This window comes from Lynx rufus, unplaced genomic scaffold, assembly GCF_022079265.1.
Source record: "Lynx rufus isolate CCGP_SWC_20201006 ecotype Redwood Valley unplaced genomic scaffold, mLynRuf1.p SCAF_8, whole genome shotgun sequence".
NCBI classification, from domain to species: Eukaryota; Metazoa; Chordata; class Mammalia; order Carnivora; family Felidae; genus Lynx; species Lynx rufus.
The window spans coordinates 67,109,728-67,238,547 of NW_025814896.1; the positions used below are offsets into that span (position 1 = coordinate 67,109,728).

At 40.0% G+C, this 128,820-nt stretch overlaps 2 protein-coding genes and 1 pseudogene across 2 annotated transcripts; 2 read left to right on the forward strand and 1 right to left on the reverse strand.

The window, feature by feature from the left end:
• The first annotated feature begins 1,391 nt into the window (after positions 1-1,391).
• On the forward strand, positions 1,392-15,920 carry EPCAM (epithelial cell adhesion molecule). The gene is made up of 9 exons (XM_047069400.1): positions 1,392-1,681; positions 3,873-3,980; positions 4,287-4,527; positions 5,392-5,457; positions 6,665-6,728; positions 8,152-8,253; positions 10,159-10,359; positions 12,650-12,694; positions 14,052-15,920. Exons 1-9 carry the CDS (start codon positions 1,606-1,608, stop codon positions 14,091-14,093), a joined length of 945 nt encoding a protein of 314 aa, XP_046925356.1. The 5' UTR covers positions 1,392-1,605; the 3' UTR covers positions 14,094-15,920.
• An 11,396-nt stretch (positions 15,921-27,316) lies between these two features.
• MSH2 (mutS homolog 2) lies at positions 27,317-109,210 on the forward strand. The gene is made up of 16 exons (XM_047069365.1): positions 27,317-27,565; positions 38,922-39,076; positions 42,899-43,177; positions 44,146-44,292; positions 46,518-46,667; positions 48,233-48,366; positions 60,992-61,191; positions 75,702-75,811; positions 93,729-93,852; positions 95,327-95,477; positions 98,309-98,406; positions 101,070-101,315; positions 102,505-102,709; positions 103,895-104,142; positions 106,068-106,243; positions 108,765-109,210. The coding sequence occupies exons 1-16, from the start codon at positions 27,355-27,357 to the stop codon at positions 108,933-108,935; spliced, it is 2,805 nt and encodes a 934-aa protein (XP_046925321.1). The 5' UTR covers positions 27,317-27,354; the 3' UTR covers positions 108,936-109,210.
• LOC124503197 (ragulator complex protein LAMTOR5-like) lies at positions 54,963-55,280 on the reverse strand (annotated as a pseudogene).
• Positions 109,211-128,820: the final 19,610 nt, after the last annotated feature.

The window sequence follows — 128,820 nt, forward strand, 5'->3', positions numbered from 1 at the left end:
AACATTTTGCAAATAAAGCCACAAAAATTAGTGAGATTATTCTTGGGAATAGTATGCATAGTTTGGGGGTTGGCAGTGTGCAACTTCCTGAAAATACCCAAAATGCAAAAGCAACAAAAATCAGGTTGATAAATTGTTCTTGATTTGATGCTATTCATTTCACTTAAATTGCTGAACAGATCATAAAGTTCCAAAACCAGGTCTAGCAACTCAGATTTACAGGTTTAAAAGACTGATAAGATTTCCTTATGAAGTCAATAATCAAATAGTTTTTTTAATGTCCTAGTAAAATTCAAATTATACAGGTAGCCATTGTAACACAGTGACTATTTACATTAATCAACTGACAATAATAGGATGGTACAACTTAAATTATTGCTCAATAAAAGCATAAATTTTTACTTGATATATACTCAAAAAATCAAATTTAGTTGAATCTTAAAATTGCTTTTTCACCTTTCCTCTTTTGCACTTACTCTGATGATATCTAAAACAGAAAGAAAAAAAAAGCCAGAAAAAAAAAAGCCTCCCCCCCGCCAAAAAAAAGCCTTTTAAAAACAGGCTGTCATATTACAGCTAGTCCAGATAACATTAAAAACACTCGAGTCATTACAATTATTTTAAGACTGTAATAATAGCGTGTTGTAATTTGAATTCATTTGCAATGAAATTATTGTCCTTCGTTTCTCTTTCTCTGTATTTTGAAAGGACTATCGACATTGTTCTCCAATATTAATCAAAGCTGGAATCATCTCAGTTCTCAGCATTTGGCTCTTTGGAAACATATTTTCTTACATCTTCAGGTGCTAAAAATGCTTATAAAAATGGGGAAAGAATGAGAATAATTATAAAGAACACACGGATTTGTCATCTCCTGACAGCCAGGGAGAGTTTTCTTTTCTAGCTTAAAAGAGTAAACGGCCAGGTAAAGTTCAAAGGTCGACTTTTTTATTGTTGTTCCGACGGTTCTCGTTTCCCTTTACATTCCATTTTAGCTTCCGCCTTCCCAGACCCCTCACTCTTTCCTTCAGACCTCATTTCTTCAAGGTTTCAGAGTCGTGCTCCTTCTGGTAAAGGGAAGCCTCAGTTTTTTCAAATTTTCTCCGTAGCTACCAAGGCTCCCTGCCGGCTGTCAAGGTCAAAGCCCACGGCCCCTCCAGCCCCACCAGCAGCCACTGCAGGAAGCACCTGCTGGCGGCGTGGGGCGGGGCGCCGCCCACGTACACCTGGGGACGGGGTGGCGCCCCCCCACCCCCACCCCCGACGGCCTCGCCAGGCGTGGGGGAGGGGAGCTTACTCTTTCTCTCTCCCCCGCCCCCAGGCGGTGACTCATCGCCGGAGACCTGCGGCTGAGGTGTGCAGCCCGGGGCAGGGCCCGGGAGGCGGGGCCGCCAGGTCCCGCAGGTCTGCTCCGCCCCGCCGCGCGCTCAGAGTGAGCAGTTCCTCGGGGAGCTCGCACCGTCGGTGCGGTGCGGGTATAGCTCTCCGCCGTCCTCCCGACGCTGACCCGCGCAACCCACGCCCGTCCGCCGGCTCTCAGCGCCCCGCTTCCTCCGCACGCCCTCCCGCGAGACCCCAGCCCGCCTGGCGCCTCTGTCGCACAGTATGGCGCTCCCCCAGGTTCTCGCGTTCGGGCTCCTGCTCGCGGCGACCACCGCGGCGGTGGCCGCAGCTCAGAAAGGTAAGGAGCAGAGTTGTGGGCTGCGGCCGGGTGGGGACGTCCCACGGCATCCGAGACGGAGATGGTGGGGAAGGGGCGGCCGGCCGCGCTTTCCCGTCTGGAGCGGATGGCGCGGGGCTGCAGCAACCCAGGCCCTCTGCGCTCTGCAGGCGGTGGGAAGGCTCCCGCTCGCACGGCGAGGAGGAAACCTCCTCACTATGCTGCTTTGCACCGCTCTCTAGGGAAATGGCCCGGAGCAGGGGCGGGGAGTCAGTGAACGAAGTGGCCTCGTTCGGTAACTCCTTGGCTTCGGAGTGGGCCAGGAGGGCTTGGGGAGGCGCGGCGGCCGCGCCACGTCTGGGCGCGCCCACCTACTCCCGCGGAGGCGCGCGCTTGGAGTCCTAGTGTGGGGGAACCAGCCGCAGCCGGGAGGGGAGTCGGTGGCAAAGATGGCCCGGCCCCTCCTCCCCCGGGCACCTGAGGCTGGCCCCGGATGTGGGTCTCGGGCGGGGGCAGGTGGCTGCGGGGAGGCCGTTGGGCCCGCTGCGCATCTGCGCGTGTAGCAAGTCGTCCTGGGCCTCGACTACCTGGGGTGTGAGAGTGGGTGTTTCCACTTCTTTAAGGATCGTGTAGGTAATGCCAAGTTTATTGTAGGAACCCAGAAATACCGGTAATTGTAAAGAGTAAAAAGAAAAACTCACAATCTGACCGCTTCAAGAGAATCTCCTAATAACTGACTATACTTTTTAGACATTGCTTTAAACGTTGCTGTAAACCGAAACACAGTTTTATATCTTGGTGTGTGTGTGTGTGTGTGTTTACTCCCACATAACATCCAGATTTTCCTTTTCTTTTAATCTTGGAAACCACAATTTAAGTGGTGAAGGAACAGTCTCTGGTGTGGAAGGTCACGCCATTATCCGAACATTGGACATATGGTTTGATTACATTTTTCTTAGTTTGTTATAAACATCTTGGCTGCCATCTCTTGATGGTAAGATGGTGGCCAGAAGTAAAGTGGCAGTTGGCGGAAGCTTTCTGGAAAGGTCTTTAGACCTTCACCAACAGGGCCTGGGCTTAATTCATTACACTTTCAAACTATGCAGTTTAATTAACCCATGTTTTTCTAGCTCCAGTCTAAGGCTAAGTACTTAATCTTAAATTGTTTTAAAGTGATGATAGTTGCTATAGAGTATGTTCAGAAAGTCTGTACATGATTGGTCTGTTCTAAATTTCCACATCCCTTGGGCATGAAAATGGGCTTTGGAGCAGGTATAGTAGAGTGCTGCATAAGACTTTAACTCTTGGAGCACAGCCACTATCTCCTTTTGTGATCCCAATATGGAGTTTAGTGCTGGACCGATTATATAGGTGGTTCATATCAATTATAATTTAAACAGGGAATAATTAAAGCCAACTTGAGATGAAGGATCAATATAAAAATTCTTTGGTTTGTCACAGTAATTTTTGTTAATGATTGTATTCTCTTAGCTAGACAAATAAACGGAATTAGAGGGGCTTGCCAATTTGAAATTAAAATGAGGTTTTGAGATAGTGAAAGATAATGACTATTAAACTGGCACTAATACCCAGGATAAGCTGCTTAATATCACCTTCAAAATTGGGAACTTAGAATTCAGTTTAGTTAGGAAGCCCACAAACAAAAGTGACCCCTAAATTCACCGAAAGTATAATTTTTCTAAGATATAAAGTTGTCCAAGGGCTGAATATATTCCCACTAAGTTTAAATCTTCAAAGTTCAGATTTTAAGAAAATGGGCTGGGAGGAGGGAGGAAATGTGAGTTACTTACAGATCCTAGAATTGCAATTGTTGATTTTCGGGAAATGAGTCAGTAGCTGACAAGCAAGGGTTTATCTAACAGAACAGGAGGAGGGAAGGATCTGAGACTGAGAGTATCATCATGGAGATAAGGCTGAATATGATGTTTGGAGGGCTGTATTCTTGGTTTAAAAAAATCAAAATGGGAATGCACGCAAATTAGACTATGTGTCTGTATAATATATACAAACTATTCACCATGATATCAGCCACTCAAATTACAGCTGAAAAATAAAACATTCAGGACCATTTTTTAAGGCTTTGTGGCCCTATAACTTAAGCATTATTATTAGAACATAATTTAGCTGGGACACTAGAGTTCATAGTTGGATCCACATTTTAAAGTGGGATTTTGTTTTTTAATTTATCTAGGATGTGTCTGTGAAAACTACAAACTGACCACAAACTGCTCTTTGAACACACATGGTCAGTGCGAGTGTACTTCAATTGGTGCACAAAATTCTGTCATTTGCTCAAAACGTGAGTAGAATATCCTCATTGCCTTTAAACTGTATTTTGGTTTAGCCTTCCTTAATTGATGTGTCTTGAGTTGGGAAGTGTTGTGTTTGGTTTTTTTTTTTTTTTTTTTGGTTCAAATTTGAATCATGTTATTTTGTCAAAATTATCTCCTGTAGCTGAACCATCTGAAAACTTAGAAAGTGAATATGGAACCATGTAAGTCTGCAATAATCTTTGGCTCTGGGAGTTTGGAGTTAAATTAAAATGTTTTTCCTTATGCATAAAACTGCAGTTACTTTTCAGTATGACATGAAGCTTTCTTTTCAGTGGCAACCAAATGTCTGGTGATGAAAGCAGAAATGACTGGCACAAAGTCTGGGAGAAGAGCGAGACCTGAGGGGGCTTTCCAAAATAATGATGGGCTCTATGATCCCGACTGTGATGAGAAGGGGCTCTTTAAAGCCAAGCAGTGCAATGGCACCACCACATGCTGGTGTGTAAACACTGCTGGGGTCAGAAGAACTGATAAGGACACGGAAATATCCTGCTCCGAACGCGTGAGGACCTAGTGAGTTGAGCTGTCAAATGTTCCTTGTTTTCATGCTTTTCAGATTCGTTTAATGACATTTATCTTTGAGTATGTAATGTGATTTGGTGGTTTAGAATTCAAAAGGTAGAAAAGGGTATACAGTGAAAAGCTTCCATTTTTTTTTCTCAAACCCCCCCGCCCCCCGCAGCTACCCAGTTTACTTCCACAGAACCGATGTCACCAGCTTATTATATAACTTTCCAGAGATGCTTTTATGAATTCACTAGCAATATATTTTTGTTATTTTAAGAATTGTTTCTTATAGTAGCCTACTAAACAAGGATTTTCCTCTTACATTTTTCTTAACACTGTTCAGATTTTAAAGTTGGATTAGTGTTAAATGTATATGAAAAATTTAAGCTGTTTATGTATTTGCCTATTTATTGCGTTTTAAAACGAGGTGTGGTTGTCTCGGGCTCATGCAATAAAAAGGAGTGGAAGCATACTCAAGCTAGCTTAAGGAAAAACATTTTTATTTAAAAAGTGACTAGAGCTGGAAAGTTATCAAGACCAAGGTAGGCACTCTCTCCTTTGGTGTTCTGAAGCCTCATGGTCACTTTTCTCTTTTTCACTCGGTGCCTTTTTGTCTGTTCCCTTGAACATGACCCAGCATGAGCAGCTAAGCCTTGGCTTTATGTGACCTTGAGTATAGTGGCCCAGCGCCAGAGGTTGACCTGTTGGAAGGGTGTTCTCTCCTGGATGAGTGCTTTATGAGCAACGTGTGAAGGCCAAGGAAGAAATTAAGGGCATACCTATTGCATAAACCCTTTTCTGTTAATTATACTGTAATTTCACTTGGGAATTTTCCTATTAATCAATAAATACTGTCTTTTTACTTTACAGCTGGATCATCATTGAACTAAAACACAAAACAAGAGAAACACCTTATGATATTAAAAGTTTACAGACGTACGTACTATTAAGTGCATTCTATTTGCACAGTTAATACTCAGATCTTTGTTCTACACCATTAGAAAAAGGAAAACAAGTCTTAATGCTTTTTCATATTTATGAAAAATAAGATAATATAAGTAATATTTTAACCTTATTTTGGAAATAGAGTTGCAAGAATAATGCAGATTCCTATAGGAGTCTTCACTCAGATTCACCAGTCACCAATGAACATTTTGCCCCACTTTCTTTTTAAATGTGTATGTGTGTGTGTGCTTTTTATATCTATCTAAACACGTATAGATGTTTTTTTTCTGGAACCATTTGAGAGCAAGTTGTAGATATCATGCCCCTTTACCCCTAAATACTTTAATATATCTTTTCCTAGGAACAAAAGGCACTCTTTTAGTTTCTTTCTCTTTCTTGTAATCTCTACCTGCAATGAGGGAATCAAACTCACAACCTCAAGAGAGTCGCATGCTCTGTTGACTGAGCCAGTCAGGTGCCCCGAAAGGCATTTTTTTCTATAACCACTCTACAGTTACCAAATTCAGGAAATTTAATGTTACACCAAATTGTGCCACTTTTCCCAGTGTTGATCTTTATGGCAGTTGTTTCCCCCTTTGACCCAGAATGCAATCTGAGATCATGCATTGCATTTAGTTGTGATTCTTCAGTCCTTTTTGATATGGAACACTGTCTTGGCCTTCGTTGGTCCTTCATTACATTGATATTTGTGAAGAGTATAGGCAAATTAGTTCATAGAATGTCCCTCAGATTAGGATTTGTCTGTGCAAGCTAAACATTTTTGACAGAAAAACTGCATAAGTGATCTTATGTCCTTTTCAGTACTTCACATTAGGAAGCACCTGATGTCTTGTCCCTTTATTAGCAATGTTAACTGTAGTTAAGGGGATATATATATATTAGGTTTGTAAGGTAGAGTTACTGTTTACTTCTTTGTAATTAATAAATATATGGGCAGATACTTGGGTACTGTGTAAATATCCCATTTCTTATCAAACTAGAACTCAATTATTTTAGCATCAATGGATGATTCTAGCCTGAATCAATTATTAGTAGTTGCAAAATGGCATAAAATTTTTAAAACAAGTTTGGTTAATGACAGTTCTAGAGCTTGAGCTACCTGCTTAGTTAAAAAGTAATGCTTCTTAATGTTGTGTAGTACACTTTTTTTAAAACACAGGTTTTTAATTATTTACAGTGCACTTAAGGAGGTAATCACAACTCGTTATCAACTAGATCCAAAATATATCACAAACATTCTGGTAAGATTTTTGTTTTTTTTTAAATGAGCTTTTGCAGAAAGTTGGTGGGATAGTATGGTTTGGGTATGAATTTTGATAGTGGTTAAACTGCACTTGAATACCAGTTTAATCCCTGGACGCTTAATTCAAATTTCCTGTTCTTTTCCTTTCATAGCCTTTGAAAACCTCAAGTTTACCCTTAAGGAAAATGTAGTATCTCTAATTTCCGTCATGCATGCCAGTCATTTTAGCCTGGGAAACCTCTCTCAATGATTGCTTTTGGTACATTAGGATGCCACCTAGCTCCCATCTTCTTTGGTTTAAGGAGCTAATTCTTAACCAGGTTACCCCTTCCTTGATTCTTTGAACTCTGGTTGAAAAATACTTGAATAGTGTAATGGAACTTTTTCAAGGCAGAAAAGTGATGTCATTTTTAAGGACAGGAAGGAATATAGTTTTTTGCTCCTTAAAAGCAGAATGTGGTAAATGCATACTGCATTTTGGATTGTATTTCTTTAGTATTTTATTTTAAAAGTAGTTCTAACCAAATAAGGTGCTTTATTTTTTTATTTTGTTTTTATTTAAAGTCTACTTATTTATCCTGGGGGGGAGAGAGAGAGAGAGAGAGGTCAAGTAGCGGAAGGACAGAGAGAGAGGGAGAGGCAGAGAATCCCAAGCAGGCTCCATACTGTCGGCACAGAGCCCAGTGCAGGGCTTGAACCCATAACCTGTGAGACCATGACTGAGTGGAAATCAAGAGTCAGAAACCTTTTTTTTTTTTAATTTTTTTTTAAATGTTTATTTTTGAGAGAGATGAGACAGAATGCAAGTGGGTTGGGGCAGAGAGAGAGGGAGACACAGAATCCAAAGCAGGCTTCAGGCTCTGAGCTGTCAGCACCAGAGCCCGACGCGGGGCACGAACTCACGAGCTGTGAGATCATGACCTGAGCTGAAGTCAGATGCTCAGCCGACTGAGCCACCCAGGCACCCCCAAGAGTCAGAAACTTAACTGACTGAGCCATCCGGGTGCCCCTTTGCTTCTTTTTTTAAAGTAAGCTCTGTGCCCAATGTGAGGCTTGAACTCATGACCCTAAGATCAAGAGTCACATGCTCTATTGACTGAGCCAGCCAGGTACCACCCAACTAAGATACTTTAAGATCTTGTTTGAAATCTTTTGGGCAGAAGAAAATTCTCTTTTAGAAAGAAAATATGCATCATAATTATTTTTAGTTGTGTAGCTATCTTACTTCCCTTGGATAGATTTTAAAACTTCCAAAGAGTTTTACATTATTAGTTATAAATTCAGTTACCCGCTAATGGAAAGGAACACTGACACATTTAGATTATAGAAAATACCTAAATATTCTGATTATTGAACAGTAATATTTTTACATGATTTTGGTTGTGTTGGTATTAATTTGTATTTTTCATATTTTCCCCCAGTATGAGAATGATCTTATCACTATTGATCTGGTGCAAAATTCATCTCAGAAAACTCAGAATGATGTGGACATAGCTGATGTGGCTTATTATTTTGAAAAAGATGTGAGTATAATCTTCCTCATTTAATTCCTGTGTTTAGAAGTGCAATGCTAGGGGCACCTGGGTGGCTTAGTCGGCTGAGCATCCGACTTTGGCTCAGGTCATGATCTCGCAGTTCGCGAGTTCGAGCCCCACATCAGGCTCTGTGCTGACAGCTCAGAGCCTGGAGCCTGCTTCAGATTCTGTGTCTCCCTCTCTCTATGTTCCTCCCCTGCTCACACCCTGTCTCTCTGTCAAGAATAAATAAAGAGGGGCGCCTGGGTGGCTCAGTCGGTTGAGCGTCCGACTTCGGCTCAGGTCACGATCTCACAGTCTGTGAGTTCGAGCCCCGTGTCGGGCTCTGTGCTGACAGCTCAGAGCCTGGAGCCTGCTTCAGATTCTGTTTCCCTCTCTCTCTGCCCCTCCCCACCTCATGCTCTGTCTCTCTCTGTCTCAGAAATAAACATTAAAAAAAAAAAAAAATTAAAAAAAAAGAATAAAGAAAAAAATTTAAAAAACTGCTTTATAAATGCAATGTTGTATGTCATGCTTCAATGGATTCAGGATCTTTCATCATCTTTTTTTTTCTTTTTTAAGTTTATTTATTTATTTTGGAGAGCACGCAAGCTGGGGAGGGGCAGAGAGAGAATCTTAAAGCAGGCTCCACTCTCAGCACAGAGACCGACACAGGGCTCAATCTTACAAACTGGAGCTCAGGGCCTGAGCTAAAATCAAGTCAGACACTTAACTGACTGAGCCACCCACCCAGGCGCCCCTTCTTTCGTTATCTTTTTCTTCACTTACATGTCAACCACATCTCTGTTCTCCACATGATTTCTCGTGCTGCAATTAATAACATCCTCATCCCTGCCTTGCACCTTCTGCAAACACCTTTCTGACCTGTTTGTTGTGTATGAGAGAATATCTTCTCTCATAATTCTTACCTGTTGTATCCTTGGTAGTTACTTAGTTTATGTGGATAGCCTCTTCTCCATTATAATGTCCATGAACAAGAGGTGATATAAGAAGTGCTATGTAACTAGTGTGATTAAAATAGTTTTTTTCGACTTTAATGTGTTATCAAAAAAAATAAATTAACATAGTGAGCTATGTTTTTTTATTAAAAATTTTTTTAATTTTTTTTTTTAACGTTTATTTATTTTTGAGACAGAGAGAGACACAGCATGAATGGGGGAGGGGCAGAGAGAGAGGGAGACACAGAATTGGAAGCTGGCTCCAGGCTCTGAGCCATCAGCCCAGAGCCCGACGCGGGGCTCGAACTCGCGGACCGCGAGATCGTGACCTGAGCTGAAGTCGGACGCTCAACCGACTGAGCCACCCAGGCGCCCCTAAAAAATATTTTTTAATGTTTATTTATTTTTGAGAGAGAGACAGAGCGTGAGCATGGGAGGAGCAGAGAGAGAGGGAGACACAGAATCCGAAGCAGGCTCCAGACTCTGAGCTCTCGGCACAGAGTCCGACTAGGGGCTCGAACTCACAAACTGTGAGATCATGACCTGAGCCGAAGACAGACTCTTAACCTACTGAGCCACCCAGGCACCCCTACACCAAGCCATCTTCTGATGAAACCTGGGATTTGCTTCAAAGTAATCTGGCCCAGGGGGAGGGGGAAGGGAGGAAGGAGAGAAGGAAGAATGGATTAAGTAAGGTTGGCCATTTGTTTATATTGTTGACTCCAGGTGATAGGTACATGGGATTTCGTTATGTTGTTCTTTCTACTTTCATGTGTGTTTGAAAATTTGCCACAATAAAAAGTTTTTCTGAAGTTTCAGCGTACGCGATTGTTCCCGCTAAAACCAAAAAGACCCTTGACAGCAGTTCTTTCCATGTATAATTGGCATCTAATTCTATGTGGCCATGGTAGGTTTTCTTAAATATTTTAAATTGCTTTTCTCCTTCTAAATATAGGTTAAAGACGAATCCTTGTTCCATTCCAATAAAATGGATCTGAGAGTAAACGGGGAGCAATTGGATCTGGATCCCGGGCGAACTGCAATTTACTATGTTGATGAAAAACCACCTGAATTTTCAATGCAGGGTCTGCAAGCTGGTATTATTGCTGTCATTGTAGTTGTGACACTTGCAATTATTGCTGGAATCGTTGTGCTGGTGAGTGTAGAACAAGTCCACTTTCTTTTTTTCTTTTTTTATTTATTTTATTTTAGAGAGAGAGTGTGCAGGAGTAGGGAAGAGAGAGAGGGGGCAGAAAGAGAGAATCCTGAGCAGGCTTTGCACTGTCAGTGAAGAGCCCAGTGCAGGCCTTGATCCCATGACCCTGGATGATGACCTGAGCCAAAATCAAGAGTCAGAGGCTCAACCAACTGAGCCACCCAGCCATTTGAAGGCATATTTTTTCAAGAAAAGGTGACAACGTGAGAGAACTATCTCCATATTTTAGAACATATTAATGAAGCAAAATCTTCAGTTTTTATAATGCTCTATAGTGAATGAATCTCTTGCATCTGGCCCTTTTTTATAAAGCGGTCACTTTATGAAGTAAGAAAGGATACTAATCTGAGAAAAGCTCATAGCTGAGCACCGCACAGGTCAGTTACGTTGCCATCAAGCAGCAAATGTCCTTTAGTTCTCTTGCTGCAAACAGTCCAACAGCCCTGCCAGCATCAGTGCAAAATACCTGAACTCCCAAACCGTTCGATGAAATGAAACAACAGAACACCAATTATTAAAGTTAGCATGGAAAGGGTTAAAAGTGGTAAATATGAGGAACGATTCTAAACAAAAGATTAGCAAATTTAATTTAGCAGTGCCTCAGCAGAAGAAGGTACCACCTGGACAGGATTTATTCTAGAAATACAAGGATGCTCAGCATTAAGAAATCTTAACAACATAGCATAATTCAGAAATAGATTTGAGGGTATGTGAAAACTTAAATTTTCAGTTAAGTGGAATCATCATACTTGGCTATCCATCTGGACGAAAACAAAAGTTGAATTTCTATTTCACCCTCCCAGGGCAGGCTATATTGCCCAACTCTGGGAATGGTACATTATGGAGCAGGGTGCCCATGTTCAAACAAATTCCCGATGGATTATAGTAACAAATGTTGAAAAATAGAACAAGCCTCAAAATTAATTTAGGAAATGTTTGTACAACCTTGTGGTAAAGGAAACCAAGCAAGGCAAGAAATCTAGAGTCCATGAATGAAAAGTTACATATTTGACTAAGTTGAAATTAAACATTTTTTATGGCAAAGATATGATAAAGTGAAAAATAGCAATGATATGCTGGGGGGAAATATCCATGATGCATAAAACAAAAAAGATAGTTATGCATAATATATGAATTCTTAGAGGAGAAAATTAAATCAAGAATAGCAAACGGCACGGATAGATGATTCACAGAAGAAATCCAGATGGGAAATAAACACATGAGAGAATCCTAGAAATCAAATTGTCCTATAGAAATGAAAGCACAGGTACGTAGGAAGGACAGTATAGGTTATGTATTGCACTGTTGCTCGTAAGGGTGAATCTGGAAACAATTTGAGTGCACCCCTGTAGGAAAATGGATGAGGAGATTGTGGAATATCTATGTTACGGAATAAAGCTGTTAAAAAGAATGAGTGCAATTTATAGCTTTTGCTCATCGGAAGGTTCCTATGATGTTGATATAGGCTGTGCAAAGAGGGAAATGATACTGTATGATCCCATTTTTTTAGACTGCCCCCTTTCCCAAAACTCGTATGTATGGTTTTGTGTATGTTTGTATTAGGATGGAGCAAAATGTGGAAGAATACATAACAGGCCGTTAGATTTTATTATTAAAGATTGTTTGTTGTTTTCTCAGTGCGTTTTTTTGTTTTTGTTTTTGTTTTTGTTTTTTGGTTTGTTTAACTGGTTGTTGTAGGCTTTTTGTTGTTACTGTTCCAGAAGATTTTGGTGGGGGCTGGGCTCAAAGTTTTTTTTTTTTTTAATTGAAGTATAATAAACAGTGTTATATTAGTTTCTGGTATATAAAATGATGATGCAACAATTCTGTATATTAGGGGCACCTGAGTGGCTCAGTCAGTTAAGTGTCTGACTTCGGCTTGGATCATGATCTCACAGTTTGTGAGTTCAAGCCATGCATAGGGCTCTGCACTGACAGCATAGAGCCTACTTGGGATTCTCTGTCTCCCTCTTTCTCTTTGCCCCTTCTCTGCTCGTGCGCACATAGTATATTGTCCTTCTCTCAAAAATAAATAAACATTTTTTAAAAACCTCTTTAATTCTGTATATTACTTAGGTCTCGTCATGGTAAGTATAGGCTTTTTTTTTTTTAGTTTAGTAGGGAAATTTTAATTTAAGAAATAATATCTGTAGATTTTAAAATTAAATTTGTTCAGATAGGAATAATGTTCATTAAAAACATTTTATGTGTCAATTTTTCTTCCATTCAGGTTATCTCCAGAAAGAACAGAATGGCAAAGTATGAGAAGGCTGAGGTAAATGGATTACTTAATAAAAAGGCCCCTTTTTAAATCTCTTACTCCTGATAATCACTATACCTACCTAGACACTGATAGGACTCCATTATACTGGAGCCCCTTCATAGTATAATCCTTAAGGTCTTAGGGACAGTCTTTCAATGTTTCCTTAAATTCTCCTTCATGAGTTCCATGGCAGACCAGCTAATATTGAATTCTGCCTCAACGCATAGTGGGATAGGAAACCTGCAATTTTTGTTTGACAAAGTGTCAACTTTTAATGGAATCTTTCAGAGGCGTACTCTGTGGATTCACATTACAGAAACTTAATGTGGCTGATGACCTGAGTTATTGTTTTTATTCCAGTGAAATAATTATTAAAAAAGAGCTTAATACATGTCCTAATGAGTCTCATCCATGCTAACTAGTCACCTACATTAGTGTGAAGACAAAGTGTGAGATTGTTAGCGTGTCAGTTGCTTGGAGTTGGATGTGAACCACACTTGTTCCTGAACTCTGTCAATAACATTTTCAGTATACCCACTGATTTTTATATATTTATGCATTTATTTGTAATTCTGTATGTGCATTTTACTAATCTTCTACCAAGAAACACAGAAATATAAAAGAGTATTGAAAAAAAATTGAATAGAACTAGAAAGTTGTAGCTTTTTTTTTTCCTAAACCATAGTTGATCATCTGGCTTACCTGGTTTGGTGACCACAGGTCTGGGGGACAGACTCTCCCTGAACTGAAGCATAACAAAGTTGGAATGACAATGTAGTGTTGTGGTCAAGAGCAATATAGATGTGGGTTTGATTACTTGTTAGCTGGGCAAGTTATTTAACTTCTTTAAGCCTCCATGTTTCCTTATCTGTAAAATGAGGATATACGTACAGACCCATTGTAGGATTAAACACGGTAGTCTGTATACAGTGTTGGTCCACTGCTTGGCACACAGCAGAATGTTTGCCAGTGGTCGTAATTTCCATTCATCTTGTCTCAGTTCTGCTTGTAACTAATTGTGTGATCTGTGACAAGTCAATTCTGAGCTTCAGTTTCCTCATCTGTAAAAAGAAAATATATTGTTTCTTACTGGATGTAAAAATGGCATCCATTTAATAAAGACCTTATCCATTCTTAAAGATCTAACTCACCTGCTACTTCCCTATCACTTTGGGAATAGTAGTTTAGGTCGTGCATTCAGTGCATGCTTCCTTGTAGTACATTTTTTCTTTTTCCAAATGGGGCTCATAAACGTGGAGAGAATCATCTTGCTTTCCTCTTTTTTTTTTTTTTTTGTAACTATTTTAAGGATGAACAAAAGACTGGAAAATTATTTAAATTTGTTTCCTCTTTTTTTCCTCTATTTCAGATAAAGGAGATGGGTGAGATGCATAGGGAACTCAATGCATAATGACTATAATTTGAAGAGTAACTACAAGAAGGGAAGTTAGCAAACATTACAAATGTACAAACATGGGACAAAGAGATCTTTGAGGACTATTGTTTTGTTAGTTAACATCTGTTTGTAATAGTGAAATCTGTACTCAATATATAAGAAGCTTCAAATTGACTTTACCAATCTTAAAATTTGACCACAAGTGTCTTATATATGCAGATCTGATACAAAACTCAGAACTTGGACTGCAGAGTTAAAATTGTTTCTGCCTAACATTGAAGTGTGTACCTTAAATATGCTTCCACAGTAGAGATTTAATGACTACTGTCTCATCCATTTGTGATTGAACGCTGCCTTTCTGTTTACTTTGAGTCTGTACATACAAACTTTTTTTTTTTACAAACTGAAATAAAACATTTTAAAACTAAATTTCCTAACTTTGTTTGAATCATACAGAATCAAATTTCATAGTATACAAATAAGATAACAGGTTAAGAAATGCTCAGAATGCTAACTGCAAATTGGAGTTTTATAGGAGTATTTATAATTATGTGTATTCAGTATAAAGTGTATAATCTCTATGTAACTTCTACACAGAAAAATCAAACAGTTTTATTCTGAATGAATCTAAGTTTCTGTTTTAAACAAATTGGCATTTTGACAAACACACCTTAGGGCAGAATTGGTGGATAATGTCGTGAACCATGAATGCTATGGTTGGTTGAGTTAAAGCACCAGACATTCAACATCTTACGTGACAAATAATTACAGTAAGACACATTTTGTGTGAGTTAAGGGTATCCTGAAATTTTGCTTTTGATAGGAAATTTTTAAAAACACTATGGAGAGAACAGCATTAAAGAAAATGTAAAAGCTAGATTGAACATTTACCAACGATTTTTATCCCTTCTGTAGTAGGCAGACTTCTAGGATGGCCCCCAAGATTACTTATCCCTGATGTACATGCCCAAATAATCTTCTCCCCTAGAGTGTGGGCGGGGCCTGTGAATATGATGCGCAGTCACTCCCAAGATTAAGTTACATTTTATGGCAAAGGTGAGGGGATTTTAGATGTAGATGTGATTGAGATCCTGAAAGCTTGACTGTATTGAAAGAGAGATTACAAAAGAGTGCCTGAAGGTAAGAGACAAGAAGTAGAAACTATAGATGAGCTCTCCCATTAGCCAGGCTGAGAGGAGGGCCTCAGTCCCACAACCACAAGAACTGAATTCTGCCAACAATCACTGAGCTTGGAAGAGGACCCCAGCTCCAGATGAGATCACAGCCCTGGCCAACATTACCACAGTCTTGAGACTGAGAAAAGGACCCACTTATGTGATGCCTAAACTCCTGACCCGTGGAAACTGATAATGTGTTTATTGTCTTAAAATGCTAAATTTGTGGTAATGCATTATGCAGCAATAGAAATTGATACAGCGAGTAGCAAGAAGGGAATAGATAATAAGGAGCAGCCATTACCCCCAGGCCTGAGACAGAGCACCCAAAGAAGAGAATCTCTACTTCGCCTAAGCCCCACTCCCCGGGCTGAGATCTGGACCCTGTGGGAGAGGGCAGTGCAGCTCACTGAAGAGCAGGGAAGTTGCTATGATGCTACCCTGGAGGGACTTACTGAAAATCTGCCCCATGGAACTTGCTGGAAATAATGCCCTCTAGGACAGGAGTCCTCAAACTACAGCCTGCAGCCTGGCCTACCACCTGTTTTTATATAGCCTGGGAAATAAGAATGGCTTCTGCATTTTTAAAGGATTGAATATTTCCTAGTATGTGAAAGTTACATTATAAAAATGTCAGTGTCTGTAAATAAAGTTCTATTGGAGCACAGCTACGTTCATTTATTGTGTGTGGCTGTTTTGTACTACGGCAGAAGAGTAGCGTTGGACCCACTGGCTGGCAAAGCCTAAAATATTCATTCTGGCCCTTAACAAAGTTTGCTGAACCCCTGCTTTAGGGTGCTGGGGAAAAACTGTTCATAGGAATATGTCCTATTAGACACCAAAGCACTCCGTAAAGCTGTCTCCCCCCCCCCCCCCCCCCCCGCGAAAGAGCACAAGCAGTAGAGAGGGAGAGAATTTTAAGCAGGCTCCATGCCCAGCTCGGAGACAGGGCTCAATCTCACAATCATGAGATCATGACCTGAGCCAAAATCAAGAGTCCAACGCTTAACCGACTGAGCCACCCATGTGCCCTTAAAGCTGCTTTTTGTCATTTGGGTGTGGGAGCAGGTGCTCAGGGAAGCTGAGGAGCTGGAGAAGCCCTGGGCTCTGCAAACTGGGGAAACAGCAGGTGTTGCAAGGGGAACGCACTCTCCCTTTTTCTTGCACTGTGTGTCCTGCACCCTGTACTGACAAAGCTTCAGGTGCATTTTTACCCAGGAGGCAAAAGGGTGAATTTGCATGGAAGAGGCAGTAATTAAGGCACATTCTTCAATCCCATGCCTTCAAGTGTCTGTCCTCTTTTGAAGCTACACTTCTAAAGACAACACTGACTACTAATTGCCAATGGCCTTTTTTCCCCAGTGTTTAATCATGTGATTCCTCCACAGCTTATCACTATGACTGTCCCATTTCTTACCTCAGTATGTTGCTTACAGATTTTCTTCTTTGGCATAACTGGCATTAGTCTCCCCTGGTTGTTTTCATCTTCTACTGATTCTGAAGTACTGATCCAGGATTTAGCCTTAGTATTTTCTACTCCTGTGGATGTGATCTATTTAAAAACTGTGCCTTTTCTTCTGTTAATCTGCCTTCTGTCGATTTAATTCACACACTCCCAAGAACTGAACCTAACAGGGTAGAGGAAAGTTTCTCCTCAACAAATATAACAGTTAATAATAGATACAACATAATTTCACAACTCTTTTCTGTCATCCTGAAACATGGCCCCCAAGCCCTCTAAACATTCCCACTGACTTCCTTAAAAAGCTACCATTCCTTCTCTCTTTCATATCAAACTTCTAATTTTTTAAAATGTTTTAAAATTTTAATTTCAGTATAGTCAATGTACAACTTTATATTAGTTTCAGGTGTAAAATAATCCTATTACTCAGTGCTCACCACAATAAGTGTACTCTTTATTTTTAGGTTATCTCCATACCCAACATGGGGCTCAAACTCAGGACCCCGACATCAAAAGTTACCTGCTCCTCCAACTGAGCCAGCCAGGCACCCCACAAGTGTACTCTTAATCCCCGTCACCTATTTCATTCATCCCCCCACTCCCTCCCCTCTGGTAACCATCTGTTTGTGATCTAAAGTTAAGAGTCTGTTTTTTTGGTTTGTTTCTTTTTTTTCTGCTTTGATCATTTGTTTTGTTTCTGAAATTTCACACTTAAGTGAAATCATAGGGTATTTGTCTTTCTCTGATTGACTTATTTCACCTAGCATACTCTGGATCCATCCGTGTTGTTGCAAATGGCAAGATTTTATTCTTTTGTATTGCTAATATTCCATTGTGTGTGTGTGTGTGTGTGTGTGTGTGTGTGTATGCATACATATACATACCCACCACTTCTTTATCCATTCATCAGTTGATGGACACTTGGGCTGTTTCCATAATTTGGCTATTGTTGGTAATGTGATAAACATAAGGGTGTATACATCCTTTTGAATAGTGTTTTTGTATTTTGGGGGTAGTAGTGTGATTACTGGATTGTAGGGTAGTTCTATTTCTCCTATCCAAGTACTAACCAGGCCCAACCCTGCTTACCTTCTGAGATCAGACGAGATTGGGCATGTTCAGGGTGTATGGCCATAGACCGGGTACTTCTATTTCTAATTTTTTGAAAAACCATAACTGTCTTCCACAGTATTTGCACCAGTTTGCAGTCCCACCAACAGTGCTTATGGGTTCCTTTCTTCTTCACATCCTTGCTAACACTTGTTTCTTGTGTTTTTGATTTGAGCCATTCTGACAGGTGTGAGGTGATATCTCACTGTTTTGATTTGCATTTCCCTGATGATGAGTGATGTTGAACATCTTTTCCTCTGTCTGTTGGCCATCTGAATGTCTTCTTTGGAGAAATGTCTGTTCATGTCTTCTGCCCAATTTTAAATTGGATTCTTTGGGTTTTTTGGTGTTGAGTTATTTAAGTTGTTTACATATTTTGGATACTAACCTTTTATTGGATATCATTTGCATCTTCTCCTATTCAGTAGATTGTCTTTTAGTTTTGTTGGTAGTTTCCTTTGCTGTGCAGAAGCTTTTTAGTTTGATGTAGTCCTGATAGTTTATTTTTGCTTTTGTTTTCCTTGGCTGAGGAGACATATCTAGAAAAATGCTGTTACAGCCCATGTCAGAGAAATTACTGTCTATGCTCTCTTCTAGGATTTTTGTGGTTTCAGGTGTCACATTTAGGTCCTTAATCCATCTTGAGTTTATTTTGTGTATGGTGTAAGGTATTGGTCCAGTTTCATTCTTTTGCATCTCCAGTTTTCCCAACACCATTTATTGAAGAGACTTTTTCCCATTGCATATTCTTGCCTCTTTATCGAAGAGTGACCATACAATCATGGGTTCATTTCTGGACTTTCTATTCTGTTCCAATGATCAATGTGTATTTTGTGCAAATACCATACCGTTTTGATTACTATAGCTTTGTAGTATAACTTGAAATCTGGAATTGTGATACCTCCAGCTTTGTTTTTCTTTTTCAAGATTGCTTTGGCTATTCAGGGTCTTTTGTGGTTCTACACAAATTTCATGATTGTTTGTTCTAGTTCTGAAAAAAATGCTGTTGATATTTTGATAGGGATTGCATTAAATTTGTTAATTGCTTTGGGTAATAGTAGATTACTTGTATTTGTCTTCTTTCCAGATTTTTTCTTGTGGTTGATTTCTAGTTTCATTTTGTGGTTGATTTCTAGTGTTGTGGTTAGAAAAGATGCATGGTATGGCTTCAATCTTGAATTTGTTCAGGTTTGTTTTGTGGCCTAAAATGTGATCCATTCTAGAGAATGTTCCATGTGCACTTGAAAAGAATGTGTATTCTGCTGTTTTAGGATGGGGTGTTCTGAATATGTCTTGAAATCCATCTGTCCAATGTGTCATTCAAAGCCACTGTTTCCTTGTTGATTTTCTGTTTGGATGAGCTGTCTATTGATGTAAGTGGGGTGTTAAAGCCCCCACTATTATTGTATTACTATCAATTACTTTATGTTCATTATTAACTGCTTTCTGTATTTGGGTGCTTTCAAGTTGGGTGCATAAATGTGTATAATTTTTGTATCTTTTTGTTGGATTGTTCTGTTTATGATTATATAGTATTATTCTTTGTCTCTTGTTACAGTCTTTGTTTTACAGTCTATTTTGTCTGATATAAATATTGCTACCCTGGTTTTCTTTTCACTTCTGGTTGCATAACAAATGCTTCTCCATCCCTTCACTTTCAATGTACATGTGCCTTACGTCTGAAATGAGTTTTATAGGCAGCATATAGATAGGTCTTATTATTATTATTTTTAAATCTATTCTGTTGCCTTATGTCTTTTGATTGGAGCATTTAGTCCATTTACATTCAAAGTAATCATTGATTAAGTTTGGATTTATTGCCATTTTGTTTCTTGTTTTATGGTTGTTTTTGTAGTTCTTCTCTGTTCCTTTCTTCAGTTGCTCTCTTCTCATGATTAATTGGCTTTCTTTAGTGATATACTTGGATTCCTTTCTCTTTATTTTTTGCAGATCTATAACTGGGTTTTTGGTTTTTTACATTTTTTTAACACTTATTCATCTTTGAGAAACAGAGAGAGAGAGAGAGAGAGAGAGAGCATGAGTGGGGGAGAGGCAGAGAGAGAGGGAAACACATAATCTGAAGCAGGTTCCAGGCTCTGAGCTGTCAGCACAGAGCCGGACACAGGACTCAAACCTACAGACTGTGAGATTATGACCTGAGCTGAAGTCGGATGCCTAACCAACTGAGCCACCAAGGTACCCCTATAACTGGGTTTTTGATTGATTAGGTTTATATGTAACATCTTCTGCGTAGAGCAGTCTATATTAAGTTGATGGTAGCTTAAGTTTGAACCCATTCTTTACTCCTCTTCTCCCCACCTTTTGGGTATATGGTGTCATATTTTATATCCTTTTATGTTGTGAGATGGATATACTTATTTTTACTGCTTTTGTGCTCCCTACTTTTCTTACTTTTACTTATGGTCTTTCCACTCAAAGAGTCCCCTTTAATATTTCTTGTAGAGCTAGTTTAGTGGTCCTGAATTTCTTTAATTTTTCTTCCTCTGGAAAACTCTTTATCTCTCCTTCTATGTGAATGATAGCGCTGCTGAATACAGTATTCTTGCCTGCAGATTTTTTTTTTTTTTTTGAGAGAGAGAGATAGAGAAAGACAGCATGAGTCAGGGAGGGGCAGAGAGAGAGAGAGAGAGAGAGAGAGAGAGAGAGAATCCCAAGCAAGCCCAAGAATCCTCTGTCAGCACAGAGCCCGATGTGGGGCTGGAACTCACAAACCATGACATAATGACCCAAGACAAAATCAAGAGTAGGACACTTAATCGGCTGAGCCAGACAGGCACCCCTTGGCTGCAGAATTTTTTTTCTTTCAACACTTTGAATATATCATGCCACTCCTGGCCTGCAAAGTTTCTGCTGAAAACTCAGCTGACAGCGTTATGGGTCATGTATGTAACTGTTTTCTTTTCTCTTGCTGCTTTTTAACGATTATTTATTTTTGAGAGAGAGAGAGAGAATGAGTGGGGGGGGGCAGAGAGCGACTGGGACAGAGGATTCGAAGTGGGCTCTTTGTTGACAGCAGAGAGCCTAATGTGGGGCTCAAACCCACAAACTGTGAGATCATGACCTGAGCCAAAGTCAGACCAACCAAGGTGCCCCTGCTCTTGCTGCTTTTAAAATTCTCTGTTTATCATTAATTTTTGCTACTTTAATTACTATGTGTCTTAGTTTGGACCTCTTTGCGTTGATTTTGTTAGGGGTTCTCTGTGCCTCCTGGTTCTGGATTTCTGTTTCCTTCCCCAGTTTTGAGAAGTTTTCAGCTATTATTTCTTCAAGTAAGTTTTCTGCCCCATTTTCTTCCTTTTCTTCTGGGATCTCTATAATGCAAATGTTATTACACTTGATGGTGTCACTGAGTTCCTTAAGTGTATTCTCATATTGCTTAATTTTTTTTTTCTCTCACCTACTTAACTTGATTACTTTTCATTACTCTGTCCTCCAGGTCTCATTCTTCTGCTTCTTCTAGTTTATTATTTATTCTATTAGTGTATTTTTTACTTCATTTATTGTGTTCTTCATCTCTGATTTGTTCTTTTTATCTGTTAAGGATGTCATTGAAGTCCCTCTTAAATCCAGTGAGTATCTTTATGATCATTACTTTAAATTTTCTATCAGGCATTATTACTTGTTTTCATTTCACTTAGGTCTCTTGCTGTTACTTGGTACTGTTTTTTCATTTGGGATATATGCCTCTGTGTCCTCATTTTGTCTAACTCTTTGTGTCTGTTTTTTATCAAACTTTTTAAAAGATTTTATTTTTAAGTAATCTCTACACCAAATGTGGGGCTTGAACTCACAACTCCACAATCAAGAGTCACATGCCCTACTGACTGAGCCAGCCAGGTACCCCATCAAACTTCTTAAAAACAACAAGCACATCTTGCTTTCAGAATGAACTCTTCAATCCATAGAGCTTCTGTTCTCCACAGTAACTAACCAAAGAGCTTTCTCCAAAACCAATGACTTCTTTGGGTCCTTTGTCCACTTTTAAATTGGTTTATTTATCATCTTATTATTGAAATGTAAGATTTCTTTATATATTCTGGATACAAGTCCCTTTGGATATATGATCTGCAAATGTTTTCTCAGAAGAACATTCAGAAAACATGAAAAGGTGCTTAATATCGGTAGTCATTAGGGGAATGAAAATCTAAATCACAACCACAATAAGATACCATTTTTTTTTGAAGCAACAAAACGTTCTAAAGTTAGATTGTGGTGATGGTTATACAACTCCTGATAATATAACCATATGCTTTATTATTATTTTTTAAATAGGTTCCACACACAATGTGAGGCTTGAACTCATGATCCTGATATCAAGAGTCACATGCTCCAGGGGCACCTGGGTGGCTCAGTTGGTTGAGTGGTCAACTTCGGCTCAGGTCATGATCTCCAATTCATGGGTTTGAGCCCTGCAATAGCGAATTACATGGCTATACCATATTTTATATATACATTCATCAGTTGCTCCGAAGCAGTCACTACTTTTATTACCAAATAATATCGAGTTGCATGGCTATGCCATATTTATTCATTCATCAGACTGCTCTGAAGATGTCTCCCTCTCTCTGTGTCTCCCTCTCTCTCTCAATTGTTAAATTAACAATAATAATTTACTTTTAAGGTTAAAGCACCTTAACGTACACAATACTTTTCTATACTTGGTTGTTTTAAAATAGTAATTATTATTTCTTTAATGAGCCTCTTTGTTAGTACATATGCTTTTTTACCCAACACTTATTCTGACTGTAAAAAGAAAATAGTCATTATTGTGAATTTGGAAAATATATGAGAAAATTAAAAAAACATGTTGGGGTCATGATTTTTTGCACCCTATCAGTCATGTCATGTCTTCCAGTTATATTTGTGTGAAAGTTCTCTTGCCAGTTATTTTTAGAAATGCATAGTTTCCTATGTAGGACTGGAAAACATGAAATTTCTGTAAGATGCTACTATTTGACATAACTTTAGAAATTTATCATAAATATTGTTGGGGAGAAGGAAATTACTTCCTTTATTCTCAGAAGTTCTTCTGGTCGGATTAATAATTGACACAGATTAACAGAAGAAAAAAACAAAATTACATGGGCACAGAGGTTCAATAAAAAAACTGAGACCAAAGGAAATGACAAATGTATGCAGTGTTTATACATTTTAGACAAAGAAACATAAATCTGTGAGGAATTGACAGGACAAAGAAAACATGTTTGGGAGTTTCAATTAGTAAAGGAATTCTAACCAGAATTTGGGCTGGGGTAGTAAATTAGTAAAAACGACAAGATTTGTTTATATAGGCTTCTTCAGCCCTGAATTCCCACCTCTGGTGATACGGATGCTACTCTCAGTCTCCAGGTGATGTGGGGGGCACCTTTCACATGGGAGACTTATTTCCTGCATTCAGGGAGATAAAGGGTCAAGAGGCCCTTCTTGCATTGCTGCTTTTTCAGTAACTTCAATTTAAAGCAATCAACATTCCACTGTGGCATATCTTGGGGCAGACTGCACTGAGCTCCAACAACATTGAATCCATGCACATGACTTAAAAAAAAAAAAAGATGCTCTTGGGGCGCCTGGGTGGTTCAGTTGGTTAAGCGTCCAACTTTAACTTTGGCTCAGGTCATGATTTCAGGGTTCGTGAGTTTGAGCCCCACGTCGGGCTCCGTGCTGACAGCTCAGAGCCTGGAGCCTGCTTGAGATTCTGTGTCTCCTCTCCCTGCCCCTCCCATTTGCAGCCTCTCAAAAGTAAATAATAAACATTAAAAACAAGATTAAAAAAATAAATAAAAAGATGCTTTTAAGACAAACTCTTAGACAAATTCATTACAAGTGCATGTCAAAGTTTTATTTCAAGCTTGTGTTTAAACAGGTTAATTTAAAGAACCCACTTCTTGGGGCACCTGGCTGGCTCAGTGGGAAGAACATGCAACTCTTGATCTCGGGGTTGTGAGTCTGAGCTCGATCCTCTTCTCAAAGACATTTTGTAGGGGAATGTCTGGGTGGCTCAGTCGGTTAAACATTTAACTTTGGCTTAGGTCATGGTCTCTCAGTCAGTGGGTTCAAGCCCCACATCTGGCTCTCTTCTGTCAGCACAGGACCTGCTTCGGATCCTCTGTCCCCCTCTATCTCTGCCCCTCCCCTGGTGTATGCTCTCTCTCTCTCTCAAAAATAAATAAAGTTAAAAAAAAAAAAAGACATTTTGTAGGAAAAAAGCATGTTAGGATCATTGTTATTAGCCTGGATACAAAGCAAAGGATCATTAGGTTATCTTCTATGTTTTGTTAAAAGTCACTGTCCTCTGCCGAGGCTGATAGTCCTCTGGAGGAATTTTCTGGACTTTATGCCCATTATAGTCTCTCAGAAATGGTTTTAATGGGTGCCTGGGTGGCTCAGTCAGTTGAATGTTCAACTTCAGCTCAGGTCATGAGTTTACAGTTCATGAGTTAAAGCCCCACATAGGACTCTGTGCTGACAGTGCAGACTCTGCTTGGGATTCTCTCTGTCTCCCTCTCTCTCTCTCTACTCTACCTGAACTTTCTTTCTCTCAAAATAAATAAATACACTTAAAAAAGAAACAAAGAAATGGTAATAATGTCTCAAAAAGAATGGCTAAAGACATCAGACTACAAAATTCAGGTTTCAAACACATTATCTTTTTCAGAACTGCTGGTAGAACTCCCCCTGCCCAGGAGCAACCACCACGGTTATGGTGTTTAGAAGGCTCACGCTTTGGAGATCCATCTTGATTAGCATGGTGCTTCACCCCTAAACTGTACAAATATTCTGAAATGGGGCTTTAGCTCACAATCTAGAGTGGATTTTTTCCATTTTTATTTTTTTCAATTTTATTTTTTAAAATTTATATCCAAATTAGTTAGCATGTAGTGCAACAATGATTTCAGGAGTGGATTCCTTAGTGCCCCTTACCCATTTAGTCCATCCCCCCTCCCACACCCCCTTCCAGTAACCCTCTGTTCTCCATATTTATGAGTCTCTTCTGTTTTATCCCCCTCCCTGTTTTTATATTATTTTTGTTTCCCTTCCCTTATGTTCATCTGTTTTGTCTCTTAAAGTCCTCATATGAGTGAAGTCATATGACATTTGTCTTTCTCTGACTAATTTCACTTAGCATAATACCCTCCAGTTCCATCCACGTAGTTGCAAATGGCAAGATTTCATTCTTTTTGATTGCCGAGTAATACCCCTTGTATCTATATACCACATCTTCTTTATCCATTCACCCATCGATGGACATTTGGGCTCTTTCCATACTTTGGCTACTGTTGACAGTGCATACCCAATAGGTGCCAGGCCTTATGGCACACAGACGGTTAAGCATACAGAATTTGTAACAAGACAGAACTGTATTACTTACTACCAGCTCTGTAATCTTGGGCCAGATACTTCACATCTCCAAGTTTCCATTGCTTCATTGTAAAATAAGAATAACAATAGTACCTAATACCTAGCATTTCAAAGATTAAAAGAGTTAACACATATAAAAATAAGGAAAACACCTGTCAGTGAATGGTGATGAACATTAGTCATTATCATTAACTATAAAAACTCATTGGTGTCCTTTCCAGGTGTTTAGTAAAAGAAGTGAACAGGTATTATAAAACAATGCAGAAAATATTGTTATAATATGAATAAGGTGGTAGGTACTCCAGAAGATTACGCAACTGACGACACCTGCAGAAACTGGGCAGGTTGGACTGAGGAGACATTTGGAATCGAAGACAAAATGATGACTGGAAGTTTGCTACACGGACAGGAAAGGGCCATTCTGGAGCAGAGAGACAAGTTTGTGTTGAAGCCACAACCCTTGAAAGGTAAAGGACATTTAATTATTAAGTAAGCTCTGTGCCCAATGTGGGGCTTGAACTCAGGACCCTGAGGTCAAGAGTCTTGGCCTCTACGGACTGTGCCAGCCAGGCGCCCTGGAAGAGGAATTTACTGGCCCAGATAACAGACCTGGGGTGAGAGGCGAGAGCACTGCAGGCTGAGGGAGATGTTAAGTCTGTGGGAAAATTAGTCAGCAGAGGATCCAAACTTTTTGTTTTCCAAGATATTTGAATTTTAACTGTAGGCCACTGGTTTCAAAACTGATTGTCGGGAATACCCAAGGATGTTTTTTTTTTTTTTTTTTTTTTTTAATGTTTATTTATTTTTGAGACAGAGAGAGAGCATGAACGGGGGAGGGTCAGAGAGAGGGAGACACAGAATCCGAAACAGGCTCCAGGCTCTGAGCTGTCAGCACAGAGCCCGACGCGGGGCTCGAACTCACAGACCGCGAGATCATGACCCGAGCCGAGGTCGGCCACTTAACCGACTGAGCCACCCAGGCACCCCGCTAAGGATGTTTTTAAAAGGATCCCAAAACCCCACCTTCATAAATTCCAAGCTTTTGTATGTGGGTGTGGCCCAGCTATATCTTTGAAAAGCCCCTGGAGTAATTCTGCAGTTGAATCAGGGTTGGAGCTGCTTCCTTGGGTAAAGAGTGAGCCAAACAGGAGAGCAGGATACCTACCTTTCCTAAGGCAGGTAACTGTGCAGGATGCGTTCTGACCTCCTTCAGATCTTTGCTCAACATTAAAAAAAATTTCACCCTATCTTTATTTTCCACCTATACAGTTATCTTCTAATAATTTTCTTACTATACATTTACTTAATATATCATCTGAATTCATTCATGAGAATACAAACTGAACAAAGGCAGTGGTTTTTCTCTTTCCATTTCTAGTGATCCTCAGATTCTAGAAGAGGCTGGCACATAGAAGGCCACATAAATATGTTTTTAAATGAATGAATCAGTCAAGGAGAAACGAGAAAGAATATGGCTAATATAGAACCATAAGGAGGTTGCGGAAGAAACCTGTAATCTTGATGTTGGCAGTTTGCTTAAAAAGGAAAAGGGAGACAGGGAAAGGGGGTGATTTTATTTTTTAATTTCAGTATAACTCCAGTGTTACGTTAGTTACAAGTGTACAATATAATGATTCGACGATTCTAAGCATTACTCCCTGCTCAGAGAGGGGTGCAGTTAAAAAAATATATATTAGGACGGGAAGAAAGGCTAGTTTTTCCTTGTTTTCAAGTTTCTTTCTGATCTCACTCATACTTCCGGGTTAATAATAAACTCAAGAGAGCCAAAACGTCCCACCCGGCCGCCTTCCCTAGTTATCTATCCACCTGGATTCCTTTCGGATGCAGCAGAAAAAGTCTCGAGGACCTAAAATCTTTTAACGATGGCTGTCTGCCAGGGTCGGCGCGCGACCTAGGCTCAAGCATGCGCAGTAGACAGTTACCAGCGTGCGCGGGAAGCTGGGCCGCGTCCGTTTGTGATTGGCTGCCGCGGCGGACTCCCACCCACCGAAATGCAGCGCTCGGTGCTGATTGGGTGACTCCGCAGAGGCCGGACGTCGCACGGGAGGGAGGGAAGGGAGGCGGGAAACAGCTTAGCGGGTGCGGGGTCGCGCAGTTTTTTTCTGGCAGGCGGTGGAGCGGTTCTGAAATGGCGGTGCTGCCGAAGGAGACGCTGCAGCTGGAGAGCGCGGCCGAGATCGGCTTCGTGCGCTTCTTCCAGACCATGCCGGAGAAGCCGACCACCACGGTGCGCCTCTTCGACCGGGGCGACTTCTACACGGCGCACCACGAGGACGCGCTGCTGGCCGCCCGAGAAGTGTTCAAGACCCAGGGGGTGGTCAAGTACATAGGGCCGCCAGGTGAGGGCGGGGACGGCGCGGGCTTGGGGGACCCCGCGGAGGGGGCTCCTCTCAGGCAATGGGCGGCGTGCGACTCTTGGGCGAGGAGGCACGGGGGCGGAGACGTCGGTGCCTCCCCGGGATGGCGCTTTCTGCGGCCGCTGCCTGGCCAAGTGGGGCGCCACCCGCCCCTGCCCTGCCTCCGTCCTGAGTCTGTCCCTCTGCAGCGGCCCTAGACCTGAACTAACAACGGACACAGGGAGAACGGACACGGAGAGAGCGTCCCGCCTGCCAGGCGTTGGGCGAGGCGTTTTAATACATTGTTCTTTCTTGATCCCCTGCAGTCGCGTGGGTGTCTGCCCGCCTCCCCGCCTTGGCCCTGTGGATCTTCTCGCAACTCCCGACCAGGAGTGAGATTTAAAATAGAAGGTGGTCTGGGAAACCGTTTTATGTCACCAGTGTGATTTTGCCCACACGCAGTGCAGGGATCTGGAATGGGTTACTGTTGATGGGCAGTAACTGTTGCCAAGTGGTCAGAACCTCGCTTCGAGCCAGATTGCCTGGATTCAAGTCGCGATCCTCCACTTAATAGCTGTGTGACCTTGGGCTAGTTACGTATGTCGGTGCCTCAGTTCGTCACTCCATGTCCTCTGTAATCCCAGCCCCATCTCTCCAGCATCATCTCTCCCTCTAAGGCTACATACAAACTTCTCACCCTATGTGAGCTATATGTTCTAGATGTTGTGTGTTGATCTTTGCTGCCTGGCTCCATTCTGATGATGGAAAAGAGCATTCTGGCAGGAGTGAGGAGTCGTAGCTTCTAGTGCTACTTTTGTCACATGCAGATGGGATGTTATTGATAAAAAGGATGTTTTATTCCTTAGACAAAAATTTGTTGAGTGCTGCTGTATCACGCAGGGTTATGGGCACTGGGAAAGACGGTATCCCTGCCTTCATAGAGATCTTTCTGGTGGAGAGCAAGGCAGAAATAATTCACTGAGAAAAATTGTGGAGGTGTGCTCCGTAGCAAGTTGAAGAGACAAAGAGGCAGGAATGCCAAAGATTGGAGACCTCAGAAGCGCTGCATGAGAAGCTGAATTTCACTTGAGTCTTGAAGGACCGGGTGTTTGCAGCGGAGAGGATCTGAAAAGAGGCAGATTGCTGTTGCTAGAGCAGAAAACCCTGAGGAGGGTGGCTCAGGTGGATGGGATCAGATGATGAAAGGCTCTTTATGTTGTACTGAGTTGTTGGAATTTTATGCTGTAGGTCCCTGAGAAGTTGGATGACTTAAGTAAAAGGTGAAGTGATATGTTGGATCATTTGGCTGTAGGGTGGGGGTTGTTAGAAGGGGCAAGAGTAGAGGTGTTGGGATCAATGAAGACCAGCCAGAGATCATGGATGGCTTCATAGTTAACGATGGTCTAAGTTGCTTTCCAGTTTTAAAGTTTTTCCAGGCTAGTGCACTTAACTCTCTTATTTTTGTATTATGCAGTGTAGAATAGTTTAAGCATTTAAAATGATGTAAAAAGTTCTAAACATACTTGTATGTTTGTGTACATTGAATCACTGATTTTTCTATGCACCTGTTAATGATTTTAATAGTTTTTCTATTTTAGATTATGAAAGGAATAATGGATATTAAGCATTATACCCATTTATTGGGAAGGAAGTTTAGTATAAATATCCAGGAATCTTTTATACTGGAGTGTAGGCTTTTAAAAAACAAAAATTTTCCTTTTATTGCTCTTGAAGGTTGAAATGTGTTTACTGGGCACATTTCTAAGAATAGAGTAACCTAGACTGTCACCTCCTCTTAGTCATGCTGAAAATGGCATTAAGGGTGAATTTAACTTGGGGCCCCTGGGTGGCTCCGTTTGGTTAAGTGTCTGACTCTTGGTTTCTGCTCAGGTCATGATCCCATGCCATGGGTTTTTGGGATTGAGCCCCGCATCTGGTTCTGCACTGACAGCATGGAGCCTGCTTGGGATTCTCTCCCTCCTTCTCTCTGACCTCTCCTGATTGTGTGCGTGTGCATGGACGCTCTCTAAATAAATAAACTTTAAAAACAGGTGAATTTAACTTTTCAGAGATTAGCAAGTAAATGGGTTATTCCTAAGGATCTAGTTCTTATGTTAGACATTTATGCCAAATACACATTTTAGGTAAATGATTGTCCTAATATATGTTTGTGTAGGATAATAGTTACAAAAAGATCAATCATTTGTTACTAGAAATCGGCTGAAATAACTGGAAGAGGGAGGGACTCAAAAGCAAAAATGTACTGTAGATCTTCAAAGCTGATGTCTTGCAGTTTTCACTATGCAGGATGCAGTGTAACTGAAGATCTTTTTAAATAATGTTTTATTTATTAATAAAAAATTTTTTTTGAAGTTTATTTATTTTGAGACCCAGAGAGCCAGTGGGGGAGAGGCAGAGAGAATCCCAAGCACACTCCATACTGTCAGCCCAGAGCCCAAAATGGGGCTCAGACTCATGAACTGTGAGATCATGACCTGAGCCTAAACCAAGAGTCAGATGATTAACTGACTGAGCCACCCAGATGCCCCTTGATTTTTTTTTTTTAAGTTTATTTATTTATTTTGAGAGAGAGAGAGAGCATGCACGTAAGCAAGGGAGGGGCAGAGAGAGGAGAGAGAATACCAAGCAGGCTCTGCACTGCCAGCACAGAGCCTGATGTGGGGCTCGAACTCATGAACTGTGAGATCATGACCTGAGCCAAAATCAAGAGTCAGATGCTTAATTGACTGAGCCACGTAGGCCTCCCAATAATGTGTCATCGTTGGTGTAAGGCTGCCAATACTTGTTTCTTGGGAGGAATTTTCCTTCAATTTAATACTATGCATAATGTTAAAGGGTTAAAAAAACCTTTTTCTTTGTTTCTCTGTTCCACCTGGAAACCTGATCAAGTTAAGGTTAGTTATGTTTCTAGGCATCATTGCTTATTGCAGAACTGTAAGGCATGATGAGGACCACGTGTACTTGCACTCTACAAATCTTGGACCCTGTGACCTTTTCCCATATTATTGAGCAGTTGAACTTGTTTCTGACTAGAGAAAATAGAAATCCTTAGACGAGAAGTCCCTCAATTTCCTGCCCTTAAACCTATACTTTAGGTAAAACAGATTTGTTGAGATATTATTAATATACAATATGATTTACACACTTAAAGTAAACGGTTCAGATTGTTTTTATTTTTACAAATCCGTGGTTTTTGTAATAAACCATTACACATGGCACATTTTATTTATTTATATTTACTTTCTAAAGTAATGTATGTACCCAACATGGGACTCGAACTCAAGACCCTGAAATCAAGAGTCGTCTGCTCTACTGACTGAGCCAGCCAGGTGCTTCCATAGTAAATTTTAAAACATTTTTTGGGGGCGCCTGGGTGGCTCGGTCGGTTAAGCGTCCGATTTCTGCTAAGGTCATGATCTCACGGTCCATGAGTTCGAGCCCCGCGTCGGGCTCTGTTCTGACAGCTCAGAGCCTGGAGCCTGTTTCAGATTCTGTGTCTCCCTCTCTCTCTGCCCCTCCCCTGTTCATGCTCTGTCTCTCTCTGTCTCAAAAATAAAAACGTTAAAAAAAATAAATAAATAAAAATAAATTTAAAAAAATAAAACATTTTTTGTCAGCCCCCAAAATAAACCTGTACCTATTAGCAGTCACTCCCCACCCCTTCCACCCTCTCCTGTTCTCCCAAACCTAGGCAACCACTAACCTGCATTCTCTCTAGATTCGCTTATTCTGCACATTTCATAAAAATGGAACCATAAAATATGTAGTCTTTCATGACTGGCTTCTTTCCCTTAGAAATATTTTCAAGATTCATCACTGCTATTAGTACTTCATTTCTTTTTATTGCCAAATAATAATCCATTGTATGGATATACTGTATCTTGTTTTTATCCATTTCCTAGTTCACAGACATTTGGGTTATTTCCTGAACCTATACTTTTTAAAAAATTTTATTCATTTTTGAGAGAGTGAGCGCACATGAGTGGGTTAGGTGCAGAGAGAGGGAGACAGAATCCTACTGACAGTGCAGAGCCCAATGTCGGGCTCGGACCCACAAACCACAAGATCATGACCTGAACCTAAATCAAGAGTTGGATGCTTAAGCTACTGAGCCACCCAGGCATCCCTTGAACCTATACTTTTTAATGTCATCTGTACCTTCTTTCCTTCCCTGTTGTGTCAGTGAGGAGGTGGCCTTTTGCTATGGTCTGGATCCCATCCCCACTTCTCAGATGTGGCTTTCTGTTGATCCTTTCTTCTGTCTGGTTCATTCTGTTAGCATTTAGACTTAGTTGCATCTTCTTAGCTACTTTTAATTTTCAACATCTAGTGATAACATTATTGTAATAAAGCCTTGTGAGATGGGTTAGTACCTAGCTCCCAATTTGTAGATTAGGAATCTGAATCATTGAAAAAGAAAATTACTTAGCCTTTTGCCTCTTTTGTTGTCAGATCTCAGCTTAGAAAGCGTCTCCTTTTGGAAGTCTTTTTTGATTCCCACGTTAAGATGGTCTGGTTAGCTGTGCCTCTTAGGTGTTCCCTGACCTGAGGCTTTCTTCCTACCCTAGACACGACATGTATTCTACCATATTGCCCATCTATCCCAGTAGACTGAAAGCTCCTAGAGGGCAGGAACTGTGTTTTAACCAGTGTCTTCCTCTGAACCCCAGCACCTGGCACAGTGCCCACGTGTAGCAGACACATGGTAATTGTCAGCTGAATGAGGTTGGGGGCTCCAAATTATTCCTGAAGAGAAGAATCTTGTATGAACATGAGGCTGTTCCTTCTGTATCCCAGGTGGAGGCTGGGTAGCTTTCTGTCCCTTATTTCATGCAAGGAGGTCAGTTTTACCTCCCATCTGATTAGTTGTGTTTATTTTATTTTTTTACAATGTTTATTTGTTTATTTTGAGAGAGAGAAAGCAAAAGCGTGAGCAGGGGAGGAGCAGAGAGAGAGAGGGAGACACAGAATCCGAAGCAGGCATCAGGCTCTGAGCTGTCAGCACAGAGCCTGACGCGGGATTCAAACTCACGAACTAGGAGATCATGACCTGAGCTGAAGTCAGATGTTTAACCGAGTGAGCCACCCATGCACCCCAAGTAGCTGTATTTTAGATGCCTGTCAGTAAATAAGACTTAAAATGCACTGCCACCCAGTATGTCACAAAAACTCCTTTGAGAGAAATAGTATCTTTGGAGGATAACCTTGGCAGTTGGGCAGCCCTTCTGTACCTTAGCAATGGAGGTAGGGGAGGCCATGGGGGGAGGGGAATTACCTCATTTGTCTCTTCACCCCACCCACTCTTAAGAAATTACCACTGTTGTGAACCTGTGTTCTGTTGAATTTGTTGAAAGACTTGACCGGATTCCTTCTACCCAGAGCCAAGTAGATAACATTGATGTGCAAAGTAGTTGAATGTAATAGGGAGTGGTGGGGCTTGTGGATCTGAGAGTGCTTGTTCATCTGGTGATAGCATTCAATTTCAGATGCTTTAAAAACCCTGTACTGGCCAGACAGTTCTGCTGACACATCGTACTGGGTTGATGATTTAAGAGCTGTTTCAGAATTTTGCCAGACTGATGATTTTTTTTCCCTCTCTTAGAATTGTTTTTGCTGAGTTACACTTTACATTTTGCCTTCTAAAATGTAAAGGAAGATTTGAAAAGCAGTATTTTTTGAATTCATTGTATTTATTGGAAGTTGCTGATAATCTTCACAGTGGTGTTTATAAGTGTCTTTGGGAGAAATTCCTCTGTGATTTTTGTGTCAGTGCTTTCCTTGAGCAAAATTTTTTTCCTTGGGGCGCCTGGGTGGCGCAGTCGGTTGGGCGTCCGACTTCAGCCAGGTCACGATCTCGCGGTCCGTGAGTTCGAGCCCCGCGTCAGGCTCTGGGCTGATGGCTCAGAGCCTGGAGCCTGTTTCCGATTCTGTGTCTCCCTCTCTCTCTGCCCCTCCCCCGTTCATGCTCTGTCTCTCTCTGTCCCAAAAATAAATAAACGTTGAAAAAAAAAAATTAAAAAAAAATTTTTTTTCCTTATTTTAATGATGTTTCATCATGAATAATATTACTCATGTGGAATTCAACTGGATGGGTTGGTAGGGTGACCAATCATTCTAGTTTTCTTGGGATTGAGAGGGCTCCTGGAACATGGGACTTTTAGTATTAAAAATGAGAGGGGGGGCACCTGGGTGGCTCAGTCAGTTGAGGGGGGTCTGGCTCTTGATTTTGGCTAGGCTCATTGTCTTCTGGTTGGTGGGATTGAGCCCCATGGTTGGGCTCTGTTGACAGCATGGAGCCTGCTTGGGACTCTCTCTCTCTCTCTCTCTCTCTCTCTCTCTCTCTCTCTCTGCCCTCCCCCCACTCATTCTCTCTCTCTCAAAATAAACAAACTTAAAAAAAAAAAGAGAGGGGCGCCTGGGTGGCTCAGTCAGTTAAGTGTCCTTCAGCTTGTGTCATGATCTCACGGGTACGTGAGTTCGAGCCCCACCTCGGGCTCTGTGCTGACAGCCTGGAGCCTGCTTCTGATTCTGTGTCTCCCTCTCTCTCTGCCCCTCCACCACCTGCATTCTGTCTCTCTCTGTCTCTCAAAAACGAATAAATGTTAAAAAGAAAATTAAAAAAACAAAACACCAGAGAGTTTTGGGCAAAGTGGAATGAGTGCTAGGCAAAACCAGGAAATAATTTAAATGGGACCTACCATTCCACTCAGGTTCTCATCGTGAGTGAGTGTTAGTTGGGAGATGTGAGTCTGTTGCAGGCTGGAGGACTTCGTTTTGGAGGATGCCTCTGAGAAGTGTGAGTACAGGCGTTGTTGAATGGGAGTATAGAGTAAACATAATTTTCATGCAACTTGCTTTCTAAATGCAAGCTAGAGAAACAGCAATCTATTCAAGTCTAAGAAAAATGTGACTGAGTTGAAGACTGGTGGCCTAAATAGTGTTTTGCTGTATGTTTGAACTGATTGCCTGTATTTTAAACATTGGGACATTTCATGAAAAAAAATCATATTTTGAGCTGCTTTTGAAAAGTCTGCCCAGTTGAAAACTCTGGGTGTGAATATCCCCGCAGCAAAGCAGTGGGTTTGGAGCTGAGTGGCTGCTCTCTGATGTGTTCCAGATTTCTCCTTTACTCTCATGTGCTTTCCTTGTTTTGTCACTGTTCCCACCACTCTATATGATCTCTTTTGAAGCCACTTGTCATGTCAGCTCTGTTGTTCTCTGCCTTTGGCTTCCTTTGCTCATTTGATACCTGGCCTGGTCCCTGTAAATACTTGTTTGTCAGTCCTGGATGAGATCACGAGGAATGTTCTAGGGAAGAACCTTAGGCAAGATTTGAGCCCTTTTTGAGGGTGGCAGACAGTGGGGATTCTTATACTAATAACTTATAACTAATACTAGTACTTACAACTAATGAAGAAATGTTGGGAATATTAGCTGTGTTTAGGTGTACAAAACAGTTGAATTATGTCATTTAATCTTCATGCTTATTTGTATTTGATATTTATACTTGACATGATCTATTATTTAAAAGAAATTTTAAAAAATGTTTATTTATTTTTGATAGAGACAGAGTGTGAGCTGGGGAGGGACAGAGAGAGAGAGAGGGAGACACAGAAACCTGAAGCAGGCTTCAGGCTCTGAGCTGTCAGCACAGAGCCTAACATGGGGCTTGAACCCAGGAACTGTGAGATCATGACCTGAGCAGAAGTCGGATGCTTAACTGACTGAGCCACCCATGCATCCCTATTATTTTTTAAAAATACTTCTTTTTAAGAGAGAGAGGGAGGGAGAGACAGCACAAGTTGGGGGGGGGGCAGAGGGGGGGGTACAGAAGATCTGAAGTGGGCTCTGCTAAGAACTGAGTGCTAGATGCAGGGGTCGAACTCATGAACCGTGAGATCATGACCTGAACCTAAATTAAGAGTTGGATGCTCAACTGACTGAGCCACCCAGGCATCCCTATTCTGAATTACTTTTTAGTTTTTATTTGAGAGAGAGAGCAGGGGAGGGAGCAAAGGGAGAGGGAGAGAATTTTAAGCAGGCTCCATTTTAAGCAGTGTGGAGCTTAATGCAGGGTTTGATCCCAGGCCTCTGGGATATTGACCTGAGCTGGAATCAAGAATCGGATGCTCAACTGACTAAGCCACCCAGGGGGCCCCTTAAATACTTTTAAGTGGTATTATCACTGGTATTACCTGTTATTATAAGAAAATTGAATTTTTATTCAATTTGATGGTGTGAGTGATTTTATTAATTTTGTAAGAAATTGACAATTGCAAATCAAAACTAAGGTGGGACACTTTTCTAGTAAGAGTTCTTAACCTTGGCACTATTGGTATTTTGGACTGAGTTATTATTGTTGTGAGGGGCTATCCTGTGCATGTTAAAATTTTTTAAAAAATATTTTTATTTTTGAGAGAGAGACCGAGTGTGAACAGGGGAGGGGCAGAGAGAGAGAGAGGGAGACACAGAACCTGAAGCAGGCTCCAGGCTCTTATCTGTTGGTGCAGATCATGGGAGATCATGACCTGAGCTGAGGTTGGATGCCTAACCAACTGAGCCACCCAGGTGCCCCTGTATCCTGTGCAAGTTTAACAGCACCCCTGCCTTACCCATGCGATTCCATTAGTACTCTGCTGTCCTCCCTCCCTCAGTTGACAACCCAAATGTCCCCAAGCTTTGGCAAATGTCTGCTAGAGAAGCAAAATTATTCCTAGCTCAGAACCAGTAATCTGAGATGAAGACCAGAAAGTTTGAAAACTCTGTGTTTCTTGGATAGGGGAAATAAAGGCACTCATACTTTATGGATGATAGTGTTAATTTACACAGCCAACCAGAGGGAATAGTCTGGCAATATTTATCAAAATCACTGTATTCTTTGATAAAATCCAGTTTTGGGGCTTTACCTTACAGATGTACTCATATTGGAGAGTGAAGCATGTACAAGATTATTCATACAGCATTGTAATAGAGACTGGAAACAACCTATATGTTCATCAGTAAGAGACTAAATTATAGTACATCCTCAGAGTCAATGGAATGTTTGTAGCTATAAACGGAAAGAAGCGGATTATGTAGTGATGGAACAGTCTCCAAAATATATTAGGTTAAAAAAAAAGGCCAAGATACAGAGCACTGTTTGTAGTTTGCAACCATTGATGTAAGAGAGGAACAAAGTAATGTTTGTGTGTGCATGGCCTGTGTTTGGAAATATATTAAAAAAAATTTAATGTTTATTTTTGAGAGAGACAGTGTGAATGGGGAGGCACAGAGAGAGGGAGACACAGAATCTGAAGCAGGCTCTAGGCTCTGAGCTGTCAGCACAGAGCCTGACACGGGGCTCAAACCCACAAACCATGAGATCATGACCTGAGCTGAAACTGGACTCTTTTTTTTTTTTTTTTTTTTAATTTTGAGACTCTCTTCATATTTTTTTTTTTTTTACGTTTTTTTATTTTTGAGAGAGGGAGAGAGACAGAGCATGAGTGGGGGAGGGACAGAGAAAGAGGGAGACACAGAATCGGAAGCAGGCTCCAGGCTCTGAGCGCTCAGCTCAGAGCCCGATGCGGGGCTTGAACTCACAGACTGTGAGATCATGACCTGAGCCGAAGTCGGATGCTTAACCGACGGAGCCACCCAGGCGCCCCTGAAACTGGACTCTTAACCCACTGAGTCACCCAGGCACACTGGAAATATATTTTATAAACTGATGGTACTTGGCTGAACTCTATGTGTAGGGGATCAGTGTGAAAGGGAAGTCTCCTTTTTGCTGTACTTTTTTTTCCTTTTTTAAAAATTTAAACCAAGTTAGTTAAAATAGTGTAATAATGATTTCAGGAATAGAATTTAGTAATTCATCACTTAGTCTAACACTCAGTGCTCATCCCAGGTGCCCTCCTTAATGCCCATTTAGCCCATCCCCTCACCCAACACCCCTCAAGCAACCCTCAGTTCTCTGTATTTAAGAGTCTGTTATGGTTTGTCTCCCTCTCTGTTTTTTATATTATTTTTGCCTCCCTTTTCTTATGTTCATCCGTTTTGTATCTTAAATTCCACACATTAGTGAAATCATATGATTTTTGTCTTTCTCTGACTGGCTTATTTCACTTAGCAAAACTCTACTTCCATCCACATTGTTGCCAATGTCAAGATTTCCTACTTCTTTTTTTTTTTTTAATTTTTTTTTCAACGTTTATTTATTTTTGGGACAGAGAGAGACAGAGCAGGAACGGGGGAGGGGCAGAGAGAGAGGGAGACACAGAATCGGAAACAGGCTCCAGGCTCTGAGCCATCAGCCCAGAGCCTGACACGGGGCTCGAACTCACGGACCGCGAGATCGTGACCTGGCTGAAGTCGGACGCTTAACCGACTGCGCCACCCAGGCGCCCCAAGATTTCCTACTTTTTGATTGCCGAGTAATACTCCATTGTGTACGTATACCACGTTATCTTTGTCCATTCATCAGTTGATGGACATTTGGGCCCTTTTCCATACTTAGGCTGTTGTCGATAGTGCTGCTATAAACATTGGGGGTGTGTGTGCCCCTTTGAATTAGCATTCCTGTATCCTTTGGGTAAATACCTAGTAGTGCAGTTGTTGGGTCAAAGAGTAGTTCTATTCTTAATTTTTTGAGGAACCACCATACTGTTTTCCAGAATGACTGCACCAGTTTGCATTCCCACCTTGCTGTACTTTTTCGAACCTTTGAGTTTTGATCTGTGTTACCTAGAACATTATGCAATGAATAATGACTAATTTGTTTTTATGGACCTTTTCGGAAAAGTTTAATTTCATACAAATACGATATAGTTATAAGACTCTTTGTTTTTAATGTTTATTTATTTTGAGAGAAAGAGAGCTAGTGGGGGAGGGACACAGAGGGAGAATCCCAAGCACGCTCTGTACTATCGGCACACAGAGCACAACGCGGGGCTCAAACCCACAAACCATGAGACCACGATCTGAGCCCAAACCAAGAATTGGCTGCTCAACCAGCTGAGCCACCCAGGTGCCCCATGTAATTATAGAACTCTATTCAGACCTCTGAGAAACTAATTATAAGAAAGGATAAGTAAGTTTATCTATATATGTATTTACTTATTCTTTTATCTTTCTTAATTTTTTATTTTGATGTGTAGGTTCCATGAAAGCAGAAGAGCCATATCTGTTCATTTTATACCCTTCAACTACCAAAGTCCTTCAGATATGTAATAAGGGCTTGATAAACAGTTTATTGAAGAAATGAATTACTGAGAGAAGAATGTGGCTTGGGGGAACCATTGTGTTACTACTTTAAATCCTTAAATCTGTAACATGTATTTTTAATATTTTTCTTTAGGAACAAAGACTCTGGAGAGTGTTGTGCTTAGTAAAATGAATTTTGAGTCTTTTGTAAAAGATCTTCTTCTAGTTCGTCAATATAGAGTTGAAGTTTATAAGAATAGAGCTGGAAATAAGGCCTCGAAAGAGAATGATTGGTATTTGGCATTTAAGGTAATTATCTTCCTTTTTAATTTGGTTATTTTTAAGAGTAGAAAAAATAAAGATGTGAGGGAATTCTGTGTGCTTTAATATTTTAACCAGGTTGTGGTAATAAAATATTTGAGAAACTAATATTCTTTAGCATATGGTTTTTAAAATCACAGTTTAATAGCAACTTTGAAATTCACTAAATCGTTATTATGAGTATGAATACTCTGAGCTTTGTCAGTATTCCTGAAACCTAAATAATAAAATAGATTTTACATAAAGTTGAGTGCCAGCATTAGACAGATTTGATTTTACTGTTTTTAAAGTAATAACGTCCAGATTTACTGTATCCCATATATCTCCTACACATCTGTAACATGTTTGTATCTTTGTATGTGCCTTTCTCTTCCGTTAAGTTTATAATTTTTGTAAGTCAGGGACTTTGTTTAATGATGATCATTTCTTGGTGTCCCTGGAAAGGCTTATTTCTTTTTTTTTTTTTTTTTTCCTGGAAAGGACTATTGACATGCATGCTTCTGTGCCTTCATGGAGACAGCACTATTTTATTTTATATAATGACTGTCTTCATTGCCATTCTGTAAGGTCCTGTTTTTGGTTGTTCAACTGCAGGTTCTGTAACCTGCAGAGTAGGTTCTCAATAAATACTGCAACAAATGAATGGTTAAAATGTTGGGGAGTTACAATTTATTCTTGAAAGGGAATAAATGTGTGGTAAGGGAGACAGTGCTTTGGGCTTATAGTCAGCATATTTCATTTCTTTTCTCCTCTGCCCTTCTGGGTGTCCTTGGTGTATTTCCCAACCATCTCCTGTATCTGTTTCTCCATAAACAGTAAAATTAGAAGGTTTTTAATGATGTTTTCCAACTTCAAAGTCCTGTGAGTTTTTTCTTGTGAGGTTTAATAGAATATCTAAACATCTGATCTTGGTACTACCTCAAATATAACATTCAGTCTATGTTCCATACTGTGTCCTCCTTCCCCCATCTGCCTTTGTAAGTATGTCTGTATTTACTGAAGATTATATCTGGGAGAATTTAGCATTCTACATTATGGAGTTTTCTGGGAATTTTCATTGGTGTTTTACTGAGAAAAGTAGGGCTTTTACTAAGAGTTTTAGTCTGTGTCTTGAAAGATTTTAGTAGAAAATTGAGGTACTACAAAGTGATGTTTTTTCATTTTTCACAGAACTCAATTAGTAATAACACCAAAATGTAGAATACTAAATTTAAGAGGTTACCATGATTATCATCCCATCATACCTCACTCCTCTGTGTCCTGTCAGAATCCTTCAAGATGAATTCACTTTAACTCCTACCTTTTAAGTCGGGGAGATTTTTTCAAATATATGTCTATCAGGTTAAAAAGGTGGTATCTTAATCCTGACATTTTAAGAAGTTCAGATCTAAAGCTGCAAAAACTGATTTATCATGACATTTTTTAGCTTTAAAAAAATTTTTTTTAAATGTTTTTATTTATTTTTGAGACAGAGAGTGACAGAGCATGAGCAGGGGAGGGGCAGAGAGAGGGAGACACAGAATCTGAAGCAGGCTCCAGGCTCTGAGCTGTCAGCACAGAGCTCGACGCAGGGCTCGAACCTCCGGATTGTGAGATCATGACCTGAGCTGAGGTCGGACACCTAACCGACTGAACCACTCAGTTGCCCCAGACATTTTTTAGCTTTTTGATTCTATTGTAAATATTAGTGATATTTAAAGTAGTTGGTCTCTTATGATTGATTTCTTTCCCATGTTCTCAATGGTATGTACAGAGTGGGAAAGGATCTTGGATACAATCTATTTCACAGATTAACAGTCTTATGTTGAAGGACCCTTAAGAACCCAATTTTATTAGCTACTATTCCCTTTTGAAAGTTTAAAGGTGTGCTTTGTAACCTGTATGTGCAAATCTGAAAAATGTATGTAAAAACATATTTTTTTTTTGCAAATGTTTTGCAAATTTTTTTTTTGCAAATGTTTACATTTGCAATTGAATCAGTGCTTTTAAAATTTGAATGCAAGATAACACTGTTTTTCCATTTCATTTTTAAAAAAATGAAACATTTTATTTTAAAGTAATCTCTACACCCAACATGGGGCTCAAACCACCACTGAGCTAGCCAGGCACCCAGCCCTCCATTTCATTTTTTTTAATTGATTTTTTTTTATTTAAAAATTTTTTTTTTTTTTTTAACGTTTATTTATTTTTGGGACAGAGAGAGACAGAGCATGAACGGGGGAGGGGCAGAGAGAGAGGGAGACACAGAATCGGAAACAGGCTCCAGGCTCTGAGCCATCAGCCCAGAGCCCGACGCGGGGCTCGAACTCCCGGACGCGAGATCGTGACCTGGCTGAAGTCGGACGCCCAACCGACTGCGCCACCCAGGCGCCCCGATTTTTTTTTTATTTTAGAGAGTGAGGGAGAGAGAGTACTAGCAGGGGAGGGGGCAGAGATAGAGAAAGAATCCCAAGCAGTCTCCACACTCAGCATGGCTCCCGATATGGGGCTTGATCTTGACCTTGTGATCATGACCTAAGCCAAAATCAAGAGTCAAATGTTCAACCGACTGAGCCACCCAGGCATCCCCTTCCTTTTCATTTTTGATCCAGATTTTAATCAACAATCCATAGTTACAGGATATTTAGAGTCATTTTATGGAAAAATCAATGATTATCATGATTATGATGCTAAAGTCCTTCAAGAACTGTTGGGGAATCTGAGTGGCTCAGTTGGTTAAGTGTCCGGCTTCAGCTCAGGTCCTGATCTCATGGTTCGTGACTTTGAGCCCCACATCAGTCTCTGTGCTGACAGCTCAGAGCGTGGAGCCTGCTTCAGATCCTGTGTCTCCCTTTCTCTCTGCCCCTCTTCTGCTCGTGCTCTCTGTCTCTCAAAAATGAATAAATGTTAAAAAGAAAAAAAAAGAACTATTGAACTATTGACGGCTATTGGTTGCTTAAGTTTGGTTGTCACCGTGGTCATTGGACTCTTGGTGACTCTCCTGTTTAATACCATGGGTGGTCAGTTGTCTCAGAAAATGCCTCATGTTAACGGCTTCCTATCAGCTTCTGATCAGGTTGAAATATGTAGTGTCACCCACTGACTTGACACAAAAGTGAAGAAACTTGACCCTTTAGTTGACTTGTGCAGTCTTACAGAGAGATTTCTAATCTTTTTGAAATATTGAAAATAGGCCAAGGATCCTTTATTTTGAAATGACTGATGTAGAACAGTCTCTACATTTTACAGATAAATATATTGATAGAGAATTAACTTTCCAAGGTCAGTATTTGTAGCTAATAATACTGCTCTCCTATGTGGTATAGCTAGTCAGAGAAAATACAATGTGCAACCAATAGGTAGGCATTTTGGCAGGATGTAGAAATTTAAGCTTACAATTGACAGGATTATCAATTTGGATATCTTAATTATTGTGTGTGTATAAATCCAGCTGCCAAATTTCAAGTAGGCTTCATACCTGGTGCAGAGCCCAATGTGGGGCTTGAACTCAAAACCCTGAGCTTAAGACCTGAGCAGAGATTAAGAGTTGGATGCCTAACTGACTGAATGACTTAGGCGCCCCTCCAGCTGTCAGATTTCAAACTGAAAATCTTTTTTGCCCAAGTGTCCTGAAAATAATTGGAAAACTAGGGAGGATACTTTATAGAAAATAAGGTAATAGTAATTGGAATATATTGTTATAAGCAATTTTTTTTCCAACAGTAATTGGAATATATTGTTAGGAACAATTTTTTTGGGTAACTCTTGTTTGCTATGAAATTTTTTAAGTGCATTCAACAATTCTTCAAATTTTTGTTTATTTTTGTTAAGGCTTCTCCAGGTAATCTTTCTCAGTTTGAAGACATTCTCTTTGGTAACAACGATATGTCAGCTTCCATTGGTGTTGTGGGTGTTAAAATATCTACAGTTGATGGCCAAAGACAGGTCGGTGTTGGGTATGTTGACTCCATACAGAGGAAGCTAGGACTTTGTGAGTTCCCTGATAACGATCAGTTCTCCAATCTGGAGGCTCTCCTAATTCAGATTGGACCAAAGGAATGTGTTTTACCAGGAGGAGAGACTGCTGGAGACATGGGAAAGCTGAGGCAGGTAAGGGAATCAAGTCTAGTGATGGAGAACCTAAGCCTAGGAAAGGTTCTAATTAACATGCTATTTTATTTAAGAAAAAAAATAATTTAAAAGTCAAATATTTTTGTATTTAATTACAGTAATGTTTTATATTGAGGATTGTCTTGATGTTTATCTTTCACAGAAACTTCGTATATTTAAGAGGATTGTAGAACAAGTTGTTTCTTGTTTTACTTCAGATCCTTCCTTCCTTCCTCCCTTCCTCCCTCCCTCCCTCCCTCCCTCCTTTCCTCCCTCCCTGAAAGAGTAACAGAATGCCATCTTGAAGGGATCACAGCTGATGAAAGGAATGCTTTCACAGTTGTGAGGGGAGGTGATTGAGGTCCACTTAAAAAAAACCAATTTATTACTGTATTTAGCATGGATTTATCAAATAAATAAGATGCAGATCTTCAGTTTAAGATAGTTTAAGTGGGACCTTTAGCCTCTTATTTCATTGAGTCTTTTTAGAAAATTCTGATTATACTGTTTGATTATACTGTTTGTGTAAGTATATGATTTATTTAGGTATTTAAGGGATATTGTATCCTTGAAGGATTCTTTTCTTTTTGTGGGCTTCAGATACCATAAGAACTGCTTGGGAAATAGGAAATATATAATGGGCATTGTTAGCATAGATAGTATCTAAACAACTTTCCACAAGTATTATTCTGTTAAGAGGTTTTTACTATTGGGACTATTTTTGGGGTGGGGGTGCTATTTTTAAAAACCTTTATATGAACATACTTTTAAATTACATGACAACTTAGTTTATAGATTTTAAAAATATGTGTTAGTATGTATGTCTTCCCAGTGTCTTGCACATTGTATAGAAACTTAATGTGGGTCAATAATTTAAGTTGTTCTTACTGTACTTGTCAGTGATAGATTTTTTCTCATTTCTTTTTTTATTTTCCTCAAAGTAATTTAAATTATTTTTTGTAAAATAGGTTATTCAGAGAGGAGGAATTCTGATCACAGAAAGAAAAAGAGGTGACTTTTTTACAAAAGATATTTATCAGGACCTCAACCGGTTGTTGAAAGGCAAAAAGGGAGAGCAGATGAATAGTGCTGTCTTGCCAGAAATGGAGAATCAGGTATGTGGATTATAATGTGAATTTACTCTTAAATTGTAATCATGGCTTTTGGAAAGCTACTTCTTTCATATCTCTCCAAAGTGTAAACTGTGAATCACTGATATAAATTAAGCTTATTTTTACTGTGATTAAACTTTTGAAAAACTTGAGGAAATGACTAGAAAAACTGAAACATAACCTTAAATAGAATTGCATTATATTTACATAACATATATCCTTGGAGCAAGAAAGAGTTTTATTGATTTCACAGGAAAGAGCCTGATTAATGTCACTTAAGTGGATGAGATAGCATAGTGGTTGTAGGGGGGAAAAAGACCTTTCAGAGCTTTATAATGTACAAGTTGTAGAGTCTTTAATAAATTACTTCATCTTTCTTTTTTTTAAAATTTTTTAAATGTTTATTCATTTTTGAGAGACAGAGACAGAACATAAGCAGGAGTGGGGCAGAGAGAGAGGGAGACACAGAATCAGAAGCAGGCTCCAGGCTCTGAGCTGTCAGCACAGAGCCTGACACATGGCTCAAACCCATGAACCATGAGATCATGACCTGAGCTGAAGCCTAATCAACTGAGCCACCCAGGGTCCTCAATTACTTTATCTTTCTGAGAGGCAGTTTCGTTATTTGTTAAATACATAATAGGTCTTAAAGGATTGTTGGGGAGATCAGGAATAAGAGTGAAAGTATATATATATATATAGCACATAATGCATAATAAATACTACATTTAAACAGTTTGGCTAAAAAATCGGCAGATTATGTATGTGTAGTGGTAGAAATGAATATGGAAACAATGTAACTTTTATGGGATTTTCAGTGGTTGATGTGTTTCTTTGTTCAAATTTTCGAGGTGGGTGTGGCTTGAGATGTATTTTTATGGTAAAATATTGGAAGCTCTTGACAGGATATTTGTGGGTCATTGATAAGTAACATGGAAAATTCTGTTGTATACTTAAAAAGACAGGACAAGCTGTTAAACTTAGAATTCCCAAAGTAGATTTCAAACTAGAATGAACTGGGACTGTTATGACTGTCATGATTTTGTGGTTATTGCTTATCATGTAATAGTTTAATTCCTATAAACTCCGTAATTCTTTTACTTTTTGTGTGTGTAACATAATCAAAAACCAGTATGTATGAGCAGTAATACTGGTATTAGAAACTTGCCTCTTGAAAATGTGAAGAAACTTTTAGGGCTACAAAAAGTTTTTATTTGTGCTTCCTGATGACACTACAGGAAGTGCAGTGCTGGAGTTTGTCAAGGACAGGTAGATGACTGTTTTCAGTTAGGGAAAGCAGGTACATTTCACAAGTCTAGTATCAAATATATTTTAATATGTAGGATTTGTCGTTGGGCTGTTGGTTTGATGTCCTGAACTACTTATGTTACAATAATAACAGATTATTTAAATTTTTTATTATTTAAATATACATGAAGGAAAGTGCATATATCCTAAGTGTATAACTGAATTTTCATGAATTGCAGATCCCCAGATAACCAGCACCCGTGAAGCAGAATAGAGTATCAGGACCTCAGACCTTTTTTAGGCTTCCTTTCAGTCATTACCCCGAGGGTAACCATCGTTCTTACTTCTGCTAGCATAGACTAGTTTGGCCTGTTTTTGTAGTTCACATTAGTGGAATCATATGGTTTATATTCTTTTGTGCCTGGTTTCTTTTGTTCAGTATTGTTTGTAAGTTTTACCCATATTGTCATGTGTCACGGTTGATTGTGCTTGTATCTTTGGTTGTGTAGTATTCCATAGGGGTGAACATGCCAAACTTCATTCATTTTACTCTTGATAGTCATTTGAGTCATTTCTACTTTTGGCTATTATAAATAATACTATTCTAACAGTAAATTTTCACTTTCTAAAACTAATTTTTTAACCTTAAGAGATTTATTTAAACTTTGATTTTCTTCGTTTGGATTGAGAAGGAACACAAAGGGAAATGATAGTGTTCAGAATTTATTTTCATTTTGCCATTTGTTTTTTAAATACCTCTAGGATTTGTTTATATATGTTTTTATATATACTCTAGAGAGTGAGGGAGACAGAATCCAAAGCAGGCTCCAGGCTCTAAGCTGTCAGCACAGAGCCCGGTGCAGGGCTCAAATCCACAAACTGTGGGATCATAACCTGAGCCGAAGTTGGGACACTCAACCAGCTGCACCCCTAGAATCTTTAATTAAAATTTTTTTTTTTTTTTTAATTCTTAATCTTAGGTTGCAGCTTCATCATTGTCTGCAGTAATCAAGTTTTTAGAACTCTTATCAGATGATTCAAACTTTGGACAGTTTGAACTGACTACTTTTGACTTCAGTCAGTACATGAGGTTGGATATTGCAGCAGTCAGAGCCCTTAACCTTTTCCAGGTAAAAAATAACATGTCTTAAAAAACTTAATGCTTAAAAAATGTTTCCTTTATTCTATGCTGAGGAATATTATTAAGGAGCTTAAATATTTTGAAATATTATACGTAGACATGCAGCTTTAAATTACTATATTTTTCTAGGTGCAAGCTATATAAATAGTATTTGTCCTGGCTTTATGAATAATTTTATTATATTAATAGCAGTTCTTAAAAAATTAATTTTAGGAAGTTTTATGTCTAAAACTACAGTAATTACAAAGTAATTTTGGTTTGGGGGAAAATACACAGCAGAAAATCTAGATTAATAGGTTGAAAGTTTGATTTTAGGAAGAGGAGTTTTTTTTTTTAATTAAAAAAATTTTTTTTTTATTTTTTACGTTTATTTATTTTTGAGACAGAGACAGAGCATGAACGGGGGAGGGTCAGAGAGAGAGGGAGACACAGAATCTGAAACAGGCTCCAGGCTCTGAGCTGTCAGCACAGAGCCCGACGGAGGGCTCGAACTCACGGACTGTGAGATCATGACCTGAGCTGAAGTCGGTCGCCCAACCGACTGAGTCACCCAGGCGCCCCGAGGAGCTTTTTGTTTTAAGAAAAAATTATTTTATACACATTTTACTTAAATAAATTAAAAAATATATTTTTTTAAGTTTATTTTGAAAGAGAGAGGCAAGAGAGCATGAGTTGGATAGGGGTGGGGGTTGGGGGGTGAGAATCCCAAGCAGGCTCCACCTGTGCAGAGCCTGATGTGGGGTTCTAACTGTGAGATCATGACTTGAGCCTAAACCAAGAGTTGCACGCTTAACTGACTGAGCCCCCCCAGGTGCTCCCCAGAAACCTTTTTATTAAGTTTATTTATTTTGAGAGAGAGAGAGAACGTACACAAATGGGGAGGAGGGGAGAGGGAATCCCACCATGAGCTCGTGACCTGAGCTGAAACCCAGAGTCAGATGTCCAACTGACTGAGCCACCCAGGCGCTCCTGCACATCTTACTTTAATAGCCACCAAGACAACTGTTTCATTTCCTCTAATGGACTCTGTCTACCAATTATGTTGGCCTTCAACATATGGCCATAGCAATACATATGAGTATGTATCATGCATTTATACACACATGCACACATTCTAAAGCACCATGAGACACAGGCTACACTTTCACACAACTGGGGGCCTCTCATGTGCAATTGATCAGTGGTTTGCTTTACTCAAGACTTTATGGGCTTGGTCTGGCCGTTAATCCCAGTTCTCCAGAGAGGAGTTAGGATGACATAATGAGTCACCACACTTTGGACATCATAAAAGAATGGAAATAGGCTAAATGTGAGATGGCATCTTGAAGCCTCCACTTTGACCATGTGGATTCAAAATACTCAGGTGCTGTAGTATAGACTGACCCGCAGCCTGACAGTAAGCCGGCTGAGGAAGAGGAACTTCTGTGCAAATTTCTCATTTAATATCTGAAGAATATAAGTGTTCTTGTTCCCAAAATTATTTAATTATTTTTCGTAGCACAGTAAAGTTTTCACTAATGAGCATGCTATTCTTTTTTGTTTTTTGTTTACTAGGGTTCTGTTGAAGATACCACTGGCTCTCAGTCTCTGGCTGCATTGCTAAATAAATGCAAAACCCCTCAAGGACAAAGACTGGTTAACCAGTGGATTAAGCAGCCTCTCATGGATAAGAACAGAATAGAAGAGAGGTATATTACTAATGTACACTTCTGTAAGCTTTGGGTAACTTCTAATTACTCCACAGGATTATGCCGTTTACTCTAATATGCAAATTTGCTCCTGTATTTTTGCATGTGACTGCACAGAGAGCTAGCTACATAGTGATAAGAGTAGTAATGATTTAGATTGATTTGATAACTTATTTTACTATTTTTTTTCACTATAAAAAAGTAAAGTTTTATCAGAGAGATGGATGGATAGTGTTTCAGAACATAAACTTAGGAGCGTGAGTACCTTGATGCAAGTTACGTCTCTAGCGCTTATTAGCTGTGTTATCTTGGGACAGTTACTCAACCTCTGTGTTGCAGTTTCTTCCCTTTTAAAATGACAGTAATGACACACCTATTTTGTAGGGTTGTTATGAAGATTGGATAATTTAGTATATATAAAGTGCTTTGATGAGGGTGTAGCACATAGGAAGCACTTCCTCTTAATTATTTTGGAAAGGGTTTTAAGGCAACCTAAACATTTATTTCAGAAAGTCACTTTAATTGAAAAAATGAAAGGTTCTATAATTCTGCTACTTGAATATGATTAACATTTGGGTATATTTTATTTTTATCTTTTGTTTTATATATGGGTTATAAGACTTTAAAAGAAGTATACATAAGAGTATAAATGCTAAGTGTTGCAGCTTGGTGGATTTTCACAAAGTGAACACATCAGTGTAACAACAGTCAAATCAAGAAACAACATAAGTAGCATCCTAGTGACTCTCCTGGAATCTCCTGCTAGTTACTACCCCTCCTCACTTCAAAGTAATCACTGTCCTTCTAACATCATAGATTAATTCGTTTTGCCTGTTTTTTGAACTTTATATAAATGGAGACATTTTAAATGACTTTTTTTTTTAAATGTTTATTTTTTGAGAGAGACAGAGCACAAGGGGGGTGGGGGCAGAGAGAGAGGGAAACACTGAATCTGAAGCAGGCTCCAGGCTTGGAGCTATCAGCCTAGAGTCCGACGTGAGGCTCGAACTCACAAACTGCGAGATCATGATCTGAGCTGAAGTCAAATACTTAACCAACTGAGCCACCCAGGCACCCCTAAATGGAGTCATTTTAGATGATGCACTCTTGTATTAATCTTTTTTTTTAAAACATAGTTGTAAATCTTAATATAGTTATATGCCCCAATTTTTCCCACTTATATGTCAATTTTCATAAGCATTTTTTACTGTTGCTGTTTTATCTTCTCATTCAACATTTTTTTTTTTTTTTAAGTTTATTTATTTACTTTGAGAGAGGAGAGAGTGTGAGCAGGGAGGGGCAGAGAGAGGAGGAGAGAGAATCCGAAGCAGGCTCATACTGTCAGTGCATAGCACAGTACTGGGCTATATCTTGTGAACTGTGAGATCAACCTGAGTCAAAACCAAGAGTCGGTTGCTTAACTGACTGAGCCACCCAGACACCCCTCATTCAATCAACATTTTTAGTTTTTACTAAGTACACAATATTTTATTGACAAGATGTACTTTATTTTACCTTTATCCATAATTAAGTTCTTTTTTTTAATGCATTTATTTTTATTTTTTTAGAGAGAGTCAGCAGGGGAAATTGGCAGAGGGAGGGAGAGAGAGAATCTCAAGCAGGCTCCACACTCAGCACAGAGCCTGATGGCAGGGCTGATCCCATGACCCTGGGATCATGACCTGAGATGAAATCAAGAGCTGGATGCTCAACTGACTGGGCCACTCAGATGTCCCAATAATTAGGTTATTTCTAATGGCCTTGTTTTGTACCTAATGTTTTCCATTTGGCAAATTAAGTGACACTGCCAGAATGGGTAAAAGATTCAATTTTTTTATGGCTACGATGTCAAATCATTCAAGAATTTGTTGAATACCTACTGAATGCTGATAATATACAAAAGCATAATGATCTTTTGACTATTTGGGACATTGCCAGACATACATAAAATAGTTGATCGGTATCATAAGACACCCTGTAAATAATTACCAAACTGAGTGTTAATCCTGTGGATTCAAAGAGCATTATAATAAAAATAACTCAGGAGGTTAGTGGTTTGTGGATGTGCTGGTATTTTATTGAAAATGCCAAAGTTGAGGGGTATCTGGCTGGTTCAGTTGGTAGAACATGTGACTCTTGATCTCAGGGTTGTGAGTTCAGGCCCCACACTGGGCATGGAGACTGCTTAAAAAACAGACAAACAAAAAACAAGGAAATGCAGAAGTTGAGATGCTATGCTGACTTTCTGAAGTCAGGTTTACTGGGAAGAAGAGTGGGATTTAGTAACTTAAAATAAGAAATAGGAAGGATTAGATAATTGCAAGTAATTAAAGCGGTTTACAGTTTTTAATTTTAATTATTTGTGAATAAGTAATAACATGTATACGTTTCAAGATTCAAACAGAACAGAAGGTTACACAGTGCTAATTCTTCTCCTCTTGTCCCCCAGTTCCCTGGGATCTCTTTCTCAGGGCCTCTATGTTTGACAGCTCAAGGGACACATTTCTTACTGTACTGTATGTGAGTTGCCATCGTTGCCCTGGGAGCAATCAGTCTTAATCAGCTTTTGAGTATCATTTAATGGAGAGTCTTTCTATAAACAAGCAAAATTTTATGCTATTGTCTCTCATCTTTTAGTGTTTTGTTTTGTTTTTTTTTAGAAAAATTAGGTAATTTAACTCTCAAGCGCTAGGTCATTGGTTATATTTTTAACCTTGGTCTCCTGTGAACAGAGCAAGTGACACTTGTCCCCTTCGGGCTTAACAACTAGAGCACGTATGTATTAAGACTCTTCTGGGGGCGCCTGGGTGGCGCAGTCGGTTAAGCGTCCGACTTCAGCCAGGTCACGATCTCGCGGTCCGGGAGTTCGAGCCCCGCGTCAGGCTCTGGGCTGATGGCTCAGAGCCTGGAGCCTGTTTCCGATTCTGTGTCTCCCTCTCTCTCTGCCCCTCCCCCGTTCATGCTCTGTCTCTCTCTGTCCCAAAAATAAATAAACGTAGAAAAAAAAAAAAATTTATAAAAAAAAAAAAAAAAAGCCTCTTCTGAAACCTGAGATGTCATTTTTATATTATTTACCACAGTAACAAATTACTTTAGAAGATATGAAAATTAGATTTTTTTAGAGGATAAAGGTTTCTTCACAGCACATAGCAATAATTTCCAAAATCTGGTAGTCTATAAGGCTTATTAATTAGAAATAGGGTTTGCAAGGATGCCTTTATGAGCCAGAATATGATCTATTTTTCTGCACCTGTAAGGTGAGAAGAAATATTTTCTCCTTTTCATCTTGGTGAGAAATTTTTTGTTTGCCAGCAAGTATAAAAGCCCTTGGTTTTCAAGACCAAATGCTGAAATTCACAGATTAGGAGGAGAAAGTTATACTCCTTATACAGGTTCTTATTTGGACAGTCCCCTTGTTTTATCTCCCTTTCTCAGTTCTATCTGCTGCGATACCTCTGGCTTCCTAGTTTACACCTTCAGGGTTCTCAGGGCGAATTCATTACCCCCTTCTCTGAGCATGTAGGATTGATCTCTTCAGGGTAACAGTAAAATCAAGTTTTCTGTTTCTTACTGTCAACATTGTTATGGGATGATTCACAAAAGAGTAAGTAGTGGAAGTCTGTAAGTGAAGAGTTTATTTAATTTTCTTTTTTAAATACATTTTATTTTATTTTTTAATAAACTCTACCCCCAGCATGGGGCTTGAACTCATGACCCTGAGATCAAGAGTTGCATGATCTACTGATTGAGCCAACCAGGCGCCCCAAGAGTTCATTTTAGGGGCACCTGGGTGGCTCAGTTGGTTGAGCGTCTGACTGTGGCTCGGATTATGATCTCGGGGTTGTTGGGTTTGAGCTCTGCATTGGGCTCTGCAGAGCCTGGAGCCTGCTTTGGATTCTGTGTCTCCTTCTCTCCCTGCCCCTCCCCTGCTCATGTTCTGTCTCTCAAAAATAAATAAACGTTAAAAATTTTTTTTAATTTTGTTGCTGTTGGGTGAATTCTGTTAAGGAAGGAAAAGTTTTCATTTTTCTTTTTTCATTAGAGGAGAGGTAGGGACAGATGTGATAAGATCTGAGTTTGGTGCATACATCTTATCAAGGACAGTAGCGCAGTTGATAGGTTCAGGAATAATGATGAAAATGGGATTACTTTTAGGTTATTACCAAGCTCTTAGGAGAAGGAGGATGATAAGACTGGTATCTACTTTGTGTCTGGCACTTTGCTAAGCATCTGCTATTCATCAGCTCTGATGTGGTGGGATTGGTTTTAAAGCCAGGCTGGCCTGACTCCAGAGCCCTTGCACTTAATTGCTATACTGTATTTATTGCTTCTATCAATGGTATTTAATTTGATCCAAATTGGATTTTAACACCAGAAAGGAAGCATATTATTTTGGTTTTTATTTAAATTAAATCCATGGAATTGCTTTATATGTTGTCATGCTCATGTTTCCATTCACTAAAACCTACTTGCACAGAGACTACAAATGCTGCTTATTTTTAGCTAATGGCTTAAATACTTTTTATCTCCAGTGACAATGATAAGTTATTACCTTTTAGGAGTATCTAGGTGTTTCTTCTTTTTTGTACTTTATCTAACAAATTAGGAATTATAATAACTGCCATCTTTTGCCTTGTTGCTTCTGAGAGAGCAAGAAGGGTCATCCTACTGGAGTCATCTAAAAAAAATTGGCCAGGGATGCCTAGCTGGCTCAGTTGGTAGAGTGTTCAACTCTTGATCTCAGAGTAGTGAGTACTAGCCCCACATTGTGGACAGAATTTACTTAAAAAAAAACATAGAAGTGTATATATAGAAAAAATTCAGCCAGGATTCTCCTTGCCACATTTGCATAAACCTGCCTGATACAGTCCAGAAATACGGCCTCAATATGTGCCAGTAGTGTTTCCATCAGTATGTAAAGGATACTGGCTTCATTAAGTTGGGTTAAGTGAACTTCCTTGAGTGCGTCATCCAAGGTACCCATCTTACTGCAGATGTTCAGGATACCTACCCTAGTGCTAGCTAGCTCTTTGTATATAAATTAAAAATACTTGAATTAAAAAAAGAACTATTCATATTACTATTTTTTCCACTTGTTTTTTTTTTTTTTTTTTTTTAAGTTTATTTTGACAGAGAGAGGGCATGCATGTGTACAGGGGAAAGGCAGAGAGGAGAGAGAATCCTAAGCAGGCTCTGCACTGATAGTGCAGAGCCTGACCCGGGGCTTGATCTCAAGAACTGTGAGATCATGACCTGAGCCAAGATCAAAAGTTCGGATGCTTAACTGAGCCACCCAGGTGTCCCATCACTTGTTTTCTGATATGTCCCAGAGTCCTCACGTTTGCTCATATACTAGGACTGTTGTTCTTAATCTTCTAGGTTTTTGGTTTTTGTCTTTCCATAGATTCATATGAAGTCTTGGTAGTTTTCAAGTTAGAATTCTCTAAAGAACATTGAATACATGATAGTGAGCATATGAAATAGTTCACTCCTAAGAAATTGTTGATGGGGGAACCTGGGTGGCTCAGTCCGTTAAGTGTCTGACTCTTGGTTTCGGTTCACATCATGATCTCAAGGTTGGTGAATTCCAGGCCTGCATTGGGCTCCATACTGATGGTGCAGAGCCTGCTTGGGGTTCTCTCTCTCCCCCTCTTTACTCCTCCCCTGCTTGTGCTTTCTCTCTCTCTCAAATAAACTTAAAAAAAATTAAATTGCTGATGAAAAATTTTGTTTATATTAAATACGGTATTCTTACTGCCTTCTAATTTAAAATTGAATTACTTCTTTTTATATAAAATTTAGTATGATTAATGTAACAGTCTTATTAGAAACCTAAGTCTCTGAATAAAAGTATTGGTCCTGTAAATTTAGATAAGCCGAGGGGATGCTTAGGTGATAGTATATCATGCTTTTTGAGGCAGTGTACTCCTAAGGTCCCTAGACTTCTTTCCAGGTTATATTTTTGTGCCAGGGCAAACTAGTTAATAGTCCATATTTTGTGGAAACAGTGGTTTGGAGGTCATACAGTGAGTGTAGTTTCGTTATAACGGTGAAGCACTGCTCTAACCTCTAAGGAAGAGCTTACATTCCATTGCTTTCCCACCATTTTCTCTGCTTCTAAATCAGGTTTAGTGGCAAGGCTTTATTCTGCTCTGAGCTGATCTGCTCAGCCCTTTGAAGTTCATTTGCCTCCAATTCAGCCTGCACCACAAAGGCACTGCCTTTCCAGTGCTTTCAAAGGCACCATAGAATTTCTTGTGCTCCATTGGCCCTTTGTCATGCTGGCCTCTCTCCTTAGCTGTCTTTCTCAATTAAGAGTTGTTGGCTTTCATTGCTACTCAATTCTTACTTTTTTTCTTCCTCTGACCAGATTTATTAAACATATCAAAATTCTGTGTACAAAGTGACTTGGACCTCCTGCTTCAAAACATGATCCTTTCTTACTAATATCTTGATAAGTCAGTCCATTGAGTGTCAAAAAGCAGCTTAAAATTCTAAAATTAATAGAAAAGTGCCTAATGCACACCAAATAAATGGTCTAACTACTGGAACTTGAATAGTTCTACAAGATAATTAACGTAGGTAGAATCGAGCCTCTATGACAGTCTGCTGGAAAACTGACGTGAGATGTCAAGAGGCCATTTTGTGACTGCCACTGTGATCCTGTCCTGTTTTTGGATCATAATGTTCCCATTATCTGATTCTAGACGCACCACAGGAGTATCAGTGGGGTCTGAGGTTAGCTCGCTACTTGTTGGGCTAAAATAGATAGCACCCCAGCATGCTCATCTGATAGGGTCCCATGGCAGCCCAGATTAAGTCCTTGTGAACCTGTGCACAGGACTCCCAACAGTGGATGGATTCTTCACTGTTTCCTTGAAGTGCTGCTCCAAGGTCACTTCTATCCCATCCATGGTCCACCTGGCCCAGGGTCCTGTAGCATTTTGCGTTGTCCTCTGGCCCAGGCCTGGAGCATGTCTCCTCTTATTTTACTACATGACAAGTTACAGTGACCAACCCCCAATTTTTTACTTTCCTTGAAAGCCTTCAGCTGCCTTCTGCCTCTGAACAGATGATCTCCTCCTTAATCCTTGTAATCTCAAAATATATCTGTATTTTCAGTCTTTACTCCATGGCTCTTAAAAGAAGAGATAGTGCTTTTTCCTTTCCAAAGCCAACCTTTTCATTTTACCTCTGGACATAGTTTTTTCCTATTTCTTCTCTGCTTCAGTTTTCCAGTGCATCCTGTACTTTTCTTCCTTCAAGTCTCTGCTGTGGCCTCCCATCCCAAGTCGTCTCCCCCAAGTCTTAGCTCTGTAAATCCCAACTTTTCAAAATACAGGCAAATGAAATACCCCAAAGTGAAGTTTCCTAGCTCCCATAGGAATCCTTACTTACTTATCTGCATCACATTGCATTGCATTTTGTATCTCAGTTGTTGTTACTCAGCACTAACTGTAAGATGGAGCATGTCCTTCTCCACTAGATTGAATATTCCTTAAAAGCATTTCCTCTCTTTATGTCTTGCCATACTCTTTCTTTTTTAATCTTCTCAGGCCTACCAGAATATGCATCAGATGAGTGGCTCTCGCTGCATTTAACCATACCAAATTTGTTCTCAGCCATATAAATATGCTGTCGTGAAATTCTAGTCAACTATTTTTACAACGAAAGATCAGAAATGCTAGTTTTATTTTATTTTATTTTTTTTAAATTTTTTTTTTTCAACGTTTATTTATCTTTGGGACAGAGAGAGACAGAGCATGAACGGGGGAGGGGCAGAGAGAGAGGGAGACACAGAATCGGAAACAGGCTCCAGGCTCTGAGCCATCAGCCCAGAGCCCGACGCGGGGCTCGAACTCACGGACCGCGAGATCGTGACCTGGCTGAAGTCGGACACTTAACCGACTGTGCCACCCAGGCGCCCCAGAAATGCTAGTTTTAAAGAAAGGACAGAATGTCGATTTTAACATACGAAAACATTTCATGATTAATTTCATGATTTATTCTGTCCAAATTTTACCCTAAAAAATTGTCTTTATTCCAGTCAGTTTGCAAATTAATGTGTCAAATTGTGTACAGCTGAGTAATTTTATTGAGGATTGACAGGTATACTATGTTATGCCAACAGTAACTTTGGAGCTTCTAAAATTGTGATTCTCTAAGAGTGGCATTGTCATAGAAACAGTTAGCAGAGCAGTCCTTTTTAAAAACTTTATTAGCCAGAACATAAACTGACACTGTAATTATTTCTGAAATGGTGTACTGAACAGACTTGTGAAACTAGTAATTTATTGGGCTTTTAATGATACCTGGGCCAGAAACCGAGGGGGTGGTGTATATTGCCTTGTACTATATGTTTCAGAAGTGGTTTCATTCCTGTACTGTTCAACTTCTTAATATTCTTACTGAAATTTAATGTTCTTAAACTGTTATTTATTTTTTAAGGACACAAAGGTTGCTTTAAATATTTCTTTGGAGGAGGGGATACCACACTTATACTCAATGAAGAGAAACATTTTTACAGTCTAGAGGGTGGTCTGTCTTTCTTTCCCTTTCTTTCTTTCTTTCTTTCTTTCTTTCTTTCCTTTCTTTCCTTTCTTTCCTTTCTTTCCTTCTTTCTCTTTCTTTCTTCTTTCTTTCTTTCTTTCTTTCTTTCTTTCTTTCTTTCTTTCTTTCTTTCTTTTCTTCTGTCATACCATGAATTCATAGGGAATGGGTTCCAGCAGTTTAGGCTCTTTTCCATTAGTTCTTACAAACTTTTCTGTGTGCAGCAGGTTGGTGCTTCATTTGGACCCATGTATCTTTCTCTTGGCTTCCTTTTTTCCTCTGATCATTTTATTTCACAGGCTTCAGGAAGCTGAATGCTTAATATGCTCAATATGTACACTAGTTGTCTTGGCAAGAATCTTGCCCCTGTTTGTTTACAACATTGTTAACAGCATGCTGGATGACACTGGAGACTCTTCCAGTTTTGCCATGGTAACATTTGTGGGGCGTTCCTTTTTGAACAGTGCCATTCCCTTGATGTCTGCAGTGTCATTATCATCTCTTGTACATGTGCATGTATGTGGCTAAAGGACCATCTCTGTTTTCTAAAAGGCCTACAGAACATAGCAGGTGCCCCTCTTGCCCTTTGTGTTGGTCATTTTGGCAGATTACTGGAAGATGGTGGTATGGGCCAAAAGGTGGTGTTGATGACGTTAAGACCCATTCCCTGGTGAGTTTGAGAGGAAACAGTGATAAAATAGTTGGAATAAGGAAGAAGCATGGGAAAACTCTTTTTTTTTTTTATGTTGATTTTTGAGAGAGAGAGTGAGCAGGAGAGGGGCAGAGAGAGAGGGGGAGACACAGAATCTGAAGCAGGCTCCAGGCTCTAAATTGCCAGCACAGAGTCCTGATGCAGGGCTCGAACTCATGAACCGTGAGATCATGACCTGAGCCGAAGTCTGTCGCTTAACCGACTGAACCACCTAGGTGCCCCAGCATGGGAAGATTCTTAATCAGAAATATCTTCTCTGTGGATTCTTAACATTTACCTGAGAGTAGCCTAAGGATACGAGAGTCTTGGGAAAACAAAAGAAAAAGAAAGATGAAGGGTGGGTCAGCCAAGCATCAGGTTTCTTTTATCCTTTCCTCACCCTCTTAACACTGCTTTCCCTGCTTTATCATGAGAACTCAGAGATTTCTTGTGATTGTTAAAACTGAGGCTTTATCAAACTGTTGGTGCATAAGAAGCTCGTAGAAATTTCACAGCTGAGTCCCACCGCCAGGAATATTGTACTATCCACCTCTAAGTAACTTCCATGCTGGTGATCTTAGACCAGCCTTGGAGATGCTCAGTTAGAGCCAGAGGCTTAGGTAGGAAGGCCCATGTTTGTTTCATTGGATTATGGGACTTGACTGTGTTCAAATTCTGGTTTGTCTTTTAAATTTAGAGTACAACCATAGAAATCTTTTCTGGAGTAGTAAGTACTTACAGCCCCAGTGACTAGTACACAGTATAATACCGGCTTGGTAGCAGATTTTTCCCCCCACTAATTTGACATTTGCCAATTTGCCATAGCACGTATATCTGCTGCCAGCTGCCTAGATATTATCTTGGCATTCTATAGAGTTTCAGTTATTTTTCTGTTAATTTTCATCTTTTAAAAAGTGAACTTTTATTCAAGTTTAAACCAGTGGTTCTCAACCTGGGGCACTTTCCCCACAAGGGAACATGTGGCAGTGCCTGGAGACATTTTGGGTTGTCACTGGAGAGTGTAGTGTGTAGAACTCAGAGATGCTATTAAAGAGCTCAGAACCCTCTCACAACAAGGAATTGTCTAGCTTAAATGTCAGTATTGTTGAGGTTCAGAAATCTTGCTTTAAATATATGTGGTCATCATGTGATTACTGTGGGGGCAGCATAATTTTCCCCTCATATAATATGCTGGATGAGCATTTTGGTGATAGAGGAATTATAAATGCTGATGGAGAGTTAAGTAAATACTTAAGAAATTTAGAAAGCTAATTTGTTTCCTTTTTCTGTCCTTATGTAATTTGAGGGTTAATTTACTGCTCATATAGTTTACAAATATAAGGAAAATGGTTGCTCATTGATAGCCTTCTGCACCTAGGACCATCTGTTATGCCCATGGCTATTTTCCTTACCTTTTTTTGTAGGCTCCACATCGAATGTGGGGCTTGAATTCACCACCCTGATATCAAGAGTTGCATGTTCTACCGACTGAGCCAGGCAGGTGCCCCTTCTCTACCTTTGATTACTCAAATTTACCTTTTGGCTATACTGAAATATGTGTTGTTGCAATAACCTCTACAGCATAGTTTTTCAAACTGCACGTTGTGACCCAGTGGTGGGTTATGAAATTAGTGCATTGGGTGAAAACTACTATTTTTGACAAATTAAGTATAAGAGAAAAATGAGTCCATTACATATAGTAGGAGTAAGTATTATTTGTGAAACCTGTTTTATGTATTTATTTTTAATAGTTTATTTATTTTTGAGAGAGACAGAGACAGTGTGAGCGGGAGGGGGCAGAGAGAGAGAATCCCAATCAGGCTCCCTGCCATCAGTACAGAGCCTGATGTGGAGCTCTAACTTATGAAACTGTGAGATCATGACCTGAGCCAAGAGCCAAGCAAGAGTTGGACACTTAACCAACTGAGCCACCCAGGCATGCCTGTTTATTTATTTGTTTATTTTAATGTTTATTTATTTTTGAGAAAGAGAGGGAAGAGACAGCGCACGAGCAGAGGAGCAGAGACAGGGAGACAAAGAATCTGAAGCAGGGTCCATGCTCTGAGCTGTCAGCACGGAGCCCAGTGTGGGTCTCCAACTCTCAAACCATGAGATCATGACCTAAGCCAAAGTCAGACACTTAACTGACAGCCACCCAGGCATCCCAGACCTATTTTAATTATATATTGTAGGTAAGGAAAATTTCTTTTTTCCTACTACCCTCTAGGTTCTCTGGCAGAGACCCTATAAATTAGACTGACAAAAGACAGATTAACAAGAGAAAAACACACTGAAATTTATGCTTATACGCAGGAGCACTCAGATGAGTGACTCGGGGTTGATTAGAACTTGGGCATATATAGCATCTTAGCAAAAAGGAACAATAAATTTTCAAAGAGACTAGACAGAGGAGAAGAATTTTGAGTTCCTAAGGCGAAGTGATGGGAAACTAATGATAGATAAAGGCTAGTAAGTAAAATTTGGTGTGTGGATTCCTAGGTACCGTTTCCAGGCTGATAAGGATCTAAAGTTGTGGTTAACTTTTGTCCTTTCTGGTAAAGAGAGAAGAGAGGACATCTGTAAATTATGTCCTGCTTTTAGGCAAATGGGGAGAAGGCAGAGAGCTTTTCTTTCTGCTTCTTAATTGTCGTCAGCTCAAAATAGTCCTTAAGGACACTAAAGTAGCATGTTTTGAGGTGGCGTGTTATGCCTCCTACGATATCTATGCATGCATATGCTGGATCATGATGTAAAAACATTTCTTGCTGTGAGTTACAGGGAAGAAAATGGAAAGCCACGGATTACAATAAATTGCAAAAGTAATATGAGCTGCATGTTTTATAGTTCTTAGAACACACCAAGATTTTATTTATTGACTTGGGGAAGCAATAAACTTATTTGCTTTTTAATTAGAAATTTGGGGCTTTGTACTGTCAAAAGGTAATTTTAGAATGCATTCTGAAAATTTATAAGACCTTCTGATAGAATAAGTATTGGATTTGGCAACATTCTTGAATTGTAATTCTGTTTTATTGAAGATTATTGTTTACATGTTCACTGATGTGTCAGTAACAACGATATCCCAATAATGAAATTCTTCTGCTTAAAAAATGGCAATTCGATGAAAGGCAAATGAAATGGGTATGTGTTATATCTTATGATACTACTACTTAACTAAACATTAATTTGGTTATTAACTAATCAGAAACTGCTTACATTTTCTATTATGGAGCTTTCCATCCTAGGAAGTTTATGTTGCAGAATAGATTCAAGCTTCCTGTGTGGAATTTTTGAGTTAATTTAGTTGATTCTTATGTACGTAGTAGACAGATTTTAATTTTAAGCCAAAATATTTAACATTAATTCTAATGTAATTTATTTCAGACTAAATTTAGTGGAAGCTTTTGTAGAAGATGCAGAATTGAGGCAGAGTTTACAAGAGGATTTACTTCGTCGATTTCCAGATCTTAACCGACTTGCCAAGAAATTTCAAAGACAGGCAGCAAACTTACAAGATTGTTACCGACTCTATCAGGGTATAAATCAACTCCCTAATGTTATTCGGGCTCTGGAAAAATATGAAGGTAACAATGATTTTGTTATTATTTTCCTTCACTCTCAATATACTTAGCAAATGTACTGTCCTTACAAAGTTGGGTCTGGTAACTCACTTCAAGTTTTTCTAATAACAGGTTTGTATTGACCTGTAGCTATGTTGTAGAATTTTTGCTTTTTACAAGTGAATGTCAGAGTAAGTGGGTTTATTGGACTAGCAGGGCTCAGTTGCCATAGTAGAAGACTCAAGGGCCCAAAATGACATTGCTTTCAAATCTACAGTTTATTGAAGGAAAGGGGTGCAGTCTAGCAGCAGCACTAATGTAAGGATAATGTATTACAGCCAAAGTTTCACAGCAGGGGTCCAGGGAGGTCAGTTGTAGGCTCCTATTGTCCTTCCTTTTCAAAGGTCCTTGGTGAGGTGCACTTTTCTCTCACATTAGGAACCACCAATGTGTGCAGAACACCTTGGAGCTAGGGAGCTTAAAATGGAGTCTTGCTAGACTTTTTTTTTTTTTTTTTTTCAACGTTTATTTATTTTTGGGACAGAGAGAGACAGAGCATGAACGGGGGAGGGGCAGAGAGAGGGAGACACAGAATCGGAAACAGGCTCCAGGCTTTGAGCCATCAGCCCAGAGCCTGATGCGGGGCTCGAACTCACGGACTGCGAGATCGTGACCTGGCTGAAGTCGGACGCTTAACCGACTGCGCCACCCAGGTGCCCCTAGACTTTTTTTTTAAGTTTATTTATTCTGAGAGAGAGAGAGAGAGAGAGAGAGAGAGAGAGAGAGTACAAGTGGGGGAGGGGCGGAGAGAGAGGGAGAGAGAGAGAGAGTACAAATGGGGGAGGGGCGGAGAGAGAGGGAGAATCTCAAGCAGACTCCGCACTGTCAGTGCAGAGCCATATGTGGGGCTCAAACTCATGAAACTGAGATCATGACCTGAGCTGAAACCAAGAGCCAGGTTGCCTCTTGCTGGACTTTTCATATATTTTCCTGATCTTGTGGGCATTTTCCTGTTCTATAACTAGCCTGTATAGCAGAACCTTCCAGTGCAAGGAGGCCTCATTGAGACTCTTACAAATCATCAATCAAAAACAGTGCTGACAAGCTGAACAAACAATCTTGAATTTCCTCAGATCTATGATTACAGAACAACAGGATATGTTTGATGCCTTGACCAGGGAACATTGCCATAAAGGAACTTTAAGAAAACCGTTCAGGCTAATTCCAGGCTTGCTGGAGTGAACCTTTCCAGCATACCTATAAAATCAAGTTAAGACAAAAAGTTTTGATGATCTCTAACAGTTGATGTCACAGTGAAGTTACCAGAATGAAGTGAGCAAAGTTTTACATACTGATATAGTATGGATAAAATCAGTTTGCTCTTACAAGTGTAGTTTTTAACTTTTAAGTGAATCCTAAATTTCTACAACAGTTCAGTGATTATGAAGTTATATGTCTCATACATAAAGCATTTTAAATTTTAGAGTTAAAAATCACCATCCCTTAGAACTGTTAAACCATTCAGTATTATGAGAAAGCTTTTTCTGCAGACAGACTTGAAAAATTCAACTCTATGATGACAAGCTATAAAATAAGCATAGATTTAATTTAAATTTCATGATGACCTTTTCCCTTAAAGTGTCGAAGATACCTAAGTGCTGCTTATTTTAAAGTACCACTGTGGAAGAAGTATTCCCACTCAAGCCAAGGCTCCTCCGCAGACTGATGAGACTTAAATGCCCTTGCATTTTGTTCCACTAACGTGGAATTAAAGGAAATGGGTCTTTATCTTTCCTGTTTCTGCATTCCTTTAGTGTGGCTTAGGCAGCCATTTACCTTCCCTGTGCTTCAGTTTCCTCGTCCATTAAAAGAATATCTTTTATAGTGCTGTGCTTTTCTGATTCCATATCCTCTGGCCCCATTCCAATAGGATCCATTGGAAGCACAAGGGGATTGACCAGTATTAGGGCTATGATAATCAGATTATCATGGGGGTAGGCTCTGTAAACAGTTAATTCACTCTTAACCACTTATAGCTATTTTGAACCTTACATCTTTTCCTTCCCATAGTAAAAAAAAAATAAAAATAAAAAAAATCCTTATTCCTGTACTCTTCTTGTACCTACACCTCTTTTTTGCTTTCCATTCCTAGTCAAGATTCTGAAAGCCTACATTTCCATCTTCCATTTGCTCAGCTGCCTTTCAGCCCTGACCACAGCACTGAAATGGCATTTGCTAAGTTACTTACTATTGCTAAATCCAGCCAGCACAGTCCAGTCCTTATCACACCAGCTTTAAATGCTGAGTTTGACAATATTTTTCCTTCTAGTTTTATTGAGGTATAACTGACATATAACACTTTATAGGCTTAGGTGTGCAACATGATTTGATATACGTACGTATTGGAAAGTAGTTACCACAGTAAGTTTAGTTAATATCTGTCACCTCACATAGTTACAATTCTTTTCTTGCAATGAGAACTTTTAAGATCTAATCTCTTAGCAGCTTTCAAATATACAGTGCAGTATTTTTAACTGTAAGTCACCATGATGTACTTACATCTCCAGAACTTAAATCTTACAGCTGGAAGTTTGTACCTTTAGACCCCCTTCCCCCTTTTCCCCACCCCAGCTGCTGGCAACCACCATTCTTTTCTTTTCTTTTCTTTTCTTTTCTTTTCTTTTCTTTTCTTTTCTTTTCTTTTCTTTTCTTTTCTTTTCTCTTTTCTTTTCTTTTCTTTTCTTTTTTCTTTTCCTTTCTTTCTTTCTTTCTTTCTTTCTTTCTTTCTTTCTTTCTTTCTCTTTCTTTCATTTTTATTATTTATTTATTTTTGAAGGAGAGAAAGAGTGTGAACAGTGAAGGGGCAGAGAGAGAGGGAGACACAGAATCTGAAGTAGGCTCCAGGCTCTGAGCTGTCAGCACAGAGCCTGACACAGGGCTCAAACCCACGAGCTGTGAGATCATGACCTGAGCCGAAGTTGGACGCTTAACTGATTGAGACACCCAGGCACTTCCTTTCTTTCTTTCATTTTTAAATGTTTATTTTTGAGAGAGAGCACACACGAGTGGGGGAGGGGCAGAAAGTGGGGGCGGACAGAGGATCTGTCTGATGCAGAGCTTGAACTCATGAACCGTGAGATCATAACCTGAGCTGAAGTCGGATGCTTAACTGACCAAGCCACTTAGATGCCCCTCTTTTTTTCTTTTCTAAGTTTATTTTGAGAGAGAATGGGGGGGAGGGGCAGAGAGAGAGGGAGAAAGAGAATCCCAAGCAGGTTCTGTGTTGTTAGTGCAGAGCCCAACACAGGGCTTGATCTCACAAACAAGAGATCATGACCTAAGCTGCAACCAAGAGTCAGATGCCCACTATTTTCTGTTTCTGAGTTCAGTTTTAATTAGATTCCACATATAAGTTAGATCATACAGTATTTGACTTTCTCTGTCTGACTTACTTCACTTAGCAGAGTGCCCACCATGTTATCACAAGTGGCAGGATTTCTTTTATTTTTTAAAAAAATTTAAAACATTTTAAAAGTATTTTTATTTACTTTGAGAGAGTGCAGGTGAGCAGGGTAGGGCAGAGAGAGAAGGGGAGAGAGAGAATCCCAAGCAGGCTCTGTCAGCATGGAGCCCAGTATGGGGCTCGAACTCATGAACTGTGAGATCATGACCTGAGCTGAAATCAAGAGTCGGTCGCTTAACCAACTGAGCCACCCAGGCCCCCCAGTATTTCCTTTTTTTTTAATGGCTGAGTAATATTCCATTGTATATATACACCACATTTTCTTTATCCATTAAAAAATTATTTTTAACGTTTATCCATTTTTGAGAGAGAGAACTTGAGTGGGGGAGGGGCAGAGAGAGAGGGAGACACAGAATTTGAAGCAGACTCTAAGGCTCTGAGCTGTCAGCACAGAGCCTGACCCGGGGCTAGAACTCACACACGGTGAGATCATGACCTGAGCTGGTCAGATGCTTAACCGACTGAGCCACACAGGTGCCCCATTCTTTATCCGTTTATCCATCAGTAGACCCTTAGATTATTTCTGTATCTTGTTAGTTGTAAGTCTACTGCAGTGAACAAGGAAGTGCAGATATCTCTTTCAGATAATGATTTTGTTACTTTTGGATATATACGCAGCAGTAGAATTGCTGGGTCCTTCTATGTTTTGCCTTTCCCTTAAGACTCCTCCTACCCCAGTTCGGTGTTTGGCACTTTTTTCGTTCAATACCAGGAACTTTAAAGCTGGGAGTTTTGAATGAATTCTTAGAAGTGTCTTGACATTTCATACAAGATTTTGTGTATGTGTCTTTTCTGGGAAGAGATCTGTAATTTTCATCAGCTATTCAAAAGCATATATAAACTACTCCTCCCCCTCCAAGAGAAAGGGTAAGAAATACTCTTGTGCCCATTCTTTGGTGAATCTTTTCCATTGCCTGGGATAAGCACAGAAGTTAGGAATTGGTCTTGAGAGTAGCTTGGCTCTCTTCCTCCTGCATATATGGGGCTTCATGTACTCAAGGAGAGTTTTGCAACAGGTCAGTAATTTCCAACTTTTTGGGGGCTACACTTAAGTTATATAGACCTTTGAGAGATCGTAACATTATCTAAATCAAATGCTTCACATTATCCACTTTGGCAACTGATGTCTGCTTTAAAGTATTTAAGTCACCTAGCCTAGAGAATATTAGGAGAGGAAGACTGTTCCAGATATTGTGGTACCAAGGGCCACGTTCTTTTCTTTCTATAACATGGAATATTGGATACTCCAGGTGTGCCCTAGTCATTAGGCACCTAACTAATCTGAGTTTTCTCTAAAAAAACCCCCAACAGAATGGAGGTGCCTGGTTGGGTCAGTCGGTGGAGCATGCAACTATTGATCTTGGGGTTATGGTTTGAGCCCATTGTTGGGTATAGAGATTGCTTAAAAATAAAATCTTACAAAACAAAATAACAGAATGACATTTTGATGAGTTGAACATAGCTCCTAGTTTACTGATTTCATGGAGAGAGCCAAAACTGAGGCCAACTTATGAGGAAAATGAACCAAATTCACTATTTTTAAAAGCAGAATCATGACTTAAAAAAATTTTTTAAGTATGTGAGTATATTGCTAGAAATTGAGTATGTTCTCCTATCACCTTGTGATGTTTTTGTTTTTGATTAAGTGTAGGTTTAAAGTTATATTGGGGCGCCTGGGTGGCGCAGTCGGTTAAGCGTCTGACTTCGGCCAGGTCACGATCTTGCGGTCCGTGAGTTCGAGCCCCGCGTCGGGCTCTGGGCTGATGGCTCAGAGCCTGGAGCCTGTTTCCGTTTCTGTGTCTCCCTCTCTCTCTGCCCCTCCCCTGTTCATGCTCTGTCTCTCTCTGTCCCAAAAATAAATAAAAAAACGTTGAAAAAAAATTTTTTTAAGTTATATTAATGTTATTCCTAAAAAAAAAAATAAAAGTAACTTCTGAGACAGCAGAGGGCAGCAACAGTCTACAAAGCTGACTTGGGTTGAGTGATAGAAGCTCTACTCTAAATCATCTTTCTCCTGTAAGAAATAGTTATTTGAAAAATATACTTGGGGGGCGCCTGGGTGGCGCAGTTGGTTAAGCGTCCAACTTCAGCCAGGTCACGATCTCGCGGTCTGTGAGTTCGAGCCCTGCGTCGGGCTCTGGGCTGATGGCTCAGAGCCTGGAGCCTGTTTCCGATTCTGTGTCTCCCTCTCTCTCTGCCCCTCCCCCGTTCATGCTCTGTCTCTCTCTGTCCCAAAAATAAATAAAAAAAAAAACGAAAAAAAAAAAAAAGAAAAATATACTTGGCTTCCCTTCTTCCTTGTATCTTGTTTTTTTTTTTTTTTAACGTTTAAGTTTTGAGAGAAATGGAGAGGGAGAGACAGAGCATGGTCAGGGGAGGGGCAGAGAGAGAGAGAAGAGAGGGAGACAAAGAATCTGAAACAGGCTCCAGGCTCTGAGCTGTTAGCATAGAGCCTAACATGGGGCTTGAACTCACAAACCATGAGATCATGACCTGAGCCAACGTCAGACAGTTAACTAGCTGAGCCACCCATGTGCCCCCTTGTATCTTTTAAAATTAAAAAGTTGAGGCAAAATCTAAATAATATTGTGCATTTAGGGCAATTTTCTGATAGTGCTTAAAGCAGCTCCTATAAGTATCCAGATGATTTTATTGATAAATTTTATTGTAACAGCACTCATGCTGAGGTGCATAACTTTTCCCTCTTCCTGTATCCAATTAATCATCTGTTTCTGTTTAATATACTTCTTAAAATTTTCACATTTGCTATTTTTCCTCCCCTGCTCTGTGCATCCTCCTCAATGAAACCATAGTTATCTTTTCTAGCTCATCTTATTTGATCATGTCATTTCTTCCCCTTCAGAACACGTTAATTGCTTCCTGTAACCTATAGGAAGAAGTCCTCTGGTCTGCCTTTTAACAGCAAGTAATTCTATACTGACAGATTACTTTTCCAAGAAGGTAGTACTCATTTATAGTTCCAGTCACAGGATTTAGAAGAAAACTTCTTTGCATCCTCACCAACACTGTTTGCTTTCTGTTATGGTGATTAGTTAGTGTATTTTAGTGGTTAGTATATTTTGTTGCAAATGTTTAGTGGGATCTGGGTGGAAGTAATTTGATGGAGGGACAGAAATACAAGGGTAATATGACTCTTAGCCCAAGAATAGATACCAAAAGATTAAATGAGAAAATTGCTATAATAAGTGATGGGTCAGAGAAAGGAAAAATAATCTTATGAAGTTGGGACTGTAAAGGAAAACTCAGTTTTTCTCCTGTGAGTCGTTTTCCTATATCTCTCCTTTGCTCTCATACAGAACACTGCACTTCTAGTCACCAGGTGTTTGGAACTTTTCCCTCCACACCAAACAATTTTTTGTGACACCAGCTGGGTGTCCTACAGTGTAACTCAGCTCTGATATTGTCTCCCTGGAAATAACACCAGATTCCAAGGTTAAGGGTATAGTCCCACAAGACACCAGACCAACTGACTATAGATTGAAGATTCCTGTGATAACCTCCTTGGATTTTTTTTTTTTTAATGTTCATTTATTTTTGAGAGAGTGAGTACGAGTGTGCAAGGGGCAGAGAGAGGGAGACAGAGGACCCAAAGTAGGCTCCCCCTGACAGAGGGAGCCTGGTGTAGGGCTTGAACTCATGAACTGTGAGATCATGACCTGGGCCAAAGTCAGACACTTAACCGACCGAGCCACCCAGGGGCTCCTGATTTGCTAGAGCAGCTCACAGAAATCAGGGAACCATATTTACCAGTTTCATTAGAGGATACAGATGAACATCTAGAGCTTCTAGTCATGGTTTGGTCTGTCTGGTAACCAGCCCTCATCCAGGAGCCCACCTTTATTTTTATTTTTATTTTTATTTTTATTTATTTTTTTTTTAAGTAAACTTTACCCCAATGTGAGGCTCAAACTCATGACCCTGATAGGTGCCCCTAGAGTCACCCTTTTAGAACAAGAGATGCTCCTAGTGCTCTTAACACTTAGGAAATTATGGGGGCTCCTGGGTGATTCCATTGGTTAAGTGTCTGACTCTTGATTTTGCCCCATATGATGATCTCATGGTTTGTGAGTTCGAGCCCCAAATGAGATTCTCTGTCTCCCTCCTCTCTGCCCTGTGATCACCTGCTCTCCTTCTCTCTCAAAAATAAACAAATATTAAAAAAAAACACTTAGGAAATTACAAGGTTTATAGGAGCTCTGTGCCAGGAACTGGGGGCAGAGACCAATAGGTTTCTTTTGATCTCACAGGGACTAGCACAAGTATAAAATGATACTCATAAATAATCCATGAAATCAGAAGAAAAAGTCAATATAGAAAAGTACTATTTTGTCAAAATGACAGTAGTCATAAACGAGAATGAGGATGGTGTCAGAGAAGGTATTACTTGCATGTGGGGGGACTGAGACAGGTGGCTGTGCTTAAACAAAAGGGATGACGTGGCTGGAGAAGCTGACAAGAGAAGATGAGTGAAGGAAGGGGGTGGGGCATGAGGAAGGATGAGAGGCCCGTACTGTAGAGTGCTGACCAGTGCTGATGGCAGTGAAAGAAGAGCGGGAATGGCCATGTGCCAGAGGTCGTCATTCAGAGCTATCTGATTACTTAGACATTTTACCATGATTCACCTGCGCTTGGCTTTTTTGTTTAATTTGGTAATTTATTGGCTCCAGCCTTATATTTGTGTGAATACTTAAACTTTCATTAGCAGTATCTTACTAGTATTTATTCCACTTACCTGGGCTTTTAAATCTATTTCATAAATCTATTAAAGGGATCAGATAAAGTTTAATTATGCTTAATAAAACTTCTAGTTTAGAATTGATAATACAAAGAATTTGTGTGCAATTAGTCAAGGAAATGTAGGCATAGAATAAATTGTTTAAATCTTTGTTAATTAAAACTCAGGTCTTTTTATTACCATTTACCAAAATATTTAATAGAATAGGCTAACTTCATAATTAATATAGATTTTAGGTTGAGTTTCTCAGTCATGGACTATTTGAACAGTCTGATTTAGCTGACCTGTGACTAGGGCCAGGCATGGATCTGAGGATAGTGTCACAAGGGCATGTGTAAGGAGGTACCTCCTATGTGCTGTCCAGAACTGTACTGTAGTTTGTTTTGATTTTTAGTGTTATTTGCTCATTTAACTTGAGATTAGTCTTTCTTTATTTCACTTAAAATTTTTTTGAGTACAGTTGACACAATGTTACATGAGTTTCAGGTATACAGCATAGTAATTCAACAACTCTGTATGTTATGCTATACTCAAAAGTGTAGCTGCCGCCTGTCATTGTAAATACTATTATAATACCATCGACTATATTCCGTATGCTGTACATTTCATCCCTGTGACTTATACATTCCATAACTGGAAGCCTGTATCTCCTAATCCCCTTCACCCATTTTACCCATTTCTCTACCCCTTACCCTTCTGGCAGCTATCAGTTTTCTGTATTTATGTGTCTGTTTCTCCTTTTTGCTTATTTGTTTGTTTTGTTTTTTAGATCCCAAATATAAGTGAAATCATAAAACACTTGTCTTTCTCAGTCTGACTTATTTCACTTAACATGATACCCTCTAGATCCATCCATGTTGTCACAAATGGCAAGATCTCATCCCTTTTTTTTTTTTTACGACTGATACTCCAGTGTTTGTGTGTGTGTGTGTGTGTGTGTATTTGTGTGTGTGTGTACGTCATACCACATCTTCATTCATTCATCTATCAGTGGACACTTAACATTGCTTCCATATCTTGGCTATTGTAAATAATGCTGTACGGGTGCCTGGGTTGCTCAAGTCGGTTGAGTGGCCTTCAGCTCACGTCATGATCTCAAATTTGTGCGTTCAGGCCCTGCATCAGGCTCGGTGCTGACAGCTGGGAGCCAGGACCCTGCTTCAGGGTCTCCTGTATCTCCTTTTCTCTTTTTCTCTGCCCCTCCCCTGCTGTGTGCTTGCTCGCTCTCTCTCTCTCTCTCTCTCTCTCAAAAATAAATAAATAAAACTTAAAATAATGTTGCAGTAAACATAGGGATGGGTATATCTTTTCAAATTAGTGTTTTCGTTTTCTTTGGGTAAAAAATGACCAGTAGTGGAATTACTGAACCATACAATATTTGTTTTTAATTTTTTAAGGAACCTCCATACTGTTTTCCACAGTGGCTGCACCAGTTTGCATTCCCACCGATAATGCATGAAGATTCCTTTTTCTCCATATCCTTGCCAACATTTATTTTTTATCTTTTTTATTCTAGCTATTCAGCAGGTGTAAGGTGATTTCTCATTGTGGTTTTGATTTGTATTTCCCTGATGATTAATAATGTTGAGTATCATTTCATGTGTCTCTTGACCATCTGTCTCCTTTGGAAAAATGTCTATTCAGATCCTCTGACCAGTTTAATCTGATTGTTTATTTGGTCTTGAGTTGTGTAAGTTCTTTATATATTTTGGATATTATTCCCTTAACGAATATATCATTTGCAAATATTTTGTCTCATTCGGTAGGTTGCCATTTTGTTTTGTTGATGGTTTTCTTCACTGCAAAAGCTTTTTATTTTGGTGTAGTCCTAATAGTTGATTTTTGCTTTTGTTTTCCTTGTCTTAGGAGACATATCTAGGAAAAAGTTGCTACGGCCAGTGTCACAAATTACTGCCTACGTTTTCTTCTAGGAATTTTCTTATTTCATGTCTCACAGTTAGGTCTTTAATCCATTTTGAGTTTATTTTTGTGTATGGTGTCAGCAACTCCAAGAAATTAAGATCTTTTGGTGGCTGGCAGCAAATCTAGTGTTCCTACAGAAATTTAATTTAATGATGTAATTTCTTAAATATTTCACATTTTGATGTACTTACGAAGCTAACAGTTATTTCTTTGTGTCATCTCTGGTATCCTTGCTAGATGAGTGTTGTGTGTATCAAAACTAATGACCAGGGGCACCTAGGTGTCTCAGTTGGTTAAGTGTCTGACTCTTGTTTTTGGCTCAGGTCGTAATCTTGTGGTTTGTGAGTTTGAGCCCCTTGTGGGGTTCTGTGCTGTCAGTGCAGAGCCTGCTTGGGATTCTCTCTCTGCCTCTTTCTGCCCCTCCCTTGCTCACTCAGTCTAAATAAATAAATCAATAACCAACCAGTGATTGATTGCCTTATCAGGCCCTTGCTTCCTTCCTTCAGTAAGTCATTCAACAGATGATTAATTTGTGCCAGGCCTTATCCTAGGAGGTACAATAGTAGATATGGCAGATAAGATCCCTGTTCTTATGGAGGGTCAGTAATAGTGGAAGATTAGAGGGAGATAGACAATAAATCAATGAGCAAGAATTTAAATAGTAACAATACAATAAAGAAAGCATAATATATTGATAGGATAGAGTGACTTGGCTGGGGCCAGGGGAAACACTAGGTCTTTTGGTCAAGGATAACCTCTCGAATTGCTTCTAAGGTGGAACTTGTATGATGAGAAGTTGCCAGCTGGTAAGATATAGGGGGAGGCTAGTGGGACCAGCCAGTACAAGTGTCTAAGGCTTGAATTGTTGACGGAGTGAAGGAGGGCTAGAGTGGTCAAGCATAGAGATAGAGAATAAGGGCCATGTTAGGAGTAGATGCCAGAGAGGTAAGATCTAGCTGAGGTTTTTAATTTTTTTGTGCTGTGGACCCTAAATAAAGCCTATGAACCCTTCTTCAGAATAATGTTTTTAAATGCATTAAATGAAACACATAGAGTTGCAAAAGAAACCCAGTTATATTGAAATATTGTCATCCAAATATAAAACAAAAATTTTTAACTTTAATTTGAGAGCTAGAGTAAGAGAGAGAGCATGCACTAGTGAGGAGGGGGCAGAGAGGGAGGGAGAGAATCCCAAGCAGGCTGTGTGCTATCGGTGCAGAGCCAAATGCAGGGCTTAATCCATGAGATAATGACCCAAGCCAAAATCAAGAGTCAGTTGCTTAACCAGCTGAGCCACCTAGGCACCCCTAAAACAAATTCCTGACAAAGAAATAAGTCCTTTTTATTAATGCGTTAAATAACATGATTGGAGTGAAGTTCTAATAACATCTTTAATGGTGGTTTATTGCCTACATTAGTAATGAAAGTTAATGCCAGATACCAGTTAGAGGTTAGGGAAAATAAAGGTGGAATTTATTTCTTTTCTATGTTTATGTAGTATTTTATTTCAAGGGTCTGTAGTCCTTGTGTTAAGACCTTAGAATATTGTATAGGGCTTTCTAGACTGTGGTAACTAGTGAAAAATGGAGTTTAAAAAAAAACCAATTGATGCCCATCACTAGATGAATGGATAAATAAAATGTGCTATTTTTATGTAATGGAATATATTTGTCAATAAAAAGGAATGAAGTACTGATGCATGGTGCAGCATGGATGAACCTTGAAAACTAACTGAAAAAAAGGCAGTCACAATATCATATCCATTTATGTGAAATAGCCAGAATAGGCAAATCTATATACCAAAAGTGGATTGCCTGGACTTGGAGGAGTGGCAGGAGGTTGGAGGGGAACTGAAAGTTACTGCTAATGGGTATGGGTTCCCAGTGTTTTGGAGGGCAGTGACAGAGTTCAAAAATCAATTGGCAGTGGTCCCACAAATCTGTGAATAAATAAAAACCATTGATTGTACCCTTTAAGATGGAGAATTGCTTGCTATGTGAATTATAGCTTAGTAAATTTAATTAATTTAATTAAAACATAACCAATTGGGGGGAAAAAAAACTCAGTTGGAAATCAGTGCCTGGGGCTTAGTACAAAATATAGGTAGGGGAAAGAATTCAAGATGTTAGTGAAAGTTTGCAGGATAGGGAGCCAGTGAGCTCAGAAGGGGCCTATTGACTCTGAGAAGAGCTGCAGTAAGGTGGGCCTATATGCTTGAGGGACTAGAGGACATGTTGAGGATGACAGGTTCTGAAGTTTATACAGATATTTCTGTAATAATACCACATGTTTATTCTTGGCATATTTTATTTCAAAGTCGTATTAGAAAACATAACAGAACTTATAGAAAAAATAGAGTTAAGGTGGACCTCAAAATACATGAAAAAATTTTAATATTACTAATTGGGCATCTGGGTGGCTCAGTTGGTTAAGCGTCCAACTCTTGAATTGGGCTCAGGTCATGACCTTGCGGTTCATGGGATCGAGCCCCGCATCAGGCTCTGCAGTGACAGCATAGAGCCTGTTTGTCATTCTCCCTCTCCCTGTCTCTGCCCCTCCCCTATTTGTGCACATGCATGCTTTCAAATAAATAAACATAAAAAAATTGTTAACAGAAGCAGTAGTAAACTTTAATAAAACAGTTGCCTACAGAAGTCTCCATTGCATTTGTACCCAGCAGCAGCATCATGTGACTCTTTGCAGCCTTAAAGTCTAGGGTTCTTGTTACCTCCTTTGAGATGCCCTGTGAGGGCATTTGCTTCTAATAAAGGTCATTTTCACAAAAGTTAAAAATCTGAACCAGGGTAAAGAATTAATAAAAATTCTAGTAAACACCAGCAGATGTTTTTGTGCTTCTCATGTATTCTCTGCTTTTCCGTGTATCTTAGCATAATGACAAGTACACTGGCCATTAAGCCAGCTACTCTGAGGTCTTCATAGGTTGCTAAGTTTACTCTTCCATTGTGTGACGCTTGCCTTGATCACTTCAAAACATTAATGGGATGGGAAAAAGATCATTTGTGAACCAGTGCCACCTCCACACTTTGCTTCCATCATTCCCCTATTTACCAATAGCATATGAGCTAATTCAGAATAAAGAACCAGGCGTTGAAGCACAACAGACATTATGTGGGCAAAGTGTTGGTTATAGACTGTCTAAATAATGTTTCACACATAGGTACTATTTTCTAAATGTGTGTAGATGCTGTTGTGATTAATAAAACATGAATTCTTAAAACAATTTTGCTGACTTCATAGTAGCTTTTCATCATTTTCTCAATCAAGAGCTACTGATATTTCTAGAAAAGGTTGAAGCAAAATGCAGTATGCTAGAGATCACTTGCAGAATTCTTGTAAAAGAATTTATTGGAGATCAGAAAAAAAAAAAATCCTTGCAAGGTAACCAATTATAATACATGGTAACTATAGCTGGGCTTCTGTTAAGTGTCAAGCATTATGTTAAGTGTTGTAGCCTTGTATCATTTATTCCTCTTCTGGGTAGCTATTGTCATTACTCCTATCATAATAGATAAGGGAAAGGGGCTCAGAGAACATGCTGTAGATCACAGAGCCAGGAGATAACAGAGTTGGGACTGGCACCCAGGTCTGTACTCAGGCCTTTCTTTCACACTATACACTTTGTTGCTTCACTTACTCCTGTAATTCCCCAGCATGTGCTCTTAAATAGCATCAAGTAAAGTGCCAGTGTAAATACTTGACCTGATTTAACCTCTGTTAATTGGAACACTGTATTATTAATGGAAATTAGGGATATAAGGTAAGTTAGAGACATTTTAATGACTTTGACTTTGGGTTATTAAATCTACGAAGAAATGCAATTCATTTAGTTGTAATTAATGTCATGTTTCTGCATCTCTAGTGCTCTTGATGAAGGAGATTACAGACAGGTAGGGAAGGTAGTGTTTTATTAGTAGGAAGCTTAGAGAGCCAGATCATTTCCCTTTCTATAAAATAAATACTTAACACATTTGACTTAAATTTGACTTAAATTTACAGAAGTAAATAGTAACTTTGGAGACCCGCTGCACTATTTGCGCTTTTTGGATCAAATGCTGTTTGTTATCTTAGACGAATTTTTAAAACTGGGACCATTTTGGGGCGCCTGGGTGGCTCATTCGGTTAGCCATCTGACTTCAGCTCGGGTCGTGATTTCGTGGTTCGTGGGTTCTAGCCCTGTGTTGGGCTCTGCTGACAGCTTAGCCTAGAGCCTGCTTTGCCTTCTGTGTCTCCCTCTCTCTTTTTCTCAAAAATAAATAAACATTAAAAAAATTTTTAGATAAGAACATTTTATTATTTTTTGCTTTCTTTTAGGAAAACACCAGAGATTACTCTTGGCAGTTTTTGTGACTCCTCTTATTGATCTTCGTTCTGATTTCTCCAAGTTTCAGGAAATGATAGAAACAACATTAGATATGGATCAGGTATGTAATGTACTCTTTTTTTTTTTTTTTTAATGTTTGTTTCTTTTTGAAGGAAAGAGACAGATTGTGAGCGGGTGAGGGGCAGAGAGAGAGAGGGAGACACAGAATCCAAAGCAAGCTCCAGGCTCTGAGCTGTCACCACAGAGCCTGATGCAGGGCTCGAAACTCACAAGCTGTGAGATCATGACCTGAGCCGAAGTCGGATGCTTACCGACTGAGCCACCCAGGTGCCCTTGTAAGGCACCTTTGAGACAGTGGATGTAAGATTAAGTGATGAGGAAAGTTTGTTTTTGTTTTTGTTTTTTTTAAGAATTGTTTTAGTGGACGAAGAAAGATTAACAGAGGCAATGAATATTGGGCACAACTGGCTTTGTTAAAGGAAATCTCACAAATAAAAGATTTCACATATGCAATCTAAATTTTGCTTTAATTTCAAGAGAGAAGGGAGATAGTCTCTGGAAAAGAGAAGAGGATAAATGTAGATGTGGAACATAAGAGAAGGCAACTTCTCTTTTGTTTATTTTCCATGTAGGAAAGTCTTTGGGAGAAGAGGTTAGATTATACGTGTGTCTCCTAAGTAGCTGTTGATATAACTAAAAAGTTAACTGTAGTTTAAATACTGTTTAGTTCCAAATTTCTAATTAGTTGAGGAGAGCTTTTAGATTATAAGTGACCTGTACCTCGGGTCTTTAACAATGTTAAATAGTAATTTATATATATAAATATAAAATAGGAATAGTTTTTGAAGTAGTTGAAGATACCTTTTATGAAAATGAATTTGAAAGCAAAATTTATGAAATGGTAATTTTTACTGTTAAAAGTTTATTTATAGAACAAATTTATTATGGGGCCACTGAATGTAGTGTTTTCCAATTTTGTGATATTAAAAATAATATTTAAGATATTTTCTACACTAAATTTCTTGTCAAAAATGATCATGCAGGGAATATGTGCTCTGATATTATTCATATTAAGGTAACAGTTCGGTTTGCAAATTGTTAGATTCTTTGCATTCTTAATAACTGGATTTGAGTTGTTTGTCCCATGTGATGTCGATTTATTTTGTTTTTATTGTTAACTGAGGTTTAAAGAAGTTAAACCTCATTTACTCTGTGTTCTTTGGATTTTAGAAGTACATGAATATGTATATATAGGTGTAAATGCTTCACTTTTCTGGGACTGTTTTGTCAGTGATGGGCCTAAACAGCCAAAAGACTTGCATTGTTCACCCCTCATTTGGGAAAACTTGCATTTTAGCTATTGTTACCTCTGTAATGTTGCTATGAGTGGAATGATTTAAGGTGTGCAACTTTCAGATCAATGGGAGGCAGAAATATTGCTAAGAAACATCTAATCCCGGAATACCACGGCCTCCCAAGCGGAAGATGTGGCCTTCCTGGTGATTGGGTGGGGTTGGATATTTGTAAACGATGTTTAAATGAAAGCTTGTAGAGGCATAGTTCTTGGAGGTTAACAAAAACTCTTACTAGCTTAGGGATGTGGGGAGGCAGGAATCTAGAGCCCCTCATTGTCACCACAGCTTAGTTCTGATGAAATGCTGCCATTGATTTTGCCCTTTGTGGCCAGCTTTATTCTTCTAAAAGTTGCCATGCTTTAATATTGTGGGTCTCAAGCTTAAGCATGTATCAGAACCACTTGGTGGGTTTGTTGAAACAGGTTGCTGAGCTTCATCCCCAGAATCAGATTCTTTTGGTCCGGGGTGGGGTGAAAAATTCACATTTCTCTTTTTTCTTTTTCTTTCTCTTTTTCTTTTTTCCCTTTCTTTTTCGTTTTCTTTTTAAATACAAGTTAGTTAACATAAAGTGTAGTAATGGTTTCAGGAGTAGAATTTAGTGATTTGTCACTTACATATATCACCCAGTGCTCATCCCAACAGGTGCCCTCCTTAATGCCTATCATTCATTTAGCTCATCCCCCCCCCCCCAACATCCCTCCAGCCACCCTCAGTTTGTTCTCTGTATTTAACAGTCTCTTATGGTTGGCCTCCTTCTCTGCTTTTATTTTGTTTTTCTTGTTTCCTACTCTTTTTTTTTTTTTTTTAACGTTTATTTATTTTTGAGACAGAGACAGAGCATGAATGGGGGAGGGTCAGAGAGAGGGAGACACAGAATCTGAAACAGGCTCCAGGCTCTGAGCTGTCAGCACAGAGCCCGACGCGCGGCTCGAACTCATGGACCGTGAGATCATGACCGGAGCCAAAGTCGGCTGCTTAACCGACTGAGCCACCCAGGCACCCCATCTTGTTTCCTCCTCTTGTGTTCATCTGTTTTGTTTCTTAAATTCCACATATGAGTGAAATCCTATGATATTTGTCTTTCTCTGACTGACTTACTTTGCTTAGCATAATACACTCCAGTTCCATCCACGTTGTTGCAAATGGAAGATTTTCATTCTTTAAAAAGAAATATTTTTAATGTTTATTTTTGAGAGAAAGAGAGAGTGAGAAGGGGAGGGGCAGAGAGAGAGAGGGAGACACAGAATCTGAAGTAGGCTCTAGGCTTTGAGCTGTCAGCAACAGGGCCTGATGCAGGGCTCGAACTCACAAACCGTGAGATCATGACCTGAGCTGAAGTCGGATGCTTAACCAACTGAGACACCAGGTGCCCCAAGATTTCATTTTTTTTTTTTTTATGGCTGAGTAATACTCTAGTGTATATACATATCACATCTTCTTTAACCATTCATCAGTCAATGAACATTTGGGCTCTTTCCATAATTTGGCTATTGTTGATAGTGCTATTATAAAATTGGGATGCATGTGCCCCTTTGAATCAGCATTTTTGTGTCCTTTGAATAAATGTCTAGTAGTGCAATTGCTGGGTCGTAGATAGGGCAGCTCTATTTTTAATTTTTTTGAGGAACCTATACAGTTCTTCAGAGTAGCTGCATCAGTTTGCATTCCTGAAAATTTGCATTTCTAACATGTACCCAAATGATGCTGCCTGTCTGGGGATCACACTTTGAGAACTACCTGCTAATAAAATAAATTACTCCTGGGGCGCCTGGGTGGCGCAGTCGGTTGGGCGTCCGACTTCAGCCAGGTCACGATCTCGCGGTCCGGGAGTTCGAGCCCCGCGTCGGGCTCTGGGCTGATGGCTCGGAGCCTGGAGCCTGTTTCCGATTCTGTGTCTCCCTCTCTCTCTGCCCCTCCCCAGTTCATGCTCTGTCTCTCTCTGTCCCAAAATGGATAAACGTTGAAAAAAAAATTTAAAAAAAAAAAAAATAAATAAATTACTCCTAATAAATTAGGAGTGTAATCTCATCTCAAAGTGAGATAAGTGTGCGATTTCCTTTCACCAATTTGCATCCTACTACAAAGGCTGCGCTTTTGGGCAATCACTGGGCATTATCTGGCCAAAAGTTGGTGTATATAAATTGAGAATGTTCGAGTTTCTTAAAATTTGTAGCCCCTCTGTCAAAGTACAGATCTTCTATTGAAAACCCTGGGTCATCACACTGACAGCCTGTCCAGTAGATGTGGAGGCCTGCCTTTTAGGACCTGTCTTCCTCTCCTGCTCTTGGACAGTTTTAAAAGCTGTCTCCGGCAATGAGCTGTTTGTTTTCCTTATACTCAAGATGTGGGCCACTACTATGATAATTACAAGAAGCAGCAGGATGATAAAATGTTGGATACTTTTGGGGCACCTGGGTGGCTCATTCAGTTGAGCATCTGACTTTAGCTCAGGTCATGATCTTGCTGTCTGTGAGTTTGAGCCCCACGTCAGGCTCTGTGCTGACAGCTCAGAGCCTGGAGCCTGCTTCGGATTCTGTCTCCCTCTCTCTCTGTCCCTCTGCTGATTGTGCTCTGTCTCTCTGTCTCTCAAAAATGAATAAATGTTATTTAAAAAATTTTTTTCAATGTTGGATACTTTTGGTTCATATTTTGCCTTTTGATTTATTCCCTCTCTCCCTCCCTCTCCTCTTTCTTGCTCTCCTTCCCTCCCTTCATACAGTATTCTGACTGCATAGGTCCAGCCCTTGAGATACATAGCTGCTTGACAGCAAATAAGCCAAAACATTCCCTCACAAATGATGATGTACCAAAATACCAAGATGTAAATTTTGAAAGTATTTTCTTTATTTGAAGCTTTTCTACTTAATAAAGATAACACATCTGTTAGACAAGTGGAACGGGGTGCCTGGGTGGCTCAGTCGGTTAAGTGTTCAAGTCTTGATTTCGGCCCAGGTCATGATCTCAGAGTTGTGAGATCAAGCCCTGATTAGGGCTCTGCACTAGGCATGAAGACTGCATAGGATTCTGTCCCATTCACTCCATCTCCCTCTCTTTCTCTCTCTCAAAAAAACCCCAAAAAATCAAAAGCAAGTGAAACAAAACTATACGAAGAAGTGTAGAGGCAAAAGTGACCATTCTTCCCTCTTCAGATGAACAGTGTTAACAGCCTAATGTGCTTCTTCCAGCTCCATCTTCCTTATTGTGGGTTAAGATGTACTTTTATCTGAAACACTTGATACATATCTGTTAATTTAGACCTTACTGTGATTGTATAAAATAGTTTTTTAGGAGATTTTTTTTTTTTTTTTTTTTTTTAGAGAGAGAGAGGGAAAGAGAGAATCTTAAGCAGACTCCACTCCCAATGTGGAGCCTGACCTCAACTCGGGGCTCAGTCCCACGACCCTGGGATCATGACTTAAGCCAAATTAAGAGTTGGACCCTTAACCGGTTGGGCCACCCAGGCGCCACTTTTTAGTGTCAATTTTTGAATGGTGCTTTGGGATTAGAGTGTTGTAAGATTTTGTGTCTGGGAAGAGGAGATTTTAGGAAGGCAAGCAGTGTAATTATATTGATAAAGCCTGGGAAAGGAGAGGTCCTTTGTCCTAATTTTATTGCTGTCACTTAAGATTATGACAAAACTTGATTTCTTAATCTGAAAGTAGTTAACTTTATGGGGGAGAAAAACCTTTTTTTTTTCTGCTTTCTTTGGTTCATTGTTTGGAAGTCTGCTAGTTAAACTGATAAACAGATTATTAGCAAGAGAACAGATTTTTGGGTTCACAGAAAAATGTGACTCAAGGAGGCTATTAGAATTTGGGGCTTATGTATTATCTTAGGAGGGGAATGGGAGAGGGAGAAAGGGTACTTCCAGGAAAACAAATGACTTTTACAAGTGATTAATGAGCCCTTGAGAGAATAGATTGAGGATATGATAATTTTTACTTCCTTGGTTATGAAACTCCCTGGGAGGGGATTTAACAACAAATTAGTTCTTTTGGGAACCTCTGTTTTTAGGGAGATAAGAGAGTGCAGAAACAAAGTCTATTCTCAGATGCTTTCATCTTGGAATAATTTTTATGCCACTATAACATATTCTGAACCCCCCTTCACTGTTAAGTACTGTGTCAATAAGTGAGCTGTGGATTTCCTCCCTGCCCCCAGTAGATTATCTGAGGTTAAACTTAGTATTAGTTAGGACTCTTTATTTTTCACATAACCTAAAACTCACTACACCCTGGCTCATGAAATTAAAAGTCTAGAGATAGGGTAGGCTTTAATTTAGAGTTGCTTATCCACCAGCTCAATAATACCATGCAAAGGACCTAATTTCTTGATCTCGTCTATCTTTTGTGATTTTAATACCAACCTAATGCAAGTTCCTCTTTTGGCCCTGCGTTGAGTATCTACCAGTAGTAATTCATGTAACATTCCTAGGAAGAGTCCTGCAGTTTGTTTTGATGGGACCATTTAAGCAGTGCTTTTGGCCAGAGATCCTAAAATGTGACGATGGGCCTAAGATAGCTAGGGGTGGGTTATCCCTCTGTTACAGGTAAACAAAATGAAAGCTCTACTGGGAAGGGGAAGGAGGGAATGAATGACTGTTGTGTAGACAACCAGCCTTGTCTGCTAAGATAGGGTCCTGTAACTGAAGGCTTTCATGTTTTATGGTGTGATGCTGTCTTTTAAATAAATACAATTCCTACTTAAAACCTTCTCTGGATTCTCTAGGGAATTGACCTGATACAATATCTTCTTTATTCTCAGTTACAAACCTTTAAACTTAGCTTGGGGTTATAAAGTGAATTCAACCCTTCACTGTCATTGTAGATATTTGTAGTGAATTTAGGCATTTAAATTACGTGACTCAGAACTACTTTGAGCAAACCTCAGAGGATAGCAATCATTTCATGTATGATTCCTGAAAGCTTTCCTCATGTTTTCCAGCTGTGCACTTAGGAGCTCATGTGATGAAGGGAACAGTCATTTATTTATTTATTTTTTAATTTTTTTTTTTTTAACATTTATTTATTTTTGAGAAACAGAGTGAGACAAAGCGTGAACGGGGGAGGAGCAGAGAGAGTAGGAGACACAGAATCTGAAGCAGGCTCCAGGCTCTGAGCAAGCGGTCAGCACAGAGCCTGATGCGGGGCTCAAACCCACGAACTGTGAGATCATGACCTGAGCCGAAGTCGGACACTTAACCGACTGAGCCACCCAGGCGCCCCGAAGGGAACAGTCATTTATATGAGTAGTTGCATTATTTCTTTTTTTTTTCTAGGCTTAGCTTCATATGTAATACTTAAGGTATTTTTGTGTCTACTTTCCATATATCTTATGGAAAGATTTTCTATTTCTGAAGTACATATGATTTTTCACAAAAAAGTAAACAATTTCAGTTAGATTGGATGATTCAATGAGATGTATTAAATTTTAAAATTCATTTTATACTATATTTGGGTATTTCATCTTTGAATATTAGTTTTCTTTTTTTTTCTTTTTTTAAAATATAATTTATTGTCAAGTTAGCTAACTTATAGAGTATACAGTGTGCTCTTGGCTTTCAGAATAGATTCCCATGATTCATCACTTACATACAACACCCAGTGCTCATCCCAACACCTCAGTGCCCATCACCCATTTTCCCCTTTCCGCCACCTTCCCCCACCTCCAGTCAACCCTCAGTTTCTTCTCTGGGGAAGAAACTTCTATGTAAGAGTGTCTTATGGTTTGCCTCCCTCTCTGTTTGTAACTATTGTTTTTCCTTCCCTTCCCCCATGGTCTTCTGTTAAGTTTCTCAAATTCCACATATCAATGAATGAAAACATGATATCTGTCTTCTCTGACTGACTTATTTCACTTAGCATAATACCCTCCAGTTCCATCCATGTTGTTGTAAATGGCAAGATTTCATTCTTTTTCATTGTTGAGTCGTATTCCATTGTTTACATATACCACATCTTCTTTATCCATCAGTTGATGGACATTTGGGCTCTTTCCATAATTGACAGCACTGCTGTCAACATTGGGGTACATGTGCCCCTGTGAATTAGCAGTCCTGTATCCTTTGGATAAATTCTTAGTACTGCTATTGCTGAGTCATAGGGTAATTCTATTTTTAATTTTTTGAGGAACCTCCACACTGTTTTCCAGAGTGGCTATACCAGTTTGCATTGCTACTGACAGTGCAAGAGGGTTCCCCTTTTTCCACATCCTTACGAACATCTGTAGTTTCCTGAGTTGTTAATTTTAGCCACTGTGACCAGTGTGAGGTAGTATCTCATTGTGGTTTTGATTTATATTTCCCTGATGATGAGTGATGTTGAGTGTCTTTTCATGTGTCTGTTGGCCATCTGGATGTCTTCTTTTGAAAAGTGTCTATTCATGTCCTCTGCCCATTTCTTCCCTATTTTTTTTTTTTTTTTTGCATGTTCAGTTTGGTGTTCTTTCTAGATTTTAGATACTGACCCTTTATCTGATATGTCATTTGCAAATATCTTCTCCCATTCCATTGGTTGCCTTATAATTTTGCTGATTGTTTTCCTTTGCAATGCAGAAGCTTCTTATCTTGATGAGGTCCCAGTAGTTCATTTTTGCTTTTATTTTCCTTGCTTTCCGGCATTTGCTGTGGCCAAGGTCAAAGAGGTTGCTGCCTGTTTTCTCCCCTAGGATTTTACTGTTCCCTGTCTCACATTTAGGTCTGTCATCCTTTTCAAGTTTATTTTTGTATATGGTGTAAGAAAGTGGTCAGTTATATTCTTTTGCATGTTGCTGTCCAGTTCTCCCAGCACCATTTGCTAAAGAGAGTGTCTTTTTTCCACTGAATACTCTTTCCTGTTTTGTCAGAGATTAGTTGGCCATATATTTGTATGTGGGCCCAATTCTGCATTCTGTATTCTGGTCCATTGGTCTATGTGTCTTTTTTTGTGCCAGTACCACGCTGTCTTGATGATTATAGCTTTGTAGTATGGGCTAAAGCTCAGGATTGTGATGCTTCCAGCTTTGGTTTTCTTTTTCAACATTACTTTGGCTATTCGGGTCTTGTGGTTCCATACAAATTTAGGTTTGTTTGTTCTAGCTCTAAGAATGCTGGTACTACTTTGATTAGGATTGCATTGAATGTGTAGATTGCTTTGGGTAGTATTGACATTTTAACAATATTTGTTCTTCCAATCCATGAGCATGGAATGTTTTTCCATTTCTTTGTGTCCTTTTCAATTTCTTTCATAAGTTTTCTATAGTTTTCAGCATACAGATCTTTAACTTCCTTGGTTAGGTTTATTCCTAGGTATTTTATGGTTTTCGGTGCAATTGTAAATGGTATTGATTCCTTGATATCTTTTTCTTTTTTAAATGATTATTTATTTTGAGAGAGACAGAGACCCAGCATGAGTCAGGGAGGGGCAAAGAGAGGGAGACACAGAATCCCAAGCAGCCTCCAGGCTCTGAGCTGTCAGCACAGAGCCAGACGTAGGGCTTGAACTCAAAAACTGTGAGATCATGACCTGAGCAGAAGTCAAACACTTAACCGACTGAGCCACCCAGGCGCCCCTCTTGATATCTTTTTATGTTGCTTCATTATTGATGTATAGAAATGCAGCCAGTTTTTGTACATTGATTTTATATCCTGCGGCTTTGCTGAATTCATGGATCAGTTCTAGCAGTTTTTTGGTGGAGTCTTTTGGGTTTTCTATGTAGAGTATCATGTCATCTGCAAAAAGTGAAAGTTTTGACTTCTTCTTTGCCACTTTGGATACCTTTTATTTCATTTTGTTTGATTGCTGAGGTTAAGACTTCCAAAACTATGTTAAACAACAGTGGTGTGAGTTGAATATTAGTTTTCACATACACTTACTATTGGTATATCTTCTATTATTGGAAAAGTAGTAATATTAAATAACTTTTTTAAAGTGTATTTATTTATTTTAAGAGGATAGAGAGAATCCCAAGCAGGTTCTGTGCTGCCAGCACAGAGCCCGACATGTGGCTTGAACTCATGAACTGTGAGATCATGACCTGAGCTGAAATCAAGAGTCAGATGCTTAACCGACTGAGCCACCCTGGCACCCCTAGATAAATTTTTATTGACAATACTGGGACAGAAAAAATTGAAATAGTTTTTAAAATGTCACAGTTCCATGATCATACTACAACTAAATGATTATTGTATATGTAAGCTGTAAAGATACTAATAGTATATAAGTGATTCAATATTTTTGTTCTTGGAAATAAATATACATGTAATATATATATAAAGGAAGTATTCATGGGGCGCCTGGGTGGCTCAGTTGGTTGAGCATCCAACTTCGGCTCAGGTCATGATCTCACGGTCCATGAGTTTGAGCCCCACGTTGGGCTCTGTACTGGCAGCTCAGAGCCTGGAGCCTGCTTCTGATTTTCTCCCTGCACCTCCCCTGCTTGCTCTTGCTCTCTCTCAAAAATAAATAAAACAGTAAACAAAATTTTTTTAAAGGGAAGTATTCATATTCTCCTACCTAGATTTAATTCTAAATACGTGTTGACATTTTTGCTTATAGTTATCCTTGTTTTCTGTTTTCTGTTTTTATATTTTGATTAAACTATAGTTGACACACTATGTTAATATTAATTTCAAGCATACAACTCAGTGGGTAATGCTATGCTTACCATACAGTGCTATTACAATACCATTAACTGTATTTCCTAAGCTGCACTTTTTGTCATCCCTGTGAGTTATTTGTTCCATAACTGGAAGCCTGTACCTCCTACTCCCCTCTACTCATTTTGCCCATCCCGGACACCCCTCCTTTCTGGCAGTTATCAGTTCTTTGTAGTTATGGGTCTGTTTCTGCTTTTTGTTTGTTGGTGGACCTTTAAGTTGTTTTTAACTCTTGGCTATTATGATTAGGACTTTCATGAGCAGTCATGTACGAGTATTTGAGTATCTGTTTTCAGTTCTTTTAGGTATATATTTAGGAATAGAAATGCTGGGTCATATGGTAATTTTATGTTTAACTTTTTGGGAATCACTAAATTGTTTTCTAAAGTGTCTGCACCATTTAACATTCCCATCAGCAATATAGGAGGAATCCAGTTTCTTCACGTTGCTGCTAATAATTATTATTTTCTGTTTTTTTGGGTGTTGTCTTAATAGTGGGTGTGAAGTGATATTGTTTTTGTTTTTTAAGGTTTATTTATTTTTGAGAGAGAGAGAGAGACAGAGACAGAGACAGAGTGGGAGTAGGGGAGGGGCAGAGAGAGAAGAAGACACAGAATCCAAAGCAGGGTCTAGGCTCCGAACTGTGTCAGCATAGAGCCTGACGTGGGCCACAAACCCACCAACCAAGAGATCGTGACCCAAGGTGAAGCCGGACACTCAACCAACTGAGCCACCCAGGTGCTGCCATTATGGTTTTGATTTTCATTTCCCTGGTGGCTAATGATTTCGGGCATCTTTTCATATGTTTGGTGCCCATTTATTTGTAATCTTTAGGAAAATGTCTGATCAGATCCTTTGCTCAATTTGAAATTGGGTTGTCTTTTTGTGTTTGAGTTGTAAGAGTTCTATATATATTCTGGACACTAGACCCTTTTTCTAGGAAATAAATACTTTTTTCTGGGTTTTCTACTTGCCACAAGTTGTTTGTAGTGATTTGCTTTTTTTTTTTTTTTTTAATTTTTTTTTAACATTTATTTATTTTTGAGACAGAGAGAGACAGAGCATGAACGGGGGAGGGTCAGAGAGAGGGAGACACAGAATCCGAAACAGGCTCCAGGCTCCGAGCTGTCAGCACAGAGCCCGACGCGGGGCTCAAACTCACGGACTGCGAGATCATGACCTGAGCCAAAGACAGATGCTTAACCGACTGAGCCACCCAGGCACCCCATTCCCTGTTTATTTTTAATATAATTTGTGCCTCCCCCAACATTTCCTCCCTTCCATAGTTTGTTTTTTAAGAGAATCATCTTATGACTTTTAATTTTTATTTTGTATTAATTTTTTTAAAGTAGGCTTCACTCCCTGTGTGTAGCCCAATGACCCTAAGATCAAGACCTGCTCAGAAATAAAGAATCTGTCTCTTAACTGACTCAGCCACTCAAGCACCCAACTTGTGATTTTTTTTAAATCCTCTTTTGTGTCATTGCTTTTTTGTTTCATTAATTTCAGTTCTTATGCATTTTTTCTGTCTACTTTTTTTACTTTAATTTAGTGTTCACTGTTTTTCCAGCCTTTTTCAGTAAGCATTTAAGATTACACTTTTTTTTCTATATATTTAGCTGAATGTATCCCATAAATTTTAAAGGTAAAATCTCTTACTCAGTTTTAAGAATTTTATTCCCATTATCATTTTTTTAGAAATATATGTTTTTTAATTTGTAAGCTTTTAGTACATATCAGTTTCATAAAAGTTCTCAGTGTACTTGAGGATCACTTGTGCTCCCTAATTTTGGTTGCAGAGTTTTCTATATGTCTATTAGGTTAGATAGGGCTTTAGTTGTTTTGTTCACATTGTATGCTTGCTAATTTTTGATCTGCTGAGTTACTAAGAGAAGTGTGGATTTCTTATAGTTCAGTCCATTTTTGCTTCATATGTTTTTAAGACACAAAGCTATAGTTTCTTTGTGGTGAACTGAACCTTCATCATTCTTTAGAGACAGTATCCTTAGTAATGCTTTTTGCCTTAGATATAGTTTGTCTGATAGTAAAGGGCTATGCCAGAGTCCTCCTTTTTAGTTTTTTTACATGGTATATATTTTTCTGTCCTTTGTGAGTCTTTATGGTTAGAAAGCTTATAGCTGGATTTTATTTATTTTAAATTTATTTTCATCTTAAGAAAAAAATTTTTAATGTTTATTTTTGAGAGAGGGAGAGACAGAGCACAAGTGGGGGAGAGGCAGAGAGAGGGGGGGAGGCAGAATCCGAAGTGGGCTCCAGGCTCCGAGCTGTCAGCACAGAGCCTGATGCGAGGCTTGAACTCACAAACTGCAAGATCATGACCTGAGCTGAAGTCAGATACTCAACTGACTGAGCCACCCAGCCACACATTTCATGATCTATTTTAAGTGGCAATCTGGATTTATTTCTACATTATTTTGTGATTCCTATTCTTCCTGGTTCTCCTTATTGCTCTTTCTTTCTTGTATATTGATTGGGCTTTTTAAATTCCATTTTGCCTTTCCTTGTAGCCCCTCCCCCATCCTATCACACATGCACTGATTTGGAATTTATTCACAAATTTTTACAAAATGTGTATACATAACTCAAAGTCTGTCAGTATCTTCTCACGTAACCCCCCAAATACTAGGACCTTAGGATATCTGAGATCAGAATATATTTTTCTTCATTATTGGCTGGTATTTTAGTTCTGTCTTTTCCCCCCTTAAACTTCCATTCTATACAGTCAGTGTTAAATTTAGATTTGCCCATATGCTTACCAGTTTCTTAGCTATTGATTCCTTCTTCCTGAATATTCTTTAGGAGTTCTTTTATTGGCAGTCTGTTAGTCAGGTTTTGTTTGTTTGAAAATGTGTATTTCACCCATGTTCTTGAAGGATATTTTTTGTGGGTATACATTCCAGGTTGAAGATTAACAGTTATTTTTCCTTAATATCTATGAGATTGTATTGTGCTGTCCTTTGGCTTGCATTATTATTGTTTAGAAGTCTTGGTTCCAGATACTGATTCCTTTAACTGCTCTGTGTCCAAAAGTGGATTTCTTTTTCTTTTTCCTGTTTGGATTTACTGTGTTTTCTTAATCAGAGAATTCATGTCTTTTGTCAATTTTGGAAAATTATCAATCATTACCTCTTTGAATGTTGTGCTCCTTCATTCTCTTCTCCTAAAACTGTGTTTGGACATATGTTACACTTTCACATTTTTTTTTTCTGCCATGTGTCTGTGCTGCTCTCTTTGTGATTACTTCAGATGTTCCAATTCACTGAGTGTCTCTTCAGCTCTGATATGATGTTTAACCAGTCCATAGGGTTTTTTTTTTCAGTGATTACATTTTTTATTTATAAAAGTTATTTGGTTCATTTCTAACTCTGCCTAGACCTTTTTTTTTTTTTAAATAATATTTTGTTCTTTGCTCATGTGTTCCATTCTCTATTATATTACTTTAAACACTTTAATATACTTAAAAACATTTTTTTAATGTTTATTTATTTTTTAGAGTGAGAGAGAGAGTGCACAAGTTGGGGAAGGGGAGAGAGGGAGACACAGAATCCGAAGCAAGCTCCAAGCTTTGAGCTGTTCGCACAGAGCCCGATGTGGGGCTCGAATCCATGAACCCGCGAGATCATGACCTGAGCCGAAGTCGGTCGCTTAACTGACTGAGCCACCCAAGCGCCCCAACATTTTAACATACTTAACATTCCGTGTCAAAAATTTCTTGGTTTAAATCTGCTCCTTGTTTCTGCAGAGGTTTTTTTTGTTTGTTTTGTTTTGTTTTTTGTGTTTTTACTCTCACTGTTGGTGGCTTCTTTCCTTGTCCATTGTTTATTTTAAATGTTTATTTATTTATTTAGAGAGAGTGGGGGAGGGGCAGAGAAAGAGAGGAAAGAGAAAGAATATCAAGCAGGCTCAGTGCTGTCAGCATAGAGCCCAGCGTGGGGCTCAATCCCCTGAACCTCGAGATCATGACCTGAGCTGAAATCAAGAGTCAGACTCTTATGCCCCTGTTATGTATATTTAGATTACGAATTCTCATCTATTTGGGTTCTGTCTGTGCAGATTATACACCACCCCCCATATAAAATTTGCCCTTTTGCTTTTGCCATATGTCCCGCATTGTAATTAAGCCAGGGACACTTTTCTTTTTTAAGTGTATTTATTAATTTTGAGAGAGAGTGCAAGCAGGGGAGGGATGGAGAGAGAGGGAGAGAATCCCAAGCAGGCTCCATGTTGTCAGTGCAGACCCTGACACTGGGCTCAAACTTCAGAACCGTGAGATCATTACCTGAACCAAAATCAAGAGTCGGATGCTTAACAGATGCTTAACTGACTGAGCCACCCAGGTGCCCCTGGTACAGGTAATTTGATTCAAAGGTATCTCTTCTCTTCTCTGGTATATTGTTTATTCATATTTAAATGATAGTATGAGGATCTTTCTTTCTTTGTTCTTTGATCTTTTTTCTGAATTTCATCTTCCCATTTTGGAGTTCCAAGCCTGGGTTTCTTTTCCTCCATCTTTTTTGTGTAGTCTGATGTAATGAGTGTGTGGGTTTTCCTGGTGATAGGTGGGTGATGTTGTTGGAAAGACAACTAGAGACTAAAGGTCATATGTCTTGGTTCTGTGTTAGAATACTGAGTTTGGTGGTATATTTTAATATCCCAGATTGTTTGGGAGGGGTGATGTCTTGCTGAAGGGTACCCTGTTTGGAGTGTGGGCCTAGAGTGTTTTAGTGCATTAGGACCCAGTCATTCACTTTCCCTGTTTCACTCCAGTCTCCTCAGCAGTGCTTTCACAACAGTATTTCCCCTTCCCGAGGAAGGAAAATGGAAGGATACCCATTCAACTTTCTTCTCTCCAGATTTGGGATTACTAGTGATGATTCTCAGGGTTAAGTTACCAATGAATGGGCTTCTGGAAGGTGGGGGTGAGGAAAGGAATATGATTTGGCTCTGCGTCACTTCTTTTTAAGTTCATTGGAAGAGGCAAATTCTTTAGCTATGTCAATCTACCCTTGTTGCATTATTTTCCTTGAAATTATCCTCTTAGTTCTTGTTTCTGCATCATCTTCACTGTCTGTTTGAATAAACTGTATAATATTACTGAGGTACTATTGTGCAAATATTGTGATGTTTTATCATTTCTGGGTTCTGCTGTAACAGATAAATCTGCAGAGATCTTATTCATCCCTGTGTGGCTTTGCATCTGTTGCATTATTCCTTAGGTTGAATTCCTGGGAGTAGAATTGCTGTGTCAAAGGGTGTAACAAATATCTCTGAATCTTGTCGAATATTGCTTTTTTTCTAAAGGTTATAACAACTTAGGTTCTCACCAGAAATGAATGAGTACACTAATTTCACTGTAGCCGCATTAGTATTTGATGGTAATATTTTTCTTAAAAAAAAAAATAGCTGTAGAATAAGATCTTAAGGTTGCTTAAATATTCATATCTTTTACTGTTGACCTTTAGCATTTTCCTGTGGTTTAGTTTACTACTTATTTTACTACTTACTTTCTCATTTGTGAGTTGTATGTTTTCATATTTGCCCATTGAATGACCTTGATATTTTTCTCATATATGCAAAACCAAGTTCCTTTATAAAAGAAAGTGTTTAACCTTTCTATTTTTACATTTTTTTACAAATATAATTAAATCTCTTATCAGTTTCAACTGAGAAATTTATGTGATAAACTGAGAAATTAAGCTAACTTTTTTGGTTAGCTTTTTGTAATTTTAATTCCTTTTTCTTGTGTTTGCCTTTGGTATGTGAGGAAGGTGTGTTCTCATTAAATAGAAAGTAATTGGAAAGAAATTATATTAACCCCATGTAGTAAGGTGTTTTGTTTTTCTAGAGAGAGAGAGAATGTGGGGAAGAGGGTCAGTGGGAGAGAGAGGGACAGAGAGAGAATCTTAAGTAGGCTCCACACTTTGTGCTGAGCCTGACAGCCCACGGTTCTGATGCCAGGACCCTGGGATCATGACCTGAGTCAAAATCAAGAGTTGGATGCTCAACCAACTGAGCCACCCAGGCACTCTGCCAATCCCCCACCCAATTTGTTTGCTAAATTAAAATAAATCTCCTTGGGAAACCTGTGTGACTCAGTTGGTTAAGCACCCGACCCTTGATTTCGTCTCAGGTCATGATCTCATGGTTCATGAGTTCCAGCTCTGCACTCACAGCGCCTGCTTTGGATCCTCTGTCTCCCTCTCTCTGCCACTCCCCCATGTGTGTGCCTACTCTGTCTGTCAAATATAAATAAATGTTAAAAAAAAAAAAAAGAATATCTCCTTGTCTTCAAGTAGGCTCTATACCCATTGTGGGGCTTGAATAGGAGTCACATGCTGTACTGACCAAGCCAGTCAAGCGCCCCTAATTTTTTTTTTTAAGATTTTATTTTTAAGTAATGTCTATAGCCAACGTGGGGCTTGAATTTACAACCCAGAGATCAGGAGTTGCATGCTTCCCCAACTGAGCCAGCCACACACTCCTCCCCTAATCCTTTTTAATAGTTATTAATGGCTGTAAGAATATGCTTCATTCATTTTTTAAAATATTCTAATTGTCTCTGGTTTTTAGTCATTTTGTTTCAAAAAGGGATTCCTATTGGACTGTCACTAGGAATGAGGAAATGCTAATGTTTGATTTAGTTTCCTCTTTTCATAGTTTACCTTTTCGCTTACCAATCGTTTTAAATATTCCAATAAGCAGTTTATATATATATATATAAGTTCTCTATAGTGGGGTGTGTGGGTGGCTCAGTGGGTTAAGTGTACAACTTTTGATTTCGGCTTAGGTCATGATCTTGAGGTTGGTTGGTTTGGGCCCCATGTCGGGCTTTGCGCTGATTGTGCGAGGTCTGCTTGGGATTCTCTCCCTCCCTCCCTCTCTGCCCCTCCCCGCTTGCTCTCCCTCTCTCTCAAAACTAAATAAACAAAAATAAAAAAATAAAAGTCCTATATAGGGCACCTGGGTGGCTCAGTCCATTGAATGTTGGACTCTTTATTTCGACTCAGGTCATGATCTTATGGTCGTGAGATCATAGCCCGAAGTCAGGCTCTGTGCTGGGCATGGAGCCTGCTTAAGATTCTCTCTCCCCCTGCCCTTCCCCAACTTGTGAATCTGCATGGGTGTCCTTGCTCACTCGCTTGCTCTCTCCCTCCCTCCCTCAAAAATATATAAATAAGTAAATTGTGAGTTTAACATAAAAGTCTTATATAATTAAGACTTTGTTTCTAAATACCTTGTGTATACATTTGCCATTGTAAGTGAGATCTGTCTTTCATTATGATTTCTTGCTGGCTGTTATTGATAAGAATTTAGGGGAAACAAAGTACTTGAGAGATTTTGATGAACTTACCGTTTTAAGAAATAAAATTCTATAGTTTTTTTTTGTAAACTTTGAGATCTTAAGATGCATCCTTGGTTTGGGTAAAAACTACACATTCTGTTATAGGCTATGAACATTGAACATTGTTTAGTAATGTTTAGGAAGAATGTAGTGAACATTGTTTAGGGGGAACTGTAATTAAAAATACTGAATGCTGCTAGTGAAAGAAGCACTGCATTTTTTCATCCAAGTAACTTTTGGACATCTAGAGCTCTATAAGCTCCTTATAAACAGGATTTTACATCTCCTAATAAATAGAAACTCTTTAAAATATTGGCTGAGTAACTTAAAACATAAGTTTAACTCAAAACACAGTGACATTTAAATGAAAGAAAAGAAAATACATTGGGATTCTTTACCCATCATTTATAAAATGTAGCTATTCTTGGGGCTGTTCTCGGGGCGCCTAGATAGCGCCTAGATAGCTTAGTTGGTTAAGCTTCCAACTTCAGCTAAGGTCATGATCCCACATTTGGTTTGTGAGTTCCAGTCCCGCGTCGGGCTCTGTGCTGACAGCTCAGTCTGGAGCCTGCTTCAGATTCTGTGTCTCTCTCTCTCTGCTTCTCTGTCTCAAAGAATAAACAAACATTAAAAAAAAAAATGCTGCTCTTTGTTCTGTCCGTAGGTGGAAAACCATGAATTCCTTGTAAAACCTTCATTTGATCCTAATCTGAGTGAATTAAGAGAAATAATGGATGACTTGGAAAAGAAGATGCAGTCAACATTAGTAAGTGCAGCAAGAGATCTAGGTAAGAAGGGTTCATTGGAGGTTTTTGTCTATACAGTATCCACACTGGTGCCAGAATTACTTCCCAGGAGGACACAGTGGATCTTGCCAGTTCCTTGTTTAAATTGCCAGGCCTTTGTTCTGCACAGTAAAATTACAAACACTTCAGGTTAACATACAGGAATACTTTGCATTCAGAGCCACACCCTCTTCCAGACTTCTCTCTTACTAACTCGCTAACCCAAGGATGATCCCACATTCCTTCCAGACAGTTCAACCAAGAGTCCCTTGCATCATTTCCTCTAAACAGGATCTGCATTAAACGTCACCTCCACTACAAGCCTAATTCTACTAGGAATAGTTCGTTGATTTGGCTTTGAGGTTCCCTACTACTTCAGTAACTTCAGCTTTTTTTTTTTTTTTTAATGGCTGCCTTCCCTACCAGATTATTAATTCCCCCAATTAGTCTCAGACTATTCACACAGATTTGTTCTGAATTTGTAAACCTCTTTGCTTTGAGCATCTCTCACATATATGTTAAATGAATAAATAAATCTTAGCATATTAGAAGACCCCTTGAGCAGTAATACTTAAACTTTTGAAGAATCTGATGAAAGTTATGAATCCTCTTTCCTGAAATATGTCCATACCTACATATACAAAAAGTTTTGCAAATAGTTTCCATGGAGAATTCATGTATGGACTAGACCCTAGGTAAAGAATCTTTGCCTTACTTTACTTCTCGTTTCATAGCGCTGTCTACATTTTTTCTACAGTCTCTTTCCTCTCCAGGACAGTGATTTCCTCCCCAGTCCAGTGAGGTCTGTCTTTAGTTGTTTGTTGCTACTGATATTTCATAGCCATGCTTTAGCAGTTAAATTTGTAGGTATGATATCTCTTCTGGTTTGTACTCTAAAGATCACATTGATGTGCAAGATGATGAGGACAGACTTAGAGAAACTTAAAAATCTTAGGTGTACAAACTCTAGCTGATTGATAATTGCTTATTTTGTGAAGTTTCCTACCCTTAACAGAAAATACATGTTATAGTTTTTCTAGAGTTTCATTGTCAAGAGTCTTAAGTTTTTGTTTGGAAAGTGTATTTGTTCACTTTAATCATCCTTTATAATAGTTCCAGAGAAATGCTTTAGTGAAGTAAAGCACCCTGCTGCAGAACTCTCCAAGGGAAGGGGCCATATCTTAGCCCACTGCTGTACTCTGCACCTTCGGATGGGTATACCCAGAAAGCGCTTCGACATCAGAAGCCAATAACATTAATGCAAGAGTTTAAGGATTTTATAGACAGCCTTCACTCATGTAGTTTTTGAATGAAGTGAAGTTTGACTCTTTCCCAGTTAATCTTAATAATTTCCGCTACACTGTCTTGCCATAAAAGTATGTTTTTCACCATTTAGAGTTAATTATTTTAAGCATTTTATTAAAAAATGGCTCTAGACATCTGTAACATACTTTTTCTTTATTTCCTTATCCTGAAGGCTTGGATCCTGGCAAACAGATTAAACTGGATTCCAGTGCACAGTTTGGTTATTACTTCCGTGTAACGTGTAAGGAAGAAAAAGTCCTTCGTAACAATAAAAACTTCAGTACAGTAGATATCCAGAAGAATGGTGTTAAATTTACCAACAGGTTTGTATTTATATTACTTTATTAAGTCTTCAGTAGTTCCATGGAACTAAATTGTTCTGTGAAACGTGAATGCTGTATGATAAGGAAGTTTTACCTTATTAACTGATACAAGGCATAAGGTAAGAGTGAAACATTATTTTCTTATAAGTGCCTAGTCAGGTGTTCCAACACCCCCGTGTTAAATAACTCTTCTCTTCCTCATTGACTGAAGTGACACTTTGGATCTGTTTTTAAGATTCTTTCACATGTCTGTCCCATAATTCTTTTGTCAATATGAAATAGATTAATTATATTACAGTTATTTATACTATACTTCCATATCTGTTAGAGTTAGTTCCCCATCATATCTCTGCTTTATAGTTATTTTCATGTTTGGTTTTTCTAAGAAAACTTTGCTATAATTTACCAATTAAAAAAAAATTCTATATCAATTGGATCTATAAATTAGTTTAGGGAGATGCCTACCAGCCTTAGCAAGGTCACTCATTAGATTATTGCTTTTTAAAAAATTTCTCTTTCTGGGGACGCCTGGGTGGCTCAGGCAGTTAAGCGTTTGACTTAGGCTCAGGTCATGATCTTGTGGTTCGTGGCTTCGGGCCCCACGTCAGGTTCTGTGCTAATAGCTCAGATCCTGGAGCCTGCTTCAGATTCTGTGTCTCCCTCTCTCTCTGCTCCTCCCCCTGCTCGTTCTCTCTGTCTCTCTGTCTCTCTCTCTCTCAAAAATAAACATGGACAAAAGATTTTGCGAGTTTTTCTTTTCCTTCACTGATGTTAAGTTTCTGAGGCAAATTATGTATGGGTGAAAAAAGAATTATTTTAAAATAAATCTTCTGTGGAGCTCCTGGATAGATCAGTCGGTTAAGTGTCCAACTCTTGGTTTCAGCTCAGGTCATGATCTCATGGTTTGTGAGTTTGAGCCCCGTGTTGGGCTCTGTGCTAACAGGGCATAGCCTGCTCTGGATTCTTTCTCTCTCCATCTCTCTCTGCCCCTCCCCCACACTTGCTCTCTGTGTCTCTCTCTCAAAAATAAACTTAAAAAAATTTGTTTTCATAAAGAAAATAAATCTTCCATTATTTGGGTCGGGGCATTTATCTTTTTCCTTCTGTACTATATTAGAATTTATGGCAGCCTAACACCCACCCCTCTTCAATAGTCCCTGTACTTTACAAGTAGTTTTTGTATATGTGATCCCCTTTTATCCATTTATTTAGCAAGTCTTTGAGTGCCTCTTATGTGCAGACATTATTCTAGGTGTTCAGACACCCCAGGAATGAAAACAATCCATCTGTTAGATTTCTCATTACAATTCTGAAATAAATAGGTTTATTTCTCTCATTTTTTACATGAAGCTGAAACTCCCAATTTCCCAGGGTTAGACAGCTAGCAACATTAGATACTCACTCCTAGATCTCCTGTCGCTAAATTTAGTAGTAGTTGTTTTTCCAGTAAACTGTCCCTGACTCAAGAAATATATATGTATATTTTGGCTTAGATAAGGCAGAACTTGTGGGGTGTTATAACCATCTTTGAAGCACACCATTGATTAATTTATAATATATGTAGAAGAGATAGAACTGATTGCATTTATTCCAAAAGTTGTGGAAAATTTATTAATTCATTTTGGTCAACAAATGAAACGTTTGCTGTGTATCTGAGTCTTTGATCATATAATTTTCCTTCTTCCTTTTTTTTGTAATGTTTATTTATTTTTGAGAGAGAGAGAGTGAATGTGGGGGAGGTACAGAGAGAGAGGGAGACCGAGGATCTGAAGCCGGCTCTGCGCTGACAACTCACAAACCACAAGATCATGACCTGAGCTGAAGTCCAACTGAGCCACCCAGGCGCCTCTATGATTTTCCTTCTTAAAAACTTCCAGTGTCTGTCTGCCATCCAGAAAAATCTGGAACTTGTATTGTAACCTGCACAGTCTTGTCCCTGGCCCCCTCCACTTTCCTCTCTTGCTACTCTTCCTTCACATAGTGGTCTCACTTTTATAATATCTTTGCCTCTTGTTTTTCTTCCTTTAATTCTTTCTCTTTGCCTGTTTCATGGTCTGCTGCTGCTCCTTGCCTGTGCACTGTTCTTGAGCTGTGTATGTGTATTATGCCATTGGCTAATCCATCAACTTCACAATTATTGCCTTGGTTGATGCCCTCCTTCATCTAGTGAATGCTTCCCCCTTTTTGTCTTCTCTGTGCCCCCCATCTTGTTTTTTTGTTTTTAAGTTTATTTATTTATTTGTTTTGAGAGAGAGGCAGCATGAGTAGGGATGGGGCGCAGAGAGAGAGAGAGAGAGAGAGAGAGAGAGAGAGAAAGGATCTCAAATAGGCTCTGTGCTTTCAGCGCAGAGGCCAATGTGGGGCTTGAACTCAAGAAACCGTGAGATCATGACCTGAACCGAAACTGAGAGTCGGATGCTTAACCGACTGAGCCCCTCAGGCACCTCATTGTCTTTTTGTTTTCAATGTCCTTCCCTTCCTTTGATATTAGTGAATGTTTTTCCTTCACTTTATTATCTTTCTTTACTTTTTATTTCAACCTATAGTTTCATTTTTTCTTAACTCAATGAGATTTGGTTTTCAAAACATTTTCCTTACTTTGACAGCCTTCAGTATCAAAAGAAGGGCTCTTCTAAACAGCATAAATGTTAACATAGTGAATTCCAGCCACATCTTCTCCTAATGAGTTGCCCATTTTCTACTCACATTTTCATTTTAATTATTGTTTTGGTTCTTTAGAGGATAGATACTCTGTATATATTTTATGTAGTACGTATTACCTCCAGTAGATGTTTTGATATTTTTAATAATATCATTATCTTGATTTGCAGTAAACTGACTTCTCTCAATGAAGAGTATACCAAAAATAAAACTGAGTATGAGGAAGCCCAGGATGCAATTGTTAAAGAAATTGTCAATATTTCTTCAGGTAAATTGAATAGACCAGTACATTAACTGTTCTGAATATAATCTGGTTTTTAGTAATAGAAACATCAGGATGTTTGAAAAGTGGTTTTTTTAACAGCTGTTAAATGTTGTGACTGTTTATTATATTAGACTGCATATAAGTATTTTATAGGTATTGTGGTGGGACAAGTAGCTGGAAGTTACTCTTGTAAGTAGAAAGATAAGTTAGTGCAGGCTAAGGAATGCAATGGGAACAGCCTGAAAAACAGATATACATAAAAGTGCAATTTATTGTTTTGTTTGTTTTTTTGTTTTTAAAGCACAAATTTATTGTAACAAGGAAAAGAAACACCAAGGGCTACAAGGCACTAATAATGTTAGATTATCTATGGGTTCATGCTCTAAGTTTTGGAAATAAGTACCACTGAAAAACAAATAGAAATTACACATGAGGCAAGAAGCCTTCTTTTGGGTTTTGTGTGCCGTTTTGCAGATTTCCAGAGTTTATTCTAGAGGGCACTGTTGAGCAGACTGTATGACGTGACACTGGTATTGCCTGTAGTATGGAATGAATGTGTGGTTAGCACAGGGTAGGGCTGATATGTTAAACTGGAAGGCTTTGCCTGTCATCACAGACACCTTTATTGTGCCTTTCAAAAAGATAACCAAAGAACTGCTTCAAACAAGTGATCAAAGTTGGCATCATCAATAATGGGACAAATGACATCATAAATAATGCTTCCTGATGTGATGTAGAGGGAAGAGCACGGTACTGCCCATGAGGTATTCTTGACAAAAATGTTTAACGTGATAATGAATGAGAAGGGAAAAACTTAGATAAATTTAGATTTGTGAGACACTACTTTTAAGGCCTGTACTCTTTAAAAATGTGTGTGTCGTGGAAGCAAAAAAGGAATGGGCAGGATCTGTTCTATCTAGATTAAAGAGACACGGCAAGCAAATGCAGTAGACAGTCCTTGATTGGACCCAGGACTAGGAGTTGGAGGTAGGGAATAGCTATCAAGAACCTTGAGACAAATTGGCGAAGTTTAAAAGGAAATAATACGGTATTGGTGTCCTATTTCTTGGGTGTGTATTGTGAGTAAGTAGGAGGATGTCCTTGTTTTCATGCTGAATTATTTAGGAGTAAACAGTCATTTGAAAACTGTGTGTTTATATAATTCTGTAAATTATTTTACTATTAGCAATTTTCATAGTAAATCAGAAATATAAAACTTAAAGGGTTCTAATACACTTTATATATTGGTGTTGAGGTGAGTGAGATTTGTAAAGATTACATTTTTGCTTGGCAGTATCAGATAATCGTGGCATGACAGTCTCAGTTGAATTACATTCCTGAGTCTAGATTGCGTTTTTAAGGATGCTGTAAATACTATATATTCACACTTCCTTAAAAAAAAAAAAAAATTACTAGCTCCTATTCATTAAGCACCTACTAGGTTAAAGCTGCTAGCTTTAAACATTTAAATGGAAGGTTTTTTTTATTTAGAGTTACCTTGAATTTAAATGAAGCCTTTTCTTGTCTAATATATGCATTATTTTTATTTTAAAATGTAACAGATCATTTTTGTAGTTTTCTATCTTGGCTATTACACCAGAAAAGGTAATGCTTTTAAGAGCCAGATGATGTAAGATACCAAGTATAGACTTAAATAAGAGGCTTCGGTTTTCCTTTTTTAAAGTAATTACAGTAAGTACTCCATTAATATTTAAGTAATTTCACAGGTTCTTGTTCCTACATTATAGAGTAGTGTGAGCTGTTTCTTTTTTTAAAAGAAGTACATGTTAGGTAAAACGGAATAAATTTGAAAATGGTGAAACAGTAAGAGAGTTATTTGTATTCAACCATTCATAAGTTAATTTTTATTTTCAAAGCATTTTATCACTTTTATGGGAAACAAGGGAATCAAAGATGAATTATATATCCTGCCATTTGATTAAACTCATAAATGTTTTTCTAAAACACTATTCTCTTGAATGTCCTTTGAAGCTTTTGACACACTGATGCCCGTGTGATAGTTCTACATAATGTGTGTGTGTTATGTTACACCAACTCCTCCAAGCTATTAAAATTTAGAACCTATTCTATGAGTTTTGACCATTTTTATTGCTTAAACATGCATTGCCTGGCATGTGTCAGGGACTTTTTAGTGTACATAATAGCTTTTAGTATTAATGTTCTTGGAGAGGAGAATCTCATTGAAAGTGTTTTAAGTGACAATTAGGGATCTAAATTATGCTAAATTTCAACTGCATGTGGTACTGGTGGGAAGAAAAAACTCAAGTAACAGTTATTTGGTCAAGTTTATACATGCACAGGCCTTGATGGTCACATTATTATATTTTAAACCTAGTATTTGTATGTTTCCTAAGATAAGCAGCTGTGTGCTTTTTAATTTTAATGGATTTCGGTAAGGGAAGGCATCACACTCTATTTTTGAAATCCGTTCATACTAGGGGAAGATGTAGTAATACATTTTAAACTCGTGAGGTTTTAGGTATTCCTTTCAAATTTAGCATGGCAAACTTCTGTTAATATTTTAAGTATATAAATTAGAAAATGGATTTTAAATTCCCAAATAGGGAAGTTAAACATATTTCTGTGGCTGTTTATATGTATTTTTTTTTTCAGTATTCCTATGCACATTTTCTGTTTTTATACAGGTTATGTAGAACCAATGCAGACACTCAATGATGTATTAGCTCAGCTAGATGCTGTTGTCAGCTTTGCACATGTATCAAATGGAGCACCTGTTCCATATGTACGACCGGTCATTCTGGAGAAAGGACAAGGAAGAATTACGTTGAAAGCATCCAGACATGCTTGTGTTGAAGTTCAAGATGAAGTTGCATTTATTCCTAATGATGTTCACTTTGAAAAAGATAAACAGATGTTCCACATCATTACTGGTAAAACAAAAAAAACCCCAGAAAACATCTAATTTATGGGCTTTTTGGGGGGGGGTGGGTAATGTTTCCTTTTTTTTATTTTGGAGTGGAAATATTTAAGACTGATGAAGCAAATTCTAATCCTTGATGTTAGAAAAACAACATTAATCATACTGGTTAGTAATATATTCACATTTGGGTTACAGGGAAGATTTGGAAGGAGGGGGAGGCCCTTATGAGAGAATGTCATCTTTATATAAAACTTTTGTTCCAAGGGGTTTATTAGTGTATTTAAAAATGAATTTTCCAGAGTGCCTAGGTGTCTCAGTCAGTTAAGCGTCTGACTCTTGATCTCAGCTCAGGTCTTGATCTCACAGTTATGCCTTCAAGCTCCACGTTAGACTCCACTCTGGGCGTGAAGCCTACTTAAAAAAAAGAACATCCCTTCAACCTAAAGATTACCGTTAGCCAGAGGTCATTGAAGGTCAAGTAGAATGGACTGCTGAATGACCTCAGCTTAAGGTAGCAGTTCTTTTAAAGACATGGGACTATATTCATGTGAAATTTGAGAAAAGTTTGCTTATAGACTAATGTAGCATGTTTCAAACTAAAGTGTTTTTACATCTTAACCAGATTCTAGAAAACAGAAGTGGAGGATGGGTGGGAGTCTTTGGACAAATATATTGGGGGAATAGTCAGTGATAATATTCTAGTTCCCCAAACGGATTTTCAAGTTGTTAATATAATCTAACCCAAACAAAGAAATTGTACTTTTGCAGAAAATGGGGTTGTTTCTTAGGGCTTTAGTGTGGAGTTTAAGTAATTTGAAAGATTTGACCATACTAATCCATTCACTAATAGCCTTGTTTATTAATGAGTTATAGTGTTTAGTTAATCATTTAGGTGTGTACTACTTTTCTGGATGACATCAAATTATCACGTAGGCGGTTCTGTGAGCTGTGAGAAAATCTATGGTTTTTCTAGGCAAATTACAGGTAAGGTATATTTCTCATGGGTCCTCTTGATGAAGGGTGCAGTGTAGGTTTGACTGAAGAGAAAATACCATTACCTAGGTAGTTGGTGGTTCTGCTGCTTATATGCCATGTCATATGACCTAGGTGATTAGTCATAAATGTGCAGTTGAAGACTAAAAATTTATTCGCAGAAATAAATTTAATAATCTTGCTTTTCGATGTAATTTATTTTATAGGCCCTAATATGGGAGGTAAATCAACATATATTCGCCAAACTGGGGTGATAGTTCTCATGGCCCAGATTGGGTGTTTTGTGCCATGTGAGTCAGCAGAAGTGTCCATTGTGGACTGCATCTTAGCCCGAGTAGGGGCTGGCGACAGTCAGTTGAAAGGAGTCTCCACATTCATGGCTGAAATGCTAGAAACTGCTTCTATTCTCAGGTGAGTGAATTTCCCAGTCCCCTCAAAATGAAAATGAATGTCCCTGTCCTGTGAGAAGTGCATCTGCAGATTCACCTATAAAACATCTGAGAACCTTCATCTAGTTTAATAGTTTTCTTATGAACTTTTGTCTTAAAGGGTGATTGGTAATAGTTGGGGAAAGCTTCTTTGATTTTTAAATTTGTCTTCTTAAGATTTCTGGCAGTTGTTCACCTTATAACCTCCGCCACTACTATGCTTTTGCTTGTGCTGTTCACAATTATGTGGAGTGTTTACCCATGTCCTTTCCAATCTTTAAAGGCCTTAGTGACAGACATTCTACTTCTCCGATGTCTTTCCTTGTCACATAAGCCTCAGGTCATGGATATTTCTTCTGTGAACTCTTCAACATGCCTTTAACTTTATTAGATTTTTTATTTTAGAGGTTACTAAAATCTCTTTGTTTCACTTTTAGGTGCTTCTTTAAAGGTAGGGAAGCTGTGCCTTCTGTTTCTTAGTATCTTCTAAAGTACATCACATATCGTAGATCCCTAGTAAATTACTATTGATGATTAGAGAGGTGGTACAAATATTTGGTATAGTAATTAGTCAATAAGCTAATATTTGTAATTTAAAAATTAAAGAAATAAGCAAAAGATGCCAGTGGCAATTCACAGAAAAATAAATGACCAGTAAGCACATGAAGAACTGTTACATTCTCTGATTGAGGGAAAAAAATTCCCCTCCTTACATTTAGTTAAAAATGAGAGAAGAAAGAATGCTAATGTCTGATTGGTAGGGCTGCAGCAGGCACAGGAATTTACATGACCACCAGCTGTGCGTACATGCAGGTGTCCATATGCTGACAGCCTTTTCCCATCCTCTTGTGGTATTAATCTCTAAAATCTTGGTTGATTTGATTGGCAAGAAATGAATGATAGCTGATTTATTTGGAAATTGATTACTGCTAGTGAGATTGGTAATTTAAAAAATATTCACTGTTTCCTTTTCCATAGTTGTTTATTTATGGCCATGCCCATTTTTTTAAGTTTCAGTGCTTTTTATTCACTGTTAAATTTTTTATATATTAAGATAATCTGTTGTGTGTGTGGCGCATCTTTCCTATTACATTGCCTTAAATTTTTTTTTTTTTTTGCATTACCACATATTATATAATGGGGAGTTTTCATTAATTATGTGTTTCAGGTCTGCAACCAAAGATTCTTTAATAATCATAGATGAACTGGGAAGAGGAACCTCTACTTACGATGGATTTGGATTAGCCTGGGCTATATCAGAGTACATTGCAACAAAGATTGGTGCTTTTTGCATGTTTGCAACACATTTTCATGAACTTACTGCCTTGGCCAATCAGATACCAACTGTTAATAACCTACATGTCACAGCACTAACTACCGAAGAGACCTTAACTATGCTGTATCAGGTGAAGAAAGGTGAGTGTGTACTGCTAGTGTACCGTAGATTCAGGTGTGACAGTGAGAAACTTACTACCCTTGACATCATCAGTGATTGCCTTATTCTAAGTATGAATTGTTGATATTTGTACAGAACACATTTACCTTTGAATTCATAATCTGGGTACAAGGATGTGGTACATTATTTATATTTCTGTGTCTCATAGTAGACATTCATCATAACACAGTTGCAGGAAGAATAACTCTTCAACATTATCACAGAGGGTTTTGTACTATCTCTACCATGGCAGCATGATTTCTTATCAGATTACCTACGGCTAATGACAATAATAAGCTTTGAAGTTCCAAGGCTTTTTAACAAACTATTTATTATATTATAATTATCTAATTGTATTTTTTTTTTTTTTAAGTTTATTTCTTCACTTTGAGAGATGGGGGCGGGAGCGGGGGGAGAGGAACAGAGAGGTAGACAGAATCCCAAGCAGGCTCTGTGCTGTCAGCACAGAACCCTACTCGGGGCTTAATCTCACCAGCTGTGAGATCATGACCTGAACCAAGATCAAGCATTGGACGCTTAACCGACTGAGCCACCCAGGTGCCCCTAAAGAGTGTGTTACATGAACAGGTTCATTTAAAGGTAGGGTTTCCACAAATCCTGAAATTGTTGGTAGTTCTCACATACAAAATGACTTATTTGTTAGCATTTCATCCTTTCAGAAGAGTTTGTCATTTGTGGGTCTGGCAGCTAATGAGCTTACAGGGTTGATGAGATTAACATGCTGCCTAAACATTTCACCAATCATTGGAATAGTTTTTTCAGATGACTTTCTGATTTTCCAGGAACACATTTTCCTGCATTAGTGGGTTGCACATAAGTGAGATATATTTTTGGTTCTTTTATTCTTTGTTGCTTATGCTTCATTGGGAATCCTTTTGAGTTATTATTGATAAAAAATAAAGATACTTTTAGTTGGACCTGGAATTTAGCATGAAATTGAGGTTTCGTTTTGTGTTTTGTGTGATAAAGAAATGGGTTCAGAATTTTAAAAGACCAGATGATGTGAGGAGATAATAGGAATAAACCCATCCAATCCATCTCCAGCCCCAGAACGTCAGAGATAATGTAACTAGGCAAAAAAATTTTATAGTTGATACATAGTTGAGGCAAAAATGGAATCTCCATCTTAACTGTCTGCGAGCATCACTTGTATTAAACGTCTAGAAGGAATGTCTTAAGTCAGTTTATTTTCTGCAAATGGGGATGAAGATAAGCTGCCTAATCAATAAGTTTACTAGTGACTTGGGTCAAAAATTCCGTTTTTTGGAATTTTTGCAGTAGTTTAGAATCAGTAGTCATGTGTTTGCAGTAGTTTAGAATCAGAATAAGACTATGTAAGAATGGTAAGTAACTTTTCTAAGACCAGTATTGTAAATATTTATATTTATCTAGCCAATTTTCTGAAGTCATTATCTCTAGAAAATGATGTAGGCAGATCTAGAGGATAGACCATTGAGTAATAAGTCTGTATATTTTGAATTAAATGCTCTTAATTAGTGACGCACATTTATCTTTTTTTTTCTTAATACTTTATTTAGTTCCTCACTTATGAAATGAGAAGACCTCAGGAAGATTGAATTGATTAATTTTTTTTCAGAATCTGATATTTGTGTAGACCTTTGAGGGTTCTTATCAACCTTTTTTTCCCTGAAATTTTTCCTACTACATTTGTTAAGGATAGAATATAACATTTTGTGCCAAGTCCTAGTTACTTTCCATTAAGGCCTAATTAAAATTCCTTCATCTAAGTTACTCTGAAACATTTGGCTAATGTATTTGAAATACAAAATTAAGCTTCCTAATTACAGGGTGAGACGGATAAGTTCTCTTTACATTAATTGCTGTCTTTTTCTACCCTGTTCCTCACGATCCCCAAATTTCATAGGTGTCTGTGACCAAAGTTTCGGGATTCATGTTGCAGAGCTTGCAAATTTCCCTAGGCATGTAATAGAGTGTGCTAAACAAAAAGCCCTGGAACTAGAGGAGTTTCAGAATATTGGAAAATCACAAGACTATGGTGAAATGGAACCAGCAGCAAAGAGGTGCTATCTGGAAAGAGAGGTTTGTCAGATTGTTTTTGTAATTATTTAATCCTGTATTATATCTGTCAGGTCACCAAGATGAGTTATTTCTTCCCTATGTGATTCTAATATTTGTTGATCATTCATTGTTGGCTTTCACTTAGATTTCTTTGCATGGCAAAGACTTCATTCATCTCTTTTTATTTCTACACTATGTGCATGACCAAAGGAGAGCATTTCAAAGTACCAGATTTAAAACCTATGATGACAGGAATATTAGTCTAGGTGTGTGTTTGTTTAGAGAGAGAGAGTGCACATGCATGCACAAGCTGGGGAGGGGCAGAGGGAGAGGGAGAGAGAATCTCAAGCAGGCTCCAGCCCAGTGCGGAGCCCAACACAGGCTCCATCTCAGGACCCTGAGATCATAACCTGAGCTGAAATCAAGAGTTGGATGCTTAACAAGACTCAGCCACCCAGGCGCCCCCTTTAAAAGTTTGTTTGTGTGTGTGTGTGTGTGTGTGTGTGTGTGTGTGTGTGTGTGTGTGTGTGTTGGCTTGTTTGAACTTATGATCCTGACTGAGATCAAGAGTTGGAGGCTTGACTGAGCCACCCGTAGTCTAGGTTTGAACTAAGTAATTCAAAGGAGTAAAAGATGTCTGAGCACTTTTTTGATTACTTCATAAACAAATAGATCAAATCCAGTTATTTGCATATTTACTCAGTGCTTAGTTAAGATGATAACAAAGAAAGAAACATAGTTCCTGCCTTCCAATTGTTTAGAATCTGGCTGGGGAGATAAGAATAATGAATATGTCATAGGGTTCCTGGCTGGCTCAGTTGGTAGAGAATGTGAGTCTTGATCTCAGGTTTGTAAGTTCAGGCCCTATGTTGGGTGTAGAGATTATTTAAAAATAAAATCTTAGGGGTGCCCAGGTGGCTCAGTCAGTTGAGCATCCGACTTTGGTTCAGATCATGATCTCGCGGTTTGCAAGTTTGAGCCCTGTGTCCAGCTCTGTGCTGACAGCTCAGAGTCTGGAGCCTGCTTCAGGTTCTGTCTTCTTCTCTCTCTGCCTCTCCCCCACTCATGCTCGTGTGCTCTCTCTCTCTCTCTCTCTTATAAACATGAAAAAAAATTTTTTTAATCTTAAAAAGAAAAATATGTCATAGAGATTAATTAAGTGGTATATGACAAATGTTTATTCTGGAAAGCTCTTTGTGGGCAGAATGTTTCAGTTCTCATGGGAGAAGTTCATCTTAAGTTAGGCCTTATCTCTAAGTGATGGGTGAAATTTAGATACTAGCACAGGAAGGTACAAGCATGTGCCCGGTGTATTTTTTAGAAGTTAAAGGATTCTCTGCAGTAATGAAAATAAAAGAATCTTAATTCACTGCTAGGTCCTGGCAGCATTTACTGTAGTTATACATTGTGAACTTCTTGTCATGTCTTTAGGTTTAACCGGTGAGTTTTTGGTGGTGTTCTTTGTTGAAGGATAGATAATTGTTACAGTAGATTATTGTGTATGACTTTTAAGCTTTGAAAAGGCCTAGTTTCATCTGTTGTACCTATACTGGCAAGAGAAACGTATTCTATCTCGTTGCCAGTTTTAAGTTTGGAAGGTTGCTGTGGAATGGTCTTGGTGTCACCAGCACACCTAGTGGTGATCTGGGGTTACATAGGTTCTTTCATGTAATTCCTGGTTTCCAATTAGAACAGAAACCATGTACTTTTGATAATATTAATTACACTTTTTTAAAAAAATTTTAAGCTAAAGAAGATGCTCAGTCTAGATTTTATCTTTACTTGAAAAAGTGCACTTGTTATTTAATAGAGAAATATTTCTTCATTTCTTACCATTTGAATATCTACCTTTCAACCCTTAAGGTACTTATCACCAACTAGCTCCCTGTATGAAAAACAGGCTTTTTAGTTCTGCTTCATATGTGATGATAAACATTTACATAGTACTTACCTTTGCCAGGCATTGTTCTAGGCACTTCTAAGCACGCATATTCACTCTCCATTTCTCCTAACAGCCCTGTGGAGGTTGGTAATATTATCATCCCATTTTATGGATGAGGAATGTGGGTTAAGGGATTTGCCCACAAATGACATGGCAAGTAACAGCCGTGTTTTTTAGAATGGCAATAAATGGCCAGTAAAATAATACTGATTTTAAAATTCTGTATGTGTATGAGTACTGAATTTTCAGTGACTATGCCTTACAGTATTTATAAACCTTGAGTTCTTTTTCTCCCAGAAGACTGTTTATGCATCGATTATAAAAGGTGAGGGATTTGGAAACTATTAAAATATTCAGCCCCTTTCATTAGCAGCTGAAAAGATATTTATAAATGTCTTTTAATAACTTGCTATTAAGAAATATGGTCAACTAAGGCCTTTGTGTATATTCTAGATAGTGCACATTTGTAGTTTAAAGAATATTCTTTGAATATCAGGTGGTGTGTTTAGATTGAAATTTAAAGAAACAATTCATTACAGTTCAATGTGACTTTTTAAAAAGACATTTTAAAGACTAATGGATCATTCATATGTCTTTCAGCAAGGTGAAAAAATTATTCAAGAATTTTTATCCAAGGTGAAGCAAGTGCCTTTTACTGAAATGTCAGAAGAAAACATCACAAAAAAGTTAAAACAGCTGAAAGCTGAGGTAATAGCAAAGAATAATAGTTTTGTAAATGAAATCATTTCACGAATCAAAGTTACTACATGAGGAAATCCCATCAAAGGAACGAAGATAATATTGATAAGCTATGGTCTGTAATACTTTTGTATTGTTTTTATACTAACCCTTTTTTTCATAGTGTTGGCAATTTGATGCCCATGGGATATCACCTTAATAAAATATTTAGTAATACTTTGAGTACAATTTCAAAGATCTTTATTTTGAAGAATGAGAGCTGTAACTGAGGAATACATAAATGGACATGGGCAATAGTAGTCAGTGTGTGGAGTTTTATAAATAAAATCATGTAGTTTGTGAAATTTGATATGTGTTATATTTCTTTGTAATAAGACTTTCTATTTAAACATTTATTTATGTTTTTGAGAGAAAGAGTGAGAGTGTGGGGGGGTCAGAGAGAGAGAGACCCAAGTAGGCTCCACACTGTCAGCGCAGAGCCCCACACAGGGCTTGAACTCACAAACTGTGAGATCATGACCTGAGCCAAGATCAAGAGTCTGATGTTTAACCAACTGAGTCACACAGGCGCCCCTGTAATAGGACTTCTATATGTGTTTATTCCCAAATGGTATGGAAGAAACAAGTAGCACCCAAAGACTTTGTAAAAGTAAAGGATCTTCAAATTAGAAGGAACCATGGAAATTATTTCCATTGATTCCCCAGAGTGTCTGTTTGTTGGCAGGAGCTAGGGTAGCTGGATACACATTAGCCAAGGAATTTGTTACAAATTCCTTATTTCCTTATTTTACAGGAAAGAGATGGAGTGGTTAAGAGTTAGTGGCTAGCTTGCTGAATATGGGTGGGGGGATGGGAGGACCATCTTTTCAATAAATAGTGATTGGATGATGGGGTATCCATATAAAGAACAAAGTGAAACTGGATCCCTACTCCATATATGAAAATAAACTCCAGTGAAATTTTTTATTTAAATGTACAAGCAAAACTGCAAAGCTTTTAGTGTTTAGTTTTGTAGTTCTACAGAAAATAATACAGGGAAGTATATTTTCATGATCTTGGCTTTGGGAAAGATTTCTTTTTTTAAATTTTTTTTTTTTTCCAACGTTTATTTATTTTTGGGACAGAGAGAGCAGAGCATGAACGGGGGAGGGGCAGAGAGAGAGGGAGACACAGAATCGGAAACAGGCTCCAGGCTCTGAGCCATCAGCCCAGAGCTTGACGCGGGGCTCGAACTCACGGACCGCAAGATCGTGACCTGGCTGAAGTCGGACGCTTAACCGACTGCGCCACCCAGGCGCCCCGGGAAAGATTTCTTAAGTTACAACACCACCCACTCAGCTGTATTGAAACTAAGCACTTTTTTTCATTAAAAGTCATCACAAAGTGAAAAGACTTAGATCCATGATGGGAGAATATGTTGGTACTACATAAGATATCAAAAGATTTATTACCAGAATATATAAAGCACTACTATACGGTTACTAAGAACATGAGCACTTAAGAGTCTTATTACAGAGTCGGTCGTGCAGGAGCCATCGCTCAGGGGCAGGTCCGGCTTTGGGGCTGGCAGGCTGAGTGGAAGAAAGATGGCAGCAGCAGTGGTGGCTGGTGGGGCCCCTGGGCTGCCGGGTCCAGTGGCACATGGATTGAAGGAGGCATTGGTGGCTATGCTCACCTGGATCCTATCCCCAGTGCAGGAGGTGCAGTTTAAGTTGCTCGAGGTGACAGGGATAGCATAAGCACGGTCACCTGCAAAGGTTGCTCCTCAAGGATTCAGACACATCATGTGTCAGGCACTGAGCTGAGTGGAAGGCGGCCACACTTGGAAAAAAGCCGGTGGTGGAGTTTTCTTTTTTTCCTTTTAGCTGTGGTTTTTGTGGTTCTTACCAACCCCCTGAGGTAAGGGGGGCTTCTTCAGAGCTCTACTCAGAACTACCTCCTTTCCCAACCAAATTCTATTCGCAGTTCTCCCTAGTAGTGGTTTCCATGACTATCAAAGCACTGCCAAGTCTCCTGTCTCTCTAGTAGACACTTAAGATGGTAGTGTATGTTTCTTAACTTATCCTTTGTCCTCCGTGCTCTCCTGTGGATCTTTCCTGCTAAGCCAGGTTTTAGATGGATAATGTTTTTGCACAGTGGGATGAAAGAGAAAGGGGAACAAGGATAATGAGAGAGAGGAGCAAAAGACTAAAACACCAGAGAATGAGTTAGGGAAGGAGGGCAAAAGCTTTCTTAGAAAGGAAGTCCGAGGATACCATTTTGGACTGGATAAAGGTATACTCAAGAACCTACAGTCAGGGTGAAAACCCAGATTGACAGAATGGGTCTGTCTTACTTCACCTAAAAATGTCTTAATACATCTCAATAACAAAAAGATAATCCAGTTAAAAGCCAAAGGATCTGAAGAGATATTTTTTCCAACTACGTTATGCACATGGCCAATAAGCACATGAAAAGATGCAGGGTATCATCAGAAAAATGCAAATCAAAGCCACAGTGAGCTACCACTTCCCACCCATTAGGATAGCTAAAATCAAAAGTCATATAGCACACTTTGATGAGGGAGTGGAATTCTCACACACTGAGAAAGTGTAAATGGTGCGGTCCCTTTGGAAAACAGTCTGGCATTTTCTCAGAGTTACTGTATGACTCAGCATTTTAACATCCCTAGGTATATATACAATAGAAATAAACATGTCCACACAAAAACTTGTACACAAAGTTTATTAGCAGGGATTGTTCATAATAGCCAAAAAGTAGAAGCACCCCAATTAGCCAGGGCCAATGGATGAATTAATAAACAAAAAATGTGGGATATCTATACAGTGGAATATTATTTGGCCATAAAAGGAATGAAAGTGATACATGTTACAACTTGTATGAGCCTTGGATGGATATGAGTTGATGAAGCCAGGCACAAGAGTTTATGTATTACATCATTCCATTCATATGAATGTAGAATACCACGGAAAGAGGGGTTTAGCAGTTACACAGGGCTGGTGGGCAGAAAATGGGTAGCTAGGGAGGTGATATGATAGCTAAAGGGTATAGTTTCCTTTTGAAGTGAAAATGTTCTACAATTGGTGGTGGTTGCACATATTTGACTATACCAAAAGCCATTGAATCGTATACTTCAAATGGGTGCATTGTATGCTTTGTGAATTTTACCTCCATAAAACTTGGTTTAAAGAAAATCCAGACACTTCACCCAAGAGAAATATAAATGGTCCATACATGAAAGGTTCTTCATTCACCATGTAGAAAAATGAAAACTGTATTCCCCCTTCCTCTCTACCAGATTGACAGTCATTCAAAGTGTGACAGTGCCAACTGTTGGTGAGGATGTGGGACAACGCTGCTGGTGGGAATAATTCTCTAGTACAGCTGAAAATATGCATGTGACCCAGCAGTTCTCCTCCTAGGTGAATACTCTAGAAATGCTTGTGCATGTACTACGATGAGTATACAAGAATGTTTGTGATGGACCCTAACTGGAAACAACCCAGCTATGGAAATGAGCTCTACAGCTATACAAAATAACATGGACGGAATCTTAACAGTAAGCAAAATAATGAGAGATAAGGAATAATAGTTTTTTCCCATTCATATGAAGGTGAAAAATAGGTAAAATACTGTCTATTCATAGAGGCTGAGAACATTGAATATGTAAGTTGGGAGAGTAGTTGTCTCTGGAGACCCAGGTGCCGATGGGAAGACAGCTCCTATAGGGCTTCCAGAGTGCTGTGCCGTTCTGTCACCTGGGTGGTGGTTATACAGGTGCTTGCTTTAGAATTCTTGTTAAACTGCCATTATGTTTGGTGTGAGAACAAATGAAAATTTAAGGCCAGTGGGCCCTTTAAAATGCTCATTTTAATTTACCATGCTCTTTTTCATCATCGATAGTTTAGAATGAGTTCTATCAGTTTTCTTTTTTTTTTTTTTTCTGGATCCCAGAAGCTTAGAAAGAAGGTGAACTTAGAGGAAAAATTTAAACGTGGAAATTTTTATTGGTGACAAAAGCATTTAGTCATTTCCAAGTGGAAGACTTTTATATAATTCAAAAGCAATTTTAAAATTCCAGTGAAATATTTCACCCCCTAGTTAGCCCTGAAAGTGTTTTTAGGTTGCTACACAGAAACATGCATAAAATGGAAATCAGCCCATGGTTTTGGTTGTTAGCCCTACAAGAAATGGAGGGGGGGGGGTGTTGATGCTACGAAAACGGAGTCTATTGAACTCCGATAAATCAGGCTGCTTTCATTTCTCTAAAAGAGATTTAGTGTTTAGTTGTAAGATGTTTTTGAAAATGAAAAACACATAATAGAACCCTTTAAGATATTTCAGACTTAAGCTGAGCTTATTACATGAATATGCTAATGAAGCAACCAGGCCTTCAATTAGAGTCCCCTTCCTTTTGGAATGGTGGATGTAAAGCAAAAGAGAGTTGCACTTAAAATTTTTAATTGTAATGTGGTTTGGTTTTTCCTCCCTCAGACATGAACTTGGATAATACCAGAGTAAAGCCGAATATATATTTTCCAAGATTTAGAACTCAGCCATACTGTTACCAAATGAAATCTGTTGGCCACATAACCACGTTTCTGAGAAAATCCATGATTTTTGCATTTTTTAAAAGCACTAAGAATCCATCCAAGATGCAATTGTTTTTGTAATTAATTTGATTTCTTTCCCTAAAATACTGTTTTGAGGATAAAAATTGTAACAGAACAGAAGAAAGATGTTTTAGGATAGATATATTTAAAGAATAACTTTTTCCCCTTAAAATCTCAATGTTCCACATACTAAGCACATCCTGTTAGACTCCTTAAGTATTAAATGCATCTTCTATCCTTGGTCTTTCTGCATTTAGCTTTTTTGGGAAGTATGTTTTTACCCACAGCATATGGTATGAGCTGCTGATTCAGTATTGAGTAGCTCTTTTAAGCTCGTTAGCTACATTCTGTTGATCAAAATGGTGCGCCGAACAGTCAGAAGAAAAACCAGTTCCTGATCTGAAATAAATTAAACTCCGCTAATCAGCTTATGAAGAAGAAGAAATGAGTAAAGAAGATTTTGTAAGGAAATGTATCATTGCCTTCCTAGGCGGGTGTGTTTGGGTTAAGGGGGTAGGGTGTGGCTGGGGACGGGGATGAAAATGCCCAGAATGGTACGTATAGTTTTGGGCTAAAACTGGAAGTGGAGCCCAAATTAAAATAATAGTTTTCTGCCTGATGTTCTCCCCACTCCACTTTTCCTTGATAGATAGAGCTGCTGCTTTCTCTTAATTCTGCTTCAGAATTTACCCATTTTGCCTTCAGATGTCTGTGATAATTCTCTTGCTTGGGTGTCACGGAGAAAGTAGTCCCTTGTAGAAAACGTCACATTGCTGGTAGCGATGCCTCCCTTTCTCTGAAGAGGGAAATGGGGAGCCCTCGCCTTGCCTTTGACACAACAGCTTCCCCGCGTCCCTGGAAGCAGTGTTTCATGGTGTCAGACAACATTCAGAACATGGTCCAAATTCAATGTATGTTAGCATATTTTTGCTTTGGCTTGTGGTTTGTCCAACAGAAGTGCCCACACACATCTTTCATCCAGCTATGTGGGAAATTCAGCAGTGGCATGAACAATATGAGATGTTGGACAGCCTTCACTGGACCATCCTGATCTTATTTCTAGACTTGGTGAATAGAAGACCTGCTGTTTCCTTTGGTTCACCTCAAAGAGGTAAAGAGAAACTATAAACTCCTTTAAATGGTTAAATTTAGAAGGAAGGAATATTCTGTCAGTGGACACTTAATTAGTTCTAAAGAAAGAACAATGGCAGTGAATTCCTTGGTGTTCAGAACCAACCAGTAAATGTAACTATAGCAATTAACCTGTATTATCATACTATTACTAGTGTGTTTATTTCCTAGAATTTTGGTGACACGTAACTAGCAGTTAGTTTGATTTTACAAATAGTCTTGAATGGAAGTAGTTTAAGACCAAATTAAGCATAGTTAAGTCTAAGACAGTGCAACTATTTTCAGTTCAGCCGCTGATCTGAAAACTTAATATGCACTGTCCAACCAGTGAGATGTATTTTATCCATCCTCTCTTCACATAATGATCAGGACTTCCTATTTAGTATCAATTTTCATGGGATATTTTATTGTTAAACATTGTGTGGCTCAGCCAAATCAATCATGAAAGTGACCTTACACATTGAATCCTTAGTATTACAACATGGATGAACAATTTGGCCACATTGAATACTTGGTGAGTATCTGAAAAGGACAAGGTACTGTGCTGGGTTCCTCTCAAAGCTCTTAAAGGTCAACACTTCAGTCTGCGCTCCACAGAGGATGCCTAGGCTCGGAGGTATGGTGACTTGTCTCGGTCACACAGCCAGTAAGTGGCAGAGCCGGGATTTGCACCCCAGGAGTACACGTGTCTCCAAAATCTGTACTTTTCCCCCTTTCCATTTAGAGCCTTAAAATATAGTTAGGAATCTGAAAGGCACACATGTGATAAATTTAATCTTTCTAAATATTATTTAGTGTCAAAATGAGTGGTGTAGGCAATGGAACAGGAGTTAAGGAAAATAGAGGGAGGTGTGGTGCAGATGTTAGGTATTTCTAATTCTGTTGTGGAAGCTGACATTCCTGTGGAAGGCTTCTCTCTGGGCTGCTGCAGACACAGCAAGAGGTGTCCAAGCACCGAGGCCCTGCTGCCCACCTGGTTTCTGGCTACTACAAGGTGACTCTCAGGGGCTTATTAACCCAAAGGATGCCGAGAAGCTAAGAAGCTACATTCTTTCAGAAGTTTACCGGTCACCAAATACTGACATCTAATCAAGTGATTGCATTATACTCTGGACAAAAGATTGTTTAAATGAAAAGAGATGATCAGCCAGAAGCTTGCAAAATGGGAGGATGAAATGAAAAGTCAGCGGTGTTTATAGCAGGACACTGAAGCTGGTGCCTTCAAATGTTCTGATCACTTGACTTGGAGGTTATGTATGTTCCTTCTTGAGCCAGGAATGTTTTATCCCGCCTATGGGGAATAACCCTGGAGGTTCTCTCAATCGCTGTGCTCTAAATGTGTTCCTAGTGAGTAAACTGATGACTAAGCCTGCACAGGCCAGGACATGTGGCTGAGTTACAGTGAGCGGCAGTGTGGTATATCAGGAAGGCTGTTTGGGTTGCTTAGTCCCTGCTTCACCACTTAGCTGCGTGACTTGAAACCGCCCCACCTTGGATTCCCACCCACCCCCCCTTCTGTGTTTTAAGGGGTTGCATTGTTAGAGTCAAATGGCCACACCAGGGCCAGGCAGGTGCAGGGTATGGAGGGTAGCCCGGTGACGGTGAACGTCCAATGTGAAAGCATTCAAAACTTTAGAAACACTGCTGGCCAAGAGAATATGTGTGTAGGTCTGACTTTGTCCAAGGGTCACCAGTTTGTGTCCTCTAGGGCGGTCTAGTATTTCCTGATGATATGAAATTATTTTTGCATACCTGCTAAAAAAGGACTCAAGCCTCTGTTGCAGCTTGTCTATGCTGGCATCCAAATAGCTACCCTGAGGTGGTCCTTGTCCTCGTCCTTCTCTCTCTAAGCACCACGCTTCTAATCTAGCTGGCCATTCTCTCATCAGCAATGGCACACGTGGCTGCTTTATTTTCCATGACTAGCTGTGATCTTAACATCCAAGTATGTCGAGTAGAAATATTCATTGATGATGTTTTTCCCTGAAACTCTTCTGGAGGTCCCTTCACTAGAATCAGACACAAAGAAAAAAGACCCAGTGAATTCTAAGCAGGTAGAATGAGGGAGGATGTCTGGTTACCTGTGAAAGGAAAGGCGAGGTGTCTGGATCAAAACAGCACCTCCAAGTCTCCATGAGCTTAAGTCCAGGCTTTGGGGAGAGTGGGGGGTGAGGAGATAAAGCAGGCTGTAACCTTTGGAATTGGCTCTGACTTAAGTAACCTTCATGATTGAAAAATAGTAGTTTGAGGGGTGTGTGGTCGCTCAGTTGGTTAAGCGTCTGACTTCCCCTCAGGTCATGATCTGACAGTTCATGTGTTTGAGCCCCACGTCGGGCTCTGCTGACAGCAAGACGCCTGCTTTGGATTCTATGTCTGCCTCTCTCTCTTTCTCCCACTTTTTCTCAAAAATAAATTTAAAAAAACATTAAAAAAAATAAGGAAAAATAGTAGCTTGAAGCAAATCCAGACACCAATCAGCTGGGCGACAGGAATCCCTGGAAGGGTGGACCTGCTGAGTCTGAGTATAGTGGAGGAGTATGGGTTTCAATTAATAATAGCAACAAAGAAAAAGAAGCAAGGCGGCTTGGATTATCAACTCTGGAGACATCAAGACTCAATTTTTAAAAAGTAAATATGATAGAATACTGCCCACTTCAACTATGAATTTTGCTCAGTTATAATAAACAAGCAATTTAAGAAAAATAGTAAAAAAAAAACAACCCATATATTTTAAGAGCATAAATCCGCCACGCTTTCTGTAAGATAATGTCTAAAGTTGCAAAATAAAGAAGTAGCAGTGTAAGCATGTTATTATAAAATGTGGAGACAAATGCCACCAGATTCCAGGAGCTGAGAGTGGCTACCTCTGGACAATGAACAGGGCAGTACTGAGAAAGGGACTGCAGTTTTCTATTATAAACCTCATGATAATACAATTTCTTTTTTAAAAACTATGTAGTTTTTAAAACTTTTAAAACTATAAAGTTTTAAAAACTTTCTTTCATGTAAAAGAAATTCAGAGGTAGGAAGTCTAGGTAAATGTAGGTGGCTCTGCGGACATCAGGGACCCTGGATCCCTTGAGCTTGTTTCTCCGCCGTGTGCAGCTTCTCTTCTCAAGGTCCCCTCATGGCCCAAGATATGACCAGGGCTCCAGCCATTGCACCCACATTTCAAGCAGCAGGAAGGAAGAGCTTGTAAGGATGTTCTTCCTAGCTTTAAGGAAACATGGAATTTGTACGCATTGCTTTCACTAGCATCTTCTCGGCTGGAACTGAGTCGCATGCCCATGCTGAGGGGGCTGGGAAATGCCGTCTTTTAGCTGTTCGCCGCCCCCAAAGGGCAATTGAGCAAAATTCATTCTGTAAAGTGCATTTTGGGCATGGCAAGGGATTTTTAATTTGGTGTTTATGTTTCTGCTTCTGCCCACCATCTTCGTAGCCCCACCTTTAATATTTATTTCCTCTCAAAGCATCATTTGGCTTCAGTTCTTTCCTTCTCTTTCCCATGTAATAACTTCTTTGGACTCCACTCTGTTCCGTAATCCTGTTTCCACTGAATCCAACTAACCTACAAACTCAGGACTTTGTCTGTCTTGACCCCAGTTCTGAACACAGTAGGCATAGAGTACGTTTTTAGGAAACACCTATGCACGGAGTATGAACTCTGGGGGGACCTGGATTATTATTGACACCTTTGAGCCTGGACTCTGGCGTGCCCCAGTGTATATACCTCACCCTCTGGGCTGTCATGAAGGGTTGTGGAGGACTTGGACATCGGCTTGGCTGGAACAAAATGACCCTGCACAGAACAGACTGGTAGAGTGTTGAAGCCAGCATGCAGAGTTGGGGTGATGGGCCCCGGGTCTCATGGCTGGTTGGTGGCAGAGCTTCCTGGATGGTGGGCCTCCTGACCCTTAGGCGGCGCCTCCCACCACAGAACTCCATCAAACACTGAATTCAAGGCAAAGCCTCATCCCACGGGGTCACTAAGAAGACAGAAATGGATAATACATTTTTGCGTATTCAGAAATTGTTTCTCTCCTCCCCTCATCTTGGGATTGATTAAGTTAGCTGGAAATAATGCACCTGGACTGATTTTTGAGCACCAGGTTTAAGTGGTAATTACTGTTCTTATACCTTGTTTATAGACTTTTGGAAGACGATAATACTTATTAAGATGATCCTTTTCTCTCCCACACACCCCCACCAGTTTTTCGCTTGGTGTAGAGAACTGAGGAGCCAGAACATAAATGAGCTGGAAGAAAGAACAGTTTCTTTTTTCTAGGAGTTGTGTCATATTTCTAAAGGGCAGTGCTGTAAATACCGTCCTCCCCTTAGGGAAGAAATCGTGCTTCAAGGACACCTAACCGGAGAGCAAATTCCAGGGGAAGAATGGCTGGTTTGGGATTTACACAGTCATTGGCCAAATTCCTGCCTTCCCAGAATCTTGCTGACAGAAGCCCAGAAGCCCAGCCCGGGGTCACCTCATAGGTTTGGTTTTGTTTTTTGTTTTTTGTTTTTTTTTTTTTGAGGCCATTTCTTTTTTCTTCTGACTTTTCTCAGTAGATATTTGTGGCTTTCTTGAGGACACTGTCTTTTAGACTGCTTGAAATCAATCCGTGCCTGTCTCTTGGTTCCTTCTTACATGAAGTAGACTCCTATTTGTCCTCAGCTGGCCTCATGGTTTCCCAGGCAGCCCTCCCTCCAAGTCTCTCAGGGATTAGAGGGCAATTCCATCTACATGGGTGGGAACATTTGGTGAGCTTATAGGGGCATCACAGCGCCCCCCGGAGCTAGTCCCATGATGACTCCTGACCAGGTTCTGTAGTCACACTTGGTGAGGTCCCAGGTGACAGCTCAGAGAGGGAACCACCTCCTGGGAGCCCTGGGGACTCAGCTTCTTATTAGCTTTAAGATGTCCTCTTGTATATCCCACCTGGGCCCTGGCAGCCCAATGGCCAAGTAAGAAAAGTCCCAGCCTCCTTGGCCTGAAGCTGAGTTGCTTCCACTCCACATGTAGCTTTTACCCTCTCTGGTTCCTCTTGTGGAGCTTCCATATCTCTGCTGTTCTGGCCCCAAATGCTCCCTACTCATCCAGGCAGCCGAAGGACCGAGTTCCTGGAGCACTTTCACCACTTTGAATGTCTCAGGCCAGTTCTCCTTACCACACACAATTCAGTCTTCCCTTTGTGCCCAGCCTAGCTGCTTCCTGCTCTCAGCTTTGCCTGGGCTGGCTCCTGCTGTCTAGCTTCACCCCTTTCCCTGCCTTGGGGAGGACATGTTCCCTAGAGGAAATGGGGAGCATGTTGACCCAAAGGAGTGAAGAAGGGGTGCTGGGCTGAGAACAGCATGTCCATACGCTTCCTTATAGGAGGCAAGGATTTGAAGAGATATGGCAGGAGAAAAACTGAGCAGTGTCTGCTGGTCTCAAGCCCTCAGTAACAATCAGCTGCTGCTGACTGGTGGTGGTGGCGGTGGTGGCAGTGACGGGGAAGAGGAGGAGCAGGAGGAGAAGGAGGAAATGGAAGGAACAGGAGCAGGGCTCTGCTGTGCTCTGTGCCTTGCTTCAGGGGGGCCAGCTGGTGGCTGAGTGGGATGTATGCCAGCCTTGGCTGCACTGTGCCCTGGCCCAGGCTTTGTCTGCTCGGAGGGCCGCCTCCTTCTCATTCCCACAAAGGACCTGTATGAGCAATGATGGCCTCTAATGGGGGAAAAAAAAAAGTGTCTTTGTGTCGAGACACAAAGAGCTAAAATCCCTGAACTCACAAAGGCCAGAGCTGGAAAAATGATTCTGAAATCTTGTAAAGGAATGCTGAATGGGAGTGTGAATTTCTGGCTGGTGGTGTAGTGAAATGAGGAAGGGTTTGGGAAAATCACTTTCTAGAAGCCAAAAGCTACTGAGCCTGTGTTGGTTTCCAAGTGGAAATCAGCCTAAGGCATCAGAGGTGTTACTCAAGGCCTTAGCTGGGGGACCCAGGGAGACCCTGACCTAGGCTGAGGGGAACTGAGCGTGGACAACAAAGGTCTAGAGGAAAGGAACTAAAGCCAATGAGCACCCAGTCTGTGCCATGCACTCTGCACACAAGCCTATAATTGATGCGGATGCAGAAATGGAGGCTCTGAAAAGGGAAGTTACTTGCTAGAGGTCACTGAGCTGAGTGATGGAAGGATGGCTTCCCCCCATACCTCCTGCCCCCGAGTGCTCACCGAAGAGCACTGTCAGAATGAAACCAGCTGCTGCACTCCCCCTGCACCAAGCAGGACACAGAGATTTGAGAGCTGGGGGACTTTGCCCAAACGTGCTTGGCTGGCAGGGTTGGCGGCCATGTTGGCTCCTCAGCGTCTTTGTAGAGATCTTGCACTCAGATTCCACCTGCAGGGTGAGTAGTGGTCTGCTGAGATTTCTGAGTGTTTGATTTATCATGCTGATGGGTCCTTCTTTCTCACTGTGGCAACAAAATTTGTCACATTTTCCTCTTTCATGTCTGAGAAATGCATCTCCAGGCTGTTTATTGGGCACTTGTATAGCAAGATACTTTCTCTCTAATTCTTCCTGGGGTTGAGGACTTAGGTATGGGCCAGACTCCCTTTGTGGGGAGAGGTGTCTAAGGGGGTGGAGGTTGGCTGCTGATGCTGAGCCACCCTTCACCCACCCACTCACTTGCGCCCTGCTGTGGAGGGACCATCAGGCCTGAGGCAGCTGTCTTTAACATATCGATCACCTTCTCATTTAGCTCATTTTGCTGGTTTCAGAATCCCTCATGGAGGGTTCAATTAAGATCTTGGAAGGAATCTGGGCTGTGTACATTGTCCTCAGTGGAGCAACTAAGAGATGAAAAGAGTAAAATGAAAAGCAAGACAAAGCCATTGCTTAGGTTAGGATAATTAGAATTCGAGGCTTCTTCCTTGGGAAGGGAAAAAAAGGGGGAAAAAAACCTGTCCTGGTGGTCTCCATTAGAGAAAGAAGTGTTTTATTAAACAGTATGTAATCCTGCCAATTGCTTTCTATTGGAGCTTGAAGAGAGGCCTGGGAATGTTTCATCTCCCAGCACTTTTTCTGTACCTCCCTCATGACACTCTTCCCTTTCTGCCAAGTTATTTACGTCTGGCCTTAATGTTTAATTTTTGCCTTTAGATGGTACATCCCTATATTTACTTCTGTGGCAACTTGCAGTGGTTTGTATGTGGAAGGTGCTCAATACATGATGTAATATAAATACATGGTGGGTGGATGGATGGAAGGATGGGTGGCTCCTTTCCTATAGGGAAAGTAGAACTTGTGGATTGAGGAGGGGATGGAGAAGGGGAACTGATATCCATTGTATGTCTCTGTCCTTGCTAGATACTGCATTTGGCACTTTATAACCATTCCAATTCCTTCCATCAATGCAGTTAGATGGGTTTGTTTTCTCGTTTCAAGGTGTTTGATGTTCAGAGGGTTCCAGAATTTGCTTAATGGGACCCTCATCTAGACCAGTCTGAATGGAAAACCCACCACACTGTAAAACTCAATCCAGCACCAAGCAGGCACCAAAAGTTGACTTTTACGGTGTTGTTTAGTCAGTACGCTGACCCTGAAATTATGTGAATGCAGATTAATGTGGAGTGGATTTGGGCCTGGCTGAGGGTCTGCTGTGGGGGCTGAGGGAGCAGCTGGCCTCCCCAGGGCCTGGGTGACTCAAGTGTCAGCCCCAGAAGACTGCTCCCCTCTTTGGTTTCAGAGGAGTCAGGACAGGTGTGGCCATGTCCTCAGCATACCTGTCCTACAATGCTGTATGCTGGGACAGATGGCCTTCTCCCCTTCTGTGTCCCCCAGCCCTGCCTTCCCCGCTAGGCAGCAGACTGTACCCTTCTCAGTGCCTACTGCGGAGTGTAAAAGCTAAGAGCAAATGTCACCTGAATGGCAGCCTCAGAGGAGGAGAGAGAGGAGGTCTCATTCCAGGAGCTGGGGGCTGCCCCGGAACAGTGTTGGCCAGCCCTGGCTCCGCTGATGTTATTATCAAAGAAGACAGGGCTGGGAGCCAACAGGCAGCAGGGTTTGGGAGCCTACACTGTGGGTTTTGTTCTGGAGATTGAATCCTCTGTGTAACTTCCCTGCCTGATGGTGGTCTGCCCTGAGGAAGCATCCTGGTTCCAAAACCTATCCCCACCAAACTGAGTGGGCCTGTCCCTCACAGATGCCCTGTCTTGTGTGGTGAGGGGCAGGACTTCCCTCAGCAGGCCCACCCCTTGTTCAGTTGCCCTCATTGCTCTGTCCTCTTTGAGGTGGGGCTTCTGACAAACCATGAAGCTACTCAGCTTTTGTGAACTCCCCATAAGCCCCTCTTCCCACCCCCTCCCTTGAGGTACCAGGGAGGCCTACTATTTCTTCCTTAAGCTTTGCCATAAACCACCCTCTGCAAGGCTTCTGTTATCAGTCATTTACTGGCAAGCGAGTCTAAGTGGAAACCACAGTATCTCCTTTCTCCCTGGTTATTTACACTTCAAGATCATATTGTGGAGGAAAAAGTTTGTCAGTCAAAGAAGACTAATCATTTTTATTCATAAGGCCTTTAATAGTACACATTATTTTTTCATGTATGTCGTCTTTTGGGGTTGTTATAATGCCGCTTTATTGCATCCCTGGGGGGACTCGTTTGCTTACCTGACAGCTCTGGTAGGCCCAGGCTGTATTGGCGCATATTGTACAGGGTGGCCTTGTGGCCTTTGGAGTGGGTGATTGGCTCCTAGAGCACATCCCCCAGGTGGATGAAGAGATCGCCCCCTCCCCTCCATCAGGGAGTTGATGAGGTAGAGAAGAAAGTCCCCATGAGGTTGAAAAGACTGGAGGCCCTTGTTCTGGACCTTGTGATGCTAGGGGGAGAGGCGCTTTTGGTTAGGGTTCTAGGTAGGGCCCTATGGGTGCCCTTTGACCCTGCTTGTCCCTGGCCTTCTTGAGCAACAGGGCTATAGGAAAAAGAGTCAGCCAGGCCCCTTTTGAAAATAGTCTTAGGAACTATAACATTGTTTGGGAGAGAACCCCCAACCCCCAAAAGAGTAGAAAATGAGATGTGTGTGAAAGTGATACAGTAGAGGGGTGTCAACAGTAGCCATGGGTGAGACATGTGTTGGCCCCCCACTCACTGCAGGGCATCAGCAGGTAGAAGGGACAAGACATAGGCTTCCACAGGGTAGCGAAGGTCACCACTGACGGACACAGGGGGACAACTGAATGGCCACCAAGGAGAACGCATCAGCCCCTGAGGTCCCTGTTCAGGAGAAAGAGTCTTTGGGGCTGGGGTCTGGGCTGATTCTGCTGGGGAGGCAAGGAGCCAAGGGCAGCTATGTTCCACTGTTCTCCTTGCCCACTTTGGCCATTGGCCTCTGCTGGCATGACCCAGAGAGGCAGAGGCTGCCTATCAGTGAAGAACTGGGCCTGAGCACAGGCATGTGCAGGAGAGGGTCAACCAGCAGGCCTGGGGTGCTTGCACCATACACATACCGAAGAACTGGCCCTTGACCTGCTCCTGGGAAATAACGTCTGAGCCCCTGGAAGATCTTGCCTTATAGAAGTGTCCTTGTACACCTGAGCCCTTGTGTTATGACAGATAGTATACGCTTGCAACATGATTCATGGTCAACACCTGTCTGTTCACCTGGGGCCCTGGCCAATGTCGTATCAGTTTGATCTCTGGAGGGGCTGAATTGTGAGTAGCTACGGTCAGTTATGCGGGTGCTCCATGGCTGTGGGGCTGACCCCCCACCCCCAATAAAAACCCTAGACATTTGGGGCGCCTGGGTGGCGCAGTCGGTTAAGCGTCCGACTTCAGCCAGGTCACGATCTCGCGGTCCGTGAGTTCGAGCCCCGCGTCGGGCTCTGGGCTGATGGCTCAGAGCCTGGAGCCTGTTTCCGATGCTGTGTCTCCCTCTCTCTCTGCCCCTCCCCCGTTCATGCTCTGTCTCTCTCTGTCCCAAAAAAAAATAAATAAAAACGTTGAAAAAAAAAAATTAAAAAAAAAAAAAACCCTAGACATTAAAGCTCAGGGGAGCTTCCCTTGCTGGCAAGACTTTACATGTCTCACATCATTACTGGGAGAATACATGCCCTCCATGTAATCCCACTGGGGAGGACCACTGGGTGCTTGCAGTTGGTTTCTCCAGGATTCTGCTCTCTCTTTTTTCCTTTGCTGACTTGAATCTATACCCTTTCTCTGTAATAAGCCACAACTGTGAACCCTTCATTGAACCTGAGGGTGGTCTCAAGGATCCCCAACGAAAGGGGACCTGAGCCCCATGTTTCTTTCAAAGGCCCTAGAGCATGTGGTCTTACTGATGCTCAGCTCTAAGAAGCTGGTGGGCAGTGTTATTTTTCTTTAAGTGGTGAATGAGGGAGAGATGTCCTGAAATCTCATCTCAGAGGCAGCTCTGCTTCTATTCTAGACTGAGAAGCCTAGAATACAACCAGGAGGCCTGGGAAGTCACTTCCCTTCTCCAGCCAGCCTCCTGATCTGCAACACAGGAGGGCAAGCCAAACCGTGGCTAAGGGTGGCCAGTGCAGCCTCTGCAGTTCGGGCGCGGTTCTTGTGGCTCCCCCTTCCTTGTGTCACTGGCTTCCCGGGTGTGCAGTGGGTGAGCTGGAGTGGGGAATGAGATGCCAGTGATGCTCTGCTTGCTCCTTCTGTGACCAGGTGGCTTATGTCACCACTGCCTTTTAAGGGGGCACTGGGATCTGGTTTGCACAGCAGGAGTGAAGCTCTTGTATCACTGACAGTGGAACAGCCTGATGTGAGCCCAGCCTGGAGCCCGCACACAGGCCCCGCAGGTGTGGTGCAGAGAGGATGGGGTGCTCACTGTGCTGAGGCTGTGGGAGCAGTGGGGCTTTGATGCCGTCAGGGGCAGGGGTTGCAGGGCTGTGACACCCAGGAAAAAGCTGCTCCCTAAGATGTCTCCGGGCCAGAATGCTTGATTCCGCCTCCAGTGCTTTTGCATTATTCCTGTTAGCTTGTTTAGGATGAATAAAATTGCCATAATAATAAAATCCTCCCCGTTTTATTATTTTGACTTTTAACCAATGGCAAGAGAAATCTCTTACTGGGGAGGGTGAGATGAGGTGAGAAGTGGGCTGTGGAGGGGCAAATGTTCCCAATTTCTGGAACAGAGGTGCTCTCTAGCCAGTAGAAATCTCCCTACAGCCCTCTTACCCCAGGCTCTGGAGGCTCTGGAGAGAATCTAGAGAAGGTGGAACATGGAAGAGGGAGACTGACTGAGAGACTCTTGCACTTGGAGCATTTGGTTAATAGTATTAGAAGCTGGGCTGGCAGAGACCCTGTCACAGAAACATTAAGTCAACACTGGAGATAGCATTGTTAGAAATGTAACGAGGAATGGCTGGAAATTTGCCTCTCTCTCTCTCTCTCTCTCTCTCTCTCTCTCTCGACAGAGCATGCAGAGGAGGGGCAGAAGGAGAAGAAGAGAGAGAAACCCAGGCAGGCTTCGTGCTATCAGCACAACAATGCGGAGCTCAAACTCACAACCATAAGATCATGACCTGAGCCAAAATCAAGAGTCGGATGCTCGGGGACACCTGGGTGGCTCAGTCGGTTAAGCATCCGACATTGGCTCAGGTCATGATCTCACCACTGTTTGTGAGTTTGAGTCTTGCGTCAGGCTCTGAGCTATCAGCCTGCCCTAGATTCTGTGTCTCCCTCTCTCTCTGCCCACCCCCCCACGCTCACACTCTGTCTCTCTCTCAAAAATAAATAAACATTAAAAAAAAGAGAGATGCTTAACCGACTTAGCCACCCAGGTACTTCCAGAACTTTGTTTTCTAAGGGAAGGAGTGTTAGTTGGGGCATACATTCAGCTTCAGTCCTCTGAAGCCCAAAGTCAGCAAGGTGGCTCCATGATGTTCTCAAATGGCCTTTACTGTGACCTTTATCTGATTTGTAGGATTCCCTTCTCCATCTGCCAGGAGCCAAGGCTTTCCTCTCCTGCTCCATCAGAACCTGGTCTTGGAAGAGGCTCTGCTACTGGTCATTTACACTTTAGTGTGAATATGTCATTGTACTCCCTGTCCCGGAGATGTCTGCATTCCAAGACTGAACTTTCCCATGAAAGTTGCTATTGCTACAAATGGCATTCCAGTTGTCCAAGAGCAAGGAAGGAGTTAGCTTAGGTGTAGGGACAATGTTAGCTCACATTTTTTCAGTTGCAGGATAACCTAATGCAGCCCGTAGACGAAGGGGAAAATTATTGGCTCACCCTCATGGGAAGAAAGCTGAGAAGGCTCCCAGATTTGGAGGAAGAACTGTAGGCACCAGCGTTGGGGAGCGCAGTTGGGCTGCCTCTTCTTCCCTTTGCATAGTGATTTTCCCCTCTCTTCCTGCAGAGAGGGAAGACAATTACCTCCTGACCGCCCCTGCAGGCAGGATGCAGTAGACTGGCACTCAGCACCTATTCCACCCTCCTTCTAGGGGGCTGTCCTATACTGCAGAGCCTAGAAAGCTGAAAGCTATATTCCCCAGACTCTCTTGCAGCTACCAATCGGATGAGATGTGGATTCTGCATGTTAGATGCATTTGGACAAGATTTGAAAGGCAGATTGGAGGTAGAGCCTGGGCCTCTGCTGTTTGCTGCTGGCAAGGGGGTCTGTCTGATTTTTCTGGAGTGGCTTCTTCATCATGGTGGCCTTTATGAAAACAGCTGCTTCCCCAATCATAGGAGAGGTAGCAACTCCCTTAGTGCCCTGGCTCTCTGGGTGTGTCTGTCTTGAGAGCCTTTTTGGCTTTCCCAGTGATGTACAGGCTGTTTGCCAGCCCAGGGTAAATACAAAGTAAAGCCCATCGGAGACTAAAAATAGAATGAATAAGTTTTACAGCCAAGCAGAAAACCTGATCGAGGAAAGGGTCTGGAAGGGCTGTTCAGATGAAGTTTGGGGAGGGGCAATGGAGTAGGTCTTTTTTTAAAAGATTGCAAATTCTCTCTGTGTCCCACAGCAGGAAAGCAAAGTCTCCTAGTGATGCTGACTGGGTCTGTCAGTTGTGTAAGCACGGAGGGTTGGACGGGGCCTCCTGGCTGCTTGTGGTGCCCGTCTTAGGATTATGGTGCCCAAGTGTCTCTCCCAAGCACATAAGACCCTGCCTGGGGGCTATGGCAGCAGTGCCCTGCAGCATCACTGAGTCAGTGTCAGTGACCTAGGTGGCCAGGTCAGAGTTTACCACCTATAATAAATGTGTTATGCTTAAACCAGGTGGACTGCATTCTACTGCATTAACTTTGCCTTGACTGGTGCACCAGGCCTAGCTTGTAATTTAAAAGAAGAAAGGGCCACTCCATCACACCCGATCCTTGTAAAGCCAATGGGGTCCTCCCCTGGCCTGCGGCGCGTGCCCTCCCTTATACCAGTGAGGATGTGGAACCATGGGTGATCCAGCCTAGAGGGAGGATGCCAGGTCCAGTATGTAGGTGGTCTCACTCCTTACCATCCAAAGGCTCTCACCCTTGCCATGCTCCTATAAAGAGGATTGTTCTGGCTCCTGGCCTCCCTTGTAGGTGATGGTGAACATGTGACACTCTTCTGGTCAATGAGATGCCAGCAGAAACTCCCCAGGAAGGCCTGGGCAAGCCACTTACCAGGAAGTCGCCCTTCCTACTGCCTGCTGGTGGTAACATAGACATGAAACTTGGAGGTGTGGCTGCCTCCGGCACCTGAGGTGATCAGCATGAGGACTAAAGCCAACATGCTGAAGATGGTGAGCGGGAGAGAAGGCGAGCTGGCCTTACTGCCTTACTATGGCACCTGCTCCCAGACCTCTGGCAAACATCAAATAAAACCCTATTTCTGTCTCTTTGTTCCTCTCTGTTGGATTTTCTGTTAATTGCAGCCAAACACATTCCTAATTAACACAGGAGGCACCCTATGATTGACAAGTCCGCTAGACCACAGGGAGGTGGGGCAGGTTTTTCAAAAGGAAGGACAGGGATATCGGTCCCAGAAGAAAGGGACAGGAGAGCATCCTGGGCAGACAAAAGGAAAGGCTCCAAAATCTACTTTGATGGGCCTTCTCAACACCCCTAAACCCTCACCTTCAGGCAGCACTCAAACTGTGGGTATGTGCTTACTGAGTGAAACTCAGCAGGATTGTGACCTGATTATGAGCAGAAGGACTTTAAGAACATTCTGGATCTGGAGAAACAGAGACGATGGAGTATAGGTAGAAAAGGTCTATAAACTT

What these genes read in the sequence shown, in the direction of transcription:
- EPCAM (XM_047069400.1), top strand. Translation starts at nt 1,606, where the DNA reads ATGGCGCTCCCCCAGGTTCTCGCGTTCGGGCTCCTGCTCGCGGCGACC. An exon ending in TCCGAACGCGTGAGGACCTA is followed by an intron (nt 4,528 to 5,391) that starts GTGAGTTGAGCT and finishes TTTACTTTACAG; the next exon opens with CTGGATCATCATTGAACTAA. An exon ending in CAAAGTATGAGAAGGCTGAG is followed by an intron (nt 12,695 to 14,051) that starts GTAAATGGATTA and finishes CCTCTATTTCAG; the next exon opens with ATAAAGGAGATGGGTGAGAT.
- MSH2 (XM_047069365.1), top strand. Translation starts at nt 27,355, where the DNA reads ATGGCGGTGCTGCCGAAGGAGACGCTGCAGCTGGAGAGCGCGGCCGAG. An exon ending in GGCTCTGGAAAAATATGAAG is followed by an intron (nt 61,192 to 75,701) that starts GTAACAATGATT and finishes GCTTTCTTTTAG; the next exon opens with GAAAACACCAGAGATTACTC. An exon ending in GGTGCTATCTGGAAAGAGAG is followed by an intron (nt 106,244 to 108,764) that starts GTTTGTCAGATT and finishes TATGTCTTTCAG; the next exon opens with CAAGGTGAAAAAATTATTCA.